Consider the following 106,877-nt stretch of genomic DNA (forward strand, 5'->3'; position numbering starts at 1 on the left):
TCTCTTTTTCTAGTTGGGAAACATGTGATCTCATGAGGTTTTTGTGATATCACTCAGCCCAATATTGTTACATCACCAAGGCCAACCTTTTGAAATTGAGGTTTTAGGCTCTGGCTAAATCTGTGGTCAACAAAAGCTAACTCCAAATAGTCAGGTTATGAACAGTTCATTGTTTAATATATCACAAATGAATAAGGTATGCACAATCAAGTGATTAAATATAAGTGCTTGTGGGCCCATAAGACTCATGACCTTACAGTCCAAATCCTAGTGACTACTATAAGTCACTAAGGCCAATTCCAAAGTCAGTACAGGAATTCAGATTAAAGCAGCCTGCCTGATAGTGAATAAAACAGAACAGAGTTGGAAGGGACCTTGGAGGTCTTCTAGTCCAACCCCCTGCTCAGGCAGGAAACCATATACCATTTCAGATAAATGGTTGTCCAATTTCTTCTTAAAAATTTCCAGTTGTGAAGCCTTGACTTGTATACACTCAATGGAGCCCCCCACTTCTCTGGATATTTGGTGCTTGCTTCCCGTCTGTTTAAGAAAAAAGCTGAAGGCATCTAGTCCACATTCAGAGCAGCATCTATTCTATACCTTTTGTAAGAAAAATGGTGGTAGGCACTTGGTTTAAATCTTTTCTCCACCAGTAAAGAAGTGATAATGAAGAACAGAAAACCGCCAATTATTTCACTATCTAACACTGATGAAATAGCAAGATAAATCATCTTTCCTCCTTTTACTAAATATAATACACGCTTCTCTCGCCCATAAATTAAAAAAAAACGGCTAATAATGTAATGCCGGCACAACCAAAACACGATTTTGGAAAAAAAAAATATCCAGACGTTTTCCCCAGGTTTGAAAATCAGGAAAGAAAACCATAAAAAAAAGAAAAAAAAGATCCTCTCTGGAAAAATGTTGACATTTGCACGCTGACAAGCTTAATAATTCACATTTTCAAATTTCTGAGCAATTCTTTGGGAGCAATTTACGGATTGAGCAAGTTACTAAAGAAGAGCTGTCGCGTATTTTCCAACAGCCGCCAGGAAGACAACGAACCGATGGCAACAACGAAGCACAACGTCCCTTTTTAACCACCGCAGCCAACCCTTCCCTTCCCCACAGCCCAGGGGTAGGCAACCTCGGCTCTTTTATGACTCATGGACTTCAACTCCCAGAATTCCTGAGCCAGCATAGCTGGCTCAGGAATTCTGGGAGTTGAAGTCCATGAGTCATAAAAGAGCCGAGGTTGCCTACCCCTGCCACAGCCGGTTAGAACCCGCGAAGGAATTACAGCACCGACTCCCACCTGAAAACCCCGCCTTCCTCTGCGCACGCGCGGCATCCCGTCGCCCGCCCTTCCAATATTACTCGTACTCCCTTTTAACCCGTTCCCTTCGCGCGCCCCTTCTTCGGTATTGTGACGCAAATGATTCCACCCATTTTTTTTCTAATTCACGCCTCCTCGGGCGGCAGACGCCGCCGCCGCCGCCCCCCTCTTTTCTCCCACCCCCTCCTTCGCTCGCGCTCTCGGCCGTTTCCTGCTTTGGAGCGCGCGTAGAGCCTGGTGCGCTTCCGTCCCAGTCCCTCCCCCCCTCCTCCTCCTCCTCCTCCTGCTGCTCCTCCTCCCCTCAGTCCCTTTCTTTCTCGCGTGTCAGGCGGCGGCGCGAGCGCGGCTCCCTTGGCGGCGCGAGCGCGGCTCGGAGGAGGGGGAGTGAGCCGCAGGTGGGAGGCCCCGTTTCGGACGCCGTTTCGGGGGCGACGGCGGTTTGTCGGTTAGGCCAGTTCGGCGTTCCGTCCCCCTCGAATTGGTGAGCTCGCCGGCGGCGGCGGCGGCAAAGATGAGTATCGAGATCCCGCCGGGTTTGTCGGAGCTGCTGCAGGGCTACACCGTGGAGGTGTTGCGGCGTCGGCCGCCGAATCTCCTGGACTTCGCCGCCGAATACTTCAGTCGCCTGCGGGAATCCCGCGACCAGCAGCTGCGCGAGGCTGAGGCGGCGGCGGCGGCGGCCAGGGGCAAAGGAGTCAACTTCGACGGGGAGCCTATGCAGACGGAGTCCAACGGCGAAGAGGCGCGGAGGGAAGCGGCCGAGGAGGACTCGGATTCCGACTTCGAGCGTGAGTTGCGGCCAGGAGGGGGGCTGGGTGGACCCTGCCGAGGGCGGCCGAGGAGGAGGAGGAGGGGGGGTCTCTCCACGCGCGCTCCCCGCTCGGCTGCGCAACCTTTTCTCCCTTTCTTCCCGGCCGAGAGGATCTGACGATCCTCACGTGCGGAGGACTTTCTGTCTTTCTCTTTCTTCTTCTTCTTCTTCTTTTTTTTTTGCACGCGGGTTTCTCGCGCTCTCCACCGGCCCCCGGCGGGCTCTAGGTTAGGATGGAGAAGCCCCGGCGGGTCGTCGAGGCCGCCGGTTTTATTTATTTATTTATTTATTTATTTATTTTTAAATTCCATTTATATCCCGCCCTTCTCCGAAGACTCAGGGCGGCTTACAAGCTTAGCAGTAGCCTTCATTCTATGTATATGCCTGCTTGTTAGGGCTTTCACACACACACACACACCCCAAGCGGCATTATTACAAAGTCAGCTTATTGCCCCCAACCATCTGGGTCCTCATTTTACCTACCTGGGAAGGATGGAAGGCTGAGTCAACCTTGAGCCTGGTGGGACTCGAACCTGCACTGATTGCAGGCAGCTGGTGTTCCTTAAGGAGGCATTAGCCCACTGCTCCACCAAGGCTCTTTTAAGGCTCTTTTCCTTCCAAGACGTCGTGCGAACGTGGCAGAGCGGAGAAAAGAGAGAGCCGAGAAGCGCTCTCCGCTCTGCAAAATCCTCCCTGCCGTCCTCAAGGAACGGTGGGAGGCAAGGTAGAAATTGACCAGGTTAAGGTAGCAATGGTGGTTAATGCCAGAACATTGTTTGCGGGTATGGGGTGTTTTTTTTGGTGTGTGTGTGTGTGTGATTTGAATGCGGGGGGAAAAGTAGGTGTGACCTTGCGAATGGGGATCCTTAGTGGGTTTGCTTCTTGGCCTCCCCTCTTTCGTTTTGACATGCAGATGGCTTTGGGAGAAAAAAAAACAATAGCTGGATAATTTCGCATTTTACTTACTCTCCCGTCTCACTTCAGGAATGTCCGAGCGACTGTTGCTTTGGGTGTGTAGGTGACTTTTGAATGAAAATCTTTTTTCTCGTTTTTTTTCTCCTCCATTTTTTTTAAAAAAGAGGCCCAGCTGGAAAAAAAAAAGGTTTTAAGGAATTTCTTGTTTCGTGATTAAACATGAAGGTAGGGGAGGCCTCAAGGGGCATTAAATTTACTGTTCTTTGTGATTTTAAGAGTAGGGCAGCCTTTTCAGTGTCCAGGTTTTTTTGGGGTGGGTGGGTGGGTGTAATGAGCTATATAGAGAAGAGAATAGAGAGAGCCTGTAAGGTTAGAACACAACAATTTATGACTAGTAGTTTGTTTTAAAATAATATATAGGAAGGAGGGAGGAAAAATTGGAAAATATCTTATCTTGGATGATAACCCCCCCCTTCGTAAAGGAATCTCTTGAAGATTCTTCTCTCTAGTTTTTGTTCTAAATCTGTCCATATTCTACGATGTTTTTTCTTTCACATAGCAGCTTTTTACATGTTAGCCAATCTTTTTACTCCTCTATTTAAAAGAATATTTAGAGAAGGTTTCCTGTATTCTCATTATTTTATCTACCACATATTTTATGCTTAATAGTAAACAATGAAAAATATGTTTACAACTCAATAGCTATTTGCACATTCTAGGTTTAGAGGAAAAATTGGATTAGTTCATGTTCAAAATTGTCCAAAGGATCTTGCCAAAATGTGGATTAATTATCTCATAATTGGAACATGGTATAAGTAGCTAATCCACAAAGCAAGTGTTTAAAAATATTCTGAGTACAGGGACCAGAGAATATACCATAATGTAAAAGCATTCCATTACCCAGTTCAGCTCCTGCTGGGGAACATTTAGGAAAGCTTAGAATTAAGTGATAACAATGTTGACAGACACAACGTTCTATTTTTGTAAGTGTCAAAAAGTACTGTTTGAAAACCTCAGTGATAGAATAGTTATCGTCTAACCTTGTACATGTTAATTGAGAGGTAAGGCCCGCTAAGTTCAGACAGTGCTTTACAGCTTTCTGATCCCTTTCCCCTGGTTGTTAAATTATGTGCTATGTACTTTATATAAATGAGTTAACAAGTTCCTACGTTTAGCATATGATAACAATTAGGGAAGAGGAAGTTTTCAGAGAAATGGATATTCTGAATTGTATTTTTGTAACTGAAATGGTGATGATGCTTAATGAGAAACTTGCTGAGATGGGAAGCAGGAAAGAGCCAGTTAAAAAGCTGTTTTTATATAGTGTGTGAGAGGCTGTTGCAAGGGAGAGCAAAAGTGAATAGAAATGGAATGCTCTGCATTATGGGGAAATTCTTCACTTTCTAACATAAAATATTGGTAGGACTTTTTGTAGAAAAGTTTCATTTCTGAAGACCAGAAATTAATGGAACATGTAATATGTAATATGATTTGCACAAATTTTAAAAATGCAAATTAGTGTCAAGGTCTTATTAGGCATGGCAAATATTAAACAAAACTAAAATATTTCTGTTAAATATGGAAAAGCCATGATACACTTTTTCAAATCTGTATCTATTTAGTGGATCTGGATTGTGCTTTTACCTCCAAACCAGACTTATAATAAAGTTAATGAATTAATGTATTCTCTGAATTCAGAAATAGTTACATTTATCACTATGAATGAGAGTGACTAATTGAAATAATTAAGATATAGAGAAAAAAATAGATCAGTTATTAACAATGATAACTTAGAACCTTAGTAGTTAAATAGCTTCAAATGCTATTTAGATGATTGAGGATATAATCGGAATGTTTTCCTAGATAATTTGTAAAATATTTATGGTAAAATAAAACTTTGCTATGAGCCTTTAAAGAGTTTTATCCATTAAATTAAACATTGCCTAGAAAAGCAAATGCATTTATAGAGCATGCCTCAGTTTTAATTTGTTTAGGAAAGACCAATTTGGAAAAGGAAAGAAAAATACAGAGCTTCCTAGTAACTGTTAAAATAACAACATAGAGTGATTGGAGTAGAATGGTAAATCTCTTTCATGCCTCAGTGTACTGACTGATAGTGTAAACAGCAGCAGTTGGTGTACAGTAATTAAAATTCTGTCTGTTAACCATGTTAAGGCAGTGATTCAGAACATACTTGTTGGGAAGGAAGATTCATTGAAATAGAACAATTTTGACAAAAAAATTGTTGGAGTAAGCTGCTGAAACACTTAATGGTGATTATACAGAGTCTCTTGAGTGTTAAGACATTTAACATAATTCAGTGTTCTCTTTTAATTTGACATAGCTTTTTGTGAAAACTCATTGAAATAGCCAGAAAAAACCACGATGTTGCTATATTAAATGTCACAGTACAAGAGTAAAATGGTTAATATATCTTATTATGTTTGGTATATTGTTATAAAGGTAAGTCTCTATTGAATTGAGCACAAGTCTTAGAGATTACATGGATTATTGAAAAAAGGATTAAAATATGGGGAAAGAGTGGTAACTGGCCAGACTGGATTATAACTCCTTTATGATATAAAGTTGAGTCAGGTGGGATACAGGTATTGATGAAGTACAGTAATCAACCATTTTTATGCTGGACATTGGAGATAAGCAACATTTAAAGGGGCACAAATGTGCATTAGGGGTAAAAGATGTAATTCTGAAGGATATTTGATTAGAAAGAAGTAGTACAGTCCTTGGGCTCAAAAGATATGATAGTCCTATTACTGACAAAATAATATAACCTTGGTTATCTTTGGCACATGATAAATTCTGAGCAGTGTTTAGTCTACTTTTACTTTTTTGGAATTTGATATATTTTGTCAAGCAGGATTAGGAGATAGTCCAAAAGCCAGAGAACATTACTTTTTTAAAGGGGTCCTTGGAAATCTTTCTAAAATCTCTTGGTAGATGCTATCCTTCAGAGTTTTTAAAGCAACCATTTCATCAAGGACAAAATAAGGCTGCCTGCATGAGATTTCACAGTTGAAAATAAAATTATTTGCCACATTCTACTGTTTTTGGGGGGTATATAGAATGTACGTAATTGAGTTATGAAATAGGATATTGTCACACTATGGCTCTATGGTATAAGAGTTTTTAATACCATAATTTTTAAATATAGTTTAAAATATATTTTAATCAAAAGCTCTATATTAATATAGATGTGTTGCTCTCTGGGTACTCTTCTTTTTCACTTGTGTTCCTTTGGTTGCAATATGCCCCTTCAAGTAATAGCATTCTAAGCAGATACATTTTAATTTTTTCATTGTAGTCACAAATCATTTCTAGAGTGGCAGTTATATTTCTTCTCCCAGAACCCCAGAAGTAGGATGAAATGTTATTAACTTTGCTGGAGCTCCCTACGGTAATTATGTTATGATTTTATCCTTGTTACTGTGTGTTAAAAGTAAATGTTCATATCATGTAGTTTGTAACTGTTGAACATTGTAACTGGACTCGCAGCTGTATATTTTATAGCTGATTAGTTTATTTAGAAATAGTGTTTGCTTTGGGTATTCATTTTACAAAATGGATGCTTTGAGTATTTTCTGTTCCCTGATTTATTCATCTATTCCAGGGGTGTCAAACTCAATTTCATTGAGGGCCACATCAGCATTGCGGTTGCCCTCAGGGGGCCGGGTGGGTGTGGCCAGGGTGGGCGTGGCCTACTGGGCGGGCGTGGCTAGAGTGCATATGGCCTACTGGGTGGGCGTGGCCAGCTCTACATCGTTCGCCTCAAGGGTGCCTATGGGGGCCTGGGCAGGAGTGGGACAGATCTGAGGGTCTCTGGCAGAAGGAGGGTCTCTGGGCCAGGGCCAAGGCAGTCGGGGCCGTTCCCTCACTGTTTCCAGGATTGCTTCGCGGGCCACATGAAACCACTTCGCGGGCCGCATCCGGCCCCCGGGCCTTGTGTTTGACATGTCTGATCTATTCCTATGCTAAATGTGATAAAGTCTTATATCAACAGATATAAGGTATATTTAATACCTGCAGACTTCAAGATTTCCTGATGAAGTAGAAAATCAGCATTGCTCATTTTTTGTCCAAAACTCAAGTGATATTATACAATACTGAAATGTAGCAGTATATGTAGGCATATAGTAAAGCTTTCAAATGTTACTATGTGCATAATACAGTGTCAGCAAAAAAGAAAGAGAAAGAGAGAAGGAAAAGAATCTTTCCCTACTAAAATAAACTTTTGCTTACAGTGATTGTGGGTTGCCAGTCAAATAAACCAAAGACTTCAGTGAATGTTATCAAATTTGATGTCACTAGTTTATCGGACACCAGTTAGAGAAATGGTCCTTAGTTAATGTGATAAATTACAAGGATATCCAGAGTATCATCTCTTAAATCAGGTTTAGAATATTTCCAATTAGCCGAAGTTCCTCAGTTTTTCTTGAGTACTGTAATTGTTTCCTTGCTTTTTCATATATTAAGAAATTTGAAGAAACATTAAAATTCTAGAATGCAGTGGAGTTTATGCTCAAAACAGGATTTGCTTTCCTCTTCTAATGGGAACATTGACTACAATACTGAAGGAAGCAAATAGAGGGAGGAAATAATAGAAATGCATTCCTGCTTTTTAATATCTGAATGCAGTTGCTGGATATGCTTGGTGGTGGTTATGGTTTGGAGGAGAGAGACAAACTTACAGAAAATCAACCTTAGCATGATTGAGTGGTTGTGATTATAGACATTCTCTGACTCAAGATAAGTATAATATTAAGTACAATATAAGTACAATAAGTACAACTGGCTTACAACTTGGGTGTCTCCTGGACTTGCAGCTTTTATTTGAGCTGCAGATGGAAGCTATGGCAAGGAGAAGCTTCTGTTTGAGCTGCAGATGTAAACTGTGGCAAGGAGTTACCTTTTTTTTTGCATCAGGAGGTTTTAGAAATCTAAAAAGGGTTCCATTTGCAGGGACACCATAGCAAGAAATAAAAATATTAGCTACCACAATTCATCTGTTCCTCCTCTTGATGCTTTGTCTTAGCTTATCTGGTTTGAACTGCAGCTCTTATGACATGCAGAGTGGCAAAAAATTCTTTCACTTGAGAGATTTTAGCTTAGGGGAAATTTAGCACAGTGATCTGTTTGACAGATAGCAGCCTAGTATAGTGTGATCAGCTAGCTAGCTGCTGGCCTATATAATTGAACTTTTTAACTACAGTCTTTGACCAGCTTTTAAAAAGTATCTGTATGACTGTCCTGTTTGGAAATAATTGGGGAAAGCAATTATTATATTATATAAGAGACATCAGCCTTCAGAATTAGGGCAGAGTTAAATATTAGTTAAGGCAAAGTTTCTAAGGAAAAGGGAGTCCCACTGACACTTCAGAAGGAAGAGCACTAAAACATGGCATGGAAAAAGCCCATTTATATTTACCTTGAATAAATATAGATGGCCTTTTTCCATAGTCCATTTTGATTTATCCTGATTGTATAAATATCCTGCAATAAAGGGTTTGCAATAGTTAATATTTGGTAATAAAACTCAGGAACCCTGGTGTGATCACTTCAACAATGTCTCTGATTTGTTCCTTAGCCATTGATTTAGCTTCTACAAGTTTGGGGCTTTTTCCAGACTAAATAGAATTATGGGTATATTCATGCCCATGTCTTTGGGTCTTTTTTGTTGCTTCCATTCTATTAAAGTTTCACTTGCTAACACAGGGGTCTTCAAACTTGGCCCTTTTATGACTTGTGGACTTCAACTCCCAGAATTCCTTAGCCAGCGTGCCTGGCTGAGGAATTCTGGGAGTTGAAGTCCACAAGTCATAAAAGGGCCAAGTTTGAAGACCCCTGTGCTAACATGTTTGCTTAACTAGACTTTACTTGTGGCAATAATATGTTAGGCCTAGTGTAGATACATTCAGTCTTCATATATTTGTTTTGTGATTTACTTTTAATTCTTGTTCACATCCTGGAAATGATCAAATTGCCTCAGTGTAGTCCTTCATGCTGTTCCACATTCACTAAAAATTCACTCTTACCCCATTCTCTTTTACTACACACTTAAGTACTTCATCACTTTTACATTCAGCTTAGTTTTATGTTTTCCTGACATCCAACTTAATTGACAAATCCAACTTAATAAAGTGGATAGAAGCCTGCTTTTCTATATATCTGTTTTTGCTTCTTTAAGCCAGGAAATGTTTACTTTCGGGCAGGGTGGATTTGATTTAAATCAAGTCAATTTAAATCACGATTTAAATCATTTAAATCACTAGCAATAAGGCTTGATGTAAATCAACTTGATTTAAATTATAATTTTTAAAGAGCAACTGTCATCTCTGTCCTGCAGCAGCTCCTCCTCTGACCCGCGGCTGACTCTCAGACAGTCCCACTCACTTTAATGGGATGGCTGGGGATGCAGCAGTGACACAATAAAGTGAGGGATGTGGTGGGCAGCAGGTGAGTGGATGCCCACTAACAGGCACTGCCATGATGGATCTGAAATGACATGTGCTCCTTAAATGTAAGGACTCATTCTTGCTGGTAGTTAGAATCTTTAATATTGTTATTTGCAAACAAAATGAAGGTTTCCTATTTAGAATAATAAGCTGTCAGGTTAGTAAAACAGCGATATCAGAACCAATTTTAGGTTAATAGGTTAATCACACATAGTTGGAGAACTCAAATTCTTTTATTTAATTAAAACACTTAGAGCCTGGTGCAGATGCATTTCTCTTGAAACAATCATACAGTTTGTAGTGTACATAGATTTGCAAAACAATGGGATAAAGGAATATTCCAGAACTTTGTTTTATGATTTATCTTGTGGTTACTGTGAAATTGTGTGAATGCATCAATGTAGTGCATGTTATCTCAGCTAGCAGAGCTTGGATTCATTGAATGAGTTTACCAAAAATGTAAATATTGCAGAATATACAGCCTCATGCTACATAACTAAGCTCCATTTCATGCTGAATAAACTAAATTATTAAATAGAAACCTATATTTAGATAGATTTTTATTCCAAAACCATTTTATTAAAATAAATTTGATAAAAATAAAAAAATCCAATTTAATTTTTTTAAAAATCCATTTTTTTAAAAATCCACCCTGCTTTTGGGCAAGTTTGGCAGTTTCAGGGTCATATAATGGTTTATTGTTTATTGTTTCCAAGGTCTAGCTTCTTTGATTATACTGTAGAGGCCTCATAAAATAGGATGAATTTTCCTTCAACAAATGTTTACTCCTCACACCAGATGTCATACTCTTCATCACATTTCTATCAGGTTTTGCACATCTTAAAATTTCTTCATCTGTTTTTCCACCTTTGATAAACATTCTGTCAAGGTATTTAAATTCATTTACTTGTCTTCCATTTTTCCTGTCAAAGACAACTACAGTAAACCCTTAGATTAGCAGACCTTGGTTTAACAGATTCAGCGGATAAAATCCATTTGCCATTTTGAACATGCATTGTACAGTATGGATTTTATGCATTATGCAAATACATAAAATGTGTATGCATATCATACACATTATACACGTTTGTAAAATCTATAACATAGAATAGGCAAAAATCTTATCTCATCCATTGTTTTGTGAACGTATAAACCCCCCTTGGGTTTAATGGGCCTATTTCCCTATATTACTTAAACTGGTGTTTCAACTTTGATCCATTGATTTTTATATCCGTACTTTTCATTATTATTTAATTATTTTTCTTTTTAACATTTGCTACAAAATGTTTGGGTTCCCAGCCAGCACAGCTTCATTTGCATACAGAAGACGTGCATTCATGTCCCCATAAATAACACAAATTTATCATCACTACAATCATTCCTTATATATTTATCCATAAATAGATTAAGCAACAAAGGCAACATCACATATTTTCTTTATTTCCAACAGTTCAAGGACTTATAGCAGGGGTGTCAAACTCAATTTCATTGAGGGCCGCATCAGCATTGCGGTTACCCTCAGGGGGCCAGGTGGGTATGGCCAGGGTGGGCGTAGCCTACTGGATGGGCATGGCTAGAGTGCATATGGCCTACTGGGTGGGCGTGGCCAGCTCTACATGGTTCGCATCAAGGGTCCTATGGGGGCCTGGGCAGGACTGGGACAGATCTGAGGGTCTCTGGCAGAAGGAGGGTCTCTGGGCCAGGGCCAAGGCAGTGGGTGCCGTTCCCTCACTGTTTCCAGGATGGCTTCGCGGGCCACCCGGGCCTTGTGTTTGACATGTCTGACTTATAGCATCTTCCCTGCTATATCTCATTAGAATGACAGATTCTTCCCAGAGAGGGCAGTCTCAAAGTTACCCAGGTCATAAAGGGATTTAGACTTGAAATCAGCATCTTGAATTGCAACCAGGACCCCACTGGCAATCATTGCAGCTCCTGAAAGAATGATATTACATGGGAGAGACAAGTTATACCCATTATTTCTCAGTCCATTGCATTCTGGATCAGCAGAAACTTCCAAATCATCTTTGAAGGCAGCCCCATAAAGAGGAAATTGCAATATAAGCAGATCTCAACTTGCAATCATTTAATGACCATTTGAAGTTACAACTCCACTGAAAAAAGTGTGACCGTTTTTCACATGACTGTTGCACCATCCTTATTGGTCACGTGATCAAAATTCAGACTCCAAGTTTCTGGGAAAGCTGGCAGGAACAATTGTAAATGGGGGTCATCTGATTATGGAGTGCTGCAACTGGTTGTAAGTGTGATTTGGTTGCCAACTGCCCAGATTCTAGACATATGATCATGAGTGTGCTGGGACAGTTGGAACTCTGAGGATCAGTCATAAACGCCATTCAGGGCCATTGTAACTTTGGATGGTCACTGAACAAATATTTGTAAGTCAAGGACTACCTGTAATATCTGGCTAATACATAAAACTTAATTATCTAATACCAGCAATATCTGGCTACAGATTTCTTTGATTTTTGTTGAGTCCAGGGTCAGGTGGCATGTAAGTTTAATAAAATATGATTGTTGTTGTTAGTTGCGAAGTCGTGTCCGACCCATCGCGACCCTATGGACAATGTTCCTCCAGGCTTTCCTGTCCTCTACCATCTTCTGGAGTCCATTTAAGCTCACGCCTACTGCTTCAGTGACTCCATCCAGCCACCTCATTCTCTGTCGTCCCCTTCTTCTATTGCCCTCAATCTTTCCCAGCATTAGGCTCTTCTCCTGTGAGTCCTTCCTCCTCATTAGGTGGCCAAAGTATTTGAGTTTTAGCTTCAGGATCTGGCCTTCTAAAGAGCAGTCAGGGTTGATCTCCTCTAGGACTGACTGGTTTGATCGCCTTGCAGTCCAAGGGACTCGCAGGAGTCTTCTCCAGCACCAGAGTTCAAAGGCCTCAATTCTTTTGCGCTCAGCCTTTCTTATGGTCCAACTTTCACTGCCATACATTGCAACTGGGAAGACCATAGCCTTGACTATACGCACTTTTGTTGACAGGGTGATGTCTCTGCTTTTTAGTGTGCTGTCTAGATTTGCCATGGCTTTCCGCCCGAGGAGCAAGCGTCTTTTAATTTCTTGACTACAGTCCCCATCTGCAGTGATCTTGGAGCCCAGGAAAATAAAATCTGTCACTACCTCCATTTCTTCCCCATCTATTTGCCAGGAATTGAGAGGGCCGGATGCCATGATCTTGGTTTTCTTAATGTTTAGTTTCAACCCAACTTTTGCACTCTCCTTCTTCACTCGCAACAAGAGACTCTTCAGTTCCTCTTCACTTTCTGCCATTAGAGTGGTATCATCTGCATATCTTAGGTTGTTGATATTTCTTCCAGCAATCTTAATTCCAACTTTTGATTCATCTAGCCCTGCCTTTCTCATGATGTGCTCTGCATATAAGTTAAATAGGCAAGGCGACAGTATACAGCCTTGCCGGACTCCTTTCCCAATTTGGAACCAATCAGTGGTTCCGTGTCCAGTTCTCACTGTTGCTTCTTGGCCCGCATATAGGTTTCTCAAGAGACAAATAAGATGTTCTGGTACTCCCATCTCCTTAAGAACTTGCCACAGTTTGTTATGATCCACACAATCAAAGGCTTTAGCATAGTCAATGAAGCAGAAGTAGATGTTTTTCTGGAACTCTCTAGCTTTCTCCATGATCCAGCGTATGTTGGCTATTTGATCTCTAGTTCCTCTGCCTCTTCGAAATCCTGTCTGTACTTCTGGTAGTTCTCGATCCACATACTGCTGGAGTCTAGCTTGTAGGATTTTAAGCATAACTTTACTAGCATGAGAAATGAGTGCAATGGTGCGATAGTTTGAACATTCTTTGGCACTGCCTTTCTTTGGAATTGGAATGTAAACTGATCTTTTCCAATCCTGTGGCCACTGTTGAGTTTTCCAAATTTGCTGGCAAATTGAGTGTAGCACTTTTACTGCATCGTCTTTTAAGATTTTGAATAGCTCAGCTGGAATATTGTCACCTCCACTAGCTTTGTTGTTGCTCAGCTTTTCTAAGGCCCACTTCACTTCACATTCTAGGATGTCTGGCTCGAGGTCAGTGACCACCTCATTGTGATTATCAGGGACGTTAAGCTCATTCTTGTATAGTTCTTCTGTGTAATTTTGCCATCTCTTCTTAATCTCTTCTGCCTCTGTTAGGTCCCTGCCATTTTGGTCCTTTATCATGCCCATTTTTGCATGAAACGTTCCCTTCATCTCTCCAATTTTCTTGAAAAGATCTCTGGTCCTCCCTATTCTATTGTTTTCTTCTATTTCTTTGCACTGTTCATTTAAGAAGGCATTCTTATCTCTTCTAGCTATTCTCTGGAATTCTGCATTCAATTGGGCGTATCTTTCTTTTTCTCCCTTGCCTTTTGCTTCCCTCCTTTCCTCAGCTATTTGCAAAGCTTCCTCAGACAGCCATTTTGCTTTCTTGCATTTCTTTTTCTTTGGGATGGTTTTGGTTGCTACCTCTTGTACAATGTTGCGAACCTCTGTCCATAGTTCTTCAGGCACCCTGTCTATCAGATCTAATTCCTTAAATCTATTTGTCACCTCTACTGTATATTCAACGGGGATATGATTTAATTCATACCTGACTGGCCTGGTGCTTTTCCCTACTTTCTTCAGTTTAAGCCTAAACTTTGCAACAAGAAGCTCATGGTCTGAGCCACAGTCAGCTCCTGGTCTTGTTTTTACTGACTGTATAGAGCTTCTCCATCTTTGGCTGCAGAGCATATAGTCAATCTGATTTCTGTGTTGACCGTCTGGTGATGTCCACGTGTAGAGCCGTCTCTTGGGTTGTTGGAAAAGAGTGTTTGCTATGACCATCGTATTCTCTTGACAAAATTCTATCAGCCTGTGCCCTGCTTCATTTTGTACTCCAAGGCCAAACTTGCCTGTTATTCCGGTTATCTTTTGGCTTCCTACTTTAGCATTCCAATCCCCCATGATGATAAGGACATCATTTTTTGGTGTTAGTTCTATAAGGTGCTGTAGGGCTTCATAGAACCGGTCAATTTCATCCTCTTCAGCACCGGTGGTTGGGGCATAGACTTGGACTACTGTGATATTGAATGGTTTGCCTTGGATTCGAACTGAGATCATTCTGACATTTTGAGGATTGTATCCCAGTATTGCTTTTCCTACTCTTTTATTGACTATGAAGGCTACTCCATTTCTTCTGAGGGATTCTTGCCCGCAGTAGTATACCTGATGGTCATCTGAATTAAATTCACCCATTCCTGTCCATTTTAGTTCGCTGATACCTAAGATGTCGATGTTCAGTCTTGTCATCTCTTGTTTGACCACGTCCAGCTTGCCTTGATTCATGGATCTTACATTCCAGGTTCCTATGGAGAAAAAATCTTTACAGCATCGGACTTTCCTTTCACCACCAGACATATCCACAGCTGAGCGTCCTTTCGGCTTTGGCCCAGTCACTTCATTCTTTCTGGCGCTACTAGTACTAGCCCTCTGCTCTTCCCCAGTAGCATATTGGACGCCTTCCGACCTGAGGGGCTCATCTTCCAGCGTCATATCGTTTTGCCTTTTGGTACTGTCCATAGGGTTTTCATGGCAAAGATACTGGAGTGGGTTGCCATTTCCTTCTCCAGTGGATCACGTTTTGTCAGAACTCTCTGCTATGACCTGTCCGTCTTGGGTGGCCCTGCACGGCATAGCTCATAGCTTCATTGAATTACGCAAGCCCCTTCGCCACGACAAGGCAGTAATCCATGAAGGGGAAAATATGATTACACGTACAAATTATCTGCCAAGATATCCTTTTGCTCAACTGATCCCAAGTACCAAGAATGATATTGATAGGTGAAAGAAATAAGGGAAGTGTATAGAGAAATTGGAAGGGAGACTTCAGATATTCTTATGTATACTGAGTATTCATGCTCATGTGATGACAAAAGCCATTTCTAAATGTTGCATCCATAGAAGAGATGTTCTTGGAACCAACTAGACAGGAATCAACTCTAAAGTTAATCCTAAGTGATATTCATCTTCCAATGCAATATGTTGTGTTACTGATAGGAAACAGCAACCACAATGCTCTGTCATCATACATGCAAGTGGAAATTGAGAACAGACTAAAATATAGTCACATTTGACTACAAAAGGGGAAAATTCTAAAAAATAGGCTAGTGAAAAGAGGCTTGACACTCAGATCTTTTCAAATGCCAGAGAACTATCAGGGAGACAGTATAACACAATTTTTAAAAAGGAACCCAAGGAGATTTGAAAAATTATAGCTTGGCCATTATTTGTTTTAGCAAAATCATCATTCATATTCAGTCATGCTGAAAGAAAATCAGCATGGATTGTACAAAGTTAAATCCTGCCTCACTAAGCTTCTGGAGTTGTTTTTTTTTTAAAGAAATCAATTAGCACTCAAATGAAGGTGACCTTGTCATTGTTGGATCTTTGAATTTACACAAACATCCTCATCAAACACTCTTGAGTAAACCTTATTATCCTAGTATAAGAGGACCTTTGTCCTTTTAAGTACAGATTTAAAAAAAGGAAAAAGGCGGGAATTAAGTGAGATTTCCTTTGTAGAGGGAAGTTTGTAAAGAATTTCTTAAGAATTTGTGCTGTTGCTTTTTTTTGCAAACTTGATCATAAGCTGCTTGAGTTAATGGTTAGGTAATGAGGTAGCCAAGTTTGGAGGGTTTAAAAGTTTTTTTTTTAAAAAAAATGCTAGAGTTAGAATGGAACAGTGGCAGGAAAGGGTATGTCTTGCTCTTCTGTTGGAAGCACACCAGAGGCACTTAGGTAGCCACCACAGTATGAGAAACAATGTCCTGTGCTAAGTTGTTCTTTTTAGCTCCTTACGTCGCTGTGTCCTTTTGTGGTTCTCAAAGGCAGACTGTAACAGCTGGGTAGACCTAGTTCTTATGGAAATCTTTAGGCTTATTTTGTCTGAGCAGGCAGAAGAACCAGTTTCTTTTCCCTAATCTATAGGATACGAATACATAGCTGACCATGCCACTGCTCTTGTGGGTCTTCAGGATCTTACCATACTGACAGGAACAGATTTATTGCTCACTCTATCAAAGTGAGCAATAAAACCCATAAGGATCATAAACCTTTCTTATGTATAAAAATGGCAATGCCAGTGGAAGCAGAGTAGTACTGTTTTGCCTTCACCATTGGGAAAGTTAACGATTCTAGGCAGAGAAACGTTTAGAATTAATTTGGAGGGAGTGAAAGATTTCAGCACACAAATATTTTGCCCCAAGTTATTTTGAAGGAAACTGGGTTGGTTTTTTTTTTAAAAAAAATTGTTGCAGTTCTTCAGGGAAAAATAAAGTAAAGGATGCCGGGGGAAGGGATTACGATAGGGAACAGTGAGTGCACTTTCCCCCTAGATTTTTCATGTTTCCCTAGCAATGAAATTTTGCTCGCTAGTAGCAGATTATGGGTGGAAATAAGGCGCTTTTCATCTGTGAAAACCAACTTCAGAGGAAGGAAAGGTTCTTCGGAGTAATATGTAGGAGAAGAGATGCCATTAGAAATTCTTTTTGCCTTCCAGAAGTGGGAACTTCTGATTCTGTGTAGAAGGAAAACTGAAATTCAAATGATGGAGAGAAAGAAAATGCCCATGGGTTTCTTGGAAGGAAGTCACCTTACGTGGAGATTCTGTTAAGCAGAAAGATACAAGCAAAAGAATAACATTACTTTCATGTTCCATTTTTCCCCTTGATTCACAGGAACTGTTTTTCTTGCTTGTGTTTTATTCCTCTTAACTTCATTTTTAGTTGAATGAATTTTCTGTTGACATAGGTGCTATTTCTGTTGACATACTGTTGCTATGTCTTAGCCTGGTTGCTGTTGTGATACCAGCTTTGGATCATTTATTATTTTTTTTAAAACATATAACTGCTTGTACAAGGCAGTCACATGTCTGTTTAGATTAAGCCTTCAAACTTGGCAACTTTAAGACTTGTGGATTTCAACTTCCAGAATTCCCCAGCTAGTGATATTAAAGTTGCCAAGGTTGCACACCCTTAATATATCTTTACCTGAGGCAAAGGGAAATGATTAGGTTTGATATTAACATAAATGTGCATAACATGGATTAGGCTTTAGGCTTTAAATGAGTAGAAATTGTTTCATGCAGATTTATAATCTTGTACAAATTCATATCAGAATATTTGATAGTGGCTGGTATCCAATAGCATGGGCAACTCAAAAATTGCAGACTTTAAAAAATATATATCACCCTCTACCCATCCTTAAGCGAAGCTAAAAGTTTTTCCTTGTTTTATTGGTAATACAAGATACCAGTGATGAAATAGATTAATCCACATATAAACTTGAACATTCATCTTCACGTCCCAGTTACTTATAGATAAATAAATGTATTGCCTGTCCAATTGCTATTCCTTGACAAGATTTAGATTCTGGTAGTTTTCAAAAGAGAAGTGACTATACACAAAGGGTGATTCCTGGAAAACAAATTTACAGCAAGACTGATAATGGCAGATAGCATAAAAGTGAAAAGATTCTTCCAATAAGCAGTTTAATCTAGAACTACAAATACTAATTGAGTTACAACCATAATGGAGTCTTCTCATCACAGCAGTAACTATTTGCAGCAGTCATTAAGCAAATGACTTCAATTGTTGAGCAAACCAATTGTTCATCATGGGTGCAGTTTTACTGAAAATAAAAATTACTAAAGTAAATGCCAGTTTTTGGCATAACTGCTGGGAGTGGGGGAGAGAACTGTCAGAAGTTTAAATCTGGGTGATAAGTACCGCACAGGTAGATCAGCTAAGTAACCATTTGTAAGTCAAGGACTACTTATATTTAACTTTTTACTGTGCACTATTAACAGTTAATTAAGTGTGAGTGTAAGGGCTCGTAAGGACTCTGACAGTGAGCATCTGTTTTATGAAAATTAAATCCTATGAAATACTGTAAAAGCAGAGCAAATTGCTTTGGGCAGTTCTTACCTACAAAGATATTTGTCTAACAAATTACTGAGCTTTGCATTTTTTTGTATTTTAGATATATTGGCCAACCTGACATTTAAGCAGTAGTTTACTTACTGTAGTCGATCAAGAATTGCATACTTGTTCATGGACTGCATATGATGTCTGTTATATTTCTGCTCTGTGCTTATGAGAGAATTAAAGAAAAAAACTGTTATAAGAATGAAAGCTTTTCTTCTGTGCCCAGTTCATAAATGCAGTTTTCTATTCTTTCTCTTTCAGCAGCATAGAATTTGTTTTAAACTTAATGTTCTTAGAGACATCTTTTTGTCAGGGCTTCAAGCTTATATTCAAGAAAATCTTAACATTAAATATGCAGTTAAAATAAAGGAAGGTTAATTAAAATCAATATTAATAAAAGAGCCAACCTGTTATAGAACAAGAAGTTGATAAATCTGTTGTTAGATAATTATAATTCTTTTTAATAATTTTATCCACCAGTTATTTCCTAACTTACTGGACATTTTTTGTTTCTGTTGTAGCTCCTGTTATTAACAAGTTTAACAGAAGAGTATCAGGTCAGTATTCTTTTATCATATAATTTAAACAGTTTTTCGGTGATGACCTTAATGTGTGTGTATTTTTTCAGTGTTGCCAAATAGTAAAGAAAAGATTTTGCTATACTTTGTGTAGCTGCAATTGTTGAAAAAACCAAATATTAACTTCAGGAAAATAAAGAAAAAAGAAAAATTGCAGCCCTAGATTGTTTTAGTATGGCTGCTGCTTAACTAATGTAAAGGTTAAAACTAAGTTTTTTGGATAAAAAGCCAAAAAGTCATAATATTGACTAAAATATTCAAGCCTTTCCTTGAGCAAACACGTGAGAGGATAGACTATTTTTTAAATTTCCTTCGCAGCAAACATGACAGACTGCCTTTGTTCCAAATTTCTGGTTTTATTTATTTCTATTGTATTTACCAAGGGTTATATACTGCTCCAATTAAAACAGTGATTGAGTAACTTATATTCCTCAGAACAATATAGGACTAAATTACATCAAACAGAGAACTACAAATAGCACAGCAATAAAATCATAATACTATTACATTGAACAATATAGTAGATTTGTAGTAATACAATAAACTTCACAAAACATATGTTTGAACCGAAAAATATTTGCAATTCATAGGCTTGTGCCTTTCTGAATCTCTAATAATGTTATGCAAAGATTTGGTTCAAAGCTTTGTGTAAAAGTGAATCAGTTGAATCACCCCATCAAATTTTGTAACTTTTTAGTACGCTGTTTCATTAAGAACTAATTGAAATAACCCTAAATTGTTACCTTTTTCTAAGGCAAAGTACAGTATAAATTTATATTGAAATTATAGTTGTTTTAATAGGGATTTATTCTTAATATGGCAGAAATAAAGTAACCTATTGTTAATGCTTTTACTATTTATATGCTGAATTTTAATCATTAACTTTCAATAATAATAAAATTGAAGAATGTTAAACTCTCCTTGGAGTTGAATTTGATGCCTGGTGATTACAGGAAATTGTCAACAATCTAGAAGTAGTTTGCCTTGCTGCCTTTTGGGATTTTTTTTTTGTTTGTTTGACATCCCAGTCTAGCCTTTACCCAATGACTTGGATCCAAGTCTCTTTATTGACTTTATTCAATGTTATCTATTGAAATTAATTGTCAAGTTTCCGACTATGGGCTTTTCAAGTGACTCTGAGGCATTGTTTAACTTAAGTCCTTTATTAGCCTAATACACCGGCAAATGCTTGCTTGAAGGAAGCTGGAATCTGAAATCTCTGCCCCTTGCACAATATATTAAAACACAATTCTCCACCTTTCTAATTTTGTCATAATCATATTCTCCAATTAATTTAAAGAATCAGTTTCCCTTCCGTTAGAAAACCAGCCAAGGCCTTATCTTCTTTGGTTAGAGAGATGGCCTTGAAGGTGCAATCCTACTCATTCCCCCTCCCAACCTTAAACTAAATATTTTAAAGCAATACACAAGTTTAACATATGAAATGGCTGCTACTTCATCTCTTGTCAAGCAATAACATCCGATGTTAGCAGCATTGACATTAATATTATGAAATTATTAATTTTTAACAGACTGTATAATGCGAATTCCTCAAATCTAGGCGCTTTGCATTGTGATTTCAGTGTTTTCTAATCCTAGAAAAGCAATATTTTGAAGAAAAGGATACTCATTTTTTAAAAAAACTACCTGAAAGTGATTTTTACTGTGCATCACTACAACTGGGTATCTTAAAACTATCTTAGTTAAATTCTCGCATGTATTAAAACTGAGAAGACATGCAAATAGAGGGCTTAGGGAATTGCTTTGAAGGTGTTCTGTACCAGCCTACTACCGGCCCTGCAGAAAAGGCAGGGACAACCCCTTTACAAGAAGGCAAGAGGCTGGAACTAAGCCTGCCAAATTTATTAACATAAAACAGCAAACAGAGCAAAGAGAGCAAACACGAACCATGAAACAGGAGCTATTCAAACGGTTGCCTTCAGCAAACCAGCCCTCCCACACATTCCCCTTTTAAACAGTTCAGGGCATGGCTTCTCTCTGCCTCCTTCCGAGGTGCCCCATTGCCTTCCTCTGTTTACTCCTGATTGACTGCCTCCTGTGTCGGGCGTCCTTGAACAGGGCCAGCTGTGGGTCATCTTCATCCACGCTGTCAGGCTCACACAGCTGGGTCTGCGTCGTGACCAGATGGGAGGGGCCTGGCTGAGGGCTCTGTGGAGCCTAAATATTATTCTCAGCAAGCTCTCCAACACCCCCCTCCTCCTCCTCTGAATCGTCCGACCCAACTGCCGAACCCACAGGCTGACCCTGAATCACAACAGAATGATAGAAGGAAGAGCCACCACAAGGCAGTGGTCAGATAAGAAAATCTTGAGCCTGGCCAAGTATATAACTCTCAGACAAGTTCCCCCCTCCCCCCAGTTCCCAAGTAGATGCAGTGAGGGAGGGGGAAGCCCATTCAGATTTATAAGATACCATTACTATAGTGGTTACAATAAAAGTAGTTCTAGACTATATGGCATTGGTCTACCTTGTTGGGCTGGCATATAATTATTGAAAGGGTAGCTTAAGTAGAATTCCAGATGTTACTAGAACTGGTCCATTAGCCAGAGCCACACAAACTAGGGTAATAACACTATGGGGGAGTGTGCGCAAGCAAATCAGGGTTAAGGGTGGGCTTGTACAAGGAAAAGATAGATCATAATCATAATCATAATAGTAAAGTTGGAAGGGACCTTGGAGGTCATCTAGTCCAACCCCCTGCTCAGGCAGGAAACCCTATATCATTTCAGACAAATGGCTGTTCAGTCTCTTCTTTAAAACCTCCAGTGTTGGAGCATTCACGGCTTCTGGAGGCAGGTTGTTCCATTGGTTAATTGTTCTAACTGTCAGGAAGTTTCTCCTTAGTTCTAGGTTGCTTCTCTCCTTGACTAGTTTCCATCCGTTGCTTCTTGTCCTGCCTTCAGGTGCTTTGGAGAATAGCTTGGCTCCCTCTTCTTTGTGGCAGCCCCTGAGATATTGGAACACTGCTATCATGTCACTCCCTAGTCCTTCTCTTCATTAAACTAGACATTCCCAATTCCTTCCTTCCAAATGGGTGTGTGTGTGTGCAAGCAAATCAGGGTTAAGGGTGGAGTTGTACAAGGAATGGATAGATGACAGAACTTGCTGAAGGGAGTGCGCTTGAGGAGCCTAAGCTAGGCAAGTCCCGAGAACAACATCATGTTGCAAGTTAAGAAGATCAAAGATCAAATCCAGCCATTTACTTGACAGGAAGAAGCACGGTTCAGCCAATTATATAAAAGAGATGACTTGTGCTAATTGGCTTTTGTGGCAAACAGCCTTTAAATTTCCTATCTGTGACTCTGTCTGTACATAGTTGTTGAGTTACCTGGAACCTTAAACTGGATTGTTCTTGGATCTTCTTGAACCTGATATTTGTCTCTCTGGACACTTTTATGAAAGTTAGTTTTTGTACCTCTTTGCTATGCAGAAAGCCTTGAATTTGTGGTATGTTCTGTGGTGGTGATCATGAATTAATATTTGAATTCACTGTCAAAGGCATGGCAAACTCGCAATGTCATGTGACATCGCCCAACGTATCGCGACTTTTCCCCCCATTGCCGGCAATGGGGTGGACGTGGTTTTGACTTGACGCTTCCGGCCCGTGGGCTGGCAAGCTTGACATGTCTGCACCATCAGAAGCTGGCTGTGGACATTTAACTGGTAGTGCAAAACAACGTGATTGGAGGAGTTCCAGGCATGCAAGTGCCCTGTAAAGAGCTGGGTTTTTCCTGTAGTATTATGTGAAGAGCACAGCCTAATCCATCACCCATATCATGATCTGTCTCCACCGTAGTGGCAAGAAAGAGAGGCTAAGCACAAGAGAGGCTGAACACAGGTAGGCAAGGCTGGCCAGTGGTGGAGATTTGGAGCCTAGTGTGCTTCTCTTCAAGTATTGATTTGGGGACTTCAAAGTGAGGGTGTAGTTGGCAGCATTCTAGTCCTCACTTCTGTTTTATTTACAGGCTAAGATAAATGTCCAGTTACCCTTTTCCTTCTGCTCTGTCTGGACAAGCCAGCTATCAAAAAAAAAAAAAACCTGCTAAGAAGAAGAACGGGTTTTGACAAAGCCCTGAAGATCTGGATCCCTGTTAAATTGCATTCTGGGCTCCACTTTGCTTTAGGCAAGCCGACACTGGTTCTGTTTTCTGCATGCAAGTCATCAGCTTATTCTAATCCATTCACAGTGTGAGGAATACATTCTTAAAGTGCTAGATTGCCCTATTTCATAGTCTCTGCTGCTTTTCACTAATTAACCTACAGAAAATTGGTAAAAGGAAACCGCTTTTACATTTTTAAAGGATCTTTCAAAGAATTGCCTAGCAGCAGCATGTTTTTCACAGTGCACAACTAGGCACAGAACTGAACCTATTGGAAGAAAGTGCATTGTAGATTCATTTCAACACAAGTCATGATTAAGAACAAAAAATACTTTTTGGCAATTGTTTCTAGGCTTTCTAATGTTTGTGCGGAGTACAGACTTTTTGCATTTGGCAATGCATCTGCAAAAGGAGTTCAGAAATATGAGAATAAAAATAGTCTATTAACACACACGTTGTTGCACTTGGCAACCTCAAGCTAAACAGCATAGCACCCCTATCAGTAATGTGTTGTATATTTTTACATATAATATACTGTATACAATTTTAAAAAATCTTGTTATGAACCTGTTCTCGGTAGTCTGTTGCCTTTCTGCATTGTTTCAGGCACTTATATTTCTTTGTGTTTGGAAAATCTGTTTGCGAATCTTTTAATTGGGAATTGATCAAACTACTGATTTATTAATTTTAATGTGTTTTATATTTTAGGTCTTTTTTAATGTATGCTACATATATATATATATATATATATATATATATATATATATATATATATATATATATATATATATATATATATATATATATATATATATATATATATATATATATATTGATGAATGAAGAAGCATAAATGAGTTGTAATTCCCCAGGGTGACATCATCACACTCCACTGCATGAATTACTGTCCCTAGATTAAGTGGTAAATTAAAAGTATATAAGATTACTGTTTGTGGGGAAAAGAATGAGAGAGCAGGAAGCTTTTACATGAATGAATCCCTCTCTTGGAGCTCCAGAGTGTCACAATTTATGATCTCCAGCTGCCAAAAAAGCACCAGTCCAATATGATGCTTAATCTCTGAATGTGAACAGCTTCTGTCACCCACACACTTCCTCATTCTTTAACTCCTAGTCAGTAGCAGCAGAGATTGAATGTGTGCTCACTGTTTTGTTGGCTGATGCCTTCTCAAACTACGGTTTGGAGAAATGACAAAAACAAATAAGCCAACCGAGAAACATAGAAACACTTGGAATGATATGTTCCAGACTACGGATAAAATTCTGGAGCATGTGATTTAAGCTATATACAATACCTGAAATCTCTTTTATCCTCTCTTTTATCCTATAACAGAAAAACTTCATATCTGTGGGACAGTTAATGCTGTATGGGTAGAAATTAAATTGTTCACCAGAGTTTAATTAATTCTGTTTCTTTCTTGGTAACAATGGAAAGCTTTGTCTTACATTGTAGCAAAGGGTAGTAGAGTTCTGCGGAGGCAGGTGAAATGTCTTTCATGGCAGGTAGGGAAAAATAAGTTTTTAATATTTGCATATTCAGAATATATCAGTATAAAGATAATACCCTATGTATTATGGGTAAACTAGAAATGTATTTGTCTAATATAGTGTTTTAAAAAACACAAACAATGAATGTACTTTATATATGGTTGCATTTAATAGGGTCATTCCCCAGCTGCAAGATGATTATTTTGTGCAACTTCACATTGCTCTGTGGGTAAACCAGACCTTATTAGCATTTATATTGAGGAAAGCTCAGCTGGCTTTCTGCAAGAGGAGAGATTGACTTTCTAGATACAAAGCATTAAGCATGTGTACACAGGCCTGTTCTTGGAGTGCATAGGCACAAATACATGTGACTGGTTATGTCTTTTGCAAGCATTTCCAGTTGGAGTTTGGATACTTGGAAAAAATAGCAGCTTGGTCAAACAGATCAGAACCGTCACAAGGCTTTCATGCTTCAAGCAGCCTTTCATCCTTTAAATGCCTGCCTGTGGATGATTTGTTGTGCAGAGAAGACAGATTTATTACTGTTTTCATATGTGTTCATCATGGCAGTGATTTAAGCAGAGTTGTTTTTGCTTTATAATGAATTTTGCCCCAGTGTGTGCTTGTATCTTGATCTGTTTGACAAACAAACTGTACATGTTTTGCTCGTAACACGATCAGATAAGTTTTTAGGATAAAGGTAGTGTCATGGCAGTAAGAACAATGTAGTATTATTTCTTCTTCTCTCTGCTATACTTTGAAATATCAGGATTTTTTCCTCTGTCTCTTTACTCCCTGGTATGTAGTAAGCTTTTGGCTCCCAAACAAATGATATTCAGTGATTTAAATATTGTTTGCCTTATTCTTGGTAGATTTCAGATTTTATGATTATTTCCTAGAGAGAGAGATTCACATTAAAAAGATGTTGCCTTTTTCAACTGACCTTTTAAAAATGTAAATGTCTTTTTCACTGTTGGTTTAAAATGCAAAGCAGCTAAAATATTTTTTCCTGATTGTAATGTGGGCATGCTTTTAAGAATATATTTCTACTTCAGCCATCTATTTCGAATACATATTGTGGCTTTGTTATCTCAGGTATATGCAATTTATAAAGCCAGTTACCATTTAATCCTGATTTTTGTTATAGGAATCTTGTAGGCAAGTTTGGGGAAGATTTCACCTTGTGTACAGCTCATGTGTACACCCCCCCCGCCCCCTTGTGTATGCATAAGGATAATGGCCATATTTTAGCACCCTGCCTGTAAAGTCAGGTTTATGTAAGTCAGGACTTATATAACACAGAAAATGCCTGTAAAAAGAGGTAGGAAACAACTGTAAAGTAACATTTTCTTGAAAAAAAACCTTCAGATGTTACTAACTTAAGAAAACTTTCTAGCTTAGGTAAATTTTTGTTTTCAAGGGATGACTGGGAAAAGTAGTGAGGTAATGGCTGAATATCCAGAGTCAAACCTGGGTTAAGAAACTCTCTCCTTGTGTCAAGATTCTTTTTTTGGTAGAATGCTTGCTCCATTAAAAAATATATGTTCATCTTAAGTTCCAGGAAACATAAATAAGGAAAGAAATGGAACAATAAGTAAAAAATGAATAAGTGTAAGGCAGGGGTGTCAAACTCAATTTCATTGAGGGCCGCATCAGCATTGTGGTTGCCCTTGGGGGGCCGGGTGCGTATGGCCAGGGTGGGCGTGGCCTACTGGGTGGGCATGGCTAGAGTGCATATGGCCTACTGGGTGGGCGTGGCCAGCTCATCATTTGCATCAAGGGTGCCTATGGGGGCCTGGGCAGGAGTGGGACAGATCTGAGGGTCTCTGGCAGAAGGAGGGTCTCTGGGCCAGGGCCAAGGCAGTGGGGGCCGTTCCCTCACTGTTTCCAGGATGGCTTTGGGGGCCACATGAAACCACTTTGCGGGCCGGATCTGGCCCCCGGGCCTTGTGTTTGACATGTCTGGTGTAAGGCATTACAAATGTCGCAGAAGTGGTAATTTTTCAGGATATCATTATTAATTCTGAATTATAGTTAATATATTTATTAAATTTATATAGCTACCCATCTCACCTAAAGCAACTCAGGGTGGCACATAGTAATAAAAAAGCCAATATAAAAATTCTGTTTCAAGCCTAGGAAGGAGGCAATAGCAAACACTTTAAAATTGACAAAAACAATTGACAAAAATTGTCAACAATTAACGCAAAGACCACTTCTACGACATTCTGGTTAAATCTTTCATTCTTGTAATGAATAAGAATTAGGAACACGAAAAACTTCATCATGGAAAGAAGCCTTTATTCTCTTTTATAAAGAAGAAAAAGATTTGCCCCAAATCATAGAGATTATTTCTTTACTAAACATAGATGTAAGCTTTTCCCGGCAGTACTCAGAAGAAAAGAAACAGGTTTTTTTACTGTAATAGTATACCCGGATGAGGCTGAATTTGTTCTGAAAAGATATATGAAAGTTGGATATAGTTTGGAAGTTACTAACAAAGTGGCCATGATCTTTTTTTGATGGAGATTTCCCCCCCCAATTTAGCATGATCATTCATGCTTGTTATTGTAACTAAAAGATGAACTGTGGCTTTTAATTTTTTCATATGAATGTAGAATATTCATAAACAAGAAACCATGATAATAGTAAATGATTTTATATCATACCAATGAACTATATTGAAGGGCACAAAACAACAACTACTACCACTAACTACTACTACTCCCCGTTTTTGGCTTTTTATTGGCTTTTCATTTGGCAATGAAACTGTTTCAAGAAAATAAACTTGAAATTATACGAGCAACTCAAAGGCATACAAAAGTAATGAGCCACATATGGTCCAATAAAGAACCAAGAATTAAATTCAAGATTTTACAAGATTTAAAAATTTATCACAGAGTGGGTTATATCTTTTTTGTAATCTGGCCTTTGAACTCGTACAAATAGAAGCAATTGATAAGAGGTTATATATATAAAAAAAACCAATGTATTGAATGCGTGAGATAAATATAGAAAAGAATCATTACAAATGTTTAATTTCTTGCTTTGTTTTAAAAGACCAGTGTTTATAAAGAGAAAAGCACAAAGAAATATACTCCGTACCTTGGGCCTTACTTATAAACTGCTGCTAAAGTATAAGTCAGAAACTGAACTAGTCAAACATTATATGATTAAATGGATGCAGAATTTAGATGCAGTTAAAAAAAGGCATCTGCCCCCTCATTCCCAGGTCCAGCCGGGCTTGTCTCAATATGGTGTACAGCAGGGGTCTTCAAACTTGGCCCTTTTACGGCTTGTGGACTTCAACTCCCAGAATTCCTCAGCCAGGCAAGCTGGCTGAGGAATTCTGGGAGTTGAAGTCCACAAGCCGTAAAAGGGCCAAGTTTGAAGACCCCTGGTGTACAGAGTGGGGATGGGATGGAGTATTGCAGAACACTAGGAGTATACTGTATGTCAAGAGTATATATTCCCAGCAGGGTCACTCAAGGCCTGAAGGTCATCCCAACTGCCCAGATAACATAGACATGTACTTATATTGGGTAGCAGCAATACAGGAAGATGCTGGAGGCAGATGATCATTTGAGGGACAATGGCAAAGGCATCAATTCATACTGTGCAGGAGAAGGCCATGATAAGCCACTCCTGTATTGTTTCCAAGCAAACTCCACACTGATAGGAATCGGTGTGCTATCGGTATGCCACTGAGGATTGTTTTGGAGTTGTAATAGTATTGATGATATGGCTAGATTAAAGCCTTCAGAATATCCAGTTGACAGTGTTGACAGTTAGAGAGACAGAATTACAGTGGGAATGTGGAGCATAAGAAACATGAACACAGGAAAAGCTCAACCCAGTGAAAGATGAAATGAAATGACTATACATTGATATCTTAGGCATCACCAACTTGAGATAGACTGGATTTGAACACTTTTAGTTGGTAGATCACGCTGTTTGTTGCTTAGGACATGCTGTGGCTGGTAAAAGAACACAAACAGATGTTATATTGTAATTTCTGTTGCAACATTTCCAAAGAGCTCCTAATGCCTCTTCTAACTCCATTTCTTGGAGAGAGACAGATGAATTTTATGAGGCGTTTTTACTAGCAGATAAGGACCAAAGGTAACTCTTGCAGTTTCAAGGTTTGTTTTTGCTGCTTGTAAAACTTGTATATTGCTTTTACCAAAATAGTGCAAGCATGATTGCATATTTCATCTTGTATATCTTACTTTATTTTATTGTGTATGTTTTATTTTAACCTCTAAATTGTAGATATTATTTAGTAAGTTTTATTTAGTCTGGGTTATTGACTTAGTGAAGTATTTAAGCAAATATTTGAACTCAGGACATGAGAAACAAAGAATAGGATTGCTTTTGTGAAGGGTATAGCAAGAACAGTATTTGGCTACAGTGCAATCAATTGCCAAATAATATTAGTTAGACCTTGTAGATAACACTTTAATATGGCAGTCATCCAAGTTTCCACTTCAGACACTTGATTCAGAAGAAGTTGATGAGTTTTATGATCAAATTCGATTTGTAATTGACAGAACATGAAGCAAAACATGTTGCTTCTGATTGGAAACTGGAATATTCAAGTTGGAAATATTGAGGAAAATGTCGTTGCGTCATTCCTATGACTTAGGAAACAGAAATGAAGCAGGAGACCAACCTGTCAATTTCTGCCAATCAAATGATTCCATTGCGAACACTATATTTAAACAATCACAAGAGTAGTATACCTAGACATTATTAGATAGAGTACACAGAAATGTAGTACATAATTTCTAAAAGAAGTGGAGGACCTTAATTACAGCATCAAACACATAGGTGCATCCTGTGAAACAGATAATGAACTCTTTATGTGCAAGAAGAATCACTAAAGGTTCTAACCAAGTTACGCTAACAAATCCACATTGGGCAACAGACTGGAAAAGGTCATTCTATATAACAGTACCAAATATAAGAAACTGAACAGAGTGTGCAAAGGAATACATAATATCTTAAATTCACACATTAGCAAAATAAGGGCTAGGATTATTCGAGACAGATTAAAGAGATCTACATGGAAAAAGAGATGCCAGAACTTTAGATAAGGCCACAGAACATGAACTTTTATTGTTAATGCACAGGAAGCCAGTGCATACCAAAAAGTAGTCAATATGTGCTTCATTAATGATAGAAAGATCTTTGATTCTGTCAGTCACCACAAGCTGCAGAAGGTGTTTAAAAATGGGAATCCCAGAAAATACCATTGTTCTCATGTGAAATCTATACACAAGTCAGGAAAGCACAATATGGTCAGAACATGGCAAAATAGATTGGCTTAAGTTTGGTAAAGAAGTGAGACAGCCTAGATATATAAAAGGAAACTGGCTTGGAAAAAGATGAGCATAATTTTAGAATTGGAGGAGAGAAGCATGAATAATTTGCACTAAGATGATGACTCTCCTCTGATAGCCAAAAATGCAAAGGGTTTGCAAGCTCTTGTAATAAGCTCCATTACTTGAAGTCAAGGAGCACAGTTAAAAATTGTGACTAAAATTAAATAAGATCAGACTAATCATAGGTACAACAACCAGCTCTGAAAACAGTTTGGGTTTACTTTCTCTTTCCTGCTGTCATAAGGTAAAGAGAATGGAGAATAGGGAAAAAATTATCAGTTCCCTAAATTCTCCTAGTTTCTTTAATAAACCAGCACCCAAATCTTGCTTCTCAGCTTCATAATAGCTCCGAAGCTGTCTTCCTAATGTGGTTCTTTCCCTCAGTGCCATTCACTTCCTTTACTAGCCATGTTCACATAAATGACTCATTCTCAGATAATCCTTTTTAGTGGTCTGTTGTCTTTCTTTTCTTTGATGTTATTAATCACCCTGCTTAATCCATGGATCTCCAATATTTTTTTTATTTATTTTAATTCCATTTATATCCCGCCCTTCTCCGAAGACTCAGGGCGGCTTACAAGCTTAGCAGTAGCCTTCATTCTATGTATATGCCTGCTTATTAGGGCTTTCACACACACACCCAAGCGGCATTATTACAAAGTCAGCTTAATTGCCCCCAACAATCTGGGTCCTCATTTTACCTACCTCGGAAGGATGGAAGGCTGAGTCAACCTTGAGCCTGGTGGGACTCGAACCTGCACTAATTGCAGGCAGCTGGTGTTACTTAAGGAGGCATTAGCCCACTGCTCCACCAATAGACCAGGAGAAAGCAAAAAGACCCTTTTTCTTGCCCAATCAATCTTCCATTAGAAGCAGATGTGTTTGCCTGCAGATATCCCCGGTAATTAGGAAGCTTCTGGCTGCCTATTGGCATCTGGCAAGGAGATTAAAAATGCAACCCTGAGAGGTAAGGAAATAACACAACCCCAGCACTTATAGCTATGTCACATGTGGTAAGGTCTTTTAGAAAATCATTTGAGCACAGCAACTTTGTTTGGAGTTCATATAATAGTTCACCCAGCCCTGTCATGTTTTGAGTTCAAATAACTCCAAAGCTCCGGGTAATGTGGGGTTGTCCAGTGGGAAAAAACAGACCCAACACATTCCACTGAATGCGAAGGGCCAAAATGCCGTGTGGAACATGGTTGCTGTGGAGATAATGAATTCAAATTACTGTGTGTACAGAAAGATCTTGGCATGGATGGTGAAGTCCCTAGAACAGCGTTTCCCAACCTTAGGAACTTGAAGATGCGTGGACTTCAACTCCCAGAATTCCCCAGCCAGCATAGCTGGCTGGGGAATTCTGGGAGTTGAAGTCCACGCATCTTCAAGTTCCTAAGGTTGGGAAACGCTGCCCTAGAATACTTGTCAAGTTATTTAAACCAGCCGAGACAACCCCTTCGTGTGTGCAGTTTATTCTCAACCACAGAGTCTCTCCCAATTGTAACTACAATCATTTCAAACACTTTTGCTGGGGGTCGTGAGATTCATAAGCTTGCATTTACCTTTTATCAAAATAACTTTTTTTTCCTTGCTGAAAGCTATGTTTCTGCGTCTTCCGCCTTTGCTGCTTTGTTTCTCCTCCCCTCTGCGGTCGTCTTGCTGCATCCTCCTCCCTTCATCTCCCACTGCAGTTTTACTTCTATCGCTTTCAGGTGAAGTTTTCTGTCTTGGCAATATTGAAATCAATCAGTTCCTGTCCTTGCTAGAGATTGCTTGTAGGGATGTAATTACTAGTAAAATTTAAAATGGTATATAAACACCTTTGATGCTCTGCAAACTGAGATTTTTGAAGGTGCACTAAAGGAATAATATAGATACAGCAACATTCACAGGCATTGTCAACCCCAGTATTATACTAATCACAGTATTGAAAAGGGAATATGGACAATATTCCTAAGGATATACTTGTCACTAGGGTTCTTTCTGTTCATAGTTAGCATTTCAGATAAACAGTTGAACTTACAATGTTTGCTTCTTTTTATCACAAATGTTTAATATCTCAATCAGTTTTAACTTAATAATAATAATAATAATGAAGTTGGAAGGGACCTTGGAGGTCATCTAGTCCAACCCCCTGCTCAGGCAGGAAACCTTATACCATTTCAGGCAAATGGCTGTCCAGTCTCTTCTTAAAAACCTCCAGTGTTGGAGCATTCACGGCTTCTGGAGGCAGGTTGTTCCACTGGTTAATTGTTCTAACTGTCAGGAAGTTTCTCCTTAGTTCTAGGTTGCTTCTCTCCTTGACTAGTTTCCATCTGTTGCTTCTTGTCCTGCCTTCAGGTGCTTTGAAGAATAGCTTGACTCCCTCTTCTTTGGGGCAGCCCCTGAGATATTGGAACACTGCTATCATGTCACCCCTCACCCTTCTCTTCATTAAACTACACATACCCAATTCCAGCAACCGTTCCCTATATGTTTTAGCCTCCACCCCCCTAATCATCTTTGTTGCTCTTCTCTGTACCCTTTCTAGAGTCTCGACTTATTTTGCTCACCTTAGGGACTGACCACATTTTCTCATTTATTCCTATCTGCCCCCATTTTCTGTCTCATAATGACTTTATTTGGGTAATTCATATATTCAGGTTTAAAAATAGTCAAGAGGAACAGAGTATTCTTCAGGCAGCATACATCTGAAAATAGATTTAATTGTGGCAGTGCGTGTTTTAACTTCCTGGAGGTGAAAGAAACTAGTTTTGAATAGTGAATTAATAACGGTTTCTGACAGAAAATGGAAAAGGTAACTAGAGTATAGATTTAATAAGTAACTTTAAGTGTTTTATTCAATTCAACAGGATTCATTCAAATCTGTGGTGCAATTAACATTATGAAATACTGTTTACTTTTCGGGCTTCTTTCCCTGAAAATAATGCTTTAAAAAATCCTGAAAAGAATAAATAAGATGAGCAGGGAAATCATTTTATGAGGAAAGATTGAATTTACAAAAAGAAGCATGAATGATATGGCTTCGTTGAAGTTTAGACAACATGAAAAATGTGAATAGAGTTCTTTTCTCCATTTTTCATGCTGGAATTATCTTATTAAACAGCGACAGACTCATTTAGTGTGTGACTGAGATATGGAACAGCAGTATTGCAAAGAAGAGGTACCACTACGCTAAGAACATGACCGTGAATTGCTGTCTTTATTTGGTTACCACTTTCTGCACTACTGGTAGTTAACTCTTTTTCTTTTGGGAGCTTGTTCCAGGCGGTATCCTCCATTAATTTCAGGAAACTGAAATTAAAATAGGTTTAAAATAGTCCCTTAGCAATCATCACCCTTCAGGTGGCTTCTTAAGATCGTATTGATGGTCTCCTGTCAGTTGTTACAAAGATACAACCCAGTCTCTCTTTCATAGGTGGTGTTTGAAGCTAGAGTCATTAAATCTTACTCCATCCTATACTGTGACAACTGCGGTTTTAAAACAATAGACCTGGCCTTTGCACTCTGGTTATATGTCCTAAACTGAACACGTAAGAATAGTTATTTAAAAGAGTCAAAAGTGTTTTAAATTAGAATAATTTCAGTTTTGTACAATAGTGCTATAACCAAAATCATTTTTATTATGAAGGCCAAGAAGGTTACGTCTGTGGATATATTTACCACATTGTATGCAGTTCTGTAGCAATGATAAGATGACCTTGCCTTTCAGAAAGGTAGGTGAGTCAGCTGGCTTTCAAATACGTAGGACTGAATTGAGTTTATATTTTGACTAGCAATAGGTATTATTATATTAGCTTGCCAGGTTCTAAATGTCATGGTAACCTAAGGAAAGACTTTTTATTGTGGAGGAACAAACAACCACTTGTGTTGTTTTATGTAGTTCACAGGATTAGATCCATGGATTATTTATTTTTATACTGTGAGTTTTTATATCCTGCCTTTTTTCCAGGAGCTCAAAGTGGTACACATAGTGCTCCTACCTTTCAAATATGGTGCTTAAACGAACTCTTATTTAGATTTTCAGTTTTGGGTTGTACAGGTAGTCCTCGCTTAATGACTGTCACTTAGCGGCCATTTGAAGTTACCTGTGGTGTGTGTGTGTGGGGGGGAGGCCTGCGGGGCCCTGGTGTGGGGGAAACAGGCCCAAGGTTATGGGGATCCCCAAGGAGTGGGAAGTGGAGCAGGGTGCTCAGTGGGTAGGAGAATCCTTGGAAGCCTGGGGTATGCAGGCCTGGGCCTAGGCTAGGCCTCCCAGAATCTCCGCCTCCCACACAGCACCCTGTGCTCTGCTTAATGACCTGCACATTTGTTTAATGACTGTTATCAGGGACAGCAGTAGCTTGGGGTTGTTATGTGAGGCTATCTTGTTTAATAGCCATCACCATTTGTGACCATAATGGGTAGGCTCCATTATGGTCGTAGGTCGAGGACTAGCTGAATGTTTCATAGTATTCACAGTTGAGTATCTTAATGAAACTTCAGAAACTCAACTGTAACATTTTTATGTTTATATTTCATTTTTAATAGCTGACAGAACTGCAAAATCAAAGTGGAAAATATTTGTCCAGCGTTGTTAACTCCAGATATTTTTTTTTTAACAAGCCCGAGATTAGTTGTACGGTTAAAGCCAGTGTGGTTTTTCTGGTTAAGGCACCACCAGGCTAGAAATAAGGAGATTGACATCTTTGTTGTTGTTAGCTGCGAAGTCGTGTCCGACCCATCGCGACCCTATGGACAACGTTCCTCCAGGCCTTCCTGTCCTCTACCATCTTCTGGAGTCCATTTAAGCTCACGCCTACTGCTTCAGTAACTCCATCCAGCCACCTCATTCTCTGTCGTCCCTTTCTTCTATTGCCCTCAATCTTTCCCAGCATTAGGCTCTTCTCCAGTGAGTCCTTCCTTCTCATTAGGTGGCCAAAGTATTTGAGTTTTAGCTTCAGGATCTGGCCTTCTAAAGAGCAGTCAGGGTTGATCTCCTCCAGGACTGACCGGTTTGATCACCTTGCAGTCCAAGGGACTCGCAGGAGTCTTCTCCAGCACCATAGTTCAAAGGCCTCAATTCTTTGGCGATCAGCCTTTCTTATGGTCCAAGTTTCACTGCCATACATTGCAACTGGGAAGACCATAGCCTTGACTATACGCACTTTTGTTGGCAGGGTGATGTCTCTGCTTTTTAGTGTGCTGTCTAGATTTGCCATGGCTTTCCTCCCGAGGAGCAAGCGTCTTTCTTGGCTACAGTCCCCATCTGCAGTGATCTTGGAGCCCAGGAAAATAAAATCTGTCACTACCTCCATTTCTTCCCCATCTATTTGCCAGGAATTGAGAGGGCCGGATGCCATGATCTTGGTTTTCTTAATGTTAAGTTTCAACCCAAGTTTTGCACTCTCCTTCTTCACCTGCAACACGAGGCTCTTTAATTCTTCTTCACATTGACATCCTAGTCCCACTTTAAGCATAAAAGCCATTGGATGACTTTGGGCCAGGCACTCACTTTCTCTTAGCCTACAATGTCAGGGTTGGGCAACAAACCAGTGGGTCAATTCTTGTCATAACCAATGTATCAACACTTGGTTGATCTGAAAAATAACCAGACCTGCATGTATGGGAAAACAGTAGGCAGGAGAAAAAAAAAACTATATAGCAATAGCACTTAGACTTACATACCGCTTCATAGTGCTTTACAGCCCTCTTGAAGTCCTTTACAGAGTTAGCATATTGCTCCCAACAATCTGGGTCTTCATTTTATTATCCTCGGAAGGATAGAACCTTGAGCTGCTGAGAATCGAACTCCTGGAGTGAGCAGTGAGTTACCCTGCAATACTACATTTTAACCATTGTGCCACCATCGCTTTTTGTATATAATGATACAAGCACTCTTCATAAGAACTCCACTGTAAACATCTCAGAGCGTTTTGACTTTGCATTACCCTTCATCTAGACCCGTGGCTCCGGAAGCCGCATGCGGCTCTTTCAGCCGTCTCCTGCGGCTCCCAGTCCTCTGCCATGTGCAGTCCCCCCCAAAAAAAAGTGGGACTAAAAAGTTCAATCAATTCAAATATGCAGGGTAGGTGCATATCTCGTCTTGGCTCCACTCTTCAGTCAAACCCTGTTCTGCGCATGCGCGTATGTACGCACATGCACACACATTTTTTGCGGCTCCCAGTTTTTCATTTTGTGAGGGAACCGGTTCCGAGTGGCTCTTTCACTGTTTCAGGTTGCTGACCTCTGATCTAGACCAGGGGTTTTCAAACTCGACCCTTTTATGTCTTATGGACTTCAACTCCCAGAATTCCTCAGCCAGCGTGTCTGTTTCATCTTGGATAGCAGTCCCCAACCTTTCCTGCTCCGTGGACCGGTGACGGCGGGGGGGAGGGGATGGTTTTGTGCTCCTGTTGCTTGCGCAGATGGAGCTTCACTTACCCACTAATCTATGGCACTTTGTAGTTGGTCCCTCATCATTGCCATTATAATAGGATAGTGCATAAGGGGGAGTGTTTTTTGTCCCTCCAGGAGTAATTGCAGTTTCCAGCATTCATTTGTTTCTTCATATTGTTCTTAGGAAGTCATTTAACATGCTAATTTTAGCACAAATGCTTAAAGCATTTTTATTACATATGCATGCTTCTGAGGGATAGTCATCTGAAGAAAAAACTTTAAGGAAGTTAAAGCTAGTAAGGAATTACTAACTTATTATAATGGCCATCGCTTACTTGCACATAGATAAACTTTGGGAATTGATATTTCATGAAAGATTGAATTCAGAAATGGGGAGTTTGGCTATTAATATATGAGAACAACAAATGCTAAACCAGTATTCTCCATTTGTTTGGCAATCTTTTTAAGTCCCTTCTCAGACTCCTAGACCTCAGAGTGGCTTTCGATACACACTTCAGCAACAAAGAGCAAATCAAAGTAATTGTCTGAGATTTCAGTAAGACAGGTTCCTTTCAAATCCTTTCTAACATTTCTAACAATTTTTAATAATTTGCACTTGATCTGGTATACTGATTTTACTTTTAGGTGTGGAAGTCATAAATGTACTTAATTTTTCCACATGTACAATTTGCATTTATGTTTATTTAAATTACACAATGCATTACAAAATGGTGCATGATATTTATAATATTTGCTTTATTAATGTTATTGACGTGGATCTAATATCTGTATAGAAATATGTTGAAAAAACCAAACATTTCAGTGATGTATATTTATGTTTTCATATGTCTGTAGAATAATTGCTGTTAAAGTTACTAATACAAAAATCCTCCATGTGGAACACTTTCTACTGTATACATTCATAAATTATCATGCAGCTTGATTCATTCTTGAAAAACTGGCTGAGTTTTAGAGAAGCCAGCTGCATCCTGCTAATGAATCCATAACATTTATGTATAGTATTCTTAAATACTAAATTTATAGTATTTTTAGTGTAGCAAAATCCTGTGTTTTGAAAGTGGAATTAAACAAGAGTACTAACATCTTAAATTGGTTAGTACCAAGGGATGCACTTATTTGTGGTAAAGGGCTATATTTAACATTTTAGAAATGGGCAATACTTTACACATTTGCAAATAGTGATGTCAGTAGCAGATTTTCAGATTCTAATAATAGACAAATCTTAACAGCAGATTATTGTGTGTGTTCTAATGCTGCATTTTTAATGCCAGCTTCTTCATTGAGAACAGTCCAGTTCTAAAGAAAGTCCAGTTGCCTTTTTAAAAAAAAGCACCTTTGGGACATAGTATGACTAGTTACAACTTAGCTTTCCAAAAGTACACAATGGTCTATAACTCTGTTACCCTTAATTGGTCACTTTCTCAAGCAATTTAGCTCATGTGTATCTCTTTTTTTAGAAGTCCTTTGCCAATACCTAGGATGATTTACGGTAGTTGGTATTATTTTATATAAGCCTTTATTAATTAGGCAAAAGTATAGACAACAAATATATGTAATTAGGTTGAGTGATTGCAATGGAATTTAAGTTTTCAGAAGCCTGACAACTTCATATCAATAAAGATGATATTTATCTTAACACACATGCTTCCTTGTTCTGCATGGATTATATCTTTCTTAAACGTCCTTGGCAATTATTAAAATGTTTGGGTTATATCCAAGATAAAAGTAAAGCACCAAACCATATCCTGGTGGTGGTTTTTTTTTACATTTGTGATATTTTACTAAAGATGGCAGACAAGTATTTTGAACCTTAGTATATAACCTACCCAGAAAAAGTGCTTTATCCAGTCAGTCCTTATTATTCATAGATTCTGTATTTGTGAATTTGCCTATTTGCTAAAAGTTATTTGTAACCCCCAACTCAATATTTATGGCTTTTTCATGGACATGCGCAGAACCATGAAAATTGTGAATCACTGAAACAACACATTTCCAGCTGAGGTTGACCAAGGTGATACTCTGCCTTTTCCCATACTGGGGACCTTGTTGGTTAAAGTGGCCCCTAAGCACAAGAATGCTATGCTGTGTCTTATGGAGAATAAGAAAATAAATTCTTCCTCCTCTGCTGAACAATCTCTCCCTTGGCTTTTGTGAGGCAAGCCAAGCCTGGATCCCACCAGCTGGAATTTCTTGACCAACTGGGTCCACAGCACACCCCTTCTGTGAGCACAAATGGGGCAGGCCAGTCCCTTTGGTGTGAGATGATTCCTCAAGTAACCTGGACTCATGCCATGGAGGAAGTTGTGCAAAGGCTCTCCTTTTTATGCAGCACTCCACCCCACAGGCCGGTGTTAAAAGTCCTTTTCGGCCTCACTTCCTTTCAGATATGCCCATGCAAGTCCCGCTGGTTGTTTTTCCCTTTGGTACTTCTCCTTTTCTATGCTACAGCAGTACTTCCCTTTTGTGGTTACTTCTTCCCTCAGGCTGATTGCCTTGGATAACTTATTAGCATCTTTTCAGCACCCTGATCTATGTGCTATAATTAGCAGAGGTCAGCATAGATTTGTTGCAAACAATTTGTGCCCTATTAACTTTCCTTAATAGCATTACAACCTTAGTAGCTCAATACTTCTCGATTTAAAGTGTCTGAACCCTAGCAAAAGTTTTGCGTCTCAGTATAAAAAATATATAAGGCCAGTTGTAGAATGAAACGTAGCCTGGTAGTGGTGAATGCAGAAAGAACTGAATATCTTTGCAAGCACTAATTTAACATCAGCCAACAGTATGATGCAGCTATTAAAAAGACAGGTGTAATCTTTGGATATATTAATAAGTACATAGAGGTTACTCTGGTCAGTCTGTATTTGGAATCTTTAGGCCCAAGTGTTCATCAAGAGTACTGGCAATTTGGAGCCTTCACAAAAAGGCTACCGAAATGGTGAAGAGTCTGAAAACCAGAACTATAAAGATCAATTAAGAGATTATGGATGTTGTTCCCGAAAGAGATGACTGACTGAGAGGCAATATAATAAGGTAAAGGTAAGGTAAAGGTTCCCCCGCACATGCGTGCTAGTCGTTTCCAACTCTAGGGGCCGGTGCTCATCTCCGTTTCAAAGCCAAAGAGCCAGCGCTTGTCCGAGGACGTCTCCGTGGTCATGTGGCCGGCATGACTAGACGCCAAAGGCGCACGGAACGCTGTTACCTTCCCACCGTAGTGGTCCCTATTTTTCTACTTGCATTTTTACGTGCTTTCGAACTGCTAGGTTGGCAGAAGCTGGGATGAGTAACAGGCACTCATTCTGCTACGCGGCACTCGGGATTCGACCCGCCAAACTGCCGACCATCTGATCGACAAGCTCAGCGTCCTAACCCACTGAGCCACCGCGTCCCGGCAATATAATAGCGGTCTTCAAAAATCTGAAGAGTTGTCATCTAGAAGAGGAAGTAGCCTTGTTCTCCGTTGCCTTAGAAAGAAGGACTGAAGCCAGTGGATTAAATGTATTAAAAAAGAAGTTTGGGGAACATATTCAAATGGAATTTCCTGTGTGAATGTGTAGAACAGCCAGCGGGACAAGGTGGTTGGTTTGTATGCTGCCTATCTTCTTTCTGAACCTTACATAATCTTTCAAACTAAAGTACAGTTTTTTGTTTATACAACAATACTATCTGATTGTGTTTCTCAGATTATCAAAAATCTTTGCAAAGTTATAATTTGCCTATTGATTCCAGTGCAGCACATGATAAATATTAATGTGTTGTGTCAAAAAGCTCTTTTAACATTCACACATTTTTTTCTTCACTCTTGTTAAAGTGATGACACAAGCATAATTCTGATTATTTTTGAGACATGATGGCATTTGGCACACAGTGCTGTACTAAATTTGCTTTAGTTACATGGATCTGATATTTTTAACCATTCTTGAAATAAATAAAGAGGAATTGTAGATCATATTTTCTCATGGGAGAGAGAAATATCTATGTGAAAGCATGTTCAGAAATGATCCTTCTGTGAAAAGCTTTGGAATAATGTAAAAAAAAAGAGGTTACTTTCTGCTGCTCTTTAATTGTACTGGAAACAGGGATGTTCAAAAGACCAGTTCTTACTTTCAGCTATGTTTTAACATTTTAAACTACAGTATACGTTAAATGTAAGCAGTTCAGCTATATAAGGAATAAATAAATAAATAAATAAATAAATAAATAAATAAATAAATAAATAAATAAATAAATAAATAAGCAGTTTATGGATTTTATGTAAAAAATATTCTAAAGGAGCAAGGGAAGAAGATAGTATGATTCTTGATAAAATGGCCATGTTTTAAAAATTATTTTCCTGAATATACAAACATGAAGAGTACCTAACATTACTTCCTTGCCTAAAAAGACATTGCAGCTTGGCAAAAGGTTTTCCTGTCCATCCTTACCAAAAAAGGAAAAGGCTATCCTAAATGGTGCTGCTAGATGACAACTTACTGAAGCAACATTTGAGGAGATGAACAAACATGAACTAGGCTTAAACATGAACATTTACCTGTGCTCCATAATATTCACTTGCTCTGCTTGAGGTTTAGGACAACTCGCCGTGGCCAACTCACGTTAATCTCACCATGGCAATCTTGCTGTGGCCATCTTGTCATCGTCATCTCACCACGAGACAATTCACTGTGGGACAACTCACGCAAAATAACTGTCAGTGGAAATAATTTCAAAGAAACAGTGGCAGGTAATGTTTATCACGGTGAGTAATCCTGCATGGAATTGTCCTGCGGCAAGTTGGCTGCAGCATTTTGGCCATAGCGAGACAGCTGTGGCGAGTTGTCCCATTCCAACCTGGCTTGTGCTCCAAGCATTTCTTTTCCAGTATGTCTTCTGGAGCTTCCTTGCTAAACCATGGTGCTTGTTGGGATTGGGTGATAGAGGCTGTTCAATCATATTAAGCATCTGAGTCAACTTCTACTGCCAAAGGCCCACTAAGTGCTTGCCTAAATTGCCCAACAAATCATCTAGATCAGGGGTGTCAAACTGCCGGCCCACGGGCCGGATGCATCACTCCAAAACTGCAAAGGGAAAAAGTCGTGATATGTCACGACATGTCACGTGACATTACAAGTTTGACACCCATGATCTAGATTCTAGAAAATCCCTAAGTGTCCTGTAATTCATCTGAATCCCTAAAATGCTATGAATAGACCATTTTAACTGACATCCCCCCTCCCCCACCCCCACCATTCTCCAAAGGTCATAAAAGATGATGAATTTCACCTGCACCAAGAAATGATCTAACACTGGCAACAGGCTCAAGTCAGCATTTTTCAGTATGTTGTGATCAGCTGTTAATCATATGCCACCCATTTGAAATAAAAACATTCTGTCTGTCTCTGTGCCTTGGGCCAAAGATTACCTGAATAAATCAATAAACTCCTGAGCCTTTCCAGACCAGAGCATGTAATTTAAAATCCCTCAGCACTAAATAACCAGTAACAGTCCAGGGATCTCAGAAAGAAGTCCTGTCATTCAGCATGACAGATTGTATGTGAGGAAGCTCACCTGCTCTAGCCCTGGCCTGAAACACAAAAGCAGGCCATAGATATCAGAGTTTTTTTTTTTAAAAAAAAAACAGGCAAGTCAAATTTGAAGTTATGTTCTGCCAAGTGATCCAAAACTCCAGAGAAGATTAAACTAAAAAAAACTAAACAGAACTTTTCATAGCTTAATCTCTCATACTTTAAGAACCTATTGAGCAAATGCATTTTCAATTTATTTCAAAAGTAGCTGCAAACTATACTTAATCCTTTAAGCAATGGCTGACAATTCTAACTCTTTCTATTTCTGAAACTTGGTGACAATCATTAATGATTTTTCACTGAGAAACTAAAGAAACTTCATGTGCTATCCCTTGAATAAGCACAGGAAACTTAAAAAGAACACGTCGCCTCAAAGAAGAAAGGACTAAAAATTCCAATCCTTTCCAGGTCAGTGACATTTTATCACTCTTTTGCTTGCTATAGCTCTTGGTCATCTTCTTTAAAGCGACTGTGGATGTATATCCTGCCTTTATTTTGTACAGTTGACATATATAACGCTCCTGCCTCTCTATTGTGGTGGATTGGGCTGAAAGAAAATGATTGGCCCAAAGTCATCAGTTTTCATGCCTAAAGAAAGATCATGTGCTTCCACTTTCTAATCCAGGCACTTTAATCACTCCATCAAAGTGGCTCTCATTTATTTAAATACCATATTAAGGGTTTTTCTAGATGACAAAAATAAAAGCATCCTTTTCTTCTTAATGATAGGTTTATTTTAAGAATCCATTTTCAGTAGTGAAACTCCTTGACACTATATAATGTTTTTTCTTTTTTGCTTTTTAACTAAATCACGGGTGTCAAACTGCCGCCCCCCCCGTGCCGGACGTGTCACGCAGAGGTCATGCCTACCCCATTGCCAGCAATGGTAAAACAGTCCCGACGCGTTGCACGACATCACATGACGTCGCGAGTTTGACATGTCTGAACTAAATGATGTTGATACTTGTTTATTGCTTAAGAAAATTAATGTTTAAATGCATTTCAATTGTAGAACGTTCACTTTAAAATTCTTAAAAAGTGTAGAGATGCAAATATTAATGCAGTTTTCAAAAATGAATATATGATATATTTATATTATGGGTCTTTTTTTTACTAAAAAATCTGCTGAATAAGTTATGTTTGGTAGACTGACCAAACAAATTTTTTAGCCATATTCCATGTAGTACTTGAAACAGAGATGGGCGCAATAGATGGAAGCAACAGTTAAAAAATGTTCACTCTTAGCTTTTAGGTAGCCTTTCGAGCTCAAAAAAAATATGGGTTGTATTCAAAAGACTTTCAAAATTATGCATTTTCACATGCAGGATAGTTGCTTGCATCCCAGACAGCTATTTCAAGCTCCAAATGGAGGGTTGCAAATTTAAATTTGATACACTCCGCATAATCGGTTTTCTGTCCCAAAACGTGTACAGTGTAAGGTAATACATACAGACATTATTACCTTTATTTCCGCAATCAGGTAAATAGTATTTCTGTAACTTCTCTGACTGCATCCTTTCTTAGGCTATTTTAATATGAAATATTTAAACAACATTTTAGAATATCTTCCTAGAAACATATTGATGAATCTCCTAGTCCTGTAATTTACCAATTTGCATTAAATATTCGGCTCCCCCCCATTATTAGCTCTTTGTCTAGCTTCACTGCCTGAAGCATAAAGCTGTTGTGTTTTGCTTCTCAGATTTAGTTTCACAGGGAGGATAGAGAGAGGGTATTGAAGGAAAAACTAGCTGAAAAGGCTGAAATGTATTTGTTTCATTGGGAGTCTGGCTTAGGTTATTAACCAAAATTTTAAAATGAAAATGAAATTGAATTATGCAATTATGGATGGATAGATAGATACATAGATATCCCCTATTAAAATTAAAAATGTATATATTTTTAAAACCTTTATTTCAAAATAGTTGGCAACTATTTTAATGTTCTTGTTCCTCTAGACTTTTATTAATATATAACCTTTTGATTGTTGCTGTAGATGTTCTCAATTTTCTGAAAATATTTTTATGATCCACTCTATCATCTATTAATATGATTCCTAAAATATGTTGTCTGCTGTTATACTTCACTTCATACTTGCCAGATAATTCCCCATCTTATATAACTTTTTTTTAAATGAGAAGTTGCTATCATTTAGCATCATCTTTTTCCCAAGAATATGTTTGGGTCTACTTAAACCATATTGGCATTTTTAAAAATTAAAATCTTCTGTGACTGCCATACTGTTTGAAAGTATGGTCTCCTACTCAGAGAAAATGTGAAGCTAAGCTGGAATGGAAAAGTCATACTGGGAGGGATTAGAGGAAGCAGCCAAAAAAGTGCCTGCTGTGATTTAATTGATGTGTTGAGAATTCTAGTTTACATAAAAGAAAAAAATACAACCTCTTAATAAAAGTGAGTCCCCATGTCATGGCAGCTCAGATATTTTGGAAGGGGATTATGTTTGCCTTGGCTAAATCTGTAATGTAGGGAGTAGCTCATAAAAATAGCTTAATATGTGGTGTTTTACCCAGGAAAATGACTTGAGCAATGCTCTTTCATTAATAAAATATCAAAACCCTGGATAATTTCAGTTTCAGCTAGCATCACGTTGTCTTGTGATTATTTCAGCAGTATATACCATTAGCTCAGGGCAGTCACCATATATCATATAAAGATGTAAGAAGATACACACTTGTGAGCTTTTAATGGGTGCACTTTCATTTGATTTAGCATGCTGTAATTGTTAGGAGAAATCTAAATCCTAGTGCCACTTTTTAATGAAGGCATATCACTAAACGAGTAGTGTTCAATGGTACTACATCCACATGGAGAGAAGTAAGCAGTGGGGTACCACAAAACTTCGTCTTAGGCCCAGTACTCTTCAATATCTTCATAAATGACTTTGATAAGGGGAACTCATCAGATTTGCAGATGACACCAAACTGGCAGGAATAGACAATACCCCAGATGACAAGCTCAAGATCCAAAAAGATCTTGGCAGACTTGAACAACTGGCCCTATCCAACAAAATGAATTTTAATGTGGAGAAAGCACATTTACATTTAGGCAGAAAAAAATCAAAGGTTTAAGTACAGATTAGGTGAGACCTGGCTCAAAAAACGTAACTGTGAGAGGGACCTTGGAGTCCTAGTGTCATGGTTCCGATAAATGAAACTTTTCAAAAGAACTTCAAGACATTGTTTACCTTAAAGGATCTTTTATTCAAGTAGCATAATATCGACACTAACATAATCAAAACCTAAAACTGAATTCCCCTCCCCTTGGTACATAGTATCAAAGCACAATTCCCTCCTCCAATTAATAGTCATAAATCACATTCCCCAATTAGCTTGAAGCACGGGCTTCCTCTCCAGCTCACCAATTCTTTATCAACTCTGGGCTCAATAACCTTGATTCTCATGCTAGGTTTAGTGTTGTTATGTCTAGCTGGACTCTCATTCACATCCCTCCCCCCTCCCAGCATCATCTAACTCTAAAAGCGAAAGGGAAAAGATGGCTACATTTCCATCTGTTCTCAATGCAAAAACATCCTATGTTAGCAGCATTGACATCTAGTGGACGATCACTTGTCTATGAGCCAGCAGTATGCAGCAGCAACCAAAAAAGCTAATACAATCCTGGATTGTATAAACAGAGGCATAGAATCAAGATCATGTGAAGTATTAATACCACTTTATAAAACCCGACTGAGACCACCCCTGGAATGCTGCAACCAATGTTGGTCACCATACTACAAAAAAGATGTTGAGACTTTGGAAAAAGTTCAGAGAAGAGCAAATAAAATGATCAAAGGCCTGAAGACTAAAACATGAAGATCGGCTGCAGGATTTGGGTTTGGCTAGTCTAAAGAAAAGAAGAAACGGGTGACATGATAGTAGTATTCCAGTATTTGAGGGGCTGCCACAAAGAAGAGGGGATCAAATTATTCTTTGAAGCACCAGAGGGGAGGACAAGAAACAATGGTTGGAAACTGATCAAAGAGAGAAGCAACTTGGAATTAAGGAGAAACTTCCTAACAGTGAGGACAATTAACCAGTGGGACAGCTTGCCTTCAGAAATTGTGGGTGCTCCATCACTGGAGATTCTTAAGAAGAGACTAGTCACTAGACAGTCACTTGTCTGAAATGGTATAGGTTCTCCTGCGTGAGCAGGGGGCTGGACTAGAAGACCTCCAAGGTCCCTTCCAGCTCTATTCTATTCTACTCAAAGCAACATGTATAAACTTATTTATACATGGAGAAGTTTTGTGGGTGCTTTTCATGAATGTAGTTTATTTTAGAATCTTCAAATGTCTCTCTTTTTCTTAAGTGTTGTTGCATAATGAAATTATAATGAACAGGAAGAAAAATAATCTCATTATGTTTCTGTTATTTGCATTTTAGCTTTAGAACAATAGTTTGTTAATCTGCATTAACTGCTGAACCTATGACTAGCTAAAAAAAAGTAATACTTCCCTTGTATTAAATCCAAAATCACCTGAAGTGGATTCCTCATCCCTTTCTTAGAAGTGATTCTGTCTAGTTTTGTCATTGGAAAACCAGCATCCTCATAGTAGAAGAACAACAGTTTTAATATTTACAGTCTTGCTGAATTTGCCAGTGAGCTATGGCTATATAGTTACCTCTCAAATTATTTACACATTTGTGGAATTGTCAGATTTATTTCAGATTTTTAGAAATTGACTTCCTTTTCTTATTCTTCCCAAGCTTATCTAGTTCTGGGCAACCTGTCAAGACTTTCATACAGTTAGACTATAGAATAAAATACTGTTGTTGTAAAATTGTGGGTGCTCCATCATTGGAGGCTTTCAAGAACAGACTGGACAACAACTTGTCTGAAACTGTAGACTCTCCGGTTTGTACAGGGAGTGGGACTAGTTGACCTTCCGACTCTGATATTCTGTGTTCTGTGTTCTAATTCTTAATAGTCCATGGTTGTCAGAAAGGATGTGCAGAATTGGAAGAGAATAAGGTTGAAACAATAATATTTTTATTTGTTTATTTAACAAATTTAATCCTGGTTATTCTTAGAACATCTTTAGATTTATGAAGTCCGAAAGAGAACCACATTCTTTCTTGGTCAGAAAAAGGGTCCTGTATGTCAGGAGTATTTTGTCCAGGACAGATAATTATCTTCAAATACTGTACTAATTTTATTCATATATTGTGTTGAGTGTGTCTGTTCATAGCATGTGATGTGCTTCATTTCTCTTTTTTTCTGGGTCAAAAAAGGCTTCTTTTTGCAAAATCATTGAATATAAGCCTTGGAAAGGATCTGATTCTAACCCAAATCACTGCAGCTTTCTGATAGATGGCCCAGACAGTTTCTTTTTAAATATCTGCAGTAAAGGATTCTGCCAACCTTCTGAGGCAGTCTGTTTCATTGCTGAAGAGCTGCATTAGGTATTGTTCCTGATTTCAGTCAAAATTTGTGTAATTTAAACTCACCTCTTTTTCCCCCCCTTGAAACAACTCTGAACAATTCTGCCCTATTTTATACCCATTTCCCCCCCCCCCCAAACTGTGTCTTGTGAGTGTTGATGGAGCAACAGAAAGGGCAAGGCTTGTTTTCTTCGCAAAAACACCACACCTACTATTTTACAGATCAGGGATTCCAAGGTTTGTTTTTTGTTTTAAACCAGCAGGTTCTGCAACCTGAGAAATAAAATAAAATAAAACTCCTCTTCTACACAATAGACCTTCAGTTTCTTGAAGACAGCTATCATGTCTCCCTGCAGTCTTCTCTTCTCCAAGGCTAAAAGTACTTGGTGACAGCAATTATTTCTCATCCAGTTTTCCTAGGCTCATCATCTTGATGGTTCTCGTTTGGTCATGCTGTATACTAGTGTCCTTCCTAAAATGCAAGGCCCAGAATTGCATCCACCCAAACCGTGTAATACCTCTTTTTGCTTTTGACAGTCTTGACATGGACACATTGTCAAACATTCATATAGCTATAATTCAGGGTCCCTAACCCCTGGGCTGCAATCCACTACTGGGCTGTGGCCTATTCAAACCAGGTAGCGTGAGAGGCTGGCCAGTGTGCACACGCATGTGCAGTTGAGCTGCATTTGCATGCACATGTGCACTGACCCCGTTGTTTGCACGGTCCAATTCCCGTCTCTCACCCCCCTCCAGCCTGGCCGCTAAGCTGCAAAGGTTAGGGACCACTGCTTTAATTGATATCATAGTTCAGCCTACATTTTACCATATTTTCTACCCAAACCTTATGGGAAACTTTGCCAAATGTTTTGTTTAATTGAAGTGGTGGTTAATAATGTTACATATTTTCAAAAACAAGTTAAGTGAATTATTACCAACTTGTTACATGGCAGGAATGGAACTTAACTTGTGGGACTAGTTTGGCCCATTAGGATGATCCACTCAAGCTCAAAGTGGTTATTTTTCTTATTGCTAGCTGCTCTTTTGCTACCTTGTTAAGCAAACAGACCATTTTAGAGGCATTTTACACTTTCCCCAATCAAGGATTTTTAGGGTGTATTTTGCTTATTTGTCTCCTGAACATCTTCTCTCCATAGGGAAAGTCTACAATGAATTTTGTATAACTACAAATATAGGGTGAAGCAGAAATTGTTGACTCCTGGTTTGCCCTAAATCAGGGGTGTCAAACTCAATTTCATTGAGGGCCGCATCAGCATTGCAGTTGCCCTCAGGGGGCCGGGTGGGTGTGGCCTGGGTGGGTGTGGCCTACTGGGTGGGCGTGGCTAGAGTGCATATGGCCTACTGGGTGGGCATGGCCAGCTCTACATCGTTCACATCAAGGGTGCCTATGGGGGCCTGGGCAGGAGTGGGACAGATCTGAGGGTCTCTGGCAGAAGGAAGGTCTCTGGGCCAGGGCCGAGGCAGTGGGGGCCGTTCCCTCACTGTTTCCAGGATGGCTTTGCAGGCCGCATGAAACCACTTCGCGGGCCAGATCTGGCCCCCGGGCCTTGTGTTTGACATTTCTGCCCTAAAGTATTTTCTCCATGATAGGCAGTATGAAGAACAGAGGGTACCTGTCCACTCAAAGAGAAGTGGATCGTAAGAGAGGGCCTTGCTGTAATCCTTTGGCTAAATCCCAACATTACCTGCCCTACTAGAATAGATCAAAAGCTGGATTTTGCTCTCATACGATATGTGGTTCTCCACTTTTGTGTAATTGTGATGCATTTCATATTAATCTGTAATAAGTATTTTTTATCTAGAATCTAGTTATAATCAGCTACAATGTATGAATTGATTATCTTAATATTTTAACATGGTTTCCTAATTATATTTTGTCTTTAGTTTGTTTTTACAAAGTTATAATCACATTTTTTTGAAGTACACAAAGTGGTTTTAAGATTTTCTCTTTTTTTTTTAAATCAGACTGCGGGAAGCTGAAATCTAGATATTACTAGACTGTTACTCTGGAGGTCCATTAGACTGAAATATACAAGAGAATAAATTTCGTTGAATTCAATAGGGTTTAATTCTGGTTGAACATATATATATCTGGATTCTATTATCTACCTTTCTAACTTTATTATTATCATTATTGTCATTATTATTATAAAACTTATTCATAAAACATGAAACTCAGTCAACTGAACACTCAAATTGACTGGCACTAATGGCTGACATGGGTTGCTTCCAGCATCCTAGGTATCAACCAGGTATCTCCTTAAAATGTAAGATGTTCCGAGTAGTGCAGTTTTTTCTAGCTTTGCTGAAGTTATTGCAGGAAGCTGCAATTTCTTGATGTATTTTGCAAAGTTTTTGGACATAGTTCCCAGTGCCCCGATGACAATGGGTATCACTGTTACGCGTTTCATCCATAATCGCGCAGTTTCGATGGCCAGGTCCTGGTATTTTGTAATTTTTCCCAGTTCTTTTTCTTTGACTCTGGCATCTCCTGGTACAGTGATATCAATCAGCTGTACGCTTCGGTTTTCTACAACTGTGATATCTGGCGTGTTGTGTTCCAAATGGCTGCTGCTGCTATTATTATTATTATTATTATTATTATTATTATACATTATATAAAAATTAATAAATTAAATTAATTATTATTATTATTATTATTTAGCAAAAACACTTTAAAGCCAACAGTAATTGATGACATTCACCATGGCAATCATTTTATGAAGCTGTTCATAACATACTTTCAGAATTCCAGATGAGTTTGCTGATCAAGCTTACAGGCTTCTGTGCTACCTATTGAGGAAGCAAATTGAATAGTTTTAACATTTTCTGATCCACGTATTTCCCCCTTTTTTGCATTTGGTTATTGTACAATAACCAAATGCAAAAAAAGAGGAAATACGTGGATCTTGGACACTGGACACTGTACATCAATGTCAATTTTATACATTTGTCCAAAGTCCAAGATGTTATTTATTGATGTATGTAAAATATTCCTCTGCTTTTCTTTGGGAAGTTCCTAGATTAGATTACATTGTAGCAAATAATTATTAACTTGTATTCTGTTCAGATAATCTTTTAGCATAATCTTGGTATAGAACTTCTTTGCCTTTTAAAATATATGTTAAGCTCCTGAAATTTTGAGCACAAATGTTTCACTTCATTATAGATTATACTGAACTATTTTTCTTCCTGAATGAATGGTTAAAGTGTCTGAACCATCAGAGTTAAAGTATTAAATCTTTTACACTGTTTATATTATTTGGGAACTTAAAGATGGCACTAATTAATATATCCGTGCAGAGTTCTTGCCTCTCTATGTATGTCAACCCTGTTAAAGAATAACAAATATTTCTTTTTCAAGTCTGTGCGGAAGCCTTCAACCCAGATGAAGAGGACGAAGATACAGAGCCAAGGGTAAGCAAGATTGAACACACTACAGGGAGTGCAGAATTATTAGGCAAGTTGTATTTTTGAGGATTAATTTTATTATTGAACAACAACCATGTTCTCAATGAACCCAAAAAACTCATTAATATCAAAGCTGAATATTTTTGGAAGTAGTTTTTAGTTTGTTTTTAGTTATAGCTATTTTAGGGGGATATCTGTGTGTGCAGGTGACTATTACTGTGCATAATTATTAGGCAACTTAACAAAAAACAAATATATACCCTTTTCAATTATTTATTTTTACCAGTGAAACCAATATAACATCTCAACATTCACAAATATACATTTCTGACATTCAAAAACATAACAAAAACAAATCAGTGACCAATATAGCCACCTTTCTTTGCAAGGACACTCAAAAGCCTGCCATCCATGGATTCTGTCAGTGTTTTGATCTGTTCACCATCAACATTGCGTGCAGCAGCAACCACAGCCTCCCAGACACTGTTCAGAGAGGTGTACTGTTTTCCCTCCTTGTAAATCTCACATTTGATGATGGACCACAGGTTCTCAATGGGGTTCAGATCAGGTGAACAAGGAGGCCATGTCATTAGATTTCCTTCTTTTATACCCTTTCTTGCCAGCCACGCTGTGGAGTACTTGGACGCGTGTGATGGAGCATTGTCCTGCATGAAAATCATGTTTTTCTTGAAGGATGCAGACTTCTTCCTGTACCACTGCTTGAAGAAGGTGTCTTCCAGAAACTGGCAGTAGGACTGGGAGTTGAGCTTGACTCCATCCTGAGCCCGAAAAGGCCCCACAAGCTCATCTTTGATGATACCAGCCCAAACCAGTACTCCACCTCCACCTTGCTGGCGTCTGAGTCGGACTGGAGCTCTCTGCCCTTTACCAATCCAGCCACGGGCCCATCCATCTGGCCCATCAAGACTCACTCTCATTTCATCAGTCCATAAAACCTTAGAAAAATCAGTCTTGAGATATTTCTTGGCCCAGTCTTGACGTTTCAGCTTGTGTGTCTTGTTCAGTGGTGGTCGTCTTTCAGCCTTTCTTACCTTGGCCATGTCTCTGAGTATTGCACACCTTGTGCTTTTGGGCACTCCAGTGATGTTGCAGCTCTGAAATATGGCCAAACTGGTGGCAAGTGGCATCTTGGCAGCTGCACGCTTGACTTTTCTCAGTTCATGGGCAGTTATTTTGCGCCTTGGTTTCTCCACACGCTTCTTGCGACCCTGTTGACTATTTTGAATGAAACGCTTGATTGTTCGATGATCACGCTTCAGAAGCTTTGCAATTTTAAGAGTGCTGCATCCCTCTGCAAGATATCTCACTATTTTTGACTTTTCTGAGCCTGTCAAGTCCTTCTTTTGACCCATTTTGCCAAAGGAAAGGAAGTTGCCTAATAATTATGCACACCTGATACAGGGTGTTGATGTCATTAGACCACACCCCTTCTCATTACAGAGATGCACATCACCTAATATGCTTAATTGGTAGTAGGCTTTCGAGCCTATACAGCTTGGAGTAAGACAACATGCATAAAGAGGATGATGTGGTCAAAATACTCATTTGCCTAATAATTCTGCACTCCCTGTATATTTTGTGTTACATGCAAAGAGCAATTTATTTTATCCTGTTCCTTGTGTGAAGTTACAAACTAAAGTGATGGATGTTTGAGTGAACATAAAATTATTCTCAAAATTGTTCCTGAAGGCTTTCCAACTGGATATTATTAATTAGTAAAATATTGGAGCCAGATCTTTCCTTTCTTACTTCTTTACTGAAGTAATGTGAAAACTCTTCCCTGTTACAGTTAAAACATTTTCAAAAGGTTATCCCTAACTATTTTCAGAATTATAAACCCAAGCACATTTATCCTAAAATGTATTGATGTTTAGATGTTTAAACCACTTTGTGGTTTTTCTTTTTTTAGGTAGTTCATCCAAAAACAGATGAGCAGAGATGCAGATTGCAGGAAGCCTGTAAAGACATTCTCTTCTTCAAAAACCTAGATCAGGTAATTAGCTTGACCTATATTTACTGTTTTATTTTGGTCTTTCATCTTGAAGATTCAAAGCTTAAAATATATAAATACAGGCTCATGTTGATTTATTACATGTGTGGCTATAGCATGTGGGTGAAATTGAGTTACTTAGTTATTTCAAAATATTCCTATTTTAGAATATTTAATTTGTAACAATCAGTACAAAAGGAAGAGAATTTAACATTTAACTTTAATACATTAGTCAGATGTTTATGAAATACCAGATTTTTAAAGAATTTTAGCTTATTTAGAAAGGAGTTACTGTTTTGACTAATCTTTCTTGTTCACTGTTGCCTAGATCCAGGAATCTGGCTTGTTCCTCTTCAGCAAGCCAGAATTATTAATTAGTTTATTCTTAGTTTCTATAATTCTATAATTAGGGTGCTCAGATTATTTCATTTTAAGAATTGTGATGCAAGGCATTTATTAATTATTATGATTATCCTGCTTCCTAGAGAGACTCTAGGACAGATGTGTCAAACTTGCGACGTCACATGACATCGCGTGACGTATCGGAGCTTTTTCTCCATTGCCGGCAATTGGGTGGGTGCGGCTTCCAGATGACGCATCCCGCCCGCGGGCCGGCTGTTTGACACCCCTGCTCTAGGACATGCAGCTATTTCATGGGCTTAGCAATTATTTTGGGGGCTGTGGTTGATACTGTATCCACTCTGTATATCTTGATTTAGACTAGGAAATTTTTAGCTGAAGTGTTTTTTTAACCTATCCATATTGTAATATTGAGCATTGGTTGCAGCTGTTGCCACCTTTTCCTTTCACAAATTAAATAAAGTATAAATAATCTTTAGAGTAAATAGCTTTATTACCTTATACTAAATTCCCTTCAATCCAGTCATTTTTAAAGGCATGGATAATATAAGGAAAATAAATAGAATAGAAATTAAGAAATATTGAAATTAGCATCCAGTCATGAAAATGTTGCCCATCACTTTACCAAAAATGTTCTTTTTAAAGAAACCTGAAGTGTCATCTGCCAGGGATATTGCTAATGAAGATTATGTATTTGGCTTTGCTATAAAATGATCTGAACATTTTTATTCTCTTCTGTTGCCATGTTCTACTACTTGACAGTAATTAGCAAATACGAATACAAATTTTCTAAAACTATTACTCCTTTAGTTCTTGAGGTTTCTTAACAGTGATTTGCTAAAGGTTGCCTAGTTACAATTTGCATTCTTTTAGTAAAGATTCAGAAGGACTGCATGAACACTGGTAAATCTATTATGATAAAGCTCCGTTGATGGGTTTTGAATAAGGAAGAGCTTCTTTTCCCTCTGAAGTACTATAGTCTTTAACCTTTCCAACCTCTACCTGCTTCTCTTAGAACAGGGCTTTTCAACCTTTTCACCCATTGTACCACTTTTAGGATATGGCAACATCTGAGTACCACCAGTCGCCTAGCAAGGTGTCAAAAACTTGATGAACCCCCCCAAAGGGGAAAAAGTGATGAAGTACAGGTAGCCCTCAACTTGCAACAGTTCGCTTAGTGACTGTTCAAAGTTACAATGGTACCGAAAAAAGTGCCCCCCAAGCCACACCCGACCAAGACACCTTCCTGCCCACCCAGCAGCGCTCTTCCTCCTGTCTGAGGTTTTCATTGTTGTGAGCATTTCTGTTGAGGCTTGGCAGCGGGGGTGGGGTGGGGGGTGTTTGGTTTTTATTCCCCCCCTCTCTGCTGGGTGGTTGCAGCAGGCTTTGGTCACTTCATATGACCCTGGGACACTGTGACCGTACATTCCAGCTGATCGGTGCTTCTGGGCTCAGCAGAAGCGCCAGGATCAGTGCCCTGCAGCTCCAGCCATCTCTCGCTCAGGCTTATGCGGTGCTGCCACCGGTTCAGCTCATTCCCCTCCCCCGCTACTTTTCTAGGATGGTCGTGTACCACCTGGCAGGTGACAATGTACCACAGGTGGTACCCGTACCACTGGTTGAAAAGCCCTGTCTTAGAAGATGCTGGCAAATTTATTTCATGGTTCTTAGACATTTCTCACTTAATCGCTTCTGTTTTTAGCATGTTCTGCAGCATTTTAGGTTTTAGTAATTGAAAAGGTAATAATGGTAAAATCTGGTGACATTCAGGACAATGAATGTAAAGATCAGTATGAATGAAAAGTGTAATTTACTTGGATTTTTTTGGAAAAATCTTTGTTGCTAGTAGGGTAATGTAATAGTCTTGAAAAGCAAAGTACTCCCCAAGAATTAAGGCAAAATTATTCTGAGTTTCTTATTCTAACTGTCTTACCTGAACTCAAGAACTCCATCACAGTTTTCTAATCCACAATATTGTGAAATGTTTCCAGGTAATCACCACTAAATAAAAGTCTTTTAATAAAACTAGCCATTTGGAATATTTTTTATTACTGTGTTACTCCAAAAATAAGACCTATCCCAAAAATAAGACCTGGCTTGATTTTTACACTTGCACCCAGTATACTCCATCCTTCCATCCATCCATCCATCCATCCATCCATCCATCCATCCATCCATCCATCCCTGTCATCCATCTATCTATCTATCTATCTATCTATCTATCTATCTATCTATCTATCTATCTATCTATCTATCTATCTATCTTATTTACCATCTATCTTATATGTCCATCTCTTATTCAACAGCTCTGGGTGGCAACAGTCATAGAACACAGCAGATAAAATTATTAACACATACAAAATTTACCTTGTAAACAGTGATAGGTATTGCATATTTGATATGCAAATTATACATAATGCCTTTTTGGAATAAAATTTAAAAAATAAAATTGTCCTTTTTGTTGACAAATATTCAGTGCTTACTTACACTGAGATATTTTCCTCTTGAACTTACATTATGATGATTCCTTCAGTATCCTCTGAAGACGTTACATGGGTATATTTTTATTTTAACACTGATAGAATAAATATCTGTTCATATATCTTATGGATGTATCTAAACAATAAAGTTTTCAGTTACTCAAGCAGTAAATTGGCTTTCTTGAAGCAATGTTTTACTTTAAATATATTCAATGGACATTTATACATCCCAAAACTCAGAGATTTAAACAGTAATTTATTTTGATGGTTGGTTTTTTTTTTAAAAAATCACCTGACTACTTCAGTTAATTGAAAAAAAAACCCTTCCCTCTTAGTAAGGGAATCATTTTGTTGCAAGATAACAATAGGACATTGACATTCCTATAATCCTTAATATAGAGGCTGATTTTTTTCTCTTATTTTAAGGAATAGGATAAGAAGCTTTCTCTTGGGCTTTGATTCTATTAAATTATTTTCAAAATCTTCAAAGGGAGTATCTGCCAAAGAAAGTAGTTTTAAAAAAACACCAATCAGCCTATTTTAAAGTCTACATTTAGACTGATAATATCTGCTGCCAGAAAATATTAATTCATTATCCTTTAGACTATCATCATTCTTTCATTTCACGTAAAAACCTTATAGAGAATTAAATACATTCATATTCTTCTAAGCTGCCTCTTCTATTAGCAAGCCACTCACTGAAGGATTTCACTTATTAAAAGGCTGCAAAGGAGATCCGTAGAATGTTACCTTCATTTAATGCTAAAAGACATAGACCCTAATACTTTGGCACAAGTGGTGAGATTTTACATTGAAGCCATAGAAAAATATAAGTGCCTTACAGATAAAATATATCAGCAGGCTATAGTAAGGCAAAATTTTATGTTTCATCTATTTCTGTGATGTATGCCATAAAGTTATTTCCTTCCTCCAATTTTCTCTTAACTGATTTTTATATGAACTAACCAAGGATTATAAAGTAGCAAATGAAGTAGATAGGTTTTATAGATGACATTTTACAGGGTGAGTTGACTAGACTGTTCTCTATTGCCATTCACATATCGGCCCCAAAGGATTCAGAGTTCCCTGGGTACTGGCCACAGTGAGAGGGTGGCCTGAACTTCATCTGCTGCCCCTAGAGGTGAGAGCTCTAGGGGACATGCTGTACCCAGGATGGATGTTTCGGACCATTCCCCCCCTGGTATAGGCTTTCCAACCGTCGTGAGAGGGCGGTGGTTGGCCTGTCCTGGGGTGACACCCAGCTGAGTGGCAGCGGCTGGGTGGAGGCTCGGGACTTCTATTTGCTCTCTGTTTGGTTCCTCCTTAAATCAACTGATTATGGACTGCCTATATCTGGACTGCTTTATGCCTTGTTTTAGGTACTCCTCTACGGACTTGCTCGCCCTCAGGGGTGCTCCCCCTTCCTGGAGGCGGCCCGCCTTTCCAGCCGAGTATAATCTCGAGGAAGGTCCCATCTATTGGGATCCTGAGAGATGGCCGGGCACGGCTATGGGCCTCCGACGTAAACCTAATAGGAGGTCCTTGATCTGTTTTTTGTCAAAATTTTTTTGGGGGTTAGGGAGGAGGGAGGGTTCTTTTTTTGGTGGTTTGGACGAGGGGGGCAGTCCAACTACCTTTGTTCAGGCTAGTGCTGAGGCTGATCGCGGAGGGGAGGAGCGGGGGTCGGCTGCTTCTGGGGCTCCAGGGCCAGTCGTGGGATTGTCCATTCCCACGACGATAGGGAATGGCAGCAGGTGTAGGAACAGAGGGCCGTATCGGTCTCAGGGAAGGCCTCTCCGCTGTTTACAAGCGGTGAGGCACTCCGACCCTCTGGTTCCGCCCCGAGGTCCCGGGAGTGAGGATGAGCAGCCTCCTGAGCTCCGGCTGGTGTATTTGAATGCCAGGTCGGTCATTAATAAGGCTCCTCTCGTTCGAGACTTGGTCGAGGGTGAGCAGGCTGACCTGGCTTGCATCACGGAGACCTGGTTGGGCCCAGAGGGCGGTGTACCTCTGGTTGATCTTTGCCCACCAGGTTTCCGGGTGCTGCACCGGCCTCGGGCTCAGGGTAGGGGTGGGGGAGTGGCTGTTGTTGTGAGGGAGACCTTGTGTCCGCGGGAGGCCACCGTTCCCCAGACAGTCGGGTGTGAGTCTCTCTTTTTGAGATGCGGCCCTGGTGCGCAGTTGGGCTTGCTGCTGGTGTACCTTTCGCCTAGTCACGCAGCAGCAGCCCTGCCTGAGCTGCTTGATGTCCTCTCTGGGCTGGTGGTTGAGTTCCCGAAACTTATAGTTTTGGGGGACTTCAACCTACCATCGCTGGGAGGATCATCTGAGTTGGCTCGGGAGTTCATGGCTTCCATGACGGCCATGGACCTGACGCAAGTAATTACGGGACCGACTCATGAAGGAGGCCACACCCTTGACCTTGTTTTCTTGTCTGGACGGTGGTTAGATGATCTTGGTGGGGGCTCTCCAATTATTATGCCCCTGTCATGGACCGATCATCATCTCCTGCGGCTGGTCTTCCGTTTTGCCACCCCCCGCCGTGGGGGTTTGGAACCACTCAAATGGTACCGCCCCAGACGCTTAATGGATCCTCAGAGGTTCCAGGCGGCGCTGGGGTCCCCACCTGCCTCCCTCGCTCACAGCTCGGCCGAGGCCTTAGTGGAAGCCTGGGAAAGGACGGCCACTGAGGCCCTTGACCGAGTTGTACCCTTGCGGCCCCTGACCCGGTGCAGATCCCGTCGGGCTCCATGGTTTTCTGCGGAGCTCCGGGAGATGAAGCGTCGGAGACGGGGCCTAGAGAGCGGTTGGAGGGCCAGCCGATCCGAACCCGACCGATTGCGACTAAGAGCCTATATTAGGTCTTATCTCGCTGCAATTAGGGAGGCGAGGTCCAACCACTTCGCCACCCTTATTGCGTCCGCAGATAATCGCCCGGCTGCCCTGTTTAGGGTGACTCGCTCCCTCCTAAATCAGGAGGTTAGGGAGGATCCCTTGCAGGGACGTGCCGAGGAGTTTAACCAACATCTGTCGGACAAAATCGCTCGGATTCGGACCGGTTTGGATTCTGACTGGGCAGAGTCTGACGATCAGGACACGGGTGGTCTTGTCGATATCATCTGGGAGGAGTTTGATTCTGTGACTCCGGAGGAAGTGGACAGGATCATGGGGAGGCTGAGCACCACCACATGTTTACTGGACCCGTGCCCTTCCTGGCTGGTTTATGCAGCCCGGGAGAGGACACGCAGCTGGTTCCAGGCAGTTATATCGGCTTCTTTGAGTGAGGGTATCTTCCCCGCCGTCTTGAAGGAGGCGGTGGTGAGGCCTCTCCTCAAGAAGCCTGCCTTGGACCCAGCTGTATTGAACAACTTTCGTCCTGTCTCCAACCTTCGCTTTCTTGCGAAGGTTGTTGAGAGTGTGGTGGCGCATCAGCTCCCTCTGGTCCTGGATGAAGCGGATTATCTAGACCCGTACCAATCGGGTTTCAGGCCCGGGCACAGCACGGAGACGGCATTGGTCGCGCTGGTGAATGATCTCTGGAGGGCTCGAGACAGGGGGCATTCCTCTGTCTTAGTCCTATTAGACCTCTCGGCGGCTTTCGATACCATCGACCATGGTATCTTGCTGCGGCGTCTCAGGGGACTGGGAGTGGGAGGCACAGTTTTACAGTGGTTCTCCTCCTATCTCTTGGGACGTTCGCAGTCGGTGTTGGCAGGGGGGCAGAGGTCGACCGCGAGGTCTCTCATTTGTGGAGTTCCTCAGGGGTCGGTCCTCTCGCCTCTCCTGTTCAACATCTACATGAAGCCGCTGGGTGAGATCATTCGTGGCTTTGGAGTTGGGTATCATCAGTATGCTGATGATACCCAACTTTTCTTTTCGACCCCAAACCACCCCAGTGATGCCCTCAACGTGATGTCCCGTTGCCTGGAGGCGGTTCGGGTCTGGATGGGGAGGAACAGACTCCAGCTCAACCCCGACAAGACTGAGTGGCTTTGCATACCTTCATCCCGGGTTTACTCGGACATTCCATCTCTAGCTATGGGGGGTGAATCATTACCCCCCGTAGATAGGGCTCGCAACTTGGGGGTCCTCCTAGATTCACGGCTCACCTTGGAAGATCATATAGGAGCCGTGACTAGGGGGGCCTTCGCACAGGTTCGCCTGGTGCGTCAGTTGCGGCCCTATCTTAGCCGGGATGATCTATGCACAGTCACTCATGCGCTCGTGTCCTCTCGTCTGGACTACTGCAACGCTCTCTACATGGGGTTGCCCTTGAGGACCACTCGGAAGCTCCAACTGGTACAGAATGCAGCCGCGAGAGTGGTGTTGGGAGTCTCCCGATACTCCCACGTTACACCTCTGCTCCGTGAGCTGCATTGGTTGCCAGGTGCCTTCCGGGTGAGATTCAAGGTACTGGTAACGGTATTCAAAGCACTCCATGGCATGGGGCCGGAGTACCTCAGGGAACATCTGCTGCCGGCATCAAGCTCCCTGCGCCCTGTGCGTTCCCACAGAGAGGGCCTCCTCAGGGTGCCACCGATCAGAGAATGTCGATTGGTGGCCCCCAGGGGGAGATCCTTCTCTGTGGGCGCTCCGGAGCTGTGGAATCAGCTACCGGTAGAGCTCCGGACGGCGCCCGATCTTCGCTCCTTTCGTCGCGATCTTAAGACATTTCTGTTTGTACAAGCCGGCCTAGCCTGAGGGGGAGTATTGGGGTTGTTTTATCTCTCGCTTTTTAATTTTTCTGGGGGTTTTTAGCGTTGTATTTATATTGTTCTTAACTAGGGCTATTGTTTAATCCTGTTTTAATGTTTGTATTCGCTATTTTATTCTGCCCTGTGAACCGCCCTGAGTCCTCAGGGAGAAGGGCGGTATATAAGTGTTATTAAATTAAATTAAATTAAATTAGATTAGCTCCACAGGTTTTATGGATGATATGTCTGTAATATTTATGTTATCTTAAATTTAACTGTTTGTTTGTCTATAGGTACACGGGTATTTTATTGTAATTATCTCTTTTTTCTTTGCATTGGCTGCTGACCGTAATAAAATTTTTTGCTAGAGAACTAAATGCTGCTGATGTGCAAATTTAAAGATTTGTAGATTGAGATCTTGAAATCCTGGTAGAAGTAAAAACAAATCATACATCCTATTGGTTCCTTCCAAGCTTGCTGCCACATGCATTCCTGAGAAGTAACAAGTCTGGCTTTGATGCAGACTTTGATGCACCAAGATATAATCTTCTTAGGTTTTATTGTAGTGATATTTGAACTGATTAGGAAGTTTTGAGAGAAGATTAGGAAGTTCTGCCCTCAAAGGGCAGAATTGATGTATCATTAGGTCTTTTTCTGTTTCTTTGCAGAGACTATCTTGTAATATCTCAGTCTCTCTGGATTGTTAAAATAGATTTGGGGAAGACCTGAGGGAAATATCCCCCACCTTTTCTCTTGTGGAATTTGGATAATTTGTCATGAACCTTTCCCTTGCCCTCTCCCTCCTTCAAGAGATGGTGCTTCCTGCCTTTTCATGGTGTAATGGCACTTTCTCAGGCTGGGACTTTCTTTGGTGTATAGAATAGTGCTTCCTACTCATTTTGATCAACTAGAATTCAATTCCATAAGCGTATCTCTTATGAATTGTGAAAATCACCAGACAGATGGCTAAATATGATATAACCAAAACTTATTGATCTTTTGGAGACCATCCCTCTGTTTATCAATTGCCTTGCACTTTCCTGAAATACTTTCAAAATATTTCAAAAGAGCAAAGCACACTCAAAGCTGACCATGAGAACCATCTCAGCTTTGAGATTCCCCAGCTTTTTTTTTCTTTTTTACCATGGCAGACCTCTATTTGTTCTTTGGGGTTAGAAGATCTTAAAAGCAGAAGGTAGCTTTCTCTGACATAGAAAAGCTTAAAAAGTCTATTTTTAGTTTGATTTGTATGTTTCTTGCCTTTATGAACAAGTGAGATGGCACTCCATTCAAAAACGCTCTTCTCTGTGGTTAAAAAAGCTCATGACATAGACGAGTATATGGGGCAATATAAATGAACATGACTTAGTCATTATAACAGATGTTAATTGAAATGCTTTTATCCTTTCAGGAACAATTGTCACAAGTTTTGGATGCCATGTTTGAAAGAAAAGTACAACCTCAGGAACATGTAATTGACCAAGGAGATGATGGAGACAACTTTTATGTCATTGAAGAGTAAGGAGCGAAAGTATTGCTCTGTGACAAGTTTTTAAATGTTTCTGACATAAATGTTGAATTAAATTGAACCAACTAGAAATGAGGAAGCTGAACTTTCTAAGTTTCAGATAAAAAGGACAGACTTTGGAGAGCATGTTAGGATTGTAAAGTTTATTAAAGGAACAAAATTTTAATTATCTTTTAATGCAGAAATCAATTGAAAATTATATACGAGAAGCCCATATTGATATATAGAAGTTATTTATAGATGTTAATGGTTAAAAAACACTTTAGTCCATTTCACACATAGCCATTTTATCTCTGTAAAGCAGTATTTCAAGTAGAAAGATTTTTTGTTTTACAAAAATGTGGTTATTTTTAAGGGTTAAAAATAGCTATGCTAGTTCATTCTCAAGTATTACTGTCCTGATTGCTTTTCACAATGAACACCTTCTTAAGCTTGTTTGTAGCTTTCTGTGAAACTGAAATGGTCATGAATGTGAGTTTGAGGATTATAGTTTTTTTTATTTTTTAAAATTCCATTTATATCCCGCCCTTCTCCGAAGACTCAGGGCGACTTACAAACTTAGCAGTAGCCTTCATTCTATGTATATGCCTGCTTATTAGGGCTTTCACATAGTAAAAATGACTACTGTAATTATACACAAAGTGACATTTGGAAGAATTCAGCTCAGCTCAGTTGTCTTAGTTTGGTCAGGTTATTAGGACCCATGACTCCTTTTATTTGTTGCTACAACAGTTTATACCCCTTCTTTAAAATATATGATGTGGTTTATAATACTTCCATTTTTTTAAAAAAAAATATAAACTTGAAGATCCAAAATCGAAAAGCACCTTTGATGATCTTACACGGATAAAACAAATTTTAGGATCTGGGCTGAATTTACAAGAATCCTGCTTATGTTAACAACTTATTCTTTCACCAAGTCCTTGTGATTGTTTATAGAATTTATTCCATAAGAATTTGCTTCTTGCTACTTAAGCATACATTTAAGGCATTTTTAGTAAGAATCAGCTTTTTTTTCTAGTCTTGGGTTCATTCAGTTGTTTCCCATTTCTGATATTGTTGTGTATATGTTTTAACCTAGAACTTTATTGTGAAGGAAAACTGAATTAGAGAGTCAAAGAGCTGTGGTGGTGCAGTGGTTAGAATGCAGTACTACAGGCTAACTCACTGCTCACTCCAGGAGTTCGATTCTGAACAGCTCAAGGTTGACTCAGCCTTCCATCCTTCCAAGATCTGTAAAATGACTCTGTAAACTTCTTATATAGAGCTGTAAAGCAGTATTAAGTGCTATTGCTATCAGACCCATATTTACATAATTAGTTTGCTAACAGTTGTGATATAATAAGTACGGTTTTATTTAGCTGTGTGATCTCTCAACAGCACAAGCATTAAAATGTATTCATTTATTTTGCTCTGAAACTATTTCAGTCATAATAAAATACAAGATAAATATCCAAATTTGTACAGAAAACTCTTATTAGACTGTGTATTCCAGCAGCTACTCATTTATGCTAGACCAGCTCTGGAAATTATCTAGGCATCTTTAAACGTTATTTCTTGAAAGCCTCCAAAATTTTTTCCTCATTCCCCTTTTTAAAGCACATGGAAAATACTTATTTTTATAATGATCGGTAATAATCCTTTCTTGGAGGTGCATTTTAGAATACTACCAGTATTGTCCTCATGCTATCTTCGGAAGTATAACACCATAAAAACTGTCAAGATTAGAAAATGTGATCTGACATTTTTCTAAACATGTACAAGCCAAGGAATCTTATGAAAGCAGAAGAAAAAACCCAACAAGTGTTTCTTGTCTTAGAGAAAAACAGAATAATGCTGTAGACTGGTCCCCTTTTTCTCTCCAAATAATCAGTGCTAAGTTTCTGAATGAAGATAAATAGCTGGAGAGGAAAACATTAAGTTTTGCAGACACTGATAATTAAAATATCTTTCTGCATCTCTTTCTGTGAAAACATAATGCTTAAGTTCAAATAATTAAAATATGGGCAGGGTAGGTCCTTTGGTTTTTACAAAGGATTCTGAGATTGTGGCCTGTGAGGCATTTAGAGCAACAGGGAGATAAGTGAAAAATAATATTTTACTATTCTCAGATTCCGCCCCCCCCCAGCAGTTTGATGCACTTGTCCCTGTTGCAAAAACAGTGGAAGGGAATTAACCCCAGCTCAGTTGTATAGATTAGAACAGGGGTGTCAAACTCAATTTCATTGAGGGCCGCATCAGCATTGCAGTTGCCCTCAGGGCCGGGTGGGTATGGCCAGGGTGGGCGTGGCCTACTGCGTGGGCGTGGCTAGAGTGTGAATGGCCTACTGGGTGGGCATGACCAGCTCTACATCGTTCGCATCAAGGGTGCCTATGGGGGCCTGGGCAGGAGTGGGACAGATCTGAGGGTCTCTGGCAGAAGGAGGGTCTCTGGGCCAGGGCCAAGGCAGTGGGGGCCATTCCCTCACTGTTTCCAGGATGGCTTCGCGGGCCACATGAAACCACTTTGCGGGCTGGATCCGGCCCCCGAGCCTTGTGTTTGACATGTCTGGATTAGAAGCTTATTTTGTGGTCATTTCTGCCAGCCAAGAACTCTTTTTCTCAGCTAGGTGTGCCCATAGTGATCAATACAGTGAAAAGATGGGAGCTGTGAGTGGGCACTGTTTGGTGGCAAATAGGGATTCATTCTGACAGGGCATGTTCTGTTCCAACCAGATGGAAATGTTTTATTTTTTTCTTTAGAGAATAAATACTTCTATTTTTATTAAACTGAGCTTTTATTAGCAGTGCTTTGCATTTGAACTAATGCTTGCGGTTTTGTTTTCCCATCTTTCTAGGGGATCATATGATATTTTTGTAGCACGAGAAAACCTGACTCGCTGTGTTGGTCGCTACGATAATCATGGCAGTTTTGGGGAACTCGCCTTGATGTATAACACTCCTAGAGCTGCAACTATTGTTGCCACCACAGAAGGATCCCTTTGGGGACTGGTAAGTTTTGTTTGAGGGAAATCTTTTAATATGTTTTGAATTAGGTAAAGGTAAAGGTTCCCCCGCACATGCGTGCTAGTCGTTTCCAACTCTAGGGGCCGGTGCTCATCTCCGTTTCAAAGCCGAAGAGCCAGCGCTTGTCCGAGGACGTCTCCGTGGTCATGTGGCCGGCATGACTAGACGCCAAAGGCACACGGAACGCTGTTACCTTCCCACCGTAGTGGTCCCTATTTTTCTACTTGCATTTTAATGTGCTTTCGAACTGCTAGGTTGGCAGAAGCTGGGACGAGTCTGTTACGCGGCACTTGGGATTCGACCCGCCAAAGGGCCGACCTTCTGATCGACAAGCTCAGCGTCCTAACCCACTGAGCCACCGCGTCCCTATGTTTTGAATTACACAAACACAGTTTCTTTTATCCTTGTTTATGTCAGTATATTGAATCATGCTGATTTCTCTCAGCTTCCTGACTGTTATTACTAGCAAAGTTTAAATTTGTTTTTAGCCAAAGGTAAAAAAGCAAGGATAGTTCGCAACATGTAAAAAGCAAGGATAGTTTGCAAGCATAGCTATGGAGAGGTGTAGGGAATGGTGTTGATGTAAATAGATTTAGTTGTATATTTTATTTTATTTTTCTTTACTCCCCCTTTAAACTTTTAGTTCAGTGTTTCTTACTCCATCTCTGCAATTTGCATATAACATTGCTCACCTCAGAAGAGAACAGCATGATGGGTATGTATGGATGTTATGAGCACACAAAGGACAATGCAATTTGCATGGCTTCCTATTTGATAAGTACTTCTAATTATACGGGAAGCATAGCATCTTACAAACATTACAAAGGCTGACTAAATTTACAGTTTCTGTTGAACCAGGAAATATAAGTATTTTTCCTGATCAAACTGGCAAGCATACAAAGAGAACATTGAAAGTGTGAGGGAGGCTTTCAGTGTTATGTTTGACATCATTACCATTTCAGTGGAGAATCACTTTTCAGAGGATATTCTATTTAAAGATAAGCAGTCAATAAAATAAAAATATTCCAGAGTAGTGGGGACTAGAGTAGTGGGGACTTAGTCCAAGTCTACATCAGGAGCACATTATGGACAGATTTTCTTAAATAACTATAAACTTTTATAAATGGAATCTTCTTTTGGGGCCATAGGAAAATGTTTGTAGCATTTATCTGGTTGCAGTGCACACATGATATGTACTTTAGTACAAAAATAATATTGCTATGGTATTTGAAATGTTACAAGTAACACTGTCAGTTGTACGCATATAAAACTGATCTTGAAGCTTGTGCAAGATCTGAAGAATCTCAAAAACAACTTAATCATTTGCTGCCATCTAATGGAATATTCTTGGAAAAAAAACATTGGAGTGAGTTACTATGCAGAATCAGCACTGTGTCAGTTCAGATTATTCCTCCTTCTCAAGTTGCCAGAAGCTTTTGATGCAAACAGCGTTAAATTTATTTTGCTCTGCGTTTTTTGAAACTGATTTCTTGGAAGTGTCCTACGGCTGAGTAATTGCAGAATGGGGAATGCATAATCCCCAGAATTAACTAGATTCCTCATCTCAGTTTATTGAATTTGTCTGGTTTGAAATCCAGCAGTCTCTGGCAGGCTACAAACTTCCATTCCCCAAGTTAATCAGTACTAACTAACTGTAGTAGTCACTGTCATGTTTAATAATGCACTTAAATGAGCAAGATTTCTTCGTTAGTTTAGGGCAGGGTTTTCAAACTTGCCAAGTCACGTGATGTGTCATGATGTATCACAGCTTTTTCCCCCTTGCTGAAGCTGGGGTGGGCATGGCTTCCACGTGACACATCTGGCCCACGGGCCTGCAGTTTGACACTCCTGGTTTAGAGCAAACGCTCATTGGGGCTTCCAAGGAGTCAAGTGAAGCAAATGACACATGTTGATGTGATTATGCAAATGCCTTGACTTAGTTATTTTAATCAAATATCCTAGTGCCATGGAGCCCCCTCTGTGGGCATGCGTGCCGTCGCCCCAGTCCTAGGCCTTCAGCTGTGTTTTATAAAACCTTCCGCCACCGTGTGCAAAAAAAAAAAAAGATCAATCAATCAATTTAAACTTCTCACAGGAAAAAAAAAGATCTCGCAAAGTTGGAATTGATTGATTGAACTTTTTAGTCCCACCCAGTCTGCCGTTACCACTGCAGCCACGTCCACCCAATGGGCCACACCCACCCAGCATCCGACGATACGTAAGTGGGTTTGGGGTTGCAGTTTGGGCACTCGAAAAGGGCTCAGTAGGTTAGGACGCTCAGCTTGTCAATCAGAAGGTCGGCAGTTTGGCGGGTCGGATCCCGAGTGCTGCATAGCAGAGTGAGCACCTGTTACTCATCCCAGCTTCTGCCAACCTAGCAGTTCGAAAGCACGTAAAAATGCAAGTAGAAAAATAGGGACCACCACGGTGGGAAGGTAACAGCGTTCCGTGCGCCTTTGGCGTCTAGTCATGCCGGCCACATGACCACGGAGACGTCCTCGGACAAGCGCTGGCTCTTCGGCTTTGAAATGGAGATGAGCACCGGCCCCTAGAGTCGGAAACGACTAGCACACATGTGCGGGGGGAACCTTTACCTTTACCTTTGGGCACTTGATCTCTAATAGGTTTGCCATCACTGTCCTAGTGCAAGTACATAATTGTAGCATTTGCATAATTACCTCATTGCCTGCTTTGTGAATCTTTAGATAATGTGTGAGGCACTTTGGTTTATTTTCTTTAGTTAAATGATCAAATCCTATTCCTCAATCTTTGGGGGAAAAAAAACTGGTTAAAAAATAGGTTCCTGAGAAACAGCCTGTACTGATACATACAGAGATCATTAAGTCATGTTATTTTCCTGATGTGTAAGTGCTTTTTAAAAATGTTTTTATTACACCTTTATTTTTTTTAAATAAGTCATGATGGCAAACATACTTAATACTCCTTACACTCTCATGTACGTTTCGAAGAGAAGGCAAGAAGAAAAAGATTCTTAGTTGCCTATCTTTTGAACTTGTTATTTTTGCCAAAGGAAATATTAGAAGATATTGACCGAAAGGTACTGAATCTTTCAACATCATGTAAATAGTAGGCATGCATTTAAATTTACAGAAAGATGTATTTAACGTTGTTCCTTGTAGAGGTTATCTCAGCTACTGTTCACTTAGAGAGTCATTGAAATATAGAATTAAATCAGGGTGTATTAATGTAGGCTGTTTAAAAATTAGTAATATTACTAACAGTGGATTATACCACTTATTCATCCAAAAAAGGCCAGTATTATATATGAGTATGTTTTCCGTTTGTGTTGATAATATTCTAACTTGATTAGCTGAGAAAGAACCAAAGCAAATTTTTTTTCATTCTCTTTTTTTGAAGGACCGTGTAACATTCAGAAGAATTATATTGAAAAATAATGCAAAGAAAAGGAAAACGTATGAATTATTTATTGAATCAGTCCCTCTTCTTAAGTCACTGGAGGTAAAGTACTTTGTGGGAAATGAACTGGAAAGCATGTCTAATTAGATTTTCCTCAGCATTGTAAATGTTTAAGAGGAGGTTAGGAGTTAAGGAAAGCATCTATGACAGCAATTACTTTATAGTCTTGATAGGTTTTTCAGTAAGCTCTTCAGACAGATTTGGCTGGTTCTCTATGTATATCATTCTCTTGAGTCTGCCAAGGAATTTATGACAGAGTCTTGCAATATGACAGTTGGCCTTTATAATTTAAAATGGAAACCTGCACAGTGGTGGCCTATATGGAACATATAGCAATAACAAATTGTCAGTCAGGAAAATTATCCTAGTCTACCTGCTGGGCTGTGATCATCCTTCTGCTAATTAATTTATTAACGAAAGCAAAGAAATGCATTAGCTTCTAGACCTAATGGTGGTGGAACTGCCAGTGCTGTTCCTCTTCAGTAGTTATCCAAACACACACACAACCCCTACACACACCTACAACTGGAAAGGACCAGAGTGATAATGTGTCCATTTTCTTGGGTTGAGATGTATGGAATAAGTGAGGGAGACACAGGGATAGGCATGGATGGAAAAAAACAGGTATATGACATCCACAGAATGTAGGTGTTCAGGGTAAAATTATGCATGATTTATTGGACTACTTGATATGGTATATAAAAGTATGGAACATGTATTGATGGAAACACCATTAATTCCATTGCCTTGTGGAAATGGATTATGCTAAAGAAAGGAACAGGGCATATTAAATTCTTTTTGTTGTTGTTGTTGCAGCCATCTGAGCGAATGAAGATTGTTGATGTAATAGGAGAAAAGACATATAAAGATGGAGAACGCATCATTGCTCAGGTACATGAGTGCAATTCTTTTACTTTGGTAAATATTGTGTTTCCACATAAATAAGACCTATCCTGAAAATAAGCCCTAGCTTGATTTATTAGGTATGCACCTAATATAAGCCCTACCCACAAAATAAGCCCTAGTTAAGACCCCACCCACTCTGTTCCACTATCTGGTTGCTCATGGCTGCAATGGGTCAGGAGAGCGCACTACACTCTGGTGCTGCCACTAGAAGGTCAGGCAAGGCAGGTGGATGGGAGGTGGAGCTGCCCTGCACCCATGCACCTTAGGGCCCCCGTAGCCAGGCCACACTCCTTGTGGTGGGACAGAGTGGGTGGCTGGCCGTGCGGGTTCCTACCTCACCTCATGGCGGTGTCACCGGCTCCCCTCTGCACTGCTTTGAAGTTTCCTCCCGGCTGCCCCAAGCAGACCCATCACCAAGAGTGGCCTGGATAAGAAAGGTCTTCCCAAACACCCTCAGCATCCTAATGTGCAAGGCAGCTCCGAGGCAGCAACCATCTCCTGTAAGTCTGCCGAGGTTCCGGTCTATGCGCTTAAGGTTAAATATCACGCAGCTGGCCCAACGTGGCCATCCCGGAGGGGAGTTTGCTGTTGCTTGTGGCAGTGGCACTAGCGCACCGTGTGGCCTGCCCCCTTGCGGCCACGAGTAACCAGATGGTGGGAGGGAGTGGGCGGGTGGTCACAAAATAGAACATTCCCTAAGTCCTAATGGGTCTTTTGGTCCAAAAAAAAAAAGTCCGGTCTTATTTTCGGGGAAACATGGTATATTGGATTTGGAGGATAGTTAAGAATACAGTCATATACAGAATTAGAAAAGGACTTCTAAAAATGAATAGCATGCATGTGTTTTGTAAAACGTAAAAAAGTATAAAAAAAAATCTTAATTATTGATCTACATTTTGTACCTTTGTACAGATTTGCTAATTTACATTCTGTATTATGATTTGGATTCTAAAATACAGAATAGAGTACTTACCGTATATACTTGAGTATAAGCCGAATTTTTCAGCCCACTTTTCGGGCTGAAAAACCCCACTTCGGCTTATACTCCAGTCAACAAAAAAAAAAGAACTGTCCCTTCGTTCGGAACAGGCTGCTGAGAGAAGGGAGCGGCAGAGCCTTGCAGAGCTGGCGGCAGTCCAGCGTTTTTTCTCCCCCTCGTGCGTGCGTGTGTGTGTCAGACCCACGGGAATGGCTGGTAGGGAAGCGGCATTCCGGCATTCCCCCCCTTCCTGTGTGTCGAGCCCACGGGGCTTGACACACAGAGAAACGCAAATGCCGGACTGCCGCCACCTTTACTAGCCATTCCTGCGGGTCTGACACACACACACACACACACACACACACACACACACACACGAGGGGGAGCACGAGGGGGAGAAACAACGCTGGACTGCCGCCACCTCTGCCAGCCCTGCAAGCCTCTGCCGCCCCGGCGTTGGTGGTCGAGCTCTTCGGAGCCGGCAGAGAATCTCCCGCAGGAGGAGGTCGCGGCTTTCTCTCTTGCTTCGGACTGCAAGGATTTAAACTCCAGGAACAAATCCCGATGGAAGTTTTTTTAAAAAAAATACTCCTCCGGGTTGGACAGGGGACCGAGGCTGAAGTCTAGGGGTAGTGGGGGGGGGCTCGCGGACATAGATGGGCTCAAGTGGAAGCCAAGCAGCCCTCCCGAATCTGGGCTTCTGGACGGAGCAGCCGGTGGTGCGTTTCAAAAAGCAGAAAAGTTGGATTTTGAACATTTCAGAGGCCGTGGGTCAAGCAGGCTACGCTTCCCCGGGCGCTGCAACGGCACCCGTTTTCCCCGGCGAGTTTTCCCTACTTGGCCCCTGCAGAATCGCGGCGGCGCCCCTGGAGAAGCCTACCCCGAGGCTGCGGCCGATTTTTCCTTCTCCAGGCCTCTGCCGCCCGTTTCTGTCTCACACACACACACACGCACACACGAGGGGGAGAAACAACGCTCTGGGCGGCAGAGGCCTGGAGAAGGAAAAATCAGATTACCCCTTCCATACGTAAAACTTCCAGTTTAATTACAAAGGAAGAAGAGAGAAACTTAGATCAACAGCTCACCTTCATTTCCTCTAGGTTGCAAGGGGAAAAATAAAAATCAAAGATCCTTGGAAGTAATGGTTGGAAAAGTTTGCAAGTCTTTGGGAAAGTTCAAGAAGTGAAAGAAATACCCTCCTCTTGAAAGACCAGATAAGGCAGACAGGGAGATGAAGAGTTCAACCGAGTTTCCTCTTTTGTTCAGGCATCTGCACCCGCTGCTTTTAAACTCGCCGGGCGCTGCAACGGCACCCGTTTTCCCCGGCGAGTTTTCCCTACCTGGCCCCTGCAGAATCGCGGCGGCGCCCCCGGAGAAGCCTACCCCGAGGCTGCGGCCGATTTTTCCTTCTCCAGGACTCTGCCGCCCAGAGCGTTGTTTCTCCCCCTCGTGCGTGCGTGGGATGAGGCGAGAAACCAACAGCCTGCGTCCGTCTCTCTTTATGTATATTTCTGTATATATCTTATCTCGGGATCTAGACCTTTCGAAGGAGAAGGGGCGGCTGGAGTTCGTGAGTTGCTGTGGGACCCATGGGTTGGGGGAAGAGAGATGGGAGGGAAAAGGGGAGAAACCTGCCGCTGGCTAGTTCTTTGTCTGATCGGGGAGCCTGAACAAAAGAGGAAACTCGGTTGAACTCTTCATCTCCCTGTCTGCCTTATCTGGCTTTTTGAAACGCACCACCGGCTGCTCCGTCCAGAAGCCCAGATTCGGGAGGGCTGCTTGGCTTCCACTTGAGCCCATCTATGTCCGTGAGCCCCCCCCCCCCACTACCCCTAGACCTCCGCCGCCGGCGGAGGCTGGATCCGCGCTCCGCAGCGGCAGGGCGCGGATCCAGCCGGCGGCAGAGGCTTGTGGAGCACGGATCGAGCCTCCGCCGGCATGCAGGCAAATCCTGCTAAAGGGCTTTTCCCCCCCACTGGATCCGCGCTCCGCAAGCCTCTGCCGGCGGCAGGGCGCGGATCCAGCCGGCGGCAGAGGCTTGTGGAGCACGGATCCAGCCTCTGCCGGCATGCAGGCAAATCCTGCTAAAGGGCTTTTCCCCCCCACTGGATCCGCGCTCCGCAAGCCTCTGCCAGCGGCAGGGCGCGGATCCAGCCGGCGGCAGAGGCTTGTGGAGCACGGATCCAGCCTCCGCCGGCATGCAGGCAAATCCTGCTAAAGGGCTTTTCCCCCCCACTGGATCCGCGCTCCGCAAGCCTCTGCCGGCGGCAGGGCGTGGATCCAGCCGGCGGCAGAGGCTTGCGGAGCGCGGATCCAGCCGCCGGCGACAGAGGCCTGCCTGCTTCTTTCCGCTGCGGAACGAAGCAGCCTGCCTGCTTCTTTCCGCTGCGGAACGAAGCAGCCTGCCTGCTTCTTTCCGCTGCGGAACGAAGCAGCCTGCCTGCTTCTTTCCGCAGCGGAACGAAGCAGCCTGCCTGCTTCTTTCCGCAGCGGAAAGAAGCAGGCAGGCAGGGCGCGGAGGTCCGGAGACCTGCCGACGTTTGGGGAGGTTTGGGGAGGTGTGCGCGTACCTCCCCAAACCTCCCCAAACTTCGGCAGGTCTCCGGACGGCGACGGCTTGGGAGAGGTGCGCGCGATCCTGGAAGCACCAAAGCCTCGGCCGCGCGCAAGTCCTCGGTAAGCTCCGGGCGGTCACTTGCTTCACGTCTCCTGAGGGAAGGGGGGGCGACTGGAGCGGGCGTGTTTCCTCGCCTGCTGGGCGCCGCGATTTGCCCGGGGAACGCGCGGGCCCCGAATGGCAGCGTGGAGCGAGGAAGCGGACAGCCAGGGCTTCCCCGAGAGCCGCGGCCACACAGGGTATTCCTGTGTATTCAGGCTTGCAAAATGGCGGATCGAGCCTCTGCTGGCGGCAGAGGCTTGCAGAGCGCGGATCCAGCCTCCGCCAGCAGCGGAGGCTTGCAGAACGGTGGATCGGCTTATACTCGAGTCAACAACTTTTCCCAGTTTTTGGGGGTGAAATTGGGGGTCTCGGCTTATACTCGAGTCGGCTTATACTCAAGTATATACGGTACTTTTCAAAATCAAAAGGATTGCTCAAACAGTATTTGGAAAGAATGTCTTAATTTCCTGAAGCAGCAGTAACCTTTATGTCAGGATCTCCTTTCTCATTGAAATATTCCAATATTGCCCCATTTTTCATTTATATTTTCACATCTTAGATTAGGTGGTATAGATTCTTTTCTCTGTGCTGCTGTGTGCTTTTCTTAGGCTCAATCTCAGAAATTACATTACTTTATTTGAAACTGATTTTGATCAACACTTCAGAATATCCAAAGACATCTGTAATCTTGTTATCACAGGGTGATAAGGCGGAGAGTTTTTTCATTGTAGAATCTGGTGAAGTAAAGATCATGATTAAAAGCAAGGTGAGTCCAGTTATTTCTGGTATGATGGTTAAAATTTAGAGTAATTTAATGTTTTTAAATATGTCCCATTGAGTTGACAAAGTTCAGGAATCTTTCCTGAAAATAGTCCTTACTGTGTCACATTCCACTTACCTTAGAAGAAAGATGGAGGATGCCCAATGAAGAAACTATATATCAATCACCAGTTATGGAAGCCTAAGATAGGATTTGGGAACAGAATTGCAGTGGGATGGGAAATTAATCCTATTAAGTGGAAAAATCAAGCTGTTTATGTAAAGCCCCTTTGTGAAGTTTTAAATGCACCATTAACATAGCCTGGAGAAGAGTGTGTGTTAATTTAGTAATGAGTTTCATTCTGCGTATGTTCTTAATTTATTGTAGATCCATTTATATTTTATACAATCTGGTTTCCTTGAGCTATTTTTGTACTGTAATTCCTACACTTTCCTAGCTAGTTATAGTGAGTGACTACATTTATTGTGAATTTTTGGGTAGCATTCCTAACACATCTAATGAGTACTAAGTTTAGAAAGGTCACTTATATTTTTCACTAATAGAATTGCCTTTCCAGATTAATTTTTACTGGTAAATGTTTGTCTTAAGAAGTCCTTAATATATGTATGCACTGTTAGGGCTAATTTCTTGGCTTGACAAAAGAAATATCCTATGAGCAGGTTACATGTGAAGAAATCAGGATTAGATCATATTAATTTGCTAATATGGGCATACATTCCTGGATAACCTTATTTGCGGAGAGTGTTTTGCAATAAAGGGACCCCAAAGAATTTAATTCACACAAGCTTTAATGCACGGGTCTTCAAACATGGCGCTTTTATGACTTGTGGAAGTCGACAAGTTATAAAAGGGCCAGGTTTGAAGACCCGTGCATTAAAGCTTTAATGTGACATCTGGCAGATATGAAACTCAGAACAGGACAATCTCAAGATTTTGCAGAAGGTGAAATATTTTTGACAAAGTTTGTCAGCAAATAATCACTTCTGTGTTTTGAATTTCTGTTGTAGACTGTAACAGTAAAAGATGCAAACCAAGAGGTAGAGATTGCTCGATGTCAAAAAGGACAGTATTTTGGAGAACTTGCACTTGTTACTAACAAACCAAGAGCAGCTTCTGCCTATGCTGTTGGGGAAGTCAAATGTTTAGGTAAGAACTCTGTTTTCCTTTGTGATAATTACTATTAGAGTTGGATTCAGTTGGTTCTATCATCCATACTGTTTTGTTTGGATCCATCATTTGTTTAAAATGGCTTCTTCACTTGTGATACAAATCAGTCACAGTTCCAGGAATCCTTTGAATATATACTGTATATTTTATTTATTTATTTATTTTAATTCCATTTATATCCCGCCCTTCTCCGAAGACTCAGGGCGGCTTACAAGCTTAGCAGTAGCCTTCATTTGATGTATATGCCTGCTTATTAGGGCTTTCACACACACCCCAAGCGGCATTATTACAAAGTCAGCTTAATTGCCCCCAACAATCTGGGTCCTCATTTTACCTACCTCGGAAGGATGGAAGGCTGAGTCAACCTTGAGCCTGGTGGGATGCGAACCTGCACTAATTGCAGGCAGCTGGTGTTACTTAAGGAGGCATTAGTGTGAAGTTTCAAGAGATCTTTTCTCCCACTATTAGCACATCATATTTCAGAGCATATTAGCATTTTATGGATCTCTTGATTAATAAGATACTGTATGGAGTTCCATTATTACTTACGTTTCTAGGAATGTTAAAAGGAAGCAAGAAGTTGCAACTACTCCATGACTGAGCTAAATTTAAAATATCCAGTGTTGTAATTAAATAGCCCCAAACTACAGATTTTATAAGTTTGGACTTTGCAGATCTTGTAATACTATCTACTTCAAAGATAGCGAAGGGAAGCACTTAATGTAATATTTCCAAGATCTTTTTGTCAATACTTGGGAATTCTTACTTCTGGGACTGCTTTGTGATGGCTCTAATTTAAAGGTAATAACTGAATTACTGATTCTGTAATAATGGCAAAATCAGGTGTTTAAAAATTCTCTTTGGTTACATTAAGTTATATGTATATGCGAACAAAAAAAGGCAGTTTTTATTCTTGTCCCGTCACTTGTAATTCCATTTAATTAAATATCCCCTAAATTTGCATGATTCCCATCCTATGAGCTTCCAAAAATCCTTAAAAATCTGGCTGTTCTCATAGGCCAGGGGTAGGCAACCTTGGCTCTTTGATGACTCGTGGACTTCAACTCCCAGAATTCCTGAGCCAGCACGGCTCAGCTTGGAAACCTTTCTCTTTCCCCTCAGCATGGGCTGGCTCAGGAATTCTGGGAGTTGAAGTCCACGAGTCATAAAAGAGCCAAGGTTGCCTACCCCTGGCCTAGGCCTTGGGGTGCTGAGCCCCTATAGGTTGGGATTTTTTCTGCTTTGTTTGGTCTTGCTCTGTTTTGAATATCTACAATCGGTTTTCAGCTTTTTTCCCTTGCTTTTCAATTGTCAGTTGCTCAGAGTCGATTGGAGTTAGGGATCTTTAAATAAAATCACTTATTCTCCCAAGAATTTTTTTTTCTGTTTTCCTGGGTAATTTTATTTCATTGCTTTTTTTAAAGAAGAGCTGGGTTGGCAGCCTCCTTGGAACTAATGTGAAAAATTTCTGTTCTCGTTTCTCTGTATTTCTGTGCAGTCATGGATGTGCAAGCATTTGAGCGGTTACTCGGGCCCTGCATGGACATTATGAAGAGGAATATAACACATTATGAAGAGCAGCTGGTGGCATTGTTTGGTTCAAGCATGGACCTGATCAATCCAGGCAATTAAGAAGAGAGTGCATCAGTATTGCCTTCTCAGTTCAAGACTTAGAAAAGTCTCCTATTAGTAACAGCGCAGCACCACACAAATGAAAAAAGGACACTACGGGACAGTGGCTGTCGGTGTCTTCTTGGGCATTTTTTTTAGAAACCCACGCAGGTCTCAGCATAGCTGGAGGGTTCAGGGCTCACTCCAGGCCTCCGCTTTGCTGCTGAAATTTTGTTATTAGACCTAGCCTACTGCTGAGTCTCTTAATCCTCTTTTCACATTGCTTGGTTCAGAATGGCATGTTTCTCCCAACAATTCAAGTGCCTGATACTAAAGAAATGGAGCAGTCTTATTTGTTGCTCTTGTTAAAAAAAAAAGGAAGAACAAACTTTGAAATCAGAGATCTGGATGGTTGGTGGCTGTTCCTACACTTGGAAACAGCTTCCTTCTTAACATTACCTTCTTGTTGACAGCTTTTTTTCCCCTCACATGATCAGAATCTGATTTTAATAATGATACATTTGGATTTGAATGTTAAAAAGGAGGGGACATTTGTAGAGACAGTAGGTTAACCAGTTCTGGGTTTTTCTTGTTCTTTTCTGGAAATGGGAGTGTGCTTGTTTAAAGCTGAAGGGTTCCAAAGGAACCTAATTGATAAATAACGGGCAGTGAAGTAAAATGCTGAATTAAGCAGAGTTTTAAGGTTCCAGTGAATTTGAATCATAGGTCATGACATTCAGGGGCCGCAAAGGTTGCACAGAAGATTTGCTGCTGTTTTCTAAATTGGACTGATTTGTGGCCTGCTGAGAAACAGCAGAAATTTCTTTTAAATTTTTGTTTATGGAGATTCTTGGAACTTCTAGATTTTGCATGGCATTGCCATTGGCAAAATCTGTTTTAATGCTTTTTAAAAAAAAAAGAAAAAAAGGTTTTTTTGTAATTTAAGAAATATTTATATACTAATGGGGTCTATTATACTGTAATATTTTACAATATTATGTAACAATTGGGTATAGACTTTCCAACTACAATACCTATTTGCTAAGTCCTTTTTGAAAATTAACAGCATTTTACTTCAAAAATGATTTTTTAAAAGCTGCAATAGAAAATAACCTCATTTCTGGGCAATTAACATTGTATTGGAGGCACTTTTTTTGAATGCAGATTCATTTAACTGCATATCTCTAAAATCTTGCTTGAATCAGCATATACTGTCAGTTTATATGTAATTACTGAAGAGAAGTAACATCTTAATTTTTACCCAAGTATTAACCGTGTAAGAAATTACCATAAAAATAATCTAAATGTAGCATCAGAAATTATTAGAAGAAGGTATTGATCCTGTATGAAATTACAATTCCATTCTCAGTGTTTCTCAACTTAAATGTGTGTTAGGAATAAATTTTCATTAATTGTGGGTTTTCAGCCTATAGAACAAATCAAAATTTAATCATTGTGCCATCAAAATTTGATATATAATTCAGCCATTCTGAATTCCCATTGGCAATGCTGTAAATCCAATTCATAGGTTGCCTTTTAGTCTGGAGCTTGTTACCCCTTTTTTACAATTTCTAGTCTGCGTTATTAATTTAAGATTTAAATGTTTTATATGTTGTTGAATCAGGAAATAGCACTTGAAAGTATTTTTTGTTTTGTTTTTATAATCATTGCCATTGAAAAAGGTACTGAAGCCCCGGCCATCATATATTACATTTCTGGTTCCCTCCCCCCCCAATATATCAATTTAAACTTAGCTACAATTTGAACATCCGAGGAAAAAAATGCTTTACTTACGTAAAGATTTTACACCAAAGATTTTAAATGCATGCTTCTCAAATTGGGCAAACTATTACTTGGTTATGAATCTCATAAAAGGGATTGGTGAGAAAAGTAAGTGGTGCAGCCTTTATGATATAAGTAGCAAGTCATTTTTTAAAAATTTCTCTTCAGGCTTGGCCAAGTTACAGCTGAACCCAACAAGTGTGTTCTAGAACCACCATTTTGGCTACCAAGGCATTCCTTTCCATTTCTTGCTTGAGTTCTTTTGTGTCTTTTACCATGTGATGTAATTTAATAGGTTACACTGTTGGGGTATCTATTCCACTTAGTTAACCTTCAGCAACATTTGCTGGGGTTGGGGTATTTTGAAGAGGATTTTACATTGGTAAGAAATGATCTAGGAAAAGTGAACTGAGGATATATTCAAGGCCATTTTCAAAACGAAATCAGTAGGATGAATTAATACTAATTATATATGTTCTGCTTTAAAGAAAAACCCTCTATTATTTTGAAAGCAAACAATTTGAAGGGCTGATTTGCAGAATCCCAAAAATCTTTTCAATTGGTGCAAAATCTTTTTATCTATGTGTGTTTGTGGCTGAACAACTGGTTATACAAATCGCTTCCTTAGGATAGTAGGTCACTGACATTACTGTGAGTATGAGAATTCTACCTTTAGGTCTAGTTAGAATAGATACTTTTGTCATTGGCTGATTTTAATACAAGTTCAAGTCTTGGTCACATAGATTGATTATCACATTAAAGAAATTATTTTTAAAAAGAGCCATTGGGATCTGTCAGAGTAGAAATTATTTATAATGTATAACTTAAAATGACTTGTGCAGTATTTGGAATGAAAGCTTGAGCAATCATGTAAACATCTGTTCCTTCCTTTGTGGATTTCCCTTTCATTTTGCAAATCCAGCTGGATTTCAGCCAGATCGGTTATGAATAATTCATCTCCGTCCTTGTATCCCTCCTTTAACGTGGCTTCATTAACTTCTCCTGTTGCACATCATTTGAAAATGATGTGTAACCTTCTTTCCTAAGGGCAAATCTACTCTTCATTCACATAAGGTAATTGGTGATGTCTAGCTTTAATAAGAGAACTCAGCAGCAAAGTGGCTAACTAGAGTGGTGTCTTCTGAGATTGTCTTTTTTAACTTACATATCTTTTTTGAGGTTTCTAGGAAGAGCTTATACTGTCCTATTCTTAAGATACGTCTGTTGATGTCACAGCACAAATTTTCACAATGTATTAAAATGAAATCTAAAACAAATTGACAAGAAAGTGCAGCTTTTGGGGGAGGGGGGGAACCTGTCGTCCATTTTGTCATCTTTTTTTTTCTTGAAATGTCTTTGTAGAATTAGTTTGACAAAAAATACAACTTTTCTGGTCTTTTCCACTCCAGTTATTATTTTTTTTGTGTGTGTGTGAATACTGTGTGTGTGTGTGTGTGTGTAAGGCAAATGTTTCTGTTTGTTCTAAGCACATGTTTCCTTTGAGGAGGCCTTTTATCTGGGTTCTTAAGCAGGCTGTAGGGCTGTGGTGGACTTTGATCTTCCAGGAAAAAGAGAATATAGTCCCTGAACTGGCAGGAGCGTGACACATCTTTTCTGAACCTAGCTAAAGCTTAAAACCACGTGGATTGCTGTGGATGCTTTCCAGCCTGGTCCAAAAGGCAATTTTAATTTTGCATAAAGATGCTACCTCAAGGCTCTTAAGAGCTTTAAAATGTGTCTTGCCTGTGAGAAGGACACACATTGATTCTGATAAGCTGTTCTGTTGCATTAGGTAGGAGGCATATTTTTTGTCTTTTTTTGCGGGGGGGGGGGGGAAATGTATTTTAAATCATTTTTACATCTGCCACATGATTGTTTTCAAAGTGTGAGCAGTTTTGCAGAGAGATCTGTTCTTGCACTGTAGTGTTGCCCAAGATGGGAAGAAAGTATCTTCCACCTAAGACACTGGTCTCATTCTGATCTGAAGTTTGATTTTACTTTCAACTAATAAAAGCTGACATGCCATATCCATCCTTCCCGACTGCAGTTTTGCATGTGTGAGTGTGCTTTCTTTAATCCAACAAATGCAGTCCTTTTACCGTTTTTTTCTCAAAAGAGCAGTTATTCAGGTTTTGCTGATCAGTTAAAAGCAAATGGACTAGGAATAATTCCAACCCTGCCTTTTTCTTAAGAACAGTGTTATTCTGAGATGGAAAAAAAATGCTGATTTAAGTGCTTTCATCATGGACACTTTTATCAACTAAGAAGCTTGCCATCTACAGGACCTTTCTGCTTTAACCTTCCTAGAGATGGCCACTTTTCCTGGAACAACCTATCCCTAAATAGACATACTGCATTTTCAAAGAGACCACACGCAAGCAAGACTCTTCAAGAAGGCGTTAGGAGCTGCTTGAAGATCTTGCTGCCTGCATCATGTTACATCAGTACCTCCTTCTTGTTACATTATTTCATGTTACTCAAGTGACATGCAAAGTGAAATAATAAGCATGACCAAGTCAAGCAGCAATGGTTCTGCCAGTACCTGGTCAGCTTGGGCTCTTCACTTTTGCATTGCCGTGATATCACGGGAAGCAGGAAATAAAATTTCAGTGAACTGGGAGAAAAAGAGAAAAAGGTGAGATTTGTTAATCTAACTCAATCCAAAGTAGCTAGTTCGGTGTGTAAATTAAGCCACAAGGTTAGAAACTGGGACACTGTGAGTTCTAGTCTCACTTTAGGAATTGGGGCCAGCTGGGTAACCTTCGGCTGTTGAGTCCTTTTCAGCCCTAGGAAGAAGGCAATGGCAAACTATTCAAAATTTTGCGAAGAAAAATTTGGAGGGCTAATCCAGAGAGTCAACAGGAGTAAAGACTGAAGGTACCAAACAACATCCCATCACCTCCAAGAGAAGTGAAGTAGATGCAATTAACAGTGGACGCACCACTGAGGATCACTGATTTTCAAGCCTTAGTCTCCAATCACATGACATTCTTTCTCGCCATATTAGGGAAGTGGGTCTTTAACGCACATATTCGTACAAAATGTTGCCACAAAGTCCTCGGCTATGTTGCAGGCTCAGCATGCCCTCCAGAGAGGAATTTTTAAAACTTATTAATCCTATATAAAATTGGAAAGATACAATTGAAATAATTAAATCCAGCACCCTGCTGGGATAGATTGATAATGCAGAGATGTAGCCCTTTGCTCCCTACTAATCTAAAATTTCCTTTTGTCAGAGCAGGCTAAGAGCTTTGGTTGTTGCTGACTCATAAACTGCCAAGCAGCCTTGTTCTATCTCTTTGTCATCCTTGGAAACCTTTTGATATCGGGGTTCCCAAAGTAAGTTGTTTTCAGAGGAAATAGGTTGGAGTGCCTGTCAGCTGACTTATTTTCCTGTTTGGAGCTCTGCCTCTAATATTGGAGAAAATTGAGGAATTTGTGGTTCTGGGTCACTGTGCCAGGAACCATACAACTTCACAATGCAGAAAACTATTCGGAAGTAGTTTTTGCTCAGGCCTCAATTCCAACAATAGAGGAAAGAATTTGAGTGAAGAGGTAAATAAACATAACTACACGGAATAACACCAATGCTACACAGAGAAGTTCCATTAGAAAGTTGGATCAATTCTTTATGGAATGGTGGTGCAAAGCTTTATTCTCTCTTGGCTTGCCTGGCTCAGGAATTCTGGGAGTTGAAGTCCACGAGTCATAAAAGAGCCAAGGTTGTCTACCCTTGCTCTAGGTCCTCACCTCCTCTGCTGCCTACTAAGTATCTTGAGTTGTAGCTCCCATTGTACCAGCCAGAGAAGTCAACATGGGGCTGGTGGTGGGGCAGACCTTGCCTGTCTCCAGCCATCTGGCACTTCCTGAGACCTCAGGCCACCTTCTTCTGCTTGGCTGAGTCACAGACTGAGTTGTAGAATTCCAGGAGGAGCCTTGCAGAGGTCCTGGGCCTCTCCAGAGTTATGAAGTGTCCACATTTCTCCAGCCAATGCGCTTGGGAATTAGGAATGGCAGCCGCCAAAATTTCTGCACCCGAAGAATCGAAGACCTACACAAAAGGAAACAAGGAATTTCTTCCCATCACAACCGAAATATTTATGTTGAGAAAAAAAAAAACCCTTGTCTTGGGTGTGCCACCTTACATTTACTCTTGGAACAACATTCAGTATACAAGCCTTTAATAGTAACTGATGTTTTACATAGCATCTCTGCCATTCTCAGATACTCAGGTTGTAATGGCTTAAATTGTATAGCCAGGTTACATGTGAGTTCCGTTAAGATATAAAGGAGGGTCCTTGGTGCTTTCTGAGCTTGGTTGTTTTCTTGCAGACATTTCATTATCTAAACATCAGTGCTAGCACTATCACTTTTTATTTACTGTTAATAGTTCGGCCTCTTGACCACTAAGATTCATCAGGATATTCTCATTATTTCTATGATTTCATTTCTTTTGTTTGGATTTGTATTGATTTTATTGGATTTGCTTTTATGATAATGAAATTGATTAATTGATTCATTCATTCAGTTTCTATGCCGCCCAACTAAACCAAGTGACTTTGGGCGGCTTATTTATTTATTTTTATTTTATTTTAATTCCATTTATATCCCGCCCTTCTCCGAAGACTCAGGGCGGCTTACAAGCTTAGCAGTAGCCTTCATCCTATGTATATGCCTGCTTATTAGGGCTTTCACACACACACCCAAGCGGCATTATTACAAAGTCAGCTTATTGCCCCCAACAATCTGGGTCCTCATTTTACCTACCTGGGAAGGATGGAAGGCTGAGTCAACCTTGAGCCTGGTGGGACTCGAACCTGCACTAATTGCAGGCAGCTGGTGTTACTTGAGGAGGCATTAGCCCACTGCTCCACCAAGGCTCATAAGAAGTTTATGAAAACTTTTATTAAAAAGTGTAAGTGAGGATATAGCAAAGTGGAAGGAGAAATGTCTGTGTCACATTTTTCCCAAATCTGCATTTAAAATAAAGTAGCATTGCCTTTCAACCTGTCTGCAGGTGCTGCTTAACACTTCAGAATAAACCTTTGCTCTGCCCTCTTTCAGAGGGCCTTGCTCAACGTGCTAGGCAAAGTCCCCAGGCTGGTAAACGTGGTTCAACCTTCCTCCTCAAAGAAATGTAGGCAAAAAATTCAAGCTGTTCCTTGAACTGCGGGATGTCGCCTTCAGAATAAGAACTGAGACTTATTTTCAAGTGAAGCATTTCCATCAGGAACAATGAAACTCAGCAAATGAAAAACCACAGCAGTGCAATTTCCATTGCAGGGATGGTTCTCCTGTCTGATTATAAAATTACACACAGTGTGCCAAAAAAACCCAGATACACACAAATCCCTTACCTTGTCCTCCTTTCCCCAAATGATCTGGGTGGGAGCTTTGATTTTCCTCATGTTCTCGTGGAGGCTGTACTTTGATTCAGTGCTTGTGAGGTCCAGAAAACCTTTCTCAATAAAAGGAAGCAGAATTGGTTTGGGTTTTTCCCCTCCATTTTTAATGAGCAGTGACACCTGTCATGAGCTTCCCTTTTTTCTGATCTTCAGGTTTCTTATTCTTACGAATAATGGGGTTTTATTTATTTATTTAGTGTATGGTGATGTTACATTAGCCAGGAGACTAGAATGCTAATGCAGAGTAGTACAGATAGTCCTCAATGTATGGCTACAATTGAACCTATAATTTCTGTTACTAAGTGAGACATTTGTTAAGTGAGTTTTGCCCCATTTTACAACTTTTCTTGCCATAGTTGCTTCTCCATTGACCTTGCTTGCCAGAAGTTCTCAAAAGATGATCACATGACCCGAGGACACTGCAACCGTCGTAAATATGATTAATTGCCAAGCATCTTGAGTCTTGATCACATGATCATGGGGATGCTACATGTTTGTAAGCATGAAAAACGGTCACTATCATTTTTTTTCAGGGCCATTGTAACTTTGAATGGTCATTAAATGAACTGTTGTAAGTCAAGGACTACCTGTAGTTTGGCTGCCTGTTCACTATCATAGCTCTGTTTGATACATGCTCATTCACTTCCAAAGATGCACCACAGGAGGGCGAGCTAGCTCTCTGCACCGGAAAGAAAGATGAACGGCAGCATCTGAGGTCCTTTCCCTCCACCCAAGCTGCCTCACAACCAGCATCACAACTGGGATAATTCAGTGCTGGCAGGATTCTAATTGTCCACATAAAGCACCGGCTCAGCTCCCCAGCAAAATAGTACCTACTTACCTACTCGCACAGAACATGGTTCTGAACTGCTAGGTGGGCAGAAGCTGAGATGAGTGACAGAAGCTCACCCCACTACACAGTGCTAGGACTCAAACCGCTAGATCAATCTCCAGCATCATTAATGTGGAGATCTGATTAAGGAACCCTTTAACCCTTTTCTCCCTTATTTGTCTGATGCCAGTCCTGCAGCTTCACTAATTTGTATCACTCTACGTAGCTGGACAGCAACCTCTGGACTCTTCACCCAATGGGGGTTGCGTTGACTGGGAATTGTGGGGGTTATCTTCCTAACACCTTTGGAGGGCTTGTAAAAAAGGAAAGGCTGTCTCCTTGTGATTATGATCCTGAAATGTGTGGCCAAGAGCATTGGCTCAGAATATTAGTGTCTCTTCCATTGTAAGCTGCCCTCTTTCCTGTGAAGTGGTAAAAATTTCAGAAGCCTTGCTTAGCCGGTTTTCCCTGCCTCATTACTGTAAAGAAATGTATAGTAAAATAGGCCAACATTTTGCTGATATATCGGTCCTTTTCAGGATTATTTTCTCATTTTGGAAAACAGAAATGTCCATATCTGAAACACAGTGAAAATCCACTGATTGAAGGGCTGATTTTGGCTGTAGCTCCCTGGACGGATTCCCTTGATATTAAATGTATGCTTGCCCCTCTAAAACGGGTCCCCACCCTGGGGTTGTGGCCTACTACTGGGTTGCAAGCTGTTCAGAATCGGACCATGGAAGCAGCGGGTGAGTGCACCACATGTGTGCACATCCCCACATGTGCAAGCAGAGGGTAAGTACATGCACATGAGCTCCACTTGTGCAAGTAGCGGGTGCACATTCCCACCGCTCCCCCAAATAGAGCCGCTCACGTATGCTTGCCAGCCATTCATGTGGAACCATCCCCTATCCCACCGCCAGTCTGCAAAGCCAGAAAGTTTGGGGAACTCTGCTCTAGAATATGGATGAGTAGCCCATCGCAGTCCATGCCGTGTCTTGTACCTACACAATGCAAAAAACATCTTATGTGGTCTCCGATCCTCAAGGTATCCCTTTAGGAGCTAAAGTTGAAAGGAGAAAAGTATAAATTAAAAGTATAAATATAAGTTGTAGATGTGAAAAACCTAAGTCACTTTTTTAATGCCCTCACAACTTTGAATGATCAATAAACGAATGGTTGTAACTCAAGGGCTACGTGTATTGCTGGGGCTGTTATGTCCTATGTTTTCCTATTATTTGCAGGTACTTTCCCCACTGCAAAGTCTCCATGAGATGAGTATGGTACAGTATCTTCCGTGGAGAGTGAATTGAAATGTGAAGTGTTAAGGATCTAGAGCAGGGTGCCAAACTGTCGGCCTGTGGGCTGGATGCATCATAAGAAAACCGCGCCCACCTCATTGCCGGCAATGGCAAAAAAGTCACGGTATGTCATGGCACATCACATGACATTCCGAGTTTGACACCCGTGATTTAGAGTAATGTTTGTCAAACATGGCAAACTGAAGGTGAGTGGACTTCACCTCCCAGAATTCTCAGCAATCGCTATGCTGATTGAAGTTCTGGGAGTTGGAGTCCACGTACCTGGAAATTGTCAAGGTTGACAAATCCTGATCTAGGGCCTACTTCCAACTATACTGATGCCAAAGTGGTGAAAGGTGTGTGCAACATCACAATGCAAGGATGCTTTCATCCTAGGCTTGTGACATCACATGCAAGTACATATGGAGTAGAATTTGCATCACAACACCACGATTCATGTTCTCACTTGCCCTCCCTCTGTAGATGCTTATGGCCAGGGTCATTGGTCATTCACATTCATTTCCTTAGTCCGCTCAGAACAAAACAAGCCAAGAATATTTAACTGTATCTGTGAATGTAGCTCCCTTCATTTGAATTCTTGTCTTTTGAAAGAAAATTTGAAAGCAAATTCTCCATCAGACTGAATGAGAACTGGTAGAAAAAATACTTTGTGATTCCTTTTTTAAGACAAAAATAGATGATAGATAGATAGATAGATAGATAGATAGATAGATAGATAGATAGATAGATAGATAGATAGATGATAGATGATAGATAGATGATAGATAGATAGATAGATAGATAGATAGATAGATAGATAGATAGATAGATAGATAGATAGATAGATAGATAGATGATAGATATATTATTTTTATTACAGCCACAGACCAGAGTTCAAAATAAAACATGTTAAAATGTGAGTAAAGAAACAAAATAGGATAAGAAGGTTACAATTGGTATCTGTGGATACGGTAGTCAGAGTGTGTCTAATTTTATAGGCAGAATTTGGCTACATTCAAATTTGAGAACATTAAACATACATAAAAATGATCAGAATTTACCAGATGAGGAATTATAAAGTGGGTCCCAGGATCCACACAGAGGATGCAGCATAACAAGACATGAGCTGCAGTTTCAATTCAGGGACTGCAAGAATTTTACCTAATGGGGATTTTTTTTTGTATCCCAAACTGCTGCAGGAAGTGTGCTAAAATTAGTGCTCTTTGAATTTGGAGATAGTTATGTGATGTAGATATTTTTCTGGTTTGAAAAAGAATGCTTGCTATTTTGGATATATTTATTTATGTATTTCATGGAAACTCCCAACAATAATCTGTATATATTAGTCAAAGACAGTTTGGGCGATGGAGTTAAGCCTGTTCATGATAACTAGACAAAAAATGGGCAAAAACTGGGATCCAAATTGTATCAGTTGATGATGAAGATGAAAGAGGGGGAAAGGGCCTAGAAAAAAATATGGTTAAGTTTTATGATGCATCCACTGTCATTTTGAATCAATCAGGGCCCTGGAATTTTTTTTTTAATTTTAAAAAAATAAAAATTTAATTTTGTGCCACCTCACTGAATGATGTCAATGAAAAGCTTGGCCCTGAGAAAAATTGGAAACAGCAAATATGAAATGGAAAGAGCCTCCACGCTATCTGCCCCCTCTACCACAAAGATCCTGCAGGAGAAGGGCAGTGTGGGATCTGGCAGGGTGAGAGCTGTGAACCATAAACACAAAAGCTTTCGCTGTGTCCCTGCACAACAGATACAGTGCCCTTGCTGACCTTAATAGGGACATTAAGGAGACAGGTAAAGGTATCTGTGATAATAACTCAAATAAGCAGGGGATTTTGTCCAAGGTGAAGAACTTGTTTTTGACAGGGAGAAGTGCAAATCAGGTATTACACATTAGTCATGCAAGAACAGAAAGGCATCCAAAAAGAGAAGCCACCTTCTGGTTGGTGATTCAATTATAAGGGATGTTAGTTTAGAAAAGGCCACAGAGGTTTCGAAAAAGGTCAGGTGTCTTCCAGGTGCTACTGCCAGTAGGGACAAGAAGTGTATTTCTAAAATAATCAAGAAAGCCAGCAAGGATTGTGATGTGGAGGATATTGTACATCTTGGCACTAATGATCTGTCCTAAAAAGATGTACTCTCTGTGCAGAATGATTTCCAGAGCTTGGGGCAGGAACTTGGCAGAACAGACTGTAGGCTTACTTTTTCAGAGGTTTTACCAGTGTATAAGGAGCAAAATGGAAAAGGACAGCGTATAGCACAATTCAATATGTGGCTAAAGGAGTGGTGTAAAAGGGAAGGCTTTGGATATATAAGTCACGATGTCTGTAGCTGGTCCAATGAAAAAACATACAAAAGAAATGGTTTGCATCCATCAAAGAAAGGGACTGAGTTGCTCGGCTATAATTTCACAGACTTTCTGGAGGAATATTTAAACTAAACAGCGGGGACAGTGAGTTAATTGATATAGAAATCCCTGTCCCCGCCAATCTAAAAATTATAGGGCTATCAATGCATGTAACATAGATGTGTGTGTGGACAAGAATATCAACCTTGCTGTCAAGCAAAATCAAGCTTCTATTAGCGAGCGCCACACAAAGTGCACTAACCAAATAGGTGGTAAGACAATAGGGGAACTCAGGCACCACGCAGGTTATGTAGAAAGTAAACACAGGGTCAGACATAAAGGACTCAAATGTCTATACACCAATGCACAGAGTATGAACAGAAAACAGGGTAAACTAGAAATTCAGATTAATGAAGGCAGATATGATATTGTTGCCATTACGGAAACATGGTGGGATGAAACCCAGAAATGGAACACACAGCTAGAGGGATTTAAATTATTCAAAAGAAACAGACTAAACAAAAGAGGAGGTGGAGTTGCTCTCTATATAAGAAATAACTACATCTCTACAGAAATAGAGCACAATGATGAAAACTGTAAACTTGAATGCATTTGGGTCAATATAAAAGGGAGAAAAAATGACATTGCCATAGGTGTATGCTATAGGCCACACAACCAAACAGAGGAAATAGATGAACTTTTTGCTTGTCAGCTAACTAAGGTATGTAGGAAGCACATCACAATAGTAATGGGGGACTTTAACTACCCTGATATCAACTGGGAGACAAACTCTGCACCAAGTGGAAGATCAAACCTATTCCTGACAAACCTAGCAGACAACTTTGTCACCCAAAAAGTAGAGAAGGGAACTAGGGGATTAGCCATTTTGGATCTAATTCTCACTAACAGAGATGAAATGATAGAAGGTGTTGAAGCCGCAGGAACCTGAAGGGGAGTGATCATGCAATATTGGAATTTAACATTATGGAAGCACAAGCAATAGAACACAGTCAAACTAGAGTCTTGGACTTTAAGAGAGCCAATTTCAATGAACTTAGAGAGGGCTTGGGAAGGATTCCATGGATGAGAATCCTCAAGGGGAAAACAACTCAAGACGCTTGGGAAATTTTGAAAAGTGAGATAATAAAAGCCCAGTCTAGCACAATACCATCAAAGAGGAAAAATAACAGCTCTCAAAAGAAACCAGCATGGCTGCATAAAGCTCTCTCTGATAAATTGAAAGATAAAAAGGACAAGTATAGAAAGTGGAAAGAGGGGCACATAACAAAGTCAAAATATCAGCAAATAGCCAGAGCCTGCAAAGACGAAGTGAGGAAAGCTAAGGCTCAGAATGAACTAAGGCTTGTGACCAAAGTCAAAAATAACAAAAAAAGCTTATTTCAACATGTAAAAAACAAAAAAAGTGAAGGAAATGATTGGTCCATTAGTGGGTGAAAGTGGCAAGAAGGTGACAAGCAACAGGGAAAAAGCAGAACTATTTAACTTGTTTTTTGCATCTGTCTTTACACAAAGGGAAAAAACAGACTAACCTATCAAAAATAGTGCCGTAAAAAAACAGAATAGAAACACAAGTTAATATAGGCAAGAAAATAGTAAGTGAGCACCTGTCCAGCCTAGACAAGTTCAAATCACCAGGACCAGATGGATTACACCCCAAGGTTCTCAAGGAACTGGTAGATGTGATCTCAGAACCACTGAACTATATTTTTCAAAGATCCTGGAGAACTGGGGAACTACCAGAAGATTGAAAGAGAGCTGATGTAGTTCCCATCTTCAAAAAAGGGAAAAAATGAATCCAGGAAACTACAGACCTATCAGCCTGACCTCAATACCTGGGAAGATTCTGGAAAAGATAAACACCGAATCAGCAAGCACCTAGAAGCAAACAAAATCATTACTAAAAGCCAACATGGGTTTGTCAAAAACAGATCATGCCAGACAAATCTTATTGCATTTTTTGACCAAGTGACAAAATTAGTGGATCAGAGGAATGCTGTGGATATAATTTACTTGGACTTCAGTAAGGCATTTGATAAAGTAGATCACAACCTACTACTTAATAAGATAGAAAAATGTGGATTAGACAGCATCACCACCAGATGGATTCATAGCTGGCTGACCAGCCGTATTCAGCATGTGGTTTTCAATAGAACTGCATCTACATGGAGGGAAGTGTGTAGGTGGGTGCCCCCAGGGCTCCAACATCTCAGGGGCTGCCACAAAGAAGAGGGAGTCAGGCTATTCTCCAGAGCACCTGAAAGCAGGACAAGAAGCAATGGATAGAAACTAATTAAGCAGAGAAGCAACCTAGAACTAAGGAGAAACTTCCTGACAGTTAGAACAATTAACCAGTGGAACAACCTGCCTCCAGAAGCTGTGAATGCTCCGACACTGGAAGTTTTTAAGAAGAGACTGGACAGCCATTTGTCTGAATTGGTATAGGGTTTCCTGCCTGAGCAGGGGGTTGGACTAGATGACCTCTAAGATACCTTCCAACTTTACTATTATGATTATGATTATGATTCTCTACATTTATCTGGTGAATGGCTGCCAACTTGAGTAGACAGTATTGATCCAGATGAGCATCTAGCAGCAAAAGAGAAATGGGGCAATTGCCTCTATTTTGCTGAAGGACGATTTCCTTAAGGCTTCTCAGCACTGTACTGTTTTTATTCCTGTGATATTAATTCTAATATCTGATATCAGTACCAGATATGATTCTGATATCAATGTGCTTTTGCCCAGTTAATGTCTGCCCTCAGCCTCCAGAGCTCTCTGGAGGATTTTAAACCATCACTCTTCTCAACTCACATTGATTTGTGCTTCTTAGATTGTAAGCCGCCCTGAGTCTTCGGACAAGGGCGGGATATAAATGGGTTTTTAAAAAAAATCTACTTCACAAGATTATTGCTGCGGTATAAATGGGAGGCAAGGCTTTTATATGGGCACTTTGAGGTTCTGGAGGAAAGGCAGGATATAAATCTAACTACGAAACAACCTATAAACAATAATGCATAAGGCCAGAATGTATTTTATTTTTGTGTTTGGCTATCCATTCCATTCTCTTTCTTGTATCTCTTAAGTTATCAGCCTACAGGCCGGCTATGACCCAGTATCTCTGGGATACCTTTCCTTGAAAAAGAGTAGAATAAATAGGAAGGAAGTAAGTAAGTAAGGAAGGAAGGAAGGAAGGAAGGAAGGAAGGAAGGAAGGAAGGAGCCATGCATCTCTTTTCTTATTTGGTAAATACTTATGCTGATCTCCCTTCCATCTTAAATTTCAGTCTTGTGCACTTTCCGACCATCTTGTAAAAGAACTTGAGGAGAAATGGGAGATGTTATTACAAGGGACTGAGGCAGCAGCAATCTAGGAAAATGTCAGATGTTCACCTGCTTCTTTAAAAAGTTGGGCTGGTATAGGCAAAGTTTCATGAAGTTTTCTGTTTGCTCCTTAGTAACTGGAACAAGAGCACTCTTGGAAAGATCGTTCAATAAAACTAGCTTTTTTAACCACAGAAACAGTTCACTTTGTTTTGGAATCTTCAGGCCTAAAATTAGGGTGAGAATATGGAATATATATATATATATATAAAATTACGACCATCTAGAACAAAGCTAGCAAGAATCTTAAAAAATATAAACAATACTAAAAGTGTGTTAAAATTAAGTAATTTGTTTTATCAATATCCTCAGCTGGTAAATAGCAATAGCACTTAGACTTATATACCGCTTCACAATGCTTTACAGTAGTGGTCCCCAACCCCTGGGCCACAGCTCATTACCAGTCCATGAGCTGTTCAAAACTGGGCTGCCTGAAACGGCGGGCAAGTGTGTGCATGTGCGCACATCCCCCTTGCGCGAGTAATGGAGAGTATGTGCATGTGCGCTCCATTTGTGAGTTGAAGTCCACACATCACATTGCCATGGAAGAGAAGTCCTGATCTAATGGGTCAATTGGAGAAAGGACTGAGGCCACAACAGCAAGAACACTCTAGTGCAAGCATGTCAAACTGCCGGCCCGCACTGCCGTATGCATCACTCTGAAATGTCCACCCCATTGCTGGCAATGGGGAAAAAGTCATGATATGTTGTGCGACATCACGTGATGTCACGAGTTTGACATGCCTGCTCTAGTGTGTGATGGTTGGGTGGATGCAGAAGAACCAGCAAGTCATGATATGTTTTGCAAGACAACTTAGTTAAGGATCCCCATGAAAAGTGTGATTGTGTTGTGTATGTTGACATAGATAATATATATATTGCCTCTTTAAGGCAATGTCAGGTGGCAAGTGAAGCCTCTTGATGCCATGACCCCAACACAGTGAGTTCAGTACTTTTTATGTATTGTTATGTTCAGGTTCTGGTATAAATAGGTCTGCTGATAGATCAGTTATTTTTAATGGGTTTTGTTGGATCTGGAGGTGCATTCCCCATCGCCCTATGCTGGCTGAAATTTCTGTCATAGGCTTGATAGAAACTTTTTGAAAAGGGATTAGAACAAAACCCTAATGGGAGGTTCTAACATTACAGTAACTGGTTACAGTTTTGAATTCAAATCTAGCTACTGTGTTACACATGGAGGTACCCAGAAGTGGCTGTGCAGAAATGTATGAAGTTTCTGATGAGAGACGTCATCTCCAAACAGCCCATCAACTTCTCATTTTATAATCTAGAGTTTGGGCCAAGCATTCTGGCCTTTTTCTTCAAACTTCACTCACTTGATATAGATACTTACCAGCTGGGCAGAGGAGGGCTAAAGAGGAGATGTGGGCTGGATAGAGAGCGGCATAAACCCCAGCAACCATGCCTCCCATGGACATGCCAACCAGGTGGAAAGGCTTGTGGTTCAGGCCAGCACACTGGACAAACTGAAACAAACATTGGGAACAAAGAGATTGTGGCTGTTCTTTCATGAGATGCTCACCCATCCTAATCCCTTCTTTCTGGAACTAACTGCATAATATAATGAACAATAAATTAATTACATGGGCTGGGTTCATACTGCCAGGTAGGGTGAAACATTGCTCAGGATTCAGTGATTCAAGCAGATCGCTGTTTATATGGCTGATACAGCAGCATCTAACATGACAAGTTAAGAATGTCATCCAGCCGTAAGAGCAAGATTGATTAAAGAGGGAACTTTATGGTAATAAAACACATTTCGTAAATAAATTTGGTTATGCAGTATAGGCCTATAGAACAATGCTGATGCTTCCAAAATATGGGAAATGTATCTCACAGGGATAATGATGAAACAAAAGTAATAATGACAAAGTTGAGAACATCTTTTACAGCTCTTTATTAAGATGCTCACAAGATAAGATTAATACTAAATACCTGAAAGCTTTCCCTCTACAGGAGAGTGCACAAGACTCTTGGACATGACAGTTGATGTCCCATTTGCAATTCCAGTCCAAAACATGACAATATTGCACAAATCAACAAGTGTTGGGGAAAACTTTAATCACTATGGGCCTGGGCATATTTTTCTAGGATTGTCATACCATAATAATCACACAACATCAGATTGAAGCTATCCTAAGTAAACCCCAAGTAATTACGATTCATTGACATTAGTAAGGGGATAAGGAGCATGCAATTGCAATGTCTTCCATGTTGGACTTATCTGTGGAGATTTGGATTCACTTCTTTAACTCTCTGAAGTTCATTAAGTACCCATGGGCAAATCATAGCTAGAACTAGTTTTCCTTGAACCGTTTTGAGGTTAAAGCTGGACAACCTATATCTGAGAAAGAATTGAATAGGAATGAAAATAATAAAGTACCATGCAATCCACAGCTACTTCACACATCTGTGAGACTTTTGAAGGGATTGATTATAAAGCACTGGGTTTCCTTTATGTGCACTTTTAGCAAAAAGATTCTTGCTAGATGGCAACATCTAGCCAACTTTGGTTCATCTTGGAAAACTTAAGCAGGGTTCAACCTGACTAACATTAGGAATATCTGATCCAGAGTGAAAAAGTAAAAACAAAAAGATGGAGTCAGTGGCAAAGCTCTTTTGTCTCCAAGAAATTAAATGGACAAGCCCATGACTCAAAGGAGATTCTACATTTTTAATGCAAAGGATAGATATTTTATATATATTTTTTGCTGCACAGTCACTTCTGGAGTTTATATCTAATTTCTCACACATACCCTCACTCACTTTCCCCATTTGCTGCCACTCACCAGCCTCCAAAGAACAATGTATCACATCACTGCTCAAGAAAAGTCCTACCTGGTGTATCCTTTTAGCTTGAGCAACTGCTGTGTAACTTTCTCCAAGCAAGCGAGTGGTTCCGCCATGACCTGGCAGATCAAGGCAGATCAAGTGGAGGCCCTTAGGAAAGACCTATAGGGAAACAGTTGTGCATGTGAAGCCAAGGAATCAAAACAAAAATAGCTGGCTTTGTTCACTGCCAAAGGCAGGACTAGAGAAGAAATGTGATTCTTAGTCCCAGACCTGATCCAGTTTTCTCCCCCAAAATCCACACCCACCCTACCCCATCTTTTCCTTACCCCCCCCCCACTGCTCTCATCAACCTAAGCATTTGGAAAGCAGTGAGCATGCTCAGACTTAATTGATTTATTTGGGGAGATGGTTATCCTCCTTTAGGTTTCACTCCCTTGCTAGCTGCTAGCTGCTCCACCAACGACATGTTATTGATAGCCCAAAGCTCATAAGGTCAACAATTTGCACAGGATCTGAGTTTCCCAGCCTGCTTTATCATAGTGGCAGATGGCTGGTTCTCAGCTAACCCCAAGAAGATAAAGAAGCAGAAAAATTGGCTAGAGCCTTAGATATAGACATGAGCCATTCTAGCCAGGAACTCTGGAGATGGTTCTCCTACTTGGAGGATTACCAGAGTCAGGCAGGCTGTACCTCAGAGACACCCACAGCATTATCTTTGATCTTCCACCTATCCCACTCTGCTCAATGGCAAGAAGGCTTAGGGGCAGATGGGACACAGGAAGTTTTGTCTATGACTTCTAGTACCCAAGGCCAGACTAGCACCATCCAAGCTAGAATAAAGGGAATACCTACTTCAATGATGTTTAACCACATGTCTTTGTTGAGTGAGAATCCATGAAGCATCAGCACAGATGGTCGGGATCCAGGCTTCCCTCGCATGAAGTATCTGAACCGGTAGCCCTCACTATTGAGATACTTCACCTTCACACCCACGCTCTGACGCTTAGTCCTGAAAGAATGGAGAAAAAGTATAGGAGGCTGGTGGGGATTTGTGGAGGCGGCGTATTGTGGAATGACTTCCATTCCAAGCTTGGTTTGTGGTAGGTGGAAGAGGCTATGAAAGCTGTCGTATATTACAGGCCACCCAACCAATCAGAAAAAATAGATGAACTCTTTGCCAATCAGTTAACAAACATATGTAGGAAGCATACCTTAGTAGCAATGAAAGACTTCAACTATCCAGATATCAACTGGGAAACAAACTCTACAGTGAGAGGGAGATCAAACAGATTCCTAACAAACCTTGCCGACAACTTTATCACCCAAAAGGTGGAGGAAGGAACAAGACATAAAGCTGTACTGGATTTAATCCTTACAAATAGAGAAGAATTGAAATTGCCAGAATCTTGGGTGAAAGTGACCATGTCATACTGGAATTTAATATAATGCAAACACTAGCAATAGAAAACAATCCAACCAGTGTCATAAACTTCAAAAGAGCTGACTTTAACAAACTCAGAGAGAACCTAGGAAATATCCCATGGATGAAAATCCTAAAAGGGAAAACAACCCAAGAAGCGTGGAAAACCCTGAAAAATGTGATCATAAAAGCCCAGACCAGCACAATACCACTGAGAAACAAAAACAAGAATTTCAAGAAGAAACCAGCATGGCTGCACAAAGATCTCTCTGACAAAGTAAAAGACAAAAAGGACAAATACAAACAATGGAAAGAGGGGCACATAAGGCTGATTGTCAGCAGACAGCTAGAACATACAAAGACAAAGTCAGGAAAGCAAAGGCTCAGAACAAACAAAGACTTGCAACAGAAATCAAGGATAATAAAAAAAGTTTCTTCCAACATATTAACAACACGAAAAAAGTCAAGGAAACTGTAGGCCCACTAAAGAGAGACGATGGCAAGGAAATAACAGACAACATCGAGAAAGCAGAGCTACTTAACTTATTTTTTGCATCAGTCTTCTCACAAAAAAACTATAGCCCAACGTAACCCCCCCCCAAAAAAAAAACCCCTGCAAAAGACATACCAGAAACAAATATTAAAATAAGCAAGAAAATGGTAAGAGAACACCTATCTGACCTTGGCAAATATAAATCACTGGGACCCGACAGATTACCTCCCAGAGTTCTGAAAGAGCTGGCAGATGTTATCTCAGAACCATTACACCACATCTTTCACAAATCCTGGAGCACTGGGGAAGTACCTGAGGATTGGAAAAGGGCTGATGTGGTTCCTATCTTCAAGAAAGGAAAAAAAATGGACCTAGGTAACTACAGACCAATCACTTTAACATCAATACCTGGGAAGATCCTAGAAAAGATAATCAAAAAACAGATCTGTGAACAACTAGAAACAAACAAAGTCATAACCAGTAGCCAGCACGGGTTTGTTAAAACAGATTGTGCCAATCCAATCTTATTTCTCTCTTTGATAAAGTGACTAACCTAGAAGACCAACAAAATGCTGTGGACGTGGTATACTTAGATTTCAGTAAGGCATTTGATAAAGTATAGGAGAGAGTTGAAGCTTTGTGTCTTTCCCTCCTACTAAGGTGAAGTGCTCTCCACCCATCCTTGAATCTGCTAAAAGATTTTTTTCCCCTCTTTTCGTGACCGTTTTATCAATATGGAGTCAGAGCGGTTGAATGGAACTGAGCGTTTACTGGCTGGATGCTCTTCCCGAAACCTATGTGGCGTTTCCAGCAGGTATTTCCACTTTGCACCCTGATAGAGAAACATCTGTCACTGCCTAGGATTGAACTCTCAACCTCCTGAATGTGAGGACAGCATCTTCACCCCTAGGCCACCGCACAGCTCAAACAGCTAAAAGCAATACTAGCATGATATTGGCAATTTCTGTTGCCAGCCATTATTGTGTCTCTATTGCTTTGGTCCAAAGTTCCCTCACTTTCCTCCAAGGTAAGGGTGATGTAGCCTATCACATTTTACACACCTTGAAGCTGCCTTTGGACTGTGTTCAAATAAGGGAAAATATTGTTTGAATAACTGTTACAGCCAACAATAACCAAAGACCATCTCATCCATGGGGCTGGGGTTGAAGTGAAGACATTAGGACAACACAGTAAAATCAAAGTGAAAAAAACAACACAACAAGTTGGCAAAGATGTTTGTGCAAGTGAGGAGAAGGCTCTGAAAGTAGGTACCATTCCCACATGAAACAACAGGCAAAATTCTAAGATTATTTACTAAAAGCTTCATAGTCCCAAGATATAAAGAGTAAGGAAGCTGGTCTTGAAGGAAAGATGCAAGACCATTACCTAGGCATGGGGTTTAAACATTTCTTAAAGCCTGAGAAACATTCAGAAATGGCTTCTTATTTCACAGGGAGGTACAGTCCAGTCAGTCTTATATGATTCTATTATTACAGGCATTCTCAGTAAAAGACTTCCAGAGGAGTTGATTTCTTTTCTATCTAATGGGGCTGACTCTTTCTCTGTGCCTGGCAATGTTGGGACTGTGACTATTCAAGATCAGACTTCCCAGTGCTCACCTTTCCTTTAAAAATCTTTGGCTGCTCTGGAGGATCTTTCTCCACATGAGCCTAATAACAAGCATACTTGATCTTGTCTTCAGTCCATAGTTTTCCTTCCTTCCTTCCTTCCTTCCTTCCTTCCTTCCTTCCTTCCTTCCTTCCTTCCTTCCTTCCTTCCTTCCTTCCTTCCTCAAATTTGTATGCCACCTGACCCTCAAGTGACTTTGGGTATGAGGCATAAGTGTGACAGATCTAAGTCACTAGTTCTTATTCTGGCAGTGTTTGAGGGAACCCTGAAGATACGTAAATCTCTTAGGCTTTGGGCTCTTCCTCACAAAACTGCATTGATGTTCTTTGTAAAGTTGTGTGCTTCACATAGAGATGGACACAGAGCTGGGGGTGAAGATGAGTTTATTCTGAACAGAACGAACTGGGGAAACAGGGAAGCCTGGCGTCTATTTGTACCTGCCCAGGTGGATGGCATCCAATCAGTTCAAACCTGGGCTTCCTGCCAGTGCAGGTGACAATGGGTGTAGATCCTGGCTTCCCACCAGGCTGACCATGCCTGGGGCTGTCAACAGCTTAAGTCATTAGGCTTATCCTGAGTGAGCAGTCATCACCCGGAGCTGTCCAGCCCCTCTGCTGATCTGCACCATCAGCCTCCTGCTGTGCTGTCCTTTGTGTATGCTGGGAGGCATACACTGCATTCTTTTCTCCAGATCCTGAATTGGCGGAAAAATAATTCTGGCATAATTTACATGGCATTGCTCTAACCACTGAGCTTTAAACTCCATCACTAACATGGCTTGTGAGTGGTTTAGTTTGTACAACTTTACTGTGGAGCTTTTAAAGTTGTTAGTTGGTGAATTATCTGGCATTGCTTCCACCCTTCCATCCAGGATTTGCAAATGGCAGGAAAAACCACCCCCAGTCGCTCTCCTTAGAAGCAGGGCAGGCTAGGGTGAGTGTGAACAGGTACTTGGGATGGAGATTTCGCCTCCTTTCAAATTGCTCAAGTGACAGATGGCAGGTGTAGAGATGCTTTAGACCAGACTATTTCTGAAGACAGAGTCTGCTTCTGGAAGAGTGGTAGACCCATGTCCAAAAAATAGCCCAGCTAACAAGTGAAAGAGGGGTAGGGAGGAAGCTTTCATGTCATTTTAAAACTGCTCAGTACCACTTCATCTCACCCTGTCATTTATATCAGAGGTCCCCAACCTTTTGGGCACCAGGGACCGGTTCCATGGAGAGAGGTTTTTCTGCAGACCGGAGGGGGCATGGTTTTCTATGCTGCCTGCATCTTGTGGATGGGGCTTTGCTTGTTTGTGTGGACCAGTTGCTGGCATTTCGCTGCCTGGTAGTGGTCCATGGGCCAAGGGTTGGGAACCCCTGATTTATATCACCAACATGCAGTGGTGGGATTCAGCCAGCTCACACCAGTTCGGCAGAACCGGTAGCTATTTGTTTGTTGCCCAGGCCCAGAATGGACTTCTGGAAGTGGCATCCACACAGAGAACCGGTTGTTCACACATTTGAATCCCACCACTGCCAACATGTCATCTGAGCTATTTTTGGACAAGACTTCAGAAAACAAATACTGTAGCTCATGATACAATACCTGAACTATGGTCTAACTGACCAAATATGTCATGTATTTTCAGGGCTTTTTTTGTCATAGAACGCTCAGAACGGAGTTCCGGCACCTTTTTTGGATGGAACTTTGTAGGATAGGTAAGGCAGGTTGTATGACGTGTGAGTTACGGCACCTTTTTCTTTTACAAAAAAAGCACTGTGTATTTTATAAGAAATATACTTACCAGATCATGATCCTGAATATTAGTGAAGGCAGCTGATTGTACTTTGAGATAAAGAAGTTAATTAAGATGTCTAAAGCACCATATATGATAATTTTGACCTTGTTGCAATCCATGCCTGTAAATTAAAGTGGCTCTTTGTCTCCTTTGTTTCCTAAAAAAATACACGATATAAATATGCATGGCTTCATGATTTTAGATCCTGTTTAGCAATGACTCAGATAATAAAAGCAAGGATTTAATTATACTGTCTAATTAATTATACCATACTTAGGGTGCTGGCCAATAACATGGATAACCTCATTATAAGGTTTGCACACTCATGAAGGATTAAGCTATTGATCGTTAGTAACTTATACATGACCATTCATATAAGAAGCAATTTTATGGATTTGAAGTATTACGGCCCCTTTAAATAACAGAAGTGACTTCCCTGTAGAGTGAACAAATAATTTGCAACCACAAAATATACAATTTGGATAGTTTTCAAAAGAAATCAGATATATTTAGAGGTGGGGGGGTGTAAGACTTTAAAGGATTTCTGGCTGTAGAAGTTATGGATTATCTAAAATCCTAAAGCATATAGGTCTTGATAAGCATTTTTGGAAACAAGACCAATGTCTGGTCACCTCAGAAACAGAAAGCTGAACTAGACAAGTCTTTAGACAGATCCCACAAGGTTCTTCTTATGCTCTTATGACCAGAAGGTATATCATCCCCAAGTCACATGAACAGAAATGAATTATGTTAATTTTGGGTATACGAAAAGGAGGCAGGTAACAATATTCTGAAGTGAGGCCTACAGTCACTGTGTGATGTTTTTAAATGGGAAAGAACACACAAACATACACAGTCACATATGAAAATGATGGGTTAATTTATTCATTTTAGGGGAAATATAAATACAGTATATAATCCTGTAACAGCTTTCAACAATGTAAAATTGCATTCATGACTCAGAGGAGCTACACACCACACCCTATATGAGTTCCTTAGCAATCTGGATCATCCTCTGGATGAGCAGGATGAATCAGGATGGGGGAGCTTATCTTGCTGACTACTTACAATGTTGTTTACATTTTTCATTCTGAACAAATGCCCATGGAAGGGATCAGATACAAACTTATTCCAAAGAGAAAATTTTCTATAATGTAAAGATTACAAGCTGCAATCTAATGGTCCTTGGGATAAAAAAAATGAGATTCTCTCCTCCAAAGTGATCTATTTCTAATGGAGGAGGAGGAGGAGGAGCGGCTCAAGATTGACTCAGCCTTCCATCTTTTGGAGGTCAGTAAAATGAGGACCCAGATTGTTGGGGGCAACATGCTGATTCTGTAAACCTCTTAGAGAGGGCTGTAAAGCACTGTGAAGCGGTATATAAGTCTAAATACTATTGCTATTGCTAAGTGCTAAGGAGAGGGAGTTTTGCAACTGTGGAATGATCAGGAGAAGCTTTGCAACCAATACTTTCTCAGATCCTCAGTCCCATCCCCCACCTCCAACTCTGAATCTGGGGAAGTTGGTAAATGACTCTATGTACTGGTCTCCAATAATTCACTCTACCATTTGTAACTGGGAGGGTTGTTTTTTAAATATCATTTAAAGGTGAGGAACAGAAGCAAGCGTTTCTCACCCTTACTTCCATCCTGCACTGGATTTCTTGCAACCTCTGACATCAGATGGCTCCAAGGACAGCATATATTTGCTGTCTAATGGTAGATATTTTGGAAGCATATTTATTATTTTCTGTTCCAAGTCAAGTTTATGGAACTTAAGGGAAAAGCACACTAGTTCTCTGTGCATAGTACAGTATACTCCATGTCTTTTCTATCACCAACCCAAATGCACATTTTACCTTCTAGCAATTTTGTGTGCTGCATTAATACACACACACACACACACACACACACACACAAGCAAACCCTCTCAGCTTTAATGGTAGTTCCTTCCAGCAATACTCGAATAGGATTGTAAACTATAGACAGAAACAGACATTTGGAAACTAACTGGAAAATTCTGTTAATTTCCATAGAGCCTTACCTGAGATGGGTAAGGATGATGACTGTCCACTGTTTGTGCCTCTTTGCAGTTGTTGGTGATCTGCATTTTGAAGCAGGATGGAAGAGGCTTTAAAAACTGCCTTGCTCATGTGGAGGTGTTAGGACAATCAATTCTTCCTCCCACATCTGGATTCTTTTGTAAACTGCCTTTAGGAGCTTGGATAGTTTGCCTTTTCATCGCTCTGTCTGGCACCTTTAAAAATATATTTTTAATAACTTTATTAAAAGTTTTGAATTGTTGTTGTTGTTAGTTGCAAAGTCATGTCTGACCCATCGCGACCCCATGGACAACGTTCCTCCAGGCCTTCCTTCTCCTTTACCATCTTCTGAAGTCCATTTAAGCTCACGCCTAAAGCTTCAGCGACTCCATCCAGCCACCTCATTCTCTGTCATCCCCTTCTATTGCCCTCAACCTTTCCCAGCATTAGGCTCTTCTCCAATGAGTCCTTCTTTCTCATTAGGTGGCCAAAGTATTTGAGTTTCAACTTCAGGATCTGGCCTTCTAAAGAGCAGTCAGGGTTTATCTCCTCTAGGACTGACCGGTTTGATTGCCTTGCAATCCAAGAGACTCACAGGAATCTTCTCCAGCACCATAGTTCAAAGGCCTCAATTTTTTGGCGCTCAGCCTTTCTTATGGTCCAAATTTTACAGCCATACATTGCAACTGGGAAGGTCATGGCCTTGACTATACACACTTTTGTTGGCAGGGTGATGTCTCTGCTTTTTAGTGTGCTGTCTAGATTTGCCATGGCTTTCCTCCCCAGGAGCAAGCATGTTTTAATTTCTTGGGTACAGTCCCCATCTGCAGTGATCTTGGAGCCCAGGAAAATAAAATCTGTCACTACCTCCATTTCTTCCCCATCTATTTGCCAGGAATTGAGAGGGCCGGATGCCATGATCTTGGTTTTCTTAACGTTAAGTTTCAACCCAAGTTTTGCACTCTCCTTCTTCACCTGCAACAAGAGGCTCTTTAGTTCCTCTTCACTTTCTGCCATTAGAGTGGTATCATCTGCATATCTTAGGTTGTCGATATTTCTCCTGGCAATCTTAATTCCAACTTTTGATTCATCTAGCCCTGCCTTTCTCATGATGTGCTCTGCATATAAGTTAAACAGGCAGGGTGACAATATGCAGCCTTGCCGGACTCCTTTCCCAATTTTGAACCAATCAGTGGTTCCGTGTCCAGTTCTCACTGTTGCTTCTTGGCCCGCATATAGGTTTCTCAAGAGACAAATAAGATGGTTTGATACTCCCATCTCTTTAATAACTTGCCACAATTTGTTGTGATCCACACAATCAAATGCTTTAGCATAATCAATGAAGCAGAAGTAGATGTTTTTCTGGAACTCCCTAGCTTTCTCCAGGATCCAGCATATATTGGCAATTTGATCTCTAGTTCCTCTGCCTCTTCAAAATCCTGCTTGTACTTCTGGTAGTTCTCGATCCACATACTGCTAGAGTCTAGCTTGTAGGATTTTAAGCATAACTTCACTAGCATGTGAAATGAGTGCAATGGTGTGATAGTTTGAACATTCTTTGGCACTGTCTTTCTTTGGAATTGGAATGTAAACTGATCTTTTCCAATCCTGTGGCCACTGTTGAGTTTTCCAAATTTGCTGGCAAATTGAGTGTAGCACTTTTACCGTATCGTCTTTTAAGATTTTGAATAGCTCAACTGGAATACTGTCCCCTCCACTAGCTTTGTTGTTGCTCAGCTTTTCTAAGGCCCACTTCACTTCACATTCTAGAATGTCTGGCTCAAAGTCAGTGACCACCTCATTGTGGTTATCAGGGATGTTAAGCTTGTTCTTGTATAGTTCCTCTGTAGTTCCTCACCCATTCCTGTCCATTTTAGTTCGCTGATTCCTAAGATGTCAATGTTCAGTCTTGCCATCTCTTGTTTGACCACGTCCAGCTTTCCTTGATTCATGGATCTTACATTCCAGGTTCCTATGGAGAAAAAATCTTTGCAGCATCGTACTTTCCTTTCACCACCAAATACATCCACAGCTGAGTGTCCTTTCGGCTTTGGCCCAGTTGCTTCATTCTTTCTGGTGCTACTAGTACTAGCCCTCTGCTCTTCCCCAGTAGCATATTGGACGCCTTCCGACCTGAGGGGCTCATCTTCCAGCGTCATATCTTTTTGCCTTTTGGTACTGTCCATGGGGTTTTCATAGCAAAAATACTGGAGTGGGTTGCCATTTCCTTCTCCAGTGGATCACATTTTGTCAGAACTCTCTACTATGACCTGTCCATCTTGGGTGGCCCTGCATGGCATAGCTCATAGCTTCATTGAATTACACAAGCCCCTTCACTATGACAAGGCAGTAATCCATGAAGGGGAAGTTTTGAATAGAACAATAAAAATAGTACAAATGAAAAAAGAGAAATAATGCAAGAAAGTAAAAAAGCAATCCTTGACTGACAACCATTGTAGTGGTAAGTGACCATTCAGAGTTACAACGGCGCTGAAAAATGTGACTTATGACCTGTTTTCATGCTTACGACCATCAAAGTATCTCCAGGATTACGTGGTCAAAATTTGGGCTCTTGGCAATTGCTATGTATTCATAGCAATAGCACTATGGCAGAAACAAGACTTATAGTACTGAAGTTCCAATGGCCGCCACCCCCTGTATTTATATAAGTTTTTTCCCCATATATTTCATAATTTTAATATTACTCTGCAATTGGCATTCCCACTGATCATATCAAGTTTCCTGTGTACATTCTGTATCCATGTAGTCTTTGATTTGCTCAATCTCACTATGTTATTTCGGTAACAATATGTAAATAAGCCTCAAGAACTATTCTGACTTCTGCACTGTAAACTTTCAAAATTTGAATATTTCACCTTGTTTTCATAATTCTTTGTGGAATATGCTACTTATTGAAACAAGTGAGATAGTTCTGATACTGCAGGGATAAAGTTTTGAAATGAGTTTATCTTTATTTTGTTAAAGATTAAACTTTGAAACCTATATGAATTATCTTCTACTGATTATTTTTTGTACATTTACCTTCAAGTAATGATACCCAACTTTTTCTTTCCACCCCGAACCAACCCAGCGATGCCCTCGCCATGATGTCGGAGGCGGTCCAGGTCTGGATGGGGAGAAACAGGCTTCGTCTCAATCCCGCCAAGACTGAGTGGCTGTGCATATCGGCATCTCGGGTCAACCAGACTATTCCATCTCTAACGATGGGGGGTGAGGTGTTACCCCCCCGTTGATAGGGCTCGCAACTTGGGCGTCCTCCTGGATTCACGACTCAATTTTGAAGACCATATAGGAGCCGTGACCAGGGGGGCTTTTGCCCAGGTTCACCTGGTGCGCCAGTTGTGACCCTATCTGGACTGAGATGTCCTACGCACAGTCACTCATGCGCTCGTGACCTCCCGTTTAGACTACTGCAACGCTCTCTACATGGGGCTGCCCTTGAAGACCACTCGGAGGCTTCAGCTGGTGCAGAATGCGGCCGCGCGAGTTGTGATGGGGGTCTCCCAATACTCCCATGTAACACCTCTACTCCACGAGCTGCATTGGCTGCATTGGCTTCCAGTTGCCCTCCGGGTGAGATTCAAGGTGCTGGTGATGACCTATAAAGCCCTAAATGGCGAGGGTCCGGGATCATGGGGAGGCTGAGCTCCACCACATGTTTATTGGACCCGTGCCCTTCCTGGCTGGTTTATGCAGCCCGGGAGGGGACACGAGGCTGGTTCCAGGCGGTTATATCTGCCTCTCTGAGTGAGGGTAGTTTTCCCGCCGCCTTGAAAGAGGCGGTGGTAAGACCTCTCCTCAAGAAGCCTGCCTTGGACCCGGCTGTTTTGAATAACTTTCGTCCGGTCTCCAACCTTCGCTTCCTTGCGAAGGTTGTTGAGAGTGTGGTGACGCATCAGCTCCCTCTGGTCCTGGATGAAGTGGATTATCTAGACCCGTACCAATCGGGATTCAGGCCCGGGTACAGCACGGAGACGGCATTGGTCGCGCTGGTGAATGATCTCTGGAGGGCTCGGGACAGGGGATATTCCTCTGTTCTAGTCCTATTAGACCTCTCAGCGGCTTTCGATACCATCGACCATGGTATCCTGCTGCGGCGTCTCAGGGGATTGGGAGGGGAGGCACGGTTCTTCAGTGGTTCTCCTCCTATCTCCTGGGACGCTCGCAGTCGGTGTTGGCAGGGGGGCAGAGGTCGACCGCGAGGCCTCTCGCTTGTGGAGTTCCTCAGGGGTCGGTCCTCTCGCCTCTCCTGTTCAACATCTACATGAAACCGCTGGGTGAGATCATTCGTGGTTTTGGAGTTGGGTATCATCAGTATGCTGATGATACCCAACTTTTCATTTTGACCCCAAACCACCCCAGTGATGCCCTCGACGTGATGTCCCGGTGCCTGGAGGCGGTCCGGGTCTGGATGGGGAGGAACAGGCTTCGACTCAACCCTGACAAGACTGAGTGGCTGTGCGTACCGGCGTCTCGGGATATTCAGGATATCCCACCCCTCATTATGGGGGGTGAGTCATTACCTCCTGTAGATAGGGCTCGCAACTGGGGAGTCCTCCTAGATTCACAACTCTCCTTAGAAGACCATATTGTAGCTGTGACTAGGGGGGCCTTCGCCCAGGTTCGCCTGGTGCGCCAGGTGCGGCCCTATCTAGACCGGGATGCCTTACGCACGGTCACTCATGCGCTCGTGACCTCTCGTCTTGATTACTGCAACGCTCTCTACATGGGGCTACCCTTGAAGACCACTCGGAGGCTCCAACTGGTACAGAATGCAGCCGCGAGAGTTGTACTGGGAGTTTCCCGATACTCCCATGTCACACCTTTGCTCCGCGAGCTGCATTGGTTGCCAGTTGTCTTCCGGGTGAGGTTCAAGGTGTTGGTAATGACCTACAAAGCCCTTCATGGCATGGGTCCAGAATACCTTGGGGAGCACCTGCAGCCGGCGTCAACTTCCCTCCGCCCAGTACGCTCCCACAGAGAGGGCCTCCTCAGGGTGCCACCGGTCAAAGAATGCCGACTGGTGGCCCCCAGGGGGAGAGCGTTCTCTGTGGGTGCACCAGTTTTA

At 40.7% G+C, this 106,877-nt stretch overlaps 2 protein-coding genes across 3 annotated transcripts; one reads left to right on the plus strand and one right to left on the minus strand.

Moving 5' to 3' along the window:
• The first annotated feature begins 1,695 nt into the window (after positions 1–1,695).
• On the plus strand, positions 1,696–79,704 carry PRKAR2A (protein kinase cAMP-dependent type II regulatory subunit alpha). 2 transcript variants are annotated; one of them, XM_083354941.1, is made up of 11 exons: positions 1,696–2,124; positions 19,032–19,067; positions 50,853–50,905; positions 52,830–52,913; positions 61,856–61,962; positions 64,810–64,963; positions 68,357–68,458; positions 69,233–69,307; positions 73,661–73,726; positions 74,749–74,887; positions 76,407–79,704. In XM_083354941.1, the coding sequence occupies exons 1-11, from the start codon at positions 1,848–1,850 to the stop codon at positions 76,538–76,540; spliced, it is 1,227 nt and encodes a 408-aa protein (XP_083211067.1). In that variant the 5' UTR covers positions 1,696–1,847; the 3' UTR covers positions 76,541–79,704. The 2 variants fall into 2 exon arrangements, with proteins under 2 accessions (XP_083211067.1, XP_083211068.1); XM_083354942.1 differs by lacking the exon at positions 73,661–73,726.
• Positions 79,705–82,175: 2,471 nt separating this feature from the next.
• On the minus strand, positions 82,176–99,866 carry LOC310634798 (monoacylglycerol lipase ABHD6-like; the record flags this gene model as incomplete). The annotated part of the gene is made up of 8 exons (XM_083353334.1): positions 82,176–82,352; positions 83,659–83,759; positions 85,547–85,601; positions 91,618–91,775; positions 92,963–93,095; positions 94,468–94,581; positions 95,275–95,431; positions 99,754–99,866. 8 exons carry the CDS (start codon positions 99,864–99,866, stop codon positions 82,176–82,178), a joined length of 1,008 nt encoding a protein of 335 aa, XP_083209460.1.
• Between the last annotated feature and the right edge of the window lie 7,011 nt (positions 99,867–106,877).

Source organism: Vipera ursinii, assembly GCF_947247035.1.
Source record: "Vipera ursinii genome assembly, chromosome: 2".
Classification (NCBI taxonomy): Eukaryota; Metazoa; Chordata; class Lepidosauria; order Squamata; family Viperidae; genus Vipera; species Vipera ursinii.

What these genes read in the sequence shown, in the direction of transcription:
- PRKAR2A (XM_083354941.1), top strand. Translation starts at nt 1,848, where the DNA reads ATGAGTATCGAGATCCCGCCGGGTTTGTCGGAGCTGCTGCAGGGCTAC. An exon ending in CTCGGATTCCGACTTCGAGC is followed by an intron (nt 2,125 to 19,031) that starts GTGAGTTGCGGC and finishes TTTCTGTTGTAG; the next exon opens with CTCCTGTTATTAACAAGTTT. An exon ending in GTTTAACAGAAGAGTATCAG is followed by an intron (nt 19,068 to 50,852) that starts GTCAGTATTCTT and finishes TTCTTTTTCAAG; the next exon opens with TCTGTGCGGAAGCCTTCAAC.